The sequence below is a fragment of the Carex rostrata genome, chromosome 7 (genome assembly GCF_964058835.1).
Source record: "Carex rostrata chromosome 7, lpCarRost1.2, whole genome shotgun sequence".
Taxonomy (NCBI): domain Eukaryota; kingdom Viridiplantae; phylum Streptophyta; class Magnoliopsida; order Poales; family Cyperaceae; genus Carex; species Carex rostrata.
Genome location: NC_135924.1, coordinates 6,360,240 through 6,482,135, shown reverse-complemented (window position 1 = coordinate 6,482,135; position 121,896 = coordinate 6,360,240). Strand labels below are relative to the sequence as shown.

General features: G+C 32.9%; 13 protein-coding genes, 1 long non-coding RNA gene and 1 pseudogene across 16 annotated transcripts; 10 read left to right on the top strand and 5 right to left on the bottom strand.

Annotated features, from left to right (window-relative positions):
- Positions 1-6,719: 6,719 nt before the first annotated feature.
- Positions 6,720-6,840, top strand: LOC144557657 (5S ribosomal RNA; annotated as a pseudogene).
- Positions 6,841-9,782: 2,942 nt separating this feature from the next.
- LOC144557104 (uncharacterized) lies at positions 9,783-11,496 on the bottom strand. Its single transcript, XM_078305640.1, has 2 exons — positions 10,673-11,496; positions 9,783-10,128 (listed from the first exon to the last, which is right to left on the bottom strand). Exons 1-2 carry the CDS (start codon positions 11,494-11,496, stop codon positions 10,125-10,127), a joined length of 828 nt encoding a protein of 275 aa, XP_078161766.1. The 3' UTR covers positions 9,783-10,124.
- Positions 11,497-18,890: 7,394 nt separating this feature from the next.
- On the top strand, positions 18,891-20,108 carry LOC144557464 (uncharacterized). The gene is made up of 2 exons (XM_078306036.1): positions 18,891-19,380; positions 19,609-20,108. The coding sequence occupies exons 1-2, from the start codon at positions 18,966-18,968 to the stop codon at positions 19,863-19,865; spliced, it is 672 nt and encodes a 223-aa protein (XP_078162162.1). The 5' UTR covers positions 18,891-18,965; the 3' UTR covers positions 19,866-20,108.
- A 1,974-nt stretch (positions 20,109-22,082) lies between these two features.
- Positions 22,083-23,813, top strand: LOC144557462 (D111/G-patch domain-containing protein). The gene is made up of 4 exons (XM_078306035.1): positions 22,083-22,275; positions 22,365-22,418; positions 23,239-23,346; positions 23,460-23,813. Exons 1-4 carry the CDS (start codon positions 22,210-22,212, stop codon positions 23,598-23,600), a joined length of 369 nt encoding a protein of 122 aa, XP_078162161.1. The 5' UTR covers positions 22,083-22,209; the 3' UTR covers positions 23,601-23,813.
- A 395-nt stretch (positions 23,814-24,208) lies between these two features.
- TIC110 (translocon at the inner envelope membrane of chloroplasts 110) lies at positions 24,209-31,609 on the bottom strand. The gene is made up of 15 exons (XM_078306023.1): positions 30,908-31,609; positions 30,553-30,612; positions 30,320-30,443; positions 30,146-30,214; positions 29,965-30,063; positions 29,776-29,842; positions 28,857-28,921; positions 28,683-28,777; positions 28,464-28,591; positions 27,820-27,920; positions 27,486-27,699; positions 27,247-27,401; positions 27,038-27,163; positions 25,133-26,110; positions 24,209-24,676 (listed from the first exon to the last, which is right to left on the bottom strand). Exons 1-15 carry the CDS (start codon positions 31,387-31,389, stop codon positions 24,422-24,424), a joined length of 3,018 nt encoding a protein of 1,005 aa, XP_078162149.1. The 5' UTR covers positions 31,390-31,609; the 3' UTR covers positions 24,209-24,421.
- A 3,340-nt stretch (positions 31,610-34,949) lies between these two features.
- On the top strand, positions 34,950-37,657 carry LOC144557476 (putative leucine-rich repeat receptor-like protein kinase At1g68400). Its single transcript, XM_078306049.1, has 3 exons — positions 34,950-35,998; positions 36,269-36,649; positions 36,904-37,657. Exons 1-3 carry the CDS (start codon positions 35,071-35,073, stop codon positions 37,482-37,484), a joined length of 1,890 nt encoding a protein of 629 aa, XP_078162175.1. The 5' UTR covers positions 34,950-35,070; the 3' UTR covers positions 37,485-37,657.
- Positions 37,658-42,677: 5,020 nt separating this feature from the next.
- Positions 42,678-45,360, top strand: LOC144557461 (putative aquaporin TIP3-1). The gene is made up of 3 exons (XM_078306034.1): positions 42,678-43,196; positions 44,049-44,296; positions 44,781-45,360. The coding sequence occupies exons 1-3, from the start codon at positions 43,067-43,069 to the stop codon at positions 45,168-45,170; spliced, it is 768 nt and encodes a 255-aa protein (XP_078162160.1). The 5' UTR covers positions 42,678-43,066; the 3' UTR covers positions 45,171-45,360.
- Positions 45,361-45,856: 496 nt separating this feature from the next.
- Positions 45,857-48,960, bottom strand: LOC144557539 (uncharacterized). Of its 2 annotated transcripts, none has more exons than XM_078306122.1 (6): positions 48,545-48,960; positions 48,316-48,435; positions 47,809-47,862; positions 47,538-47,701; positions 46,737-46,913; positions 45,857-46,256 (listed from the first exon to the last, which is right to left on the bottom strand). In XM_078306122.1, the coding sequence occupies exons 1-6, from the start codon at positions 48,920-48,922 to the stop codon at positions 46,052-46,054; spliced, it is 1,098 nt and encodes a 365-aa protein (XP_078162248.1). In that variant the 5' UTR covers positions 48,923-48,960; the 3' UTR covers positions 45,857-46,051. The 2 variants fall into 2 exon arrangements, with proteins under 2 accessions (XP_078162248.1, XP_078162249.1); XM_078306123.1 differs by having other exon boundaries at positions 48,316-48,391; positions 48,545-48,685.
- A 4,998-nt stretch (positions 48,961-53,958) lies between these two features.
- LOC144557460 (2-Cys peroxiredoxin BAS1, chloroplastic) lies at positions 53,959-57,082 on the top strand. The gene is made up of 7 exons (XM_078306033.1): positions 53,959-54,264; positions 54,352-54,423; positions 55,081-55,162; positions 55,249-55,328; positions 55,851-55,976; positions 56,489-56,602; positions 56,782-57,082. Exons 1-7 carry the CDS (start codon positions 54,064-54,066, stop codon positions 56,896-56,898), a joined length of 792 nt encoding a protein of 263 aa, XP_078162159.1. The 5' UTR covers positions 53,959-54,063; the 3' UTR covers positions 56,899-57,082.
- A 6,936-nt stretch (positions 57,083-64,018) lies between these two features.
- LOC144557458 (alpha-galactosidase-like) lies at positions 64,019-68,610 on the top strand. Its single transcript, XM_078306030.1, has 15 exons — positions 64,019-64,358; positions 64,479-64,537; positions 64,668-64,724; positions 64,817-64,851; positions 64,938-65,041; positions 65,147-65,222; positions 65,307-65,365; positions 65,965-66,030; positions 66,295-66,378; positions 66,576-66,640; positions 66,737-66,819; positions 66,927-67,017; positions 67,227-67,276; positions 67,360-67,500; positions 68,299-68,610. The coding sequence occupies exons 1-15, from the start codon at positions 64,204-64,206 to the stop codon at positions 68,389-68,391; spliced, it is 1,218 nt and encodes a 405-aa protein (XP_078162156.1). The 5' UTR covers positions 64,019-64,203; the 3' UTR covers positions 68,392-68,610.
- An 11,807-nt stretch (positions 68,611-80,417) lies between these two features.
- LOC144557456 (alpha-galactosidase-like) lies at positions 80,418-87,758 on the top strand. Its single transcript, XM_078306028.1, has 15 exons — positions 80,418-80,668; positions 81,650-81,708; positions 84,885-84,941; positions 85,042-85,076; positions 85,188-85,291; positions 85,486-85,561; positions 85,664-85,722; positions 85,812-85,877; positions 85,996-86,079; positions 86,178-86,242; positions 86,345-86,427; positions 86,509-86,599; positions 86,692-86,741; positions 86,861-87,001; positions 87,483-87,758. Exons 1-15 carry the CDS (start codon positions 80,505-80,507, stop codon positions 87,570-87,572), a joined length of 1,224 nt encoding a protein of 407 aa, XP_078162154.1. The 5' UTR covers positions 80,418-80,504; the 3' UTR covers positions 87,573-87,758.
- A 3,811-nt stretch (positions 87,759-91,569) lies between these two features.
- LOC144557457 (nodulin MtN21 /EamA-like transporter family protein) lies at positions 91,570-95,176 on the top strand. Of its 2 annotated transcripts, XR_013512669.1 has the most exons (9): positions 91,570-92,128; positions 92,212-92,445; positions 92,748-92,795; positions 92,902-93,024; positions 93,119-93,268; positions 93,357-93,528; positions 94,019-94,079; positions 94,175-94,560; positions 95,131-95,176. XR_013512669.1 is itself a non-coding variant. In XM_078306029.1 (8 exons), exons 1-8 carry the CDS (start codon positions 91,805-91,807, stop codon positions 94,281-94,283), a joined length of 1,221 nt encoding a protein of 406 aa, XP_078162155.1. In that variant the 5' UTR covers positions 91,574-91,804; the 3' UTR covers positions 94,284-95,176. The 2 variants fall into 2 exon arrangements, 1 of the variants encoding a protein (XP_078162155.1); XM_078306029.1 differs by having other exon boundaries at positions 91,574-92,128; positions 94,175-95,176.
- Positions 94,396-95,272, bottom strand: LOC144557463 (uncharacterized). The gene is made up of 2 exons (XR_013512670.1): positions 95,116-95,272; positions 94,396-94,543 (listed from the first exon to the last, which is right to left on the bottom strand). It is a non-coding gene; the product is annotated as an uncharacterized LOC144557463 (long non-coding RNA).
- A 10,094-nt stretch (positions 95,273-105,366) lies between these two features.
- LOC144557453 (Endosomal targeting BRO1-like domain-containing protein) lies at positions 105,367-110,020 on the top strand. Its single transcript, XM_078306024.1, has 9 exons — positions 105,367-105,996; positions 106,297-106,400; positions 106,797-107,391; positions 107,585-107,940; positions 108,051-108,140; positions 108,361-108,570; positions 108,660-108,708; positions 108,810-108,913; positions 109,059-110,020. The coding sequence occupies exons 1-9, from the start codon at positions 105,450-105,452 to the stop codon at positions 109,692-109,694; spliced, it is 2,691 nt and encodes an 896-aa protein (XP_078162150.1). The 5' UTR covers positions 105,367-105,449; the 3' UTR covers positions 109,695-110,020.
- A 2,016-nt stretch (positions 110,021-112,036) lies between these two features.
- LOC144556906 (SNW/SKI-interacting protein A-like) lies at positions 112,037-115,405 on the bottom strand. Its single transcript, XM_078305400.1, has 3 exons — positions 115,148-115,405; positions 114,942-115,016; positions 112,037-114,034 (listed from the first exon to the last, which is right to left on the bottom strand). Exon 3 carries the CDS (start codon positions 114,018-114,020, stop codon positions 112,236-112,238), a length of 1,785 nt encoding a protein of 594 aa, XP_078161526.1. The 5' UTR covers positions 114,021-114,034; positions 114,942-115,016; positions 115,148-115,405; the 3' UTR covers positions 112,037-112,235.
- Between the last annotated feature and the right edge of the window lie 6,491 nt (positions 115,406-121,896).

Genomic DNA, 121,896 nt, shown 5'->3' with positions numbered 1-121,896 from the left:
CTGAAGATTTTGGGATCCGGGGCGGGAGACAAATTTGAGTCGTTTATATAGGGGTGTAAATGAATCATATATTATCTTATTTCTTTCAGATCTGAATCCGAAAAATTACTTAAATTATCTGATCTGTATTCGTATCCGAGACTATCGGTATTTGTATCCATATTAAAAAAGTTACAACGGATTTGTCTACATTCGTATTCGTATCCGAAAAGTTACAACGGATAAGGATACAGTTTAATAATTAACTATTTGTATCTGCATCCGTATTCGTATCCGAAAAGTTACAACGGATAAGGATACGATTTAATAATTAACTGTCCGTAACTATCTGTATCTGACCATTTATACCTCTACTCCACAAAAAATGAGTTGTTAAATATCAATAATTTATTACTTATATTTTAGCTGCATGGTATTGATATATGATCGTTAATGTAGCTAGTTCAAGACTCTTTTTATTTTTGTCCTACGTGCTTAGAAAAAAACACTATTGATCTTGAATTGATATATTCTGATTAACAATATAACATTATGTGATAAATAGTGACTAATATTTTGGTAATATGATGTATGTTTTGTATCCAACAAATTTATTATGAAAAATATTAGATCTAATTAATGAATGAAAAAAAAACTATATTTAGATATTATACTTTACTAGAATGTATATTAGTAATTTTTTTAATTATCCGAATTATATTCATATCTGTCTGATATATAATTCATATTCGTATACATTTAATATCCGATCAGTATCCGTATCCGAGACTATCCATATTCGCATCCGTATTTGAAAAATTACAGCGGATAAAGATACGGTTTGATCACTATCCGATCCGTATCCAACCGATTACAACTTTACCTTTATATATATATATATATATTATTTTATTAATATGAGATCATTCCTGTTTATAGAAAAGTTTAGAGCTTTTATATATACAAAGTTTGATTTCTAATATTTTATTTATTTTCAATATATACAAATAATTTTTTTGTAATATATACATACTTAAAAAATATTGGGGCCCTTTGGATCCTGGGGCCCGGGGCCATCGCCCTGGGTGCCCTGCCCCAGGACCGGGCATGCTTGTCACTCATCGCTCTCTCATTCTCTTTTGAAGAGATAGATATAGAGAAGAATGGAGAGCAAGAAGCTGTTATTTTTCTTAGAATAACAGCAATTCAGATCCATATTATCAAATACGTCCTAAAAAAATAACAAAATATTTAACGTTTGAACTTATTCTCTCATTTGTAATCCTGATCTACAGGCATGAATCAAGTAAAAAAAAAAATGTAAGCAGCACACCAATTTAATTTGTAACAATGCATTATGATTTGAATCACAAAAAGAATATAAATTGACATTGATCCCAAAAAGAATAAGAATCATCTATACAATACCAGCCAGATAAAAAAGCTTATAAACTAGATACGCACAATACAAAGCTAGATATATATTATTTCAACCGAAGTTTTTATTAAACCTTTTCAAAAAAAAAAAAAAAATCAAAACACTCCCGCTCAAAATGGAGGAATTCCTCATTTATCCGGGCCGCTAAGCCAATATGCAGTTCATTTATGGGGAGACACAGATTGGCTTAGAAATCCCTCAAAAGCCTAAAAGATGCACTGTAATATTGAATATATTTAAGTTTTGAGGGACCTCTAAGTCAATCTGCGGTCCCTTATAAATGAGCCGCAGATTGACTTAGCGGTCCAGCTAAATGTGAAATTCCCCCATATTGAGAGTTTTTTTTATATGCTAATAATACAAATTAATTCGGTTATTTCAACGTTTGCTAATTTAGTGGAACAGTACTTTTTATGTCTTCAACTAACCCAACCTCATCACCATTATCAAAGCCATCAAATACAATCATTTTTAAATTGATACATTCTAAAATAGAATGTGTGTTGTTGCTCAAAGACATCCTTCCTTTCAGTATATATATTACTGTGCATGCAGAAGTAAACCATATGTCAAAAAAATGTTTAATAAACAATAAACTTCAAATAACTAAAACAACAAATATTACCTCACAGTCACATGCACGAAACCATGCAAAGAAGAAAAATATTTCATAAAAATAAACTTCAAATAACTAAAACATGAAAGGCAATACGTAACAGTAAATCATATATCAAGAAAATAGATGTTTAAAGAAAAATAAACTTCAAATAATTGAAACAACCAACATTACCTCACAATAAACCATATACCAAAAAAAATGTTTAATGAAAAATAAAATTCCAGTAACAAGCATTACCTCAAAGTAAACCATATATCAAGACAAAAATGTTTAATGAAAAATTAACTTCAAATAACTAAAACAAGTAATAACTCACATAAACCACTAACGTTTAAGACAATAAGAGAGATGTTGGAAAAATATGAACTAACCAACTAATTTTAAATCTGAATTTTGATCATTAAATAAATAACAATTATATTAAAAAATATAATCAATAATATAATTAAAACTTTATTACCCGGAGCTGCAAAATGCGGACCTAAGGCAACTTCCCGTCCTAAGCGCAGGAATAATCGGTTAAGCTTGCCCCAAGTTACGCCGGTATTCCTCTACCTTCAGGCGCAACCGTGGTAGAGGTTGATGTACCTTTTTCCAACAATCTAAGGCAAAACCCGTAATCTGAATTTGATCAAATTAAAATTCTGATTTTAATTAGTTTATAAATTATAGAATTAATTAGTTTACCAAAATGAAAGATAAAAAATCAAAAATCAAAAATCAAAATATTGATCATAACAAAAACTATTTCCCTGATTCAGAAGGTATTTTGTATGAAATGTCACTGTATTTGTGATATAAATTTAGCCGTTATGATTACTATGAAATTGTATTCAATCAAAATTATTTGATTTAAATTACAATCGGAGAAGTTAAGAATATAAATTTGAGTTTGAATATATGTTGCGATTTATGAAATTAAATTAAGGTCCTTATATATGAATTAATGTTTTCTGTATTGAATGCATTAAGAAATTATATTTGTTAATTAATTTCTAAGTATGAGAATGGTTTTCGTTATAAAAAATAAAATAAAAGTTTGTCTGAATTTGTTTATATTATTTTGATCCCAATCATAATCAGAAATCAAAATCTGATTTCTTACTAGACATTCTAGATTTCTTACTAAAATATAGATTTAATTTTAGTAAATGGAAATTTGAATAATAAACTAGATGATTCAAGTTGATGTAGCTGATTATCTATGAAATATTATATAATTGAAATCGTAATAGAAAGTTATGATGAATGAATTCAGTATTAAATCGATTAATTTAATACTTAATTACAAAGGTAATTTATGTTATCGCCTTATCGGAAATATTAATAATTGTTAGCATTTATTTGATATGATATACAATTAAAGTCCGTTAGTAAGTTAATATTTGTTAAATATATAATTGAATGTTATTAATAAAATTTAGAATCTGATTATTACTCTTAACTCAAGTAATTAATTAGATTTACAATTTTTTTTCTGAACAAAAGAAGAATTAAATTACTGGAATTATTTAGTATTTAGGCTTATTTGTAAATAAATAAATTTAGGATCATTGACAAATAAATTTCTAGGATTTTTGATGGAAAAGAAAAATTGCCATAAATAAAATGACCCATATTTAACTAACAAGTATATTTGAGTTATTTTATTCAACTTTGACACCTGGTGATTATTATAACTACTCTGTTTTAATTCTAATAGTAACCGAAACAATGAGAATTAATAAAATAGCCCGTAACTCTCTTATAGACGGTTACAAATATATAATTAATCTAGATCCTCTTAAGCCAATTCTATCTCTGCATCAGAATAGAAGAAATTATATATAGATACTATCTATAAAAAACAAAATAAGCTGCAATATCAATTTTGCATTTAATAAATTAAATCTGTTGTATATTTAGTGATCAGTATCTAATAGATAATCATAAATATCTTATGCAAAATATATATTATTTTGATACTCTTTTCAAATAGATTTATAATATTAGAAATTTAAGGTGATTGGTAATTAATTACAATTAAAATAAAATCAGAATAAATTATGATATAAACACCAATTCAACCAATACCTACTCTCCGTGATACTATGTTTGATTTACCAAGAAAATGGAAATGAAATATTAGAAATTCTATCTTAACAGTTTAATTAATTTCTTAGTGGGTAATAATATATTATAATTTATTTCCAATAAATTTTGTTTTATACAATAATATTAATTTAGATAACTGCATTTTTTTCATTCAATTTTTTCAAACACCATAATTACATCTTTAATGTTTTTAATTATCTTTAATGATCTAGAAAATTGAATGAAGAATATAAGCATCAGCAATACACTTAAATGCAGTAATAGTATGTAGTCTCAAACTTTATCCAACGAACTAACTTATTTCTTTATTAAAAAAAAATTATATATTTTGACTATACTAATATGGGTACTGAGACTCCTCTAAGTCTTCTATATATACAAATAAGAAATAATATGGTTATTAAAATTTATGTCAGTGAAGCAATTAAGTCATTGAATTTGCTAAACAAGTGATATATCCGTTTACTTTTAGATTACATAAAAGTAATTGACATCTAAAATAAAACAAATATAAACTCCAACATACAATTCTCGGATCTGATTAATATTGTAGGTTTCCAATTTTAGATATAATAATAAATGAAAACATTTATTATTTTATTGTCAGATGAGATAATTAAATATATATTCTTATAGTATGAAAGATTACTAAACTAAAATTGAAAATATTTAATACTTCTGAAAATAAAGAACAAAGAGAAATGTGGGGGTATAATTAAAAATAAATAACTAAAATAATTGTAATCAATTTTATTGATTGAGGTTCATTTTTAATCATGATTAATAATTAGCATACATGATTCATAATGTTATGTTAGAAAATAATTAAATAAGATGCCAATCTTATTTTTGATATATAACAGAATAATATGAGGTTCAGATGTTTATTAAAATATTTATAAACCTATCCTAAGTCATATATAATATGGCATGAAAGTCATAAATGCATTAACTAATTTTTAATTGCACATTGTTGATTATGAGTTTCATAAAATGATAGAATGATTTATTATTGTGTTATATCTAGTTAATTGTGGAGATTAAAATGTTAGAGAAATATTAAATTAACCCTACGATATGTATGATATAAATATTGAATATATGTCCTTGATTTTACTTTTATGAGGAATTATGATAAAGTTTAATAAGAAAACGAAATGTGGGGGTGTGAAATAAAATGTACTCATTTAATTATTGATCATGATAACTAATATATATATATATTGATTGTGAGATTACTTTATAATTTTCTCGTATGTTGCAAACAAATGTGAGAATTTTAATTATATATGATCATGACATGAGGTGATAAAAAATAATTGAGATAAACTATGCTTAATCTATCCTTATGTCTTAAATTACTTTGATTATATTAGAATGCATGATTTCGACATTCTATTGAAAATATTATTGTTGTCAGCTCATATATTTTATCCTAAAGTATGTGTGATTAATTTTATGTCACATGATACTACAAAATTAATGATATGTTTTTAGAAACCCTTTTTTTTCTAATTATTATTATTTGGTGAATCCTATTTTGCAAGTTTCTTTGACAAATAAGAAAAAAAAAATTACTTGCATGCTCGAGCAATAAGTAATAATTCATTGACATGACAATGTTAATGATGGACTAAAAATTAAAGTCCTTGTATATAGGACGAAAGTCCTAGAGTCATCGAGGGGGATGGAATTTAGCCTAATGGGCCAATCTGGTGTGGGAACCCAACCTCTGTGATGGGCGATCCCCTGAAGGGGGTTCAATGGGTAAGAACAAGCAGATGGGTTGGCCAAGGAGCACAAGAATATTTAGATATGGAACTTCTGTTCCAAACCCATCCCTATGGTGATCAGTGCTCCTGTGTAGTGTAATAAGATGAGTGTCCCAAGTCGATAATTCGCGAGATGTGACTCTACACACATCCCAGAGGGAACTCTTCTATATGAGAATGACCGTATATAAAAGGCCGCGGCTACTGAGTTTAGGCAACCCGTAGAATATTCTCATGAAAAAATCAAGTTAATGTGCATGGCCTCAAACGCACAACCCGCGATGTAGTTTTCTGTACTGTGTGTATAATAATGTAAGTTCCGATCAAAGGAATCGTTGTTCAAGACCTGGTTCACTCCGATCTCCTCGGACTGAAATTATTGACACTAAGCGAAATCAAAACATTTTGCCCAATGCACAGTATAAACAATGGTAGCAGAAATATTTATATATATGTTTTTTTTTGTTAAATTAAATTTTGAATTTTGTGGGGGATTGTTAGAAATTTATTTTAAAACTCAAAATTTAAATAATATTTATTTTAATATTAACGGTTTTTAACTTTATGAATTATAGAGCTATTTATGAGTAAGTTATTTTGATCTAATTTATGCATAGAAGTTCATTATTTACCACCACAGAAAATCGAATTTCATGTTGATATGAGCTTTCCTATGCAATTTATTGTATTTGTCCGTTTAAGATTTAATTAATTGCATTTTTCTATTGAGTTGCAATTTCATAATTTATTGTATTTTATTCTAAGTGCGTGTGGGTGACCTCCTGGGAAGTCCCTGTGTTGCATTCCTTTTAAAAAAGGATGCGATCATACCAGCACTAAAGCACCGGATCCCATCGGAACTCCGCAGTTAAGCGTGCTTGGGCAGGAGTAGTACTAGGATGGGTGACCTCCAATACCGGCGTAACTTGGGGCAAGCTTAACCGATTATTCCTGCGCTTAGGACGGGAAGTTGCCTTAGATTGTTGGAAAAATATGAACTAACCAACTAATTTTAAATCTGAATTTTGATCATTAAATAAATAACAATTATATTAAAAAATATAATCAAGAATATAATTAAAACTTTATTACCCGGAGCTGCAAAATGCGGACCTAAGGCAACTTCCCGTCCTAAGCGCAGGAATAATCGGTTAAGCTTGCCCCAAGTTACGCCGGTATTCCTCTACCTTCAGGCGCAACCGTGGTAGAGGTTGATGTACCTTCTTTCAACAATGATAGCAAAATAATATGTTTTCTATAAAGAAAATATTTATTTGTGAGAGAATAGAAATTGAATTTATGAATTACAGAGCTAATAGGAAGAGCAAGAGAATGTGAATTGTTGAATGGATTATTGGATTATAGGATAATCTACTCTTCTAATGTCATGCGTTATTTATAAGCAAATAACATAGACACCAATGAATTTGTGCATTCATTATCATTAAAATAATATTCATAGTCATATTACCGTTTGCAACTCAATAGAAAAATGCAATTAATTAAATCTTAAACGGACAAATACAATTAATTGCATATCAAAGCTCATATCAACATGAAATTCGATTTTCTGTGGTGGTAAATAATGAACTTCTATGCATAAATTAGATCAAAATAACTTACTCATAAATAGCTCTATAATTCATAAAGTTAAAAACCGTTAATATTAAAATAAATATTATTTAAATTTTGAGTTTTAAAATAAATTTCTAACAAGAGATTTTGGCAGTGACTTAATCAAGTGAAGGTTGTGACTTTGGACTAATTACATATCTCCTTGCAATTCTCAAATCAAACCTTAACGGGAAGACTTAATAAGTAGTGTGACTGAACCGCGAAAGCACCAATCACTGTGATAGAATTAGAAAACCAACTCAATCAAACCAAAGTAAGAATCAAAGCGAATTGAAGTAACAATGGTGTGTCGAAACTCTAAGAATTAACATCTCCTTCTAATTACTCTATTTTATCTTTTGATTCAGAAATACAGTGCATCTCTGATTCACCAACAACTCTCAAGATCTGATTTTGTCTAGCCTTTCAACAAATCATGATTTAATTGCTCAAGACGGATAACTTTATTCCCTGTGGGTCGACACTCGATTATACTACTCGATAAGATCATACGCTTATAATCTGATCAGAAATACAAATAGATTTATAAATTTAAAAGCACGTAACACATTTACGCCTATCACTCCTTCAGCTATTACCAGAATAGAACGGTTGAGATTCTGAGCGAGCTGTTGGTGTGTCTCATCCATGTGTAGATAGGTACATCCTTGAGTAATTTGCTGTTCACACAGAGGGAAAGAATTGCTCAATTAATTTGGAGATACCGTCAGTTTTACAGTAAATATTAGGTAGTAAGGAAAAACGGTATAAAGTAAGAAGGAATAAAAATGGGGTTTAAAATTTGGAGAAGTGGGTAAAAAAAAGAGCATTAAATGAGAAACCAAGTGAGTTTGGTAGAGTTACTGTTGAGTGATTAACGGGTTTGTGTGAGTTAATGGTAGGAGATGAGTCAAAGTAGGTGTCGCAGAGAGTAGTTTTGGGAGTTCATGAGGTAGCTCGCTAAGTCTTGTCGGAGAAGACTAGACGCCAGGGAAAGCTAGGGAGAGCGCCATCTAACCTTTTGTCTAATACTTAAGCCACCACAATTTCAACATATTATATTACTGTACAGAAGTAAATCATATGTAAAAAAAAAATGTTTAATAAACAATCAACTTCAAATAACTAAAACAAATATTACCTCACAGAAATCCATATAAAGAAAAAAAATGTTTTCATAAAATATAAACTTCAAATAACTAAAACAAAATTAGACAATACCTCACAGTAAACCATATATCAAGAAAATAAATGTTTAAAGAAAAATAAATTTCCAATAATTGAAACAATTAACAAGCATTACCTCACAATAAACCATATACCAAGAAAAAAATGTTTAATGAAAAATAAACTTCCGTAACAAACATTACCTCAAAGTAATTAAACCATATATAGAGAAAAAAATGTTTAATAAAAAATAAAATTCAAATAACTCGGTATCATTTCAACCTATATAACACCAACTCTAAAACCTATTAAATCGACTTCAAACGGTGAATCCAAACCGTTCAAACCGATCTACTTCATTAGTTGTGCGTTTACATGAAAAATTTATTTCTGTTTGAATTTATTTAGTATTAAGTCAAGCGGTCAAATGTGTAAGTTTTTAAGTTAATTTTAATACATTAATTTTTCAATATTTTTACCGCTTGATTTGATACTAAAATAACTTGAAAATATATAAAAAAAAAAATTGTATGTAAACGCATCACTCATAATGTAAATCGGTTTGAACGGTTTGGATTAGTCGTTCGAAGTCAATTTAATAGGTTTTAGAGTTAGTGTTATATAGGCTGAAATGACACTGATGTTATACTAACCAAACTCACTAAAACAAGTATTAACTCACATAAACCACTAACGTTTAAGACGAGAGATATTTTGGTGATGGCACCACCACAAGAACAGCTGAGTTTTCGCGAGGATAACAATAATGAATTCGCGAGAGTCTTCAAATAGCCTCGCGATAAGAGTAACCTCGCAATAGGCTTTGAAATATCCTCGCGATAAGGTTAAAATAGCCTCGCGAATACTATGTGCGACCAGCGATCTATGTTGGCATTGTTATGTCATTCATGTCCGTGCGTATGTCCACGGGAATAAGCAATGCATCCTTCATGTCCGTGTGTATGTCCACGGGAATAAGATGGCTAGCTGTAGATCTTATTTTTCACTTTACCCAATTAAAAATATTGCTAATTAAACTGAAATCTAACAAATTAATTACCACAGTTTCTTGAAAAATAATATATTACAAACTAAAATTTTAATGATTGATAAATAGTTAAATATAAATGAAATAACTTATAATGAATAATTCCAAGCTTAATTAATTCAAGCATAAATATTAATTGAGTTCTACAATTGCATAGCAATTAGTGTCACAAATTGTACCAGATACAATCACATTATGCTTAATGTATTTTAACAAGCACAAATATAGATTTAAGCAAAATATGGAATTAAAGGAGTAGCTAGAAATTAAAAAAAAACTGGGAAGGAATTAAGTCCATAATTAAGCTATATGTTTGCCGAAATGAAAATACAATACTAGTATGACAATATTCATTTGCGCTCGATGTCCAGATGTTTGTAAACTTCATTGTCATCACCTATAGGATCAGATTATAACAAAAATGATATATTAGCATTTAATTTTGGTTTCGCGTAGTATGCCACGAAGTATATAATGCAAGAAAATAGGTCTTTATGGTCTTTTTTGAGTGTCCAACATATAGCCTACTGTTAGGACTTTCTAGACACAGGAACCCCTAGCAAGTAATGAATCATTTACCTTTACGCTTGCTCATTCAACCTGAAACCCTTAATTTGATATAAAACATTTCTGCTTCTACCAATTTTTTCTGGTAATAGAATAGGGCAGCTTGCTTCTGGTATCGACACTCGAGATCCCTTACTAACTACTAAGATCCAAACCAGTAGACCAATACTTTTATGATCAATACTATGATTTTTAGTCAACTAGTACATATACAGATCCTAATAAGTGCTAAATGTATCAATCTCAGCTACACATTTGTATCGATAAAAAGAAATGTTATTTAGTGAGAATTATTGCACTTGAAATTAATAAAGTCAAATCGAATTATCATATGTAATTAAATGATGCTAAAATTAAATGATGAATACACATACCATCTGTATGGTTCATCAGCTTCCTCTAATTGATCGGTTCCTTCATCATTATTAAGTTCATTTTCTATTTCGATTTCAGACCCGGTCTCATCATCTCTTACTGTGGACTGAACACATGAGGTTAATTTCGCGAGTTCTCCCTGGTCCACTGCTTCTAGAATGCCTTGATCTACCAAAACAGTATGTATATCTAACTCCTCTTCACCCGTAACCTCATAATCACAACCCGGCCACTGTTCCTGAAAAATGTCGAGGTCTGAGTCAATTCTAACCGTTTGATGATCCCAGTTTGGTTTGCGTCCTGTCTTTATCGCCACCATCCACTCACTTAGATCATCTAATGCATATTTTAGGTAGATGACTTGAATTGCTTGAGCTGCTAACACAAAGGGATCAGGTAGTTCTCTAAGACCCGTGTATTTGACCTCAACAAAGCCATGCTTCTTGTCCACCCTTAATCCACTTATTGGATCAAACCAATAACATTTAAAGAGCACAATCTTGTCGAATCCTTCGTAAACTAGCTCAACTATATCTTTTATAACTCCGTAGTACTCTCTATCCTCTGCAACGATGCATACCCCGCTGCCACGAGTTGCTTTGCGCAAGGCGTATTCATGTGTGTAAAATCTTATGTCATTGATGTTGTATGCCTTGTAAGAGGTGTTATCTCTAGATTTTGGTCCGAAACACAAGTTTTTGATATGTATGTCACAATTCGGATCATACTGTGTTTTGTAACGAATCCAAGGGCAGACATCTTTAACACGAATTTTCTGCAATGATGCTTTATCTAAAGTTCGGTCAATTACATGTGATGACATTGATAACATAGAGTTTCGTGATGAGAAATCCTCCAATGTTTTGGTAATTTCTTTTAAATTTAAGATTCATTTGAAACTATCAAAGAAAGTAAATATTGCATAGGGTTTGATAACCATTATGTCGTAATTATCCTTTTCCAACTTTAAATACATAAAAACTATCTCGGGCTACGAAATAATCCGGAATATGTTAGTGTACCCGATGACCTTCTATTTCAACAAGTCAGCGGAACAACCTCTCATCATAAACCTTATGGATTAGGCAACACATCTATGAAGCAAACAAAGTCAACACTTCGTAGTAGATCAACCATATATGTTGAGCCAGATAGTTCTAGCAATACTAGAGATACGGAAAAAATGTACAGCAGCGAAGAGGTTGATGAAATTGTTAGAGTTGCTACTTTGGCTTCTAACATGGACATCGAAAAGAAGTTGGCTAGCATGAATAAAGAGATCATGGATAGAGTAGCAACCGAGATCAATCAATTCTGTAAGACAGCAGGCATTCCATGGAATTCTTTATCGGTATGTACTATGTTTTCGCTAATTACAATGTGTTTATTAATGACAATGTACATGCTAAATGTTATGACTCAGTCGTTCATTAGTAACAAATATTTAGATAGATGACAACGCCCCTAAACCACGCTTATTATTTCTACATATTTTAGGAGGATGCAACCATGTCTCATCCGGCCGATCATGCTGATCCGGCCGAGAATGCCGATAATGCCAATAATGTCAACAATAAGTTTTTTAATAACAACAATTGGTGTTATGGTAACAAGCAAAACAATTGGTACTGATGGAGCTACAGTTGGATACTACTTTTGTTGTTGAACTATTGCCTTTAATTTGCTGTTGAACCATTGCCTTTAATTTGTTGTTGAATCACACATGTTGAACTATTTAAATATGTCTTAATGGTAGTCCAACTGAGTAACGACGGTAATAATCAGACTATTACTGTGGACTGAATATCCACGATAATAATAGACTATTACTGTGAACTGAATAACAATGAGAATAATTAGACCATTACTGTTGATTTTGGTTGTCATCTTGAGCTTGTAAAAATGTATACTGGTGTGGATAATTTCTAGACATTGATTTTTCAACTTATTGATTCATATAAAAGTAAAATCAAAATGTGACAATTTTTTATGGGCACATAGAGAAAATAACATAGATCACATCTAACGATTTTATTTTGATGTTTAAGTTTTTAAAAATAGAGGCATGATGGAGGCACAAAAAAGGAGGCATTTGAACCCTCCTCAATATAAATATGCAATTAATTATAAGTAATAATTTTTTATTAAGCAAAAAAAATCAAAATCACAAATATCTCTTCTAACAAATTCAATTCCTTAACTAAATAATAAAACATTCAAATAAAATAAAATGTTTGGCATAATATTCTTCTTATGATATAATTTATTTTATATAATTACCCGTTACCTAACAGGTACAAAATAACTTTTATCCGTACCCATATCCGTTTATCTAATGAAATAAAATCCTTACCCACAGCCAATAAGTTAACGGAAAAAAAAATCTTACCCATAACCGTCTTATCGAATACGATATGGGTAGGCTAAACAGGTGTCATTGACACCACAAAGAAAGCATATGATTAATTATAAATGTTCTTTTTTTGTTCAGAATTTACTAAAGACACTATTTTTTTTTAACTAGCACTTGCTTATACCCATTAAAGAACAGCACAATTATTTTCTTTTTTACTCTGGTACTTTGCCGAAATTTTTATAAATATCCAAAATAATTAACAAATTACAGAATCGATCCCCTTTTTGGCGAAAATTCGAAAACTAGCCAATTCGGTTAACCAATAACCGGATTGGGCCCCTCTTTCCAGTGGCCCAATTCCCGGATTAGTGAAAATGGATCCGGTTATTGGTTAACCGGAAATGAGAAATCGGTTATTGATATACCGAAATTTTGATATAAGTCCGGTTAATGGTGCACCGGATTTGTAGATTTTTTTTTTTAAAACAGAAATTTTTAATTTTTTTTATTTTTTGTATTAAAATATTAGAAATGTTGAATATATTTCTTTGAAAATAGATGAAATACAATATAATTTGATTTATTTGAAAGACTCCAACAAATAACCCGGATCAATATTTTTTAGGCCGAATTTTTCGCGGCTGTAAGAAAAATTAATATATTTCTTTATCTGTTATTGGAAAAAAATGCTTAGATTCTGAGTTATTGATCCCGGTTCAAAAGTCACTTCTATGTAATTTAGAAAATATTGTGATCCTTCTAGGACATTTAATTTATGAAAAGTTGTATCTATTTTTGAAAAAAAAAAACTTTGAATTATTTAATAATTATTATTCAAAAAGAATTCTCAAAATAGATACAACTTTTAATAAATTAAATGTACTAGAAAGATCACAATATTTTCTAAATTACCTAGAAGTGACTTTTGAACCGGGATCAATAACTCAGAATCTAAGCATTTTTATTTTTTTCCAATAACACATGAAAGAAATATATTAATTTTTCTTACAGCCGCAAAAAATCCGGCCTGAAAAATATTGATCCGGGTTATTTGTTGGAGTCTTTCTAATAAATCAAATTATATTGTACTCCATCTATTTTCAAAGAAATATATTCAACATTTATAATATTTTAATACAAAAAATTAAAAAAAATTAAAAATTTCTATTTTCAAAAAAAAAAAAATCTACAAATCCGGTGCACCATTAACCGGACTTATATCAAAATTTAGGTATACCAATAACCGGTTCCTCATTTCCGGTTAACCAATAACCGGATCAATTTTCACTAATCCAGGAATTGGGCCACTGGAAAGAAGGGCCCAATCCGGTTATTGGTTAACCAAATTGGCTAGTTTTCGAATTTTCGCCAAAAAGGGGATAGATTCCGTAATTTGTTAATTATTTTGGATATTTATAAAAATTTTGGGGTACTTTGTTTTGAGTAGACTTTAATATAACATAATTTAAAAATAAGTAGGGTTAAAATGCACCATTGGTTTTGTGTCCCGACCATACTCCGCATCTCTATCTCCGTTTTCAATGTCCAAAAAGTCAATCCGAACGGTTTAATATGATACTCATATTAAAATGTTCTTATAGATCAAATTTTATATTTGTTGAAAAAAATTTACTACTCTTTTAGATAGGGGGATAAGTACAAAATCATTGTTTTTTGGATGGTCTAGAAGCATCTTGTACCTATCTATAAAAAATATACAATTTGGTCTCTAAGTACATTTTAATATGGAGATCATGTTCAATGGATCAGATCGATTGTTTGAATTTTGAAAACATAGATAAAGATGTGGAGTATGGTTGGAGCACAAAACCAATAATGCATTTTAACATTTCTCATTAAAAGGCGAAAGAATAGTTCGCTTTGTTTAATTCAAGTAAAAAGGCACCAGCAAAAGGATTCAGAACCAAATGCGTTTTTACATTTTTACCCACTTCTTGTGTTTAATTTTAATTTATGTTGTCTTTAAAATTCAACAACTGCTCAACTGTTTGAGCGCCTTTTTATTATTTAAAATGGTGGTTACCATTATTTTGTAACTAAACCTGATTATTAATACAAATGGAAGCTTGACGTTCATTTTTATTCAAAAAAAAAAAACATTTCTCATTAAAAATTAATAGAAAATTAAGATATTTTTGGAGTCATAATGAAGAGATGAGTTCGTTTACTGAACCAACGAGATGCTGCCAAAAAGAAAAAGAGAATGAAAAGAAAAGAAAAGAAAAGGAAAAAAATAGAAAGTGTGAAACTTGGTTAAGCTCATGAGGTAATTACTGTTGATAAATAATGTTGATAGTTAATTTTCAGGGATATTGTATAAATTGAACCTTAACCAACTTATCAAAATTAACATCATCCATTTTTTTTCATGGTAAATTAATGTTAACATCACGATATTACTGAACATCTCTTGGATTTTTAAACAGCTCCTTACTGAAAATTTTGCAGCCTACTTTGCATGGCATCCAGTATTCAAAGTGGCTAGTCAAAAACACGATTATAAAAAATCACACCTGGCATGTAGAGTTAGAAAGCTGCTAGCTTTGGGGTGTCCGTATCCGCCCAAGTAACTGAGGTGCAATTTATAAAAATGGATGGTCCAGATTAATTCTATTCAGGCTAAATTTAATCCGGTAGCTGTTGAGGTTATAGATTTGTGTCAAGTGAAATGAATAGTTCAGATTCAGCACTTGCACCTCAGATACCTGGGGTGATGCGGATTCAGCTTTGGGGAGTCCGCACCGCACCTAGGGACCTCTGTTCTTCCCTCCAAGGCGATCAGAAATGGAAATCAAGTCTGAAGTTTTGAGAGTCGATCGGTCATTCCGAGTCTCCATCTCATCACCTTTGTCTTCACCCTCGTTCGTCCGATCCACTTCACTTTGCTTCATTTGAGTGGATGATTATATCTGATGAATCTGACTGTTGCTCGAAGCTACGTCTCGCCCCATCCGAGCATGTGCTTCCGTCGAACGGATCTGACTACCACTCATCGTTTCATCCATAGTGACAAATGAATTATTCGGGTTCAGTTCAGCGGAATCCAGTGTTCTAAATAGCGCGCTATATCCCCGCTATAGCGTTTTTGGATCCCAAACGCTAAGCTATGGCATAATGACCCGCTATTTGAGCTACGGACGCTATAGCGGTAATAGTGGTCCGCTATAGCGCATAGCGTGTATCGCAAATAGTGCCAGCTATGCAACATTTGTTGTTTTTTTTTCAATTTATATGAGCTTTAAATAAAGGCTCAGATTGGATTTTAACCGTAATTTTTTTTTTGCAATTGACGTACTAAGCTTTATATTAAACTATTAAATATTTAATGAGAGATCCATCAAACGAAATCAAAATAAGGAAGCTACAACGTGCTATGCAACATGAGTTTTTTTTTTCTTTTCAATTTATATGGGTTTTAAATAAAGGCTTAGATTGAATATATTAAGATATTTCTTGAAGTAACAAAATGATACTTACTATACAGTAGTTTGAATATTTTGAATATATTAAGATAGTTAATTATGCCATGATGTCTAGGTTATTTTGAAATTTAAATAGAAAAAAGATAAATTATGTCATGATGTTGAATATATTTTGATTAGAAAAAGATTGATAATTTATGATATTAGTATTACTATAGATATTTTGAGTTGAATTTGGACTTTGTATTGGTTCAATATGAATATTATAATTTTTTAATCAATTTGATATTATTTATTGTTCTATGAGACTTAGATAATGTTGATATTTAGTACAAATATATGATATATTTTTTTATAAAAATAAGAAAACGCTATGTAGCAAAGCTTTCACTATAGCGACACTATTCGCTATAGCTTTTTTTGTAAGTTTCCCGCTATGACGCAATAAACGCTATTTAGAACCTTGGTGGAATCAAAAATTCGTGATTCGGATATAATTTGAGTATAATTTGGGAATGATTCGTGGTTTAAACAAGAGGTGTTACAAGTTTAAAAATAAAATTTTACATAGAAGATTCATGGAACATTTCACATTGAATCCGGTATGAATATTTTTTTCTTAAAAAGCTACTGTCACTGTATCAATGCATGGGAGATGGGCCCCGCTATAAATGTTTTCCAAATTTTGACACTTTTTTCAAAGGGACCACGTGATTAGGGCTGTAAACGAGCTGGGCCTTAGCTCAGCTCGTTTATTTTGGCCCGAGCCTGGACCGAGCGAGCTGGACCTAGGTCACCCGAGCCAAAACTCCTGGCTTAGCTTGTGACAAGCCAGCTCGAGCTAGCTCGCGAGCTGACGAGCTGGCTCGTTGGGCTTTCTTGGGCTGTTATTATACAAATTCAAAAATAAAAAAATAAAAAATCTCATTCAAAAAATTTAAGAAATTGTCCAGCAGTCACATCTTCAAGCAACTAAAGTCATATCATTTCTTCTCAAACCGAAAATACATCAATTTTGCATAATTGTGCCTTTAAAAATGGGACTGGACTTGAAATTATACGGGACTAAACCCTAAATTCACTGTAGCTTAACGAGCCGAGCTAGCCCGGTCCGAGCTGACCCCTAGCTCAGCTCGTTTATTTTGGCCCGAGCCTGAGCCGAGCTGGCTCGTTAACAGCTCGGTCCACTACCGAGTGAGCGAGCTAGAGGCGAGCCACGAGCCGCAAGCTTTTTTGACAGCCCTACACGTGATGCTGTGAAAGACAGAGTGACGAATTTTTCGGTAAAAGTCGCGTTTAAATTGTAGAATTCGGTAAATACGCGAATAATTCTCGAATTGTACGTTTAACTCACGAATTCTTGTATTATACGCGGATTGATACGTTTATAGCCAAAAAACATTTAATTCGCAAATTAAACCCGAATCTGGTTACTATGGTTTCATCTTGCCTCACTCTAACCGAGCAGGTTCTGTCCAACGGATCTGGTCACCGCTCTTTAATTTGCCACAATCCTCCGGGTTCGACTAAGGGTGTTGTAAATTCGTTTCACCCCGTAGTATCTAATATAATTATATATGAATAAGTTACATGTTATTATGGTTGTGGTGATGATGATGAATATGTTGTCTCCTTCATCATTTTCTCCCTCTTTTCCCTCTTCCTCCTCTCCTTCTTCTCTCTCCCGACGTGACTCCTGTGAGGTGGCTGTCCTGGTCCAGTTGATTTAGTTTTCGAGCTTGTTCGATTCAGTGCTTTCTCGGCTGAGTGGTGACTATCATGGTCTAATTAATTCAGTTCTCTGTCTGGTTTTGATTCAGTGCCTCCTCGGCTAAGTGGTGACTGTCTTGGTCCGGTTGATTCAGTTTCTGGTTCAGTTTAATTCAGTGCCTCTCAGATGCACATTCTTCTAGGCAGTGTTAATATGGTGTAGTCACACTCGCTTAACTGCTACAGTTGCATACCAAGAGAAGAGAATGAATAGGCCCATTGACTTGCTAATCTGGCGCGAACTAAATATTTCACAACTACTAGTTTTACTTTTTCTCTTCTCTTTAATTTTTAGCAGTGAGAGATTTTATCAGTAATTCAGTATATAGAATGCTATCTTTGTGTAATTATATATCTACGCTGGAACAAACTTATAATTTGCTCTGATGTTTTAATGCAATTGCCTAAAGTCTTACGATAAAAAAAAAATCACACCTGGTGATAACTTCAAAAAACCAACAAACCGTCAAACTTTGACTTTGATCATTTCCAAAAGTGTATGCACTGTTTTTGGTCATTGCATTACGGAACGGAAGTAATAATTAAGCTAACAATTAGTACAACAAATTCTAGACTTAGTCAAAATCAAATACGCAACCACAAGTCAAAAAGACGATCCTTATGTGATCCATGCACCACTATTTCTTGTCTTTATAATCTCTTCAAACATGCTTTGCTTTTTGACTAAAAACTTCACATACAAGTAAGAAAAAAATAGTAGAGATGAAACCATTCTTCCTTGTGGCACTTATTCTAGCGATTGTAGCCTTTAGCACTGCAAATGCTGTCCAGTTCCAGGCAAGCAACAATGCTAAAGGTACTGCTGGTGGGACCCGCTTCGACTCACAAATAGGTGTTAGCTATACTACACAAGTCATGTCGACTTCTTCAAACTTCATCTGGAACGTATTCAATCAGCAGCCAGCCGATCGGAAAAATGTCGCACTTGTAACCCTAGTTGTTGAATCAATTGATGGTGTTGCTTATACGAGCAATAATGGTATCCATGTTAGTGCAAGCTATATTGCCGGTTATTCCGGTGATGTGAAGACCGAGTTTGTCGGTGTATTATACCACGAGATGACGCATGTGTGGCAGTGGAATGGACAGGGCAAGGCACCTGGTGGCTTAATTGAAGGTACAAATTTGTCTAAATCAGGCAATTAAATTGATTCTTCTAGAATCATAGTAGGGGCTGATCTACTGCCAATCAAGAGGGTGCTTAGCCACCGCTCAAATTTCAGTTGCCACATATATTACAGCTTACATTTAGCTCTCCAATCTAAATGTTGTAGTTTCACCCCTGAATCCTAGCATGAACTATTAAAACAGTTATATCTTCATATATTTTATTGTGAAATTTCAGGTATTGCTGATTTTGTGAGGTTGAAGGCAGGTTATGCACCGAGTCACTGGGTGAAGCCTGGTCAGGGTGACCGCTGGGATCAGGGTTACGACGTGACGGCACGGTTCTTGGACTATTGCAACGGGCTCAAAAGCGGCTTTGTCGCACAACTCAATGCTAAGATGAAGGATGGGTACACTAACGACTTCTTTGTGCAGTTGCTCGGGAAGACGGTCGACCAGCTGTGGAGCGATTACAAGGCTAAGTATGGAAACTAAGGAAAAATAAAGGAAATGAGTGCAATAAGAGATGAATAAATAAAACACAACTGAAATAAGATTGCAATTGACTGTATTGGCAATTTCTTTTTTCTGTTGTTAGAATGTAATATTTGAATTTCGTTCCACGTACCTCATATGGAATAGGAACTTCTTTATTAATTAATATATATATTGTTGTAAGAGACTGGTTCCCTGATCATGCTTTACTAAATCATTTTATTGAAGTAGGGTTTTACTAAATCATTTGACTTGTTTTTTTTAAGAAAGACATGTTCCATTAAGAATGGACATCTTTATGCAGTACCAAAATAAGACTGACTAATCAAAATAGAGTTTTACTAAATCATTTATTAAGCGTTGAATTATTCAATGGAATAATTATATGAAACTCCTCACTCCCATCCCCCATCATCCCCTCATCTCTTAAATATATTTTAACTTTTATAAACTAATTTAACTAACTAGTTTAATTAAATTTATTCAAAACACTGTAGTCTTTCAAGTTTAATTAAATTCATAGGCATAAATATTTGGAAAATAATAAATTAATACTTGCATGTCTAACTTGATGTGACTATATGTGAGGACCACTCAAACTAAATAGGGAGAAGAATCATACACGTTTTTAGAGATGATTTTTTTTTCAATGTCATCCACATTTTTCACGATCTATAAGAAATTTTGAGAATCTAAAACCACGAACGTATTCTACGCAATTTTATTTTTCAAATGAGATCTATGATGACATACTTTCGGACTCATCGTCACACAAGTATTTATACCTTATCGTGCAGGTATTTATACCTATACTTGTAAGTATTTATCCCCAATCGTGGACCCTGCATCTCCGCATCAACCTTCCCCAATCGTCTATGCGTCAACCTTTCTATAACAAAAATAGTTGACCACATAGGTATAAATACTTCAGTGCATAGGTATAAATACTTATATACTTGATATTAATACTTTTAAATGTCAGCAGTGTCATATGTGGAAAATACTATATATAAATACTTAAATGACGAAGTATAAATACTTGTGTGACGATGAATTCGAAAGTATGTTATCATGAATCTCATTTGGAAGATAAAATTGTATAAAAGACATTTGTGGTTTTAGATTCGCAAAATTATTTATAGATCGTGAGAAATGTGGACAAGATTAAACAAATAAAATTGAGAGAATAATAAAAGATGAGAGTGAAAACAATTATCAGGGCCTATTCAATGTTCCAGCATTTGACATCAATATGTTGAATTATTTAGCGTGTCGACCGGAGGCAGATATGTTGAATTATTTAGCGTGTCAACCGGAGGCAGATATGTTGAATTATTTAGCGTGTCGACCGGAGGCAGAAACGCTGAATTTCCACATCAAGAGTTGAATTATAAGAAAATGGAAAATGACAAGCAACTGTAATCTCTGTTTCTAATCTAAATTATAACAAAGCATGAAAAATCCAATGCGTTGTCCCCCAGGCAGAGAAAAAGTTGGTTGACTAATGTAAAAGAAAAAAGAAATGCACAATATAACTAAAACAAATAATAAAAATGCAGAGAGAACAATTGTTTGTCATAATTTACCGTTGGATTAGAAAATGCTAAATAATTTAGCATTTCTACCTCAGATCGAGACGTTGAATTATTCAGCGTTTGATGTTGAAAACAGAAACATTGGTATAAAATAAGGTTGTGGATATTGGGTGATATATATATATATATATATTTTTAAATGCTATGGAAGAAAATTCGTCATTTTCGGTTGTATGAAAGAATAATGCTTTCTTGATTCGTCTTTAGGGCCGAATTATTACCTTCCATATGGCCCGTGTAGAATGTAGATCCGCTAATTGCTATCATTTCATAGTTGGGCCTTTTAGGCAGCCCATCGCCTTTTTTCTCTTCAATTCTGAAATCTTTGGGTAGACTTGGAGTATGTAAATCCGCTCCACTGACACGTAGGGAAGTAAATATGACACTGCGTGCATCCAGACACTAACTCGTTTTAACCTTCGTAAGGTGTGGTCGGGATCCTCTCTAAGGTAATTTAAACTTTGAGTTTAGATAGGTCTGATCAGAATCCGGACTAATCCGGCCCAGGTTAAAATTCAATGGATCTTTCAATATTCGTGTGTATTTTGATCAGAAGGTCAGGATCCAAACTTATTTGAGTTGCCTTAGGGGATACAAATTTTTTTGAACCGGATTTAACGAGCACCGACTTGAACCGCTATCAAATCACAGAGCAGACTCGAGAGAGGGAGAGAGATCCTCCGAAATTTCGCAAGAGCTTAACAAAAAATTGCGCCAATTCGCCGTAAAATTAGCGTAGAGAAAGGAAGATGGAGGCGGAGGCGGAGGTGGGGTGCAGCAAAGGAGCTATCGATTCATCCAACATCGGTTTCAAGGTTTCAATTTTGCATTTTTGCTTCCTAATTTATGATTTGGGTTTTGTCCCTTTGTCTCTCTTTTGACATAGAATTTCTCATCTGTGCAGCTACTGAAGAAATGTGGCTGGAAGGAAGGTACCGGCCTTGGGGCATCTGAACAGGTTTGCTAGCAATTAGTATTATAATTAATTTTCTTTTTTAGGAATTAATTGAGGATTTTGAGTTTAGTTATTTGGAAAGCATTATTTGAAAAGCTGTGATTGAACTTTTCTGGTATAGTGCCTTTACAAGTACGTTTGTAGCATGGTTTTTTATAACCTATTTTTACCAGTATCAGGTGGTACCATCTCCTTGGTTTCCACTTTGTATAATTGTTTATATTTGGTACTTGGATTGATGTATTCTGAAAAGCCTAGAACTGGTGTTCTTTTTCTGCCCTAATTAGATTAATATTTTAGGTTAATAGGGTTAGCAATTTAGATGCATTCTGAAAATGCTCTTCTTTGTGACATTAGGTATTTTCTCATGTTATGTAATTGAGGATGTATATTGTTGGGTTCAAAATATTGTGGTTTTCTGGTTTAATCGACTTAAATTAAATTTTCTTGTCAATTTAGTTTTTGTGTAAGAAGTTTAGCTTTTATTATAGTAGAATATTTATTATGATTTAATTATATTTTACTTTCTTTTTGTTAAGAGTTGATTGTCATATTATTTGAAGTATTGAGTCTATTGAGATGTTTAGAGTTCACCTAATAAGAAAAGAGATGTTTAGAGTTGATTGTCATATTGATTTTGTTTATTGAAAAATTGTTTGTTTTTAGTTTCCTGCAAAAAAATATCTCCTGTCTGTCTTTATTTTCCCACTATATCACTGTCTTGTGCATCTCTCTTCTATTAGCTGAGACTTCTTTGTATCCCGAATTTAATTGTGTTTTAATTATGATTAACTTTGTAATGCTTTCTAACTTTCTATACTAGGGAAGGCTCGAACCAATAGAGACGCGTGTGAAGAACAACAAACGGGGTTTAGGTGCTGATAGAAAAAATAAAATGCCAGAAGTTCAGAAAGACCCTCCTAATCCTAAGGTGCATTATCATGTTGAAATTTCATTCGGCTTGTGGTTATTTATAATGCTTTGGTCTAGAGGATAATTGATGCAAATTTGTGAAATTAATTCATGCATGCTATTTTTTTCCAGGTGAATGAAGCGAAGAAATCTGCAAAAAGAGCGAATCTAGTCACAAAGAGACTAAGAAAGCTACAGGAGGAGGAAAAGCGCATGCAGGAAAAGGAATTTGAAAGAGCTTTCTTTAGGGAGTTCTGGCCTGACAATGTCTGATTAGATCATTAAAAATAATATTTTTCTTGTTGAAAATAAATCACTTGAGAAATTGTTTAAAGAATGTCAATACTGTTTCTGTAGTTCATGGATAGCTCTGAAGTGACTTCAGCTCCTACTTGTATTTGTAAAGTTTAGCACGTAGTGATAAGGCAATTAAATGATGATTATGACCAAAAGAAAGAAAAAAGATGGAAGTTAAATTGCTTCCTACTTGGGATTGGTTACATAATTTGCTTGTGATGTAGATTTTTTTAGTTTAATGTTCATGTGACTGCCTTTTTATTATTTACTGTGTATCAACCACTTGTTGCCACGTTTATAAATTTTATGCATCGTGATGTATAGTTTATCTACCTTAAAGAAGAGATTTGATTGGGTTATTGAAATGTTGTATAAATCGGAGTTGGTAGTAAATTGCTTAATAAAAACTCAACCATGTAATGTTAAAACTATCACTTTTGCCTTGCTATTAATGGAATCCAATGTAGTGTCAAATTAATGAAAATATTATTTGATATTGATGCAATGTTGAACTTCAAATTCAATTTTGCTTTAGTAACAAACTAGTAATCCATGTTGCAAGTAGCAATACTGCAATTAGGTGTAGAGTATTTATAGCTTTGGACTCTTTATTTAGAAGCTGTCAAAGCCGAACTATAACATCAAAGTAGTTATTTAAAACAAACCTTAAATAATAATATCCTATACATCTAGAATCAGTATAAATAGCACTCGCAGAGACGCTATTACAACAAAAATAAATGCAAACCATGGAATACAACACCACTACCAGCTAGCAAAATTGACTATCTAGAGGACTAGAATGCAAATTCCTCTTCTTCCTCGGCAGGTGCAATCGGCAAAGCACCTTCCCTTGCAGCATCTTGAAGCGAGAAAGCTTTCTCATCGCTTATCCCGAGCAAATTTTGGAGTCTTGAGAGTTTCTCGGGTTTTGGAATACTCTTCAAGTAGATGCAGTAGAGATCATCCAGCTCGCTAGGGTTAGACCAAGTGACTGGGCCATCAGCCGGTGACGCCATGTCACATGCCAGCATGTCATTTAATGATTTAACCTGTCATAAAGTAAAATGTGAGCATATCACAGTTAAATTGATTCCATATCAGCGGCATATAATTTTCCATAGTGAGGATAACTGATGTTTTTGTTTTTAAAGTCCAAATTGTCAGTCTGAACCGTTAAACTTGATATCCATATGAAAATGTACTTGCACACTAAATATTAGATTTTCTTTTTACTAATAGATAGGTAGAAAAAATCACTATTTTTTAAGAGTCTAGAATCTTTAGATCAAGTAATTTTCTACTTACATAACAAAATAGTTAAAATTCCTAAAAAAAATGTAAAATTTGATCCACAAAGGTACATTTTCATATGGAGATTATGTTGGACGGTTCAGATCGATTGTTTGGACTTTGAAAATAAAGATATTGATCTATAGTACATATCAATATGCACTATGCATAGTACCGAAGCATCACTCTAATTTTCTGATAAAACACCAACTTACCACTCCATCTTGGTTTTTCTGTCGATACTGAGCAACAGCCTGAACAAGAGAGTTACCAAGCCTAGCCTTGGCAATTTCCTGTACTACCTTCATTGCTTTCTCCTTATCAATGCTCAATTCTTCGGTGACTTTATGGAACATCTCGGTCTCATCAAACTCCCCCTGGCCATTAGAGAGGACCTCCTCAGCTGCCTTCTTGAAAATTTTCTCTCTCAATGCCTCTGACATGACATCCTTGATGTCAACCTTTGCCTCCTTCAAATCACGCACCTCCTTTAGCCCCATGCGGCCCCCTTTTACTGCTGCTTCAATTGAAACCGTCATTTTGTTACGAATAACATTCTTGATAACCTTCTGGGCATGCTCTTCTGGTAACTTCACGTCATTTTGTAACTTTGTCAGTTGTTCCATCTTGGCCTTTGACATTTTTCCGTCAGCTAAGATGACCTCGGCTTCTTTAATAAACGCCTTTTCGGCAATGTTTAAACGAATCAGTCTCGTCTCGTCAGAGTTCAGGCCGAGAATGTCGCCTAATTGATCAAGGCGCTTGTACTCACTGTCATCAACCTTTGTTGGTACAGAGAGGCCAAATGCCACCTTAGTCATATCACCGGTCATGCAGTAATGCAGGTACGATTCGTATAGATCAGCTCTTTCCGGGTATGGGATATCATCTTTAACAGTTATTTCTTTTTGGCTTGTAAGTGAAGACCTTCCCTTTGATGCCTTTTCGTGATCCATGTCCTTCAAATCCTTCACTAACTTCATTTCCTCATCCTCTTCTTCAGTTTCATCAGTTGCTTCTGGTTTTGTATCAGGTTCTGGTGTTACAGGAATTTGCTCCCCTTTTATCTCAGAGATTAGAGGTGTCACCACCAAGGAGTTGAATGAAATCATCTTTTGAAGCTCTTTTGCAGTCTCAATTCTGTTGCTTGCTGCTCTTGCACGCCCAATGTAAACAAGCAGCACCTTGCGCACCTAAAAAAGGAAAAAGGATAAAATACAACTTTATCAACTCTTACAGAAATGGGTGATAAAGAGTGAGGCCGTAGTACTATGCATAGCGCATAATGGCCCATACTATGGGTCAGTACCTCCATCTCCAAAGTCCAAACAATTGATCTGAACCGTTCAACATGATCTCCATATAAAAAATGTACTTGTAGATCAAATTTTACATTTTTTTAGATTTTTTTTACCATTTTTCGGATAGGTAGAAAATCACTTGATCTAAAAATTGTAGACCATTCAAAAGTAGCGATATTCTACATATCTAAAAAAAATAGTAAACAAATTCTAAAAAGAGGAGGGTTCAAATACCTCCATTTTTTGTGCCTCCATCATGCCTCCATTTTTAAAAACTTTAATAACTCAAAATTTAAATCTTAAAATTCAAAATAAAACCGTTGGATATTAACTATATCATTTTATCATGCACATGTAAAAAATTATGGCATTTCAACTTTGTTTTGATTGTTATCTTGAGCTTGTAAAAATGTATACAAATGTGGATAATTTCTAGACATTGATTTTTCAACTTATTGATTCATATAAAAGCAAAATCAAAATGTGATAATTTTTTATGGGCATAGAGAGAATAACATAGATTACATCTAACGGTTTTATTTTGACGTTTAAGTTTTAAACTTTGAGTTATTTAAGTTTTTATAAATGGAGGCATGATGGAGGCACAAAAAATGGAGGCATTTGAACCCTCTTCTAAAAAATGTAAAATTTAGTCTGCTACATTATCATATGGGGAGCTCACATTGAACGGTTCAGATCGACTATTTGGACTATGGAAACCAAAATATTGATCCATAGTACAGAACAATCTGCACTATGCATAGTACCATAGCCTCACTCAGTGATAAAATAGGTGGTCCAAAGTTGTAGAGAATGTACCGCTTTATTGGTGATAGCCATAGCTTCATCTTTGGATAAATGCAATCCATGAGCTGCCTTCCTGACGGCTGACCTCGCATCAGAATTAAACCCATTAATCCCTGAGGAGATCGCATTTTCCACAGCCTACAAATAAATATCATCTTAGAACTCAGACAAAACAAACGAGATCATAGAATGTGCTCTTAATAAAGCAAAAGAAATTTTACCTTTGCAAACAATTTCCCGCATATGTCGTTATGTATGGCATCGACAGTTGATTGAGGGATGCAAAGGCGTACTTGGTAAGATGTCAGGGTATCTACATCCTCCTTGCTCAACTCTTTTTTCGCTACCAACTGCTGAAGCTTCTGTCTGTAGATCTCTGCACGAATCTCAAAGCAACTCTAAACATTTCACACTATGCAGCTGATAAAGTATAAGCAAGCAAGATGATGGCAGAAGGTACCTTCATGCAATTTGCTAGCATTTTCTGGATCAAAGCGTAAATCTTCGCATAGGTTCTGGAGAAAGGCGGCTTTGCTTGGTGCCGTTGCCAGTTCATTATTGAAGGCTTTTGAGAGCCTCTTTTTATACACAGTTGACTTGATTTCTAGCAATATAGTTTCAGCCTCTTGCTTCCCTAACCCCAGTATATTCCTCAAATTTTTCAATTTATTAATCTGCAATTTTTAAAGTTTTGTTCTTACATCAGTAACATTAACAGGTAAGAACAAGATGGGCTTGGTAATCTTTGGTTTAATTTATAATCGGACTAAATACCAACGAATTATTGATAATACCTTTTTCTCATCAATCCGTCCACCGGGGAAAGATTCAAGGGCATATGCCCGATATAGAAGCTTTACATCACTCAGACTCCTTTCGGGGTCATATTGCCCACCTGTCACAAAAGAATACACACTAACACTATGATTTTACCCTATTAGTCTATAGTTTCAAGAAAGTAGCAGATCATGAGGCACTGGGAGTATAGCTGCATTTCATAAAAGGAGGGGTTTAAATGCCTCCACTTTTTAATTTCTTAATGATAAAAATTTTAAAATTTATATGTCAAAATAAAACAGTTAGATGTGATCTATATTAATTTCTCTACATGCACATAAAAAATTATCACTTTTTGATTTTGGTTTTATATGAATTAATAAGTTGAAAATTCAACGTTTAGAAATTATCAACATTGGTGTATTTTTGCAAGCTCTTGATACTAATCGAAACAAAATCAAAATGTCATGATCTTTTACGTGTGCATAGAGAAAATTAATATATATATATATATATATCTAATGATTTTATTTGACATTTAAGTTTTAAATTTTAAGTTATTGTAGTTCAAAATGGAGGCATAATGGAGACACAAAAAATGGAGGCATTTGAACCCTCCAATTCATCAAATAACTTAAAGAAGATAAACATCCTAATGTACCTATTACAGACACAGGCCCAACCCCAGGAGCAAATTGAGAAGCTTCTGGATGGTTTCTCAGCTTGGTCAGCAATTCATTAAATGCCAAAACCTCCTCCAGTTCTTCAATAACTTGTGGCATTTCTGTTCTGTACAAGTTAAAAAAAACAAATAAAGAAATTTCACCAAGGTCTAAACTTGAAAATAAAAAATTATAGGAAGCGTCACAGAAATTCATACGCAGCTTTAGAGCGTGACTTCAAGATACTTAAAGCTGCAGTAATGTCTTCTTCAATTAAGTTTCTGGTATGTTCTCTAAACATTTCAGAAGCTATCTGCATATCAAAAGGATTTACCGTTATTACTCAGGCAGTGATTTGTTAAAAGGTAAGTTATAATTGACATGACGATTACCTCATCAGAGAGCTGGTAAAGAAGTTGAGATTTTCTCAAATCAATTAGCTGACTTGCATCTATAACTGAATACATAAAGAGGAAGAAATCTTTCAGTTGTTAAATTATTAATTTAGTGGAATCAGTTATGTACCAGTCTCCACTGGTCAGCGCAAACAGTATTCTGCCATTTTGTGAAGTTCTAACCACTTTGTCATATTTGGAAAAAAATTCACGTATTGGTACTAAACTTTCAGAAAAACAAATTTGTGTGAGATATTTCATTTACACCAAGCTGGCATCCAAACTGCCCCCCCCCCCCAAAAAAAAAAGCCGTGTACTGGCAAGCAACCCAGCTCGGTTAAGTTCAATGGAAAATAGAAAAAAAATATACTTAAGATTGAAGTGAAAAAAAATGCTATTTCTTCTAGAGGGTATGGAACTGAATGGATTATTTTTTTTCTTCTCCTCACGCCCCACCTATAAACTCTTATTTGGTTAATGAGATACAATAGGTTTTTTGCCTTCTGCTTCTTTATTAAAAAGAGAGAGAGAGAGAGAGGGTTATTGTAGAATGGGTATAAATTGGATTCCTCTCCAGTATATGGTATTCAAAACCAACCAATAATTTTCCTTTTCTGATTTTTAAGTTCAAAAACAACCAATAATGAATTTGTCCTTTAATTTTTCTTTTCTATTAGGTGATGTTTGTATGGGTTGTTATTTTAATTTGTTCAAATAATTCTTGTATAAATCAAGCTACTAGAAAAACCAAGTACAAATAACATTTTCCAAACAAGTCAATTCTGGCTCTGATGGTACTAGAGAGCAAGCAAATCATATTATGTATTTTTCTACAGTGGTAAACAATTAAAAAAGGATTTATATATACGAAAAGAACAAGATAAAATGAAGATCGTCATAGTGAAATGCATATTACCTCTTCCCACAGAGTTGAGCTTTATAGAATACAATTTCTTTGCATTCTCTCGAATAGCTATATTGACCTAAAAACAAATGATTGTATAAACACAAGGATCCATGCCAAAAAAGAAGGTACTTAAACCAACTCTTAGTTAGATGATATAGCCAAAAAGAACACAAACAATGAATAAAATAAAATAATTACCTGAGCATCAGTGACCTTGAAAAGCCGTTTCCAGGGCAAAAGAAAGGTTGATGCATCCCCAAAAACAAGATTTGATACATATATGAGCTTCTGAAATGCCTGTACCAGTTTAGCACAAATATCAGCAGTCCCACCATATACAAAAGCAAAGAAAAACTAAGAACAGTGAAAACAAATATACCAGTCTCTGTTCTGCATCAGAATCAGGATCTCCTGATTCCAATCTCTCCCTAAATATGCGTCTTCCAATCTGTATTATTATACAAAAATAAATGTGACTTCAACAAAATCAGATTATAACCCCAAGTAGAAAATATAAAAGATATTTGATGCATGTTCCAATTTACATTATTACCTCCATGTGAACATTTGCAGCATCTGGATCATCGATTCCAAGAGCAGCTTTGAATTTTATGATTGTTTCAACCTCATTTCCCTTCAGACTTTCTCCTCCTGGGGGAAGAAGTGCATAAACAAACCTGCAAATATTCAACAAATACTAATAAATTAAGGTATTACTTATTGGAATTTGTGTAGTCACCTAGTACAAAAGACATAAGAGAATTGAGATATGATTTGCATGTTTACCTGCTGTAGATATCATATAACTCTGTTCTGAAGGCTTCATCTTGCTTACTGATGCCATATCTATAATTTCGAACACGAACAAGATATTAGATTAAGACCATAGCCAAAAAAGGAAAAATAATTTTGGTTAAGGTTTCATGTAAAATTCAAATCATGATCCATAAAAGTTAAAAATAAATAACTTATCTACATTTTCACCTGCTACATTATGCTAAGATTTTCCCTATCTAAAAAATATTTATGTAAACATAGATGAATCATTCGTGCATGCTTTTATAGAGAAATCAAATATGAAGTTCAAGTTTCTTCTTCTGGAATCAAAGGTATCACAGTTTAATTCCTACTGAATTCAAACCTCTTAGCAACACCCTCGATCTCCTCGCGCTTCAACTCGAGTGGATCATCATGACCCACAACAAGATTGTGAAGGTTTATAGCTGCAACTTCCGGCACCTCTGCATTCATCTTATACACCAGGGCACCACCCGCCACACCAAGCACCGCAGCGCCAGCAGCAGCAGCATTCTTTGAGCCAACAATCTTCAACCCTAGTCCATATCCAGCCACGATTGCCGCTGCAGCAATGATGACTGAGCTAGCAATCCTGACAGGTGGGGTCACTCCATCAATCAGCGGCTGTACACCAGTGAGTTCTCTTTTGGGTCCGAAAATGGAGACCGGAGTGTCAGTTGAGGCGGAGATGGAAGCCGAGGTAACAAAGTGGCGACGAAGGGTTACGTAGCGGCGGTGGTGGAAGTGGCGGCGGGGGATGGGGGGAGAATGGAAGCGGAGGGAAAAGGAAAGGGAGGGAGGGTGGAGGAGGAGGGAGAGGTCCATTTGGGGGATTGAAAACGTGGGGTGTAGTTTTAGGTTTTGGTCCCTCTTGTTTTGGGGAAGGAGGAGAGACTGGAGTGGACCGGCGGAGGAAAGGAGAGGAGAGAAGGGTTTTGGGTTTGGTTGCTTGCTGCTGGGTGTGACCTGAGGAGATGGAGGATAAAGTGCTGAAATCTGCTAGAGAGCGAGGACGATTTTGGATAGAGACCCCTCCAAGTTTTGATATTCAGTCTATTTCAGTCTATAGTGAAGGTTTTTTTTTTTTTTTTTTTTTTTTTTTGTGAGTTCTGCAGGGTGTTCACGAGTTCGATTCGGTTGAAACCGAATCGAATTAGCCAAACTAATGTTATAATTCTATTTCAAAAATAGAATCAAACTGAAACGATTTAGCATTGTAACCGAACTGAACTAAATCAAAGTTTTATTTCGATTTGTTCGATTCAAATCGAAATATATTAATTTTTTTATATAAAGCAATTGATTTATAATAAACTGAGGTATATTAAGAAATAAACCGGGATATTAAATAATAAACTAGGATATTAAGAAATAAATCAAAATATTTAAAGCAATTGATTAAGAATTATAATATATAAAGATTCGGTCGGTTCGGTTATTTTGACTTTGAAAATTTCCAAAACGAACTGAATCGAAGTTATAATTTGATTTTAAAAAACAAATCGAACCGAACCATTAAAACGAAAAAAAACAAACCATTTGATCCAAACTAATTCGGTTCGGTTCAAAACTAACTAAACCGGATCCAATGAACACCCTAATTAATTATGCTTCAGTGAGAGATACCAACCAAAGTGAATGTCGTTGTCCTTAATAATTCATCAGATAGGTTTTAAATCACAAATTCACATGATTTAAATTAATTTATTTAATAATTAATGTGCTTACATATAAATTTATAAATTTTGAAGTTAATTTAGTATTAGATTAAGATTTCAAACGGCCAAAAAATAGTGACAAATGAATATATTAAAATTAGTATATTTTTTTAACTGTTTGACTTAATATTAAATAAACTTAAAAAGCTATAAATTTTACATATAAACAAATTAATTATCGGTAGATTGATTGGAATTCACCGTTTAAAACCTATTTGATTTGTTTTAAAGCTGATGGCACTTAATTGAAACACTACCAATGTCATAGTAATCAAACTCTAATCAAAGTGTATATTTACAAATTTTTATAGCACTGTACTAAAAAATCAGTAACTAGAAAAAATAAAATTATTTTAAAATTCAATTTGCGATTCTTCGAAAATATAAAAATTAAGTATTAGTTTTATTCATATACTATCATCATTCATTAAGAAAGTAATAAGTAACTATCAAATATATTAATATCTTATATAATTTAATTCAAAAATATCATAATTAAATAAGTATATTATACACATCATTTATGTAATATTATAAAATATAATTTATGATTCTATTTTTTCAAAAAACTACAACTTATTAATTAAATAAAATTATATGAAATACTTGTATAAATCAATTTTGTCATAAATAACTATTAAAAAACTATATAAATTATTTAATAAATCAGTATTATCATAAATTGATAGAACAAAAAATATAGTAAATTGTGGCTAAATAGAATGGATTTATACGATCGTGAAAAATGAGAAATCTATCTGGACTATATACTTACACAACTTATCCTGATTAAATTAGAAAACTGATAGTCACTATCGGTTATTTCAAAAAAAAAAATTAAAAAGAATTTCTCATTTTTTTGTGTTTTATTCGCAAATAATTTGTGATTCGTATTTTATTAACATTTTATTTGCGAATAAAACGTATGATATGTTTTTTTACGTTTATTTCGGTGTTCGATTCAAAAACATCAAAAATCCGAATAAAACACAAATAATTCGCGAACCATGTTACTAGACTACCAACTACATCAAGGAATACCTTTAACTGATCAGAACAGACTTTATTTCCTCCTACTCCTAATTTGTTTATTTTTCTTTTATTAATTTACAAAAACTGATTTTATACAAATAAATTAAAACCATTAGAAAAAAAAAGAGAGAAGAACCTCACTAGATGCCTGAACGTACCAGATAGTTATTTAGGCAAAGCAACGTAAGAATGGGGTCGACCCGAATCTTTAATTCAATCGGATACCGTTCTTTTACCAAGCCAAGAAAGATTGAGAAAAAAAAAAAAAGACTGATCCATTAAGGTCATAATTTCAGAAAGGATTACTAGGTTTAAAAGGCCATGATCAAGCAAGGCTGGATGATTTGAGCCATATAAATTGTTATATAAATCAATCTAATACGAATCATAATAATGAATAAATACTATATAGTTATATGTACAAATAAAAAATTATTATTTATAATTTAATAATGATAAATTACTCTATAGATTAATTTGTATGAAATAGCTCTTACCTGTTCTTTTCTTCATGTTAAATAAATCGTTTAGAGTTAATTTTGACATTTAAATGTTTAATTAATGTCTAGAATGAAATATCCCAATCTACAGGCCCTCTAGTGATCAAGATTTATACCAAGCATAGTAAAGTATTCATAAAGCCCAAATCTAGGCCCATTTTGGAAATGGGCTAATTAATCTTCATATCTCAAACATCGCTAATTCACCCATGGAAAGAAATTTCATTTGCTAATCAAGTTATTAGCCCAAAAGAACAAACAGACAATGCAAGGGTGGCAATGTGGCATGTGGTGTGGTAAAGAGTCACGTAAATAGGCCTCAATTTTGACCCCTCATCCAACCCATTAAAACCTAGCTAGCTTCTACTTTTTCTCTTTATTATATTATTACACAAAGAAAAGTAAAGCACCGAAGATAACCTTAATTTAAGGGCAGTCTTATTAAGTCTTGCATCTAATGATGTCAATCATGTTTTACATTTTGATTATTAGTTATTAATTTTGTCAGACAAATTCAAGTTTGCACCCTCTTTTGTCTTCTTAAGCAGAGGTACAAAAATGAAGCAACTAATATTAAACAAGTCGGAAATAAATCTGTTATTATTCCTTGAGAATAACAGAAACATGTCATTCCGATCTCAACCGTTAGTCTTCGTTGAGATTCATACATGTAAAGTTTGAACGGTTGGGATCAGAATAACAGGTTCCTGTTATTCCTTGGAAATAACTGGTTCCTGTTATTCCTTGGAAATAACAGCAGATTTATTTCCTTAAATAAGTGACCACACTAGTGTAAAGTTAATAGATAAAACAAGTTATATTTTAGTGTCATGAGCCCATGAATACTAAGTTGGTGCACCGGCCCCCACCTTATTCCGACCAACCTATGTCTTTAATAAAACATTTCCCAAAGCCTATCAAGTCTTACCTTTTCCAGTTTATATTTGTTGGCCTAAAGAAGGAAATTTTAAGTGTGTTTCTCTCTAATTTAACACAAATATCATATCTACTATTCCAATAACTTAGTAGTTAACACACTTAATTGACACTTCCTTTATCTCTCTCTCTCTCTCTCTTCATTATTTCTTGACAGGTCCGCCTTCTCTCTCTCCAACCCTTTGAATCTTTTAGTTTCCTTGCCTTACACACCTAGCAAGTTAACCACTTATAACATAAAAAGCCACCTCCTTTTTAACACAATTCATACGTACATACAAGATAATTAGAATCTCTATTTCAACCAAAATATATTGACCATGATCAACTCAGCGACAAAAACCTTGCTATGCCTTGTTACATTTGGATTGATGTCTGTGCTTTCTGATTCCATGTTCACAAAGGAAGAGCTATACCATGAGGAGAGAAACAGCCTAATCCAACTCCGTGATTCGCTACGTTCAATCGTGAACCTGCACTCGAACTGGACGGGCCCACCGTGCTACAAGAGCCATAGCCGTTGGATCGGGATCACGTGTTCGGGTTCGAATGTAGTTGGAATTGTTCTAGAAGGGATTCAACTCACCGGTTCTCTCCCACCCGATGCTTTGTCAAATGTCACATACCTATCAAACCTTAGTTTAAGAAACAATGCTCTTCATGGCGACATCCCTAACCTTGACGGTTTAATGTACCTTCAAATTGTCGATCTCTCTCTCAACCGGTTTTCCGGGTCAATTCCTACGGAGTTCACCAAATTGCCGCAACTGAATGATCTACAGTTACAAAATAATCTCTTGAACGGAACGATACCTCCATTCAATCAGTCGGGATTATTTTCATTTAATGTCTCGCACAACTTTCTTTCGGGCCATGTACCTGAGACCGATGTATTGAAAACATTTCCGAAGAACAGTTTTGACCATAATTTGGGACTTTGTGGGGATGTGATCGGAAAATCCTGCAACGAATCCCGTCCTGTGGGACCCGCTGCTCCTCCACGTGTGCAGGTGAGCCCACATCATGCACCCACAGCAATGACACGTGCACCAACAGCTAAGATCGCCGCACCCCCAACTAAATCTCCCACAGCTGCTTTACATTTGCATCAAAACTCTCATCAATTAGGTGCTTCGAGGGTTGTTTTGATCGCCATTGGGGCCGCCTTGGTTCCCTGCTTGCTGTTGTGCCTTTTCTTGTACTTACAAAGACGGAACAGGAAGGCAAACCAAGCCGAAGGGCTTTTAGGTATGTTCCTTTGTTTGTTTTATTATCGTGTTGAAGTTACAAGCTAATACGTACAACAAGGTTCACATTTGATCCAAAAAAAATATCATTGCCTTTACCCAATTATGGTCTTTTAATGCTTCTTCTATTTTTTCTGGATCAAATGTGATCCTTGTTGTACGTATTAGCTTGTGACTTCAACATATCGCTATTAACATCATATCATCACTTCAATTATTTCATTTAAAGCTTATTTTTTGTAATATTATATATTTTTTTTTCTGAATTTAGGAATACCAATGGCCTACTTTGAGAAGGCAGATAAAAGCTCGGGGAGCAAAGAACAAAAAGACGGTGAACTCGAGTTCTTCAACAAAGAAAAGGCGACATTCAACCTAGATGCTTTGCTAAGATCGTCGGCCGTGCTAATGGGAAAGGGAGGATTGGGAATTACATACCGAGTTACCATCGAGTCGGGCCCGGTTGTCACTGTCAAGAGGCTGAGGAATGTAAGTGCAGTTGGTAGAAGAGAGTTTGTGCAGCAACTGCAGTTGCTTGGAAAACTAAGGCATGAGAATCTTGTTGAAATCATCTCTTATAACTATTCTCAGGAGGAGAAATTGATTATCTATGATTACCTACCTGGTTCTAGCCTATTTCAACTACTGCATGGTAATAATAAATTATTCATAGTATCATTTTGGTATGTCATTTTACTTTAGCAAACTTCTGATTAATTATACATATGGATTTTATAATTAAGAAAAAAACCCATAATTTATATGAAAATTGAAGTTATTCCAATGTTGGTTGCCTGTCAAGATGTCAAACAATATTTTGTAATCATGTACCAATTAATGCAGAATAATTAATATCACAATTCCTAAAAATTTCATCTAATGTTTTGTAATTTTGGTTCATGCTAGAGAACAGAGGAGCAGGAAGGACCCCTATGCCATGGGCATCAAGGCTCTCAATTGTAAAAGGAATAGCAAAAGGCTTAACATACCTCCACCAATGCCTACCATTTCACAAAGTGCCTCATGCAAACATCAAATCCTCAAATATTTTAATTTCAGACAATTACAATTACCCCAAAATCACAGATTACGGGCTTCAGCCTCTACTCCCGCATTCACACAGACTTGCGGTGGCGAAATCACCGGAATATTCCCAAGGCAAGAAATTAACTTGCAAATCGGATGTATATTGTTTCGGGTTGTTGATTTTAGAGGTGGTCACCGGTAAGTTGCCGAGTGAGAGCCAAGAGGAGATACCAATGCCTCAATGGGTTAGATTAGCACTTAAAAATGAGTGGTCGACTGATGTTTTGGATGTCGAGCTGGTTTCAGAGAGAGAAAATCATGAAGATATGCTTAAATTGGTAGAGATAGCGCTTGAGTGTACCGAATTGGATCCCGAAAAAAGGCCCAAAATGACGGAGGTGGCAAAAAGGATTGAGGAGATCAAGGAGCCAAGTAGGGGAAGAAGAAGGTGGGTCAATTAGTTGCAAGCTTTTGATATGTATTAATTCTTCTCTTTCTTTCCTTTCTTGGTTTTTTTTGGTTTTTTTCTGATGAAGATAGTTTTGCATTGTTTCTAGTTGTGGTAGAAAATGATTTACTGGAGAATGATCTTGTAAGATATGTCTGCTTCTGTTGATTTCAATTGTGCACCAAGTCATGCATGTATAATATGTTATATATGTAATAACTGAAAATTTCTTAACACTACTATTGTTCAGCATGAATTGTTTTTGGTCAAGGGATTCAATACCAACTTTCATTTTGTTTCTTCCAATATCCTCCAGCCAAACATGATGTTAGAAGAAAAAAGAAAAGGAAAAAGAATTCTATGATCTACATTTAGTTTATCAATGATTTATATTCTTAAATGAAACTAGAATTTGGGTCTGCAAACAGTTTGCAGTGAATACTAATACTGAAAATACAATCAGTGTTGACACATCTGTGTCGATTCTCTAAAGAACTGTCACTGATACTGATATTTTAGTAGCTTTTAGTGTCACTAACATTTGTTATGTGATAAACCGACACTGATACGTCACCAATAGTGTCAGTTTTTTTTTTTAGTGATGGTGACTCACAGTGTCTTACTATTTCATGGATATATTTTGCAAGTACAATCGATCTTCAATTTTACGTTAGATAAGCAATAAATTATAAATTATAGTATAGGGAACACCAAAAATAGAAAGATGCAACCCATCTTTTTCCAGCAACACATCATTAGTACCAAAACATTTTTAATTATTTAGAATACTCACATAAAAAAATAAAAATAAAAATCGTAATTTTTGCTTTTGTTCTGCAGAATATCAAATGGCTGGAAACAATTTTTGAGAACTACATAGTTTGCTTAATTAGGAATCAGAAGAATTAAAAAAATTGCAGCTACCTATTACAAAAAAATGAATAAAATGTAGCACATATTTTTTTTCAGTTTACAGAATTATCTGCAGGAAAATTTCATTTAAAAGGAATTTGTGCCATCTGATCAAAATCAGATGGATGAGAATTATGGAAAAGATCTAACAATAGAAAAACTTCGACCCAAATTGACACACGGCAATGACCGAGAGGCTCGCGCACAGAGGCCAGGGATCAAAATTATTTTTTCTATTATGGTTTTAAAAAAAATTTGACAACAGTTTGAAAATAAAAAATTAAGAAGACTATTATTTTAATGCAAGTCATTTTGAATTTATTTGTTCAGATAAAAACACTGGAAAAAAAATTAGGTATAAAGGCAACTGAACTGATGAAATACACGTTCAGTGCTCTGCTTTCAGTCTGTTTATTTTGGTCCTAGCAATTTTTTTTTTCAATATTTTCAGCTGTCTGAATTGTATGTCTTGTGAATAAATTGGTTAAAAAAAATTATAAAATCTAATTATTAAATTAAAATATTATTGTTAATTTTTTTTCTTCATTCTTGATTTCTTGTGGCACGCCTGCTTTCCTCTGTTGCGGAAACATAAAATACTGTAGACTAAACTAACTTTTTTTTATAATAACTTTCGTCCATTTTCATCTGATGTAATATATGTCAAAATTAAAATCTGGCATGCTTGTATCTTAACTAGGGAAATTGACAATGTATTAGATATATAAGTGTTTCAACCTATATTACCATTTTTCTTAGAGTTATATATTATTTTGGATTGATGGAAAGACTAACAAATCTCTCGCCAAATTGATATCTACTAAAACTTGAGTAGTCAAGATTTTTTAAGCGGAACTAATCGTTGAAAAAAATTACTCACATTATAAATTACAAACATACAAAACTTCTAATGTTTGGCAAGAAATATATCTGTGACAGCTAAGACGCATCCATCATTCAATTAATTAATTAGCGCCACTTTCTACTTTGTCCCAGTCGATGAATCAGTATATTATTTTAGGCCATTCCGGGCTTCCGGCCCATTGAAAATAAAGAAGAGAATTCAGCTGCTTTTTTCTCTCCTCAAAATGAATAACGGCTATTTTGTTCTCTTCAGGCCCATTTGAACTCGGGTTTGTGTCAGAATGAGTTAGAGTCGAGTTTAAATTTAATCAGAGGCAATAACGATTAACGAGTAGAGCTGAACTAGTTCATTAACTGTTAGTTCGTACCGTGAGCTGTACGTAGATCAAACTTTTTTTTATTGATTTGGTGTTGTGAATCGGCAGAATCGCTGACAAAGTATTAGGGATAGATTTAGAATTTTCGTCGTAAAATAGCGAGTTGAATTTAAATAGTTAATTAGATTCAAATTCATTAACTAATTAAGTAATAGATAATTTGTAATACTCTTGATTTCTAATTTTTAATGCTCTAATTTTAAATTATAATTATTAATTAGAATTCAAGAAATTTATTTTAATTTTAACCTTAAATTTAATTTGAATTATAAATCAGAATTTCAGAGGACAAATAAAATTTCGGGAGGACAAAATTAGTTCGGATCTATAAATCTCTATAAAAATTCAAAATCCCAACAGAGAGGAAGTTCAGTTGGCTCTTATTGGTTTTGCCCCTGCAAATCACGAGTCAAGAAATAATTTCATTCTTCTTTTTACAATGAGTTTCATTATGTTATGAATTTATGATAGACACAAAAATAATATTAAAAACTTTCAAAAATAATGTTATCTTCTTCTTATAACAAATTGAAAAATAAATACAAATTAATATAAAGTCGAGCTGAAATAAACTAATGAGTGAGTCTATGGTACTATGCATATCACGGCTTGTTACCGTGCTACGGCTCTATATTCGAGTTTTCAAATCCTAACGGTCGATCCGAACCGTTCATCTTGTTCTCCATATTAATATGTATTTGGAGACCAAATTTTATATTTGTTGAAATTTTTTACTATTTTTTTAGATATTTAGAAAATCACTTGATCTGAAAATTCTGGACCATCCAAAAACAGTGATTTTCAATAAATCTAAAAAAATAGTAAAAAAATTTCAAAAAATGTAAAATTTGGTCTCCAAACACATATTAATATGGAGAACAAGATGAATGGTTCGGATCGACCGTTATGATTTGAAAACTCGAATATAGAGCCGTAGCACAGTGCCAAATCGTAATATGCATAGTAACATAGACTCACTCTAAACTTATTCTTGCTAAGAATTAAACAATCTAATTACAAACTTTTTTCTGAATTGATTTTGAAAAAATCACAAGCTACAAGTCTTTTACCAGCACCACCAGTCCACCACCACCTATTCCGGGCCTTTATGCTTTTCTTAGGAAAAAAAAAAAGCACCACCTAATCCAAAAAAAAGAGAGTAAAAAATAGAAAGAAAGACGCCAAATTTCAAGCCAATACCGCCATAACATTAACTCAGCCCAATGTCAAGCCATGCTAATCCAATTTCGGATTTCCTCAAACAATTTGAGAAAACTTCTAGAAAGAGACAAAATGAAGCGGTCTGTAGTGGAAGGATACAATATATATCAGAATGTACTTTTATCTGTATTTATTTAAATTTATCTTGCTCGTATTTTATTTTCCTTCGTAAAAAAGTCTTTATTTTTTTTTTCAAATTTTTAGGTTGAAAGTTTAAAAATGACCACTAATTATCAAATAGATTAATAGCTTGCATAATATATAAAAATATAAAATTTTATAATAAATCACTTTAAACACATCATACACACAATATCATAAAATACAATAACAGGTTATATACTTATTAGTTAAATTACACAAAAAAATATTATGAAATATTACATAAATTTATTTTAAATAATACAATATAATTAAATGAAAGAACATCATGTTTTTTTTTTGTATTTATCAATTATTTTATAACATAACAGATACGAAATAGATTATATCCATATTGTTATTTTAATATTTTAATGAACTAAAGAGAGAAAAAAAATCAACATACACATGGACCTTATCCAATACAATACATATCTAAATAATAATTCTTACCAATATCCATCTTATCTTATGATACAATCATACAACACTACATATAATTTTAAATAAATAAATGAGTTCTTTTGACGCCGGATTGAAACAACTTGCTACACCGTAGCACAGATAAGATAGTCCGCAAATAATCAGTTCAAGTTCAAGACAACCGCTTGTAGTCCAGTTAGTTCCTCTCCATTTCATCATGAACTTGGACAAGTGTTGCCTACGCATCACACGGTCAACGCGACAGATCATTGGACTAGATGCTTCCAATAAATCAAGTTAAAAATTTGTCATTTTTGAATTTTGTTTTTATATTTTGTTCATATAAATCAAGTTCAAAAATTAAAATTCAAAATTATTCATCACAGTGCATTTTTGTAAAATTTTGATATAATTAAAACAAAATTAAAATATCATAATTTTTTTCATGCATATAAAATAATAATCATATCTAATAATTTTATCATAATATTTGAGAGTTAAATTTTAAGTTATTAATTTCTTTTCAAAAATAGAGATATAATAAAGATATCAAAAGTGAAAGACATTTGTACTTTTTTCATATATATATAATCACTATTTGTTTTAGTGACTTGAGAAAAAATATTGAAACTAATTTATATTTACAAATGCGGATCCACTTACATTAAATGCATATTTACAAAATAAAGACATAAGGGGAGAATGAGAGAGAGGAAAAGAGCGTAGCCGATGTGAGTGTGGTATTACTGGAACTTGAAACGTGGAGTTTCTCATCTCCATGAAAACGTGATAGTGATCAGATTTTATTGTTGGAGTATATGTGGCGACTCGGACAGAATAGGATCTAAGATCTCCTTGTGACCCAGACTCACAAAGTTTTTATTTTTGTTATCTATATGGATAAGAGTTATATCATTTTCTTTCTTTTTATTATTTCTTTCTATATGGATAAGAGTTATATCATTTTTGTTATCTATATGGATAAGAGTTATATCATTTTCTATATGGATAAGAGTTATATCATTTTTGTTATCTATATGGATAAGAGTTATATCATTTTCTTTCTTTCTATTATTTCTTATGTAACACCTTTATATATAATAATTTTATTAGAAACAAAAAATTTAACTTATATTATCGTTATAAAAATGGTTTTAAAGGATTTTATTAAACAAAATAATATAAAAAAATTATGAGTTCCAAATTCTAAACCTGATATTTATTATAAAAAAAAATAAACAACTTTGTCCAAAATGACCACGTAGATCGTCAAATGGATAAGACAAGCCTTTCATGAACTGGAGAGGAAGTTTCAAGCCAGGCGCCCGAATTTGTCCGTACCCAATTTAAGCTAGAAATAACGATAAGCACACTGAAGCGGTATTTACACACCTCTCTCGACCTCTTTCTCAACGTGCCACCCCTGTCTCACCTCCTGCTCCCACGTGTCCCTTTCTCTTCCGCCACCTTACCTTCTTATACCATCACCCCCTTCTCCATTTTCCCCATTACACTAATTCTTCCAGATTGATCAGAAAATACTGGTACCATGTACCTACTGGTATAAGATAAGAAGAGAGGAGATCAAAGCTGGGGTTATATACCGAGTGATCATATATAGCTATTTTGTATCTGAGTTCTATCAAAATTTTGAGACATGCCGCGTAGATTCGCTGTCGGCCGTACCGAGGATGTGTACCATCCTGACACCATGCGATCAGCTCTGGCTGAGTTCCTCGCTACCGCCATCTTCGTGTTTGCTGCTGAAGGATCTTTACTTTCACTCGGTAAGAGGTTAATTTTATATTCTTTGTTTTCTTAATTTGGTGCATTGAAATATGCATGCATGCATGCATGTTTGTCCTTAGATTCAAGCTTGCCTTTTCTTGAGGCTTTGTTGGTTCCTTGGGGAAAAATCAGATTTGTAGGGAGTTTTACGTTTAAAATTAACCGATTCAAATAACCGATGGGGGTAACTGTATATGCCTTTTATATATACACTTTTGGCTGAATTAATTTAGTGTTTCAGATTACTAAAACGTGATCAATCCTAATTAATACTAAAATTAAGGCTTACGTTAGAAAAATGGACAAAACAGACTAGATAAACACTCAGAGAGATCAAGTCTATATGGTTTAAGACCGGCCGAATTCTATACTTCTGCGGTCAATGAAAAATTATTTTATTTGACTGAATTTAGTTTCCATGCATGTGTATATATTCTAAGTCTAATATATGTAAAGATCCCTACATTTTACTTTGGTTAAACTATAAAAATCATATCAATGGAGGCTTATTTTTGTTTTCGTGGCGAAGATCAGCATTTTCTTCTGGCTTCTCATCTGTGATCTATCAATATATATTTTTTTGTGTAGAAATTCAATTCATAATGCTACTATTCAAAATTGTTTATGTGTAAGTTGCAAATTTTTTACCAGCATTTGGTGTTCATATGACAATCAGATTTTTATAATCAATCTATTGCTACAAACGTAATTAATGTAGTAAGAAAATATGTAGGGGCATATGCGCTACCAGAAAAATAAAAATAAAAAGGAAAAAATGATGCATTTTGCTGGAGAGCAAAAGAATGAGATCATGACTGTAACTATTGCCTTTGGGCTTATTTGTCTTGCAGATAAGCTGTACAAGGATACGACCACTGCTAGCGGGCTCGTGGCAGTTGCCATAGCACATGCACTTGCCCTTACAGTTGCGGTGTCAACTGCTATGAATATTTCTGGTGGCCATGTCAACCCTGCTGTAACATTTGGGGCACTGTTAGGCGGTCGCATTTCCTTAATACGCGCACTCTTCTACTGGGTTGCACAGCTCCTGGGTGCCATAGTTGCAGCTGCGCTCTTGAGGATTACTACTGGTGGAATGGTAACTTATGATTTTCATCATTGTTATTAGTATTAGTAATTGTTTTTATGACTTTATCTTTTGATCGGTACACTTAATTTGATCAATGCTTAGATTAGAATCAATGATTTCTCATTTGGGTATCATTGGAGCCGTGAATATTTGGATTGTGTGGTGGGGATCCTGGATCCTAGACATACATCTTGCACAGGATTAATGTTGTTGCCCAATTTGTTATAACATACAATACTCAAATTAAATGGATAATCAGCCGTGATTCACTTGAGACACTTGAGATGGAATTTCTCGAGTAATAAATATTTACTCTCAGGTAATTAGGGATGGTTATTAGAAAACAGTTTCAAATATCAATTTTAATGAATGAAAACCTTGAGGCATTTATGTTGAATTTGTTCCTTCTCTCAGCGGCCACTAGGGTTCTCACTAGCAATTTTAATGAATGAAAACCTTGAGGCATTTATGTTGAATTTGTTCCTTCTCTCAGCGGCCACTAGGGTTCTCACTAGCATCAGGTATCACCGAGTGGCATGCACTACTACTCGAGATCATCATGACATTTGGCTTGACATACACCTTCTATGCAACAGCTCTTGACCCAAAACGGGGATATATTGGCACCATTGCACCCCTGGCAATCGGGTTTATAGTTGGTGCCAACATACTTGCTGGGGCTCCATTTGATGGTGCAGGTATGAACCCTGCAAGAGTTTTTGGGGTTGCACTGATCGGATGGCGGTGGAGTCACCACTGGCTTTACTGGGTGGGGCCGTTTATTGGAGCGGGTCTTGCAGGGCTTACCTATGAGTTCCTCCTCATACAGCCTGAGACCGCACCGCATGCACATCACCAGCCGTTGGCGCCAGAAGATTATTGAAGGGGTGTTGAAGTGTGGTTTGGTTGGTTTGTCTATTGTCTATCTTTTTTACTTTCTTTGTTCTTATTTCCTTTTCCTTTCATCCTTTTTCTAGTTGCCTGACTGTGTCTGTGCTTTTGATGTGTATTGGTGTTGAGAGTTGAGACTTAAATTATGGTAATGTGTTGTGAATAAATGCTTGCTATTGCAATTGTGAATTGACTGTTTGCATGTATGCTTTACTTTTGGACCCAAGTGATCAAAGGAGGATGTATTAGGGAGTTTTCTGGTAATTATACAGAACTGAATAGCAGATCATGATTATCAGAGTACAGTTACAAAAGCAGATATTTTTTAACCTACAGAAGGCTATTGGTAGTTTGGTACCAGCATTTATTAACTACGAAATACAAGAAAAATCCTAGGAATAGACAGAAAAGTAAAGAAACATATTTAATGATTTATCTGACAATAAAGTTGTTTGACAACAGCAACAACTGGTCAATTGGTTGGGCTATTAATAAATAAAATAAGGTCATATATTTTCTTAAATACTTGTAGGTTGCATGCATTATTTTAATGTAATTTTAAAATCAGTTGATCATTCATGCATTAAGTGATTTGAACAATAATTAATTCAATATTATTGACACTTGATGAGATCAAAAATTTTACTAATTCACTAATTTGAATACAACTTATCTATGTTATTACAAAAATATGTATACACTTTATTATTTTTTGATATCGTCTTGTTGTTTGTCACATTGTCAATGTATCATCTCTCTTTATCTTTATACTTACATAATTATCAGCTTGTTTATTACAACAGTTAACAAATACTGCATATATTGAAAGATCTTGAAGTAAAAAAATATATAAAAACAAATAATCAATTTGGGCTACCTCTTGTAAAATCTGGCAACCCAAGGAGCAAGATCAGTGTTATCAGGTTCCCTCTTGAACACTGAATAATAATCAGACCAATAGGAAGGATTTAATCTAGATGTAAAACCTTTGTTGAATATGCAAAAAGGTAACCAATCTTCACCACCATTCATCCTCCTTTCTCTTTCTTTCGGATAAGCTAGAGGTGCTTGTACATACCTACACATTAGCCTACTTTAGATAAATAATTAAGAGTAAGGATGTTGTACTATGCATAACGTCGATTGGTCTGTACTATGGATTATTATTATTTTTCTCAAAGTTCAAATAGTCGATCTGAACTGTTCAACATGATCTCCGTATAAAAATCTACTTATAGACCAAATTTTACATTTGTACTTTTTTTAAGATAGAAATAACCACTTTTGAATAGTCTAGAATTTCAATTCCAGAACAAGTGATTTTCTACCAATGTACAAAAAGTAAAAAAAATAGTAAAAGAATAGTAAAAAATGTAAAATTTGATGTACAAGTATATTTTTATGTGGAGATTATGTTGAACGGTTCAGATTTGAACTCTTAAAATAAAGATATTGATCCATAGTACAGATCAATATGGGTTATGCACGGTACCATAGCCTCACTCAATAATCAACCTGGTATAGACAACAATAGTAGTCAATCATAAGGAATTCATACCTAATGTTATCGAGCACGGTGTCCCAACAGAAGTGTGTGTGGCCGAAAACATGGCAGCTTTCGGAAGCGTTTGCTTTTCGGTGAATTGATCGTAGCCGGGTCTCTAGTAAATCAGAGCCTATAATTTTTGGTAAATTAGGGTAGAACAGCATTCTCTTCTCTGGGCACAGATCTTGCCTGAACACAGAATTATTCAATCAAGTCAATATGTAAATAGGAGTTCATTCACAACTTGATATAACCAACAAAATGGGAAAACAAGAGTGAGGCTATGGTACTTTGCAAAACTCAGAATAGCCGTACTATGGATCAATATTTTTGTTGCAAAGTTTAAAACTTTAAATAACCGGATCCGAACTGTTCAACGTGATATTCATATAAGAATGTACTTAAAAGACCAACTTTTACATATTTTAGAATTGTTTTACCATTTAATTAGATAACTTATCTAAAGATTTTTGAACCATCCAAATATAATGATTTATTATCTATCTAAGAAAAAAAATAGTAAAGAAAATTCTAAAAAAATGTAAAATTTGGTCACATTTTCATATGGAGATCATTTTGAGCGGTTTGGATCAACTATTTGATCTTTGAAAACGAAGAAATTAATTCATAGCACGGATCAATATGCACTTTGCAAAATACCATAGCCTAACTCAGAAAACATTTTAATCCCATTAAAGTTACCACTTTCACCTCTCCCTTTCCTCTCTCTCTCTCTCTCTCTCTCTCTCTTCTGATTTGGGAGGAGGTAAAAAGAGGAAGAATATATAGAATTAAAGTGTTTAAAAAAATTGCCTTGGAACAAAGTGAGAGAAAGTAATGATCTGATTGCTTCTCCTCTGAACATCATCAATCATGCTCTGATTATCCTCATTCATCTGATCAAAGTAACAAGCAAGTGACATGTCATCGTTCGAGATATGTGAAGGCCATTTGCAAGCGTGAAAGTCCTTGCATGCCTAAATCATACCATAAGAAGTTAGCATTACATAAGTGTAATATGGAAAACGGTATAAAACATTTCATAACAGAAAAAAGAAGGAAATCAGGATCAGTGCAATTATACCATCTCCAGTGAAGGAATGCGAAATCCCGTTATGTCTTTTTCTTTGTCAAAACTCTGTCAAACAACCATTACCAAACCTTTTGTTACTCGTGCCTTAGCATAGCGAAACTAGGAATTATAAACAATATATAGTGATTATTCTCTAATTGCAGTTAACTCATGATACTATGAAAGTTCAGTGCTTGCCTACTTTCCTTGGAAATAATACTATGACAGTTCAATCCTTCTAGAAATGTTTCCTGAGCAATCCATTATGATTTCATCAAACAGTTATAATTTACTCAGAAAGTTTACAGTTTGGGGGCATAAAAGTCATTTTAATCTTCAAAATCAATGAAGATAGAGCTCTCAATTATTACAATTCAATCTATTAGAGTTGTTACCAAATAAGTCTGACCAAGTATTTATTCATTTATTCTCCTTAGTAAAAAGACTGAAATCAATGTTAATATTTTTCCTACTAAAGCAAAATTCTAACTTTGTCATAGTATTTACTGAGAGAATTACCTTGTGGTACCATGAAAACAAAGGAATGATTCCCAAATTTTTTACGGTTTTCGGGCCCGTCTCAACTCCAATTTCTCTGCATGCATCAATCAAGGCAGTCAGTTTCTCCAGTGAACACATCTGATACGAAAATATCAATTTTAGACACCAAGCCTACTCACTTGGGCATTTTGACAAACATCTTACATGCATCTTGATAAAAGCACTAAACCTAAGAATAAGAACTCACAAATTTCCCGGCTTCTCTTCTACACCACAAATCATGATTCCCCGGCACAAAGAACACGGTACTGAACTTTTTCTTCAATTCTGACATTGTCAACACAAAACTGCTAAGTGTCTCCGCAATGTCCCCGGCAACAATGAGAACATCGTTCTGATACCGATCTGATGACATACGCCTTACCCATTCCATGTTATCTGCGTAATCCGTATGCAAATCTGACACCACAAAGACTCTGAGAGAGTCTGCCTCGTTGTGGCATTTCGACAAACGGGTTATGGGTATACTTTTCTGTCTAGAGCACCTAGCACTAGCGTCTCTGGAGTAAGATTTGGGGATTAATTGATGGAAGGATTTAGGAGAAACAGGGGTTGCAATTGCCATGAGCCGTGTCTAAAAGCTTTCTATGACTTCTCTACAAATAGAGATTGATAATTACATCACACGCCTAAACCAGATTCCGGTCTCTGAAGTAACTCAAATTTTGAGTTTATATTTGGACCGTCCGATCAGAATCTTGACCAATCCGGTCCTAGGTGAAAAGCACGGGAACCTCTAATATTCGTGCCAAGACAGATCTGACGGTCTTGATCTAAACTAAAGAAATGGAGTTACTTTAGGGAAGCTTTGGTTGTTGGCACTGACCGTACGGAGATTACAAAGCTAGTATATAGGAGTAAAAAATTTAACAGAGCACTTTTGCTTCAAGCAACGCATTGAATATAGAATTAAAATAGCTCTGCATACGATTCAAGTGCTGTATGAAATCAAAACTGGTCTGTTAAAATCTTTACCCCAGTATAGCATGCACGTTTGATTATTTCAAGTTAGCCGGTTTAAGCCATCCTATTTTTTTTTGTGTGTGTAGAGAATTAAAAGTTACAAAGAGTTAAATTAAGAAGAAGAGAGAAAATAACAAAAAAGACAATTTAGTGACTATTATATATTTAGCAAGTTTAAATTATTTTATTTGTGTGGAAGTTTAAAAGTTGGAAGAACTAAACCAAGTAGATAGACAAAAATACCAAAACCTGGATAGATAGTTTAATTTAGATCGATTTAAAATTAGATTTACGTCATTTTACTAGGGTTATTTATTTTATATTTAGCGATTTAAGTAAGAATTAAATAATTTATTTATTTTATTTTGTCCTCACAGCTACAAGATAAAAAGAAAGAACATAAATGACTTGGGGATAGGGGTGAAAACGGAGCCGGATTATCCGGCGGATATCCGCTCCGTATCCGGATATAATCCGAATCCGGATAATCCGGATTCGGATAATTCCCGGATACGGATTCGGATAATTTTCGGAAATCCATAAAAGATCCGGATACGGATACGGATTCGGAGTCCTAAACGGAGCGGATATCCGGATTATCCGGATTCGGATAATTTGGCCAAACCCATATAAAAGAGGAATAAATATTTGCTATAGGTGGGATTTGAACCCATGTCCTCCCATCTCAATGCCTTAAGACCAAGCTTCAAACCACTACACCACAACATCTTTTGTTACCATACACTTATTTGATATATATATATTATATGAATAGATTATCTTTCATCTCTTATAAGTTCATTAATATTTATATTTAATGTTTTAATTAATATTTGTATTTTAGAAGTTCATATATCTTAATTATCCGACCATTATTCGTTTTATATCCGTATTCGAATCCGTATCCGTGGACTATCCGTTCCGTATCCGTATCCGTTTAAGGCGGATTTGGTTTTGAATTTTGATATCCGTTTACTATCCGTATCCGTATCCGTATCCGCTCATTATCCGACAGATGCGGATATGGTATTAGCATTATCCGCTCCGTATCCGCTCCGTTTTCACCCCTACTTGGGGAGCGGGGCATTATGAATATGATGCCCATCATATCAAAGCTGGGCATTTAGAGTCTTTGACCGTTCAAGGGTGCGTAGAGATTCGTGCCAGGATACTTAAATCCTATTAACCGAAGCGCTATGTTAATATCAGTGTTTTAAAATGCGGTTTTGTTCATGCATGCAGAAGGCCACTGTATTTCGCATATGTAGCATGCAGTCGCATATGTGGATTTATATGCAGAAGTACATATGCGGTTTTACTATGTTTTGTTAAAAAAATATAGATAAAATAAAACTAATTTATATCTAAAGACTTGTTTAGTCTAGTAGTTTCTGCTCTTTACCATATTTTAAATGTTATAGATTCTAATTTTCTCAACCGCAGAATAATTTTTAGATTTTTTTCAAGTTTGTATAGACCGTATATGTGCTCATATATTCAAAACTGCATGAACTTGAATGCATGAGATTTTGTATGCAAAAGACCACTGCATAAGCATATGCGGTCCATGCGACCGTATTTTAAAACACAGGTTAATATATTGTCAATAATTCCGTTTTCTTTACCTCCACGCTCCTATTTCTGAATTCAGATCAATGACGGTATCGTAAATATACTGTTCATTGGAATTAGTGGATCTGAATCTTTCTTTTAACTACACAGCTATACTTACAATTGACATTCAATATACTTCATGTTTGATTGGATTGAGAATAAATTATTTTTAGAATTAGATTATTTGAAATAGTTTATTCGATGTTTGATTGAATTATAATAGTGAATTCAAACTTTTTATTTTATTAGAATAGATTATTCTTAAATATTTTTTGAAATTTGACTATTATAATAAGACAAACAATAGCTATTCTTAATTTGAATATTCTAGCTATTCTAATTTTACAATCAAACATACCTCTTGTGATTAGAGTTTTTGGTAATTGGTTATATACAGAGAAGCATGGCTAATCTAAGAGTAGGGTTCTGCAAAATACATTCTAAATGAGTGTTAGAAACATGTACAATTTTTTTCATTTTTTTATAAACTTGATATATAAAAATTCTTGTTACAGTGGCAAATTAATTATGGGGTTCTGTTTGCAAGAAATTCAAATTAGAGCCGGGTATCAATTTTTTTTAAATAGAATCAATTTTAATTATTTTAATAGAATAAGCATCACCGATTTGGTTTTTATAAAAATAACTCTACCGATCTTCGTAGATATCTTAGAATCAAATTTAATTCTCCCCTCTACCGATTTTCAGAATTAATGAAGTTACTTTTTATATAAAACCAAATCAATAGTACTTGTTCCATTAAAATAATTAAAATTAATTCTATTTAAAAAAATCCCAGATATCCTCCGCCACAATTTCTAGCTGAGATGATAAATATTATTCATCTCAGCCATTGAATATGGATCAACGGCCCAGAAAAAATCGAAACAAAACCATGATCCGTGCCCTTCGATTCGGGCCAATCATACCGACACGGCCCTCGTCATTTATTGTTTCAAAATAAAGAAAAGGCTGAATCCGGGGTAAATATTTTAACATAGTAGTTTTGCCTTCATACAGCACACAGACTATAAAATTTAAACTACACTACACGTAGTTATCTGCTGCACAAAGCTCAAAGGGAAAGTATCCTCTGCGGAGTTTTTCCGTGCGGAGCTTTTGATCTGGTCCGTTCGTTTCAAATCGGATGAATCAAATCAGATCTTGCCCAAATTTTAAAAAAACTCAAAATTTGGTGAACTCTTAATCCAGTCCGTCCGATCCAAAACGAATGGACCAGATTAAAAGCTCCGCACGAAAAAACACCGTAGAGGATAGTGTTCCCAAAGCTCAAACTGCTCTTCTAAAATCTTGGGTAAATTTTCGATGAAGGTCACTAAACTCTGTCTTTGTCACAAATTGGTCACTCAAGTTTAATTTGTCTCTTCATAATTACTGAATTTTTCATTTGTCCCAATCACGTTGCCCTATAATTTTTCCATTCAAAATGTTATCGGAATATTCTTATTCCGTCCAAAATATAACAAAATATGCTTATTTCATCCAAAATTTTAATGAAATATGTTCATTCTGTTCAAAAATCTAAAAAAAGTTATATTTTATTATTTTTTGGATGAAAAAAAGTTATAAGGTTACTGTGACAAATTAAAATTAAGTGGTTATAAAGAGACAAATTAAATTTGAGTGATCAATTCATAACGAAGAACTAAATTTAGTAACCTCCAACAAAATTTACATTAAAATCTTTATCCGTGAAAATTGAGCCTACAGCTCTAGTCTTTGCATTTGCAGTGTAGCTTCTGTCGGATAAGCTGTTGTTAACAGTTAACACCTGGCTCACAGCCTAGTTTTAATTTGAATGAATTCATATTGAGTAGGTGCCGTATGTCATGCGTAGTCACAAGATTCATGAATTAAATTTAAATTATATCCGAATAATTTTTTTTTGTGATGTCGAACCGAACGCTAAATTATTCAGTTGACTAGACTTTGACTAAATTAAATCCAAATAATTCGCAAAATTTACAAACTTTTTCCCGAATTTTACAAATTATTCACGATTTTTTTCCAAATCATTTTTTTTTTGGTTTTTTTTTTTCCTCTATAATAGAACTGAAATATCTGATCTAGATAATTCCGAGATGTTGGATAAGAGATGCTTCTTTATAAATGAGCATGCTTCTTTATAAAGGTGGGTTTGTCCCTAGCTTTTGAATGCATCATATATGTTGTCTCGAGGCATTGTGTATGGTGTATTTTTCTTTTTTCTTTTACAAATTATTCACGATTTTTTCTCAAATCATTTTTTTTTCTTTTCTCTCTCTAACATAACTGAAATATCTGATTTGAATAATTTCGAGATGTTGGATAAAAGATGCTTCTTTATAAATGAGCATCTCTTATTTCAACGGTTCCAACATGCTTCTTTATAAAGGTCGGTTTGTTCCTAGCTTTTGAATGCATCATACATGTTGCCTTCATGCATTGTGCATGGTGTATTTTTCCTTTCTTTTTTAAAACTAGAATGATGCAGTAGTTGTGTAATTAGATTAGATATAGCTTAATGATTATTGATTAGTTGTAAATTGTATATTAGAATTTCAGTATATATCTGGTCAGATTTGCAAAAGGGCAGGGACATGTTTGCAAAGGAGCAAGGACAATTTTGTAAATGTTGTCTTTATTGTCATATTTCTTATCATTTTAGAACTATTGTTTCTGAATCCTAAAAGTTGTAATGGGTCTAAAATCCATGAGCAGAACCAATCACCTAACAGTTGTAATTGGTCTAAAATCCATGAGTGGTACTAATAAGTAATAACAGTAAAAGAAAACTAAACTAATGCTCTCTTTCATACTACAAATGAGACATTTATGTTGGATTTTGACGATAGTACCCTTTAAAAATTAAAAAAACAAACCAAAGAGAGCAGGGGCAAAACAGGTATTCGTATTCGAAGAGAAAGTTTTCTCTCCGTTAAGTCGAGATCCAACATCACTTGATGGCACGAGTCTTGATGTATAATCGGACAGTCTATCTACGCTCCCCATTGTCCACTCGTCTAACAGAATCCACCTATATATTATCCCGGATTCCAGATTGTTCGATTATAAATTGGTTAGCATCTCTTATCCACCCACAGTTGGATACTTGGATTACCAGTCGCCATGGCTTGCTCTGTGCCTTCCATCGCCTCCAGTATCTCGTGCAAGCTATCCTCTCCAGTCACATTTCTTCATCAATCATCAGCTGGTCACTTCTCCACAAATCTATCTTTTCCTAAGAGCTTCACCTCTCGCTCTTCTAGGCTCGTCTCCAGATCCAGACCCGTTAACAAGAGAAGTGCCGTTGTCAAGGCTTCTTCCGAGGTTAGCTTTGCTAAAATGTAGTTCCTTTGTATTAGATCGGTTGTTGAAGTTATCCGTTTGTGATTTAATTGATTTTAATTTGTAAAGGATCTTCCATTGGTTGGTAACAAGGCACCCGATTTTGAAGCTGAAGCGGTGTTTGATCAGGAGTTCATCAAGGTACATGAAATCAAAAGTAGCTACCTTTCTTGACTTTTATTAATGTGTCAAAGCTTCACTTATGACTTATGAGTGGCCTTAAGTTCACCACTTTTAGATCAATTAAACCTCGGTTTAAAAATTTGTAACAATTTAATCCAACTGACCACTCAAAGAAGTAAATATAAAATGCTTAAGAGTCGTCAGACAGGTATGTGTTAATTTTAGCTGCCAGCTATACATTGTCCGTACTGGTACAGGTTCACTGAAGTGCTTCTCAAATTAGTGTACATGAATTCATTATGTACATTGCAAATGATTGAGACTGAGTTATATCCTAAGAATTTTCTTATACTGGATTTTGGTGCCATACTGCTGGCTTTGGTGCTAGTATAAACCAGTCCTTGTCGCGATGTAGTAGGTTATCCTTTTTAGATTTTATCTTTTCCCTTTTTCGTTGTTCATTATATAAGTGATGAAAAAAAAAATTGGAATTTGATTACAGAAACTAGGGCTAGTTGATGCACAATGTTGAGGTTTAATTTACCTGCCAATATGTTGATTTTGGTTTAAATAGGCTTAATGGAACATCAGTATCATATGTCATGTTTATTTTAAAATGTTATCCTAGAGTTGCTTGCACATATTAACTCTAAAATTGATTTTGCTTATTTCTAGGTAAAATTGTCGGATTATATTGGGAAGAAGTACGTGATACTTTTCTTCTATCCCCTTGACTTCACTTTTGTTTGTCCTACTGGTACGTTGAAAGAGGACTAATGAAAATTTGACTATTGTTTTGATTCCTTTTCTTCTGTTCTAAAATATTACAAATTCTTGATGCAGAGATTACTGCTTTCAGTGACCGCCACTCAGAATTCGAGAAGCTGAATACTGAAATTTTGGGTGTCTCTGTTGACAGTGTGGTAAAGTCCCTTGTTTTAATTTCTGCGTACTGAACATGGTTAATAGAACATCGTAGGAAACAAATCTTTTGCAGTAGTCTTAGAACACTTATATTTTTATTAGTAAATAAGTAGCAACAAGTCATTTGATGAATGAGCCATGATTGACTGGGGCGGAGGCAAGTAATGGCAAGGTGGGGCATTTGCCTCCCCCCGTCAAAAGAAAAAAAAGTCATGTACTTGACCTTTCTATGTTTTTATTTTTCTGAAAATATTTATAAAATTATACTCGTAATTAAAAATTATTGTAAGATTGTACCTCACCCTAAATTGGTGACCCCTCCCTAGTTATGTCCGGGTTCCACCCTGATGGATGGTCTTGTCCAACTTTTGGAATAAGAAGCTAATGAATTTTGGGGCCATTTGAACATTCTTGTCAGATTTCATAATATCATATGCTCTGCATTCATACAATCATTTGTTGACTTTTGTTCTCAATTTTTCTAAAGCTTTGTTTTCACATTCATTTTTATTTTCCTGTAGTTCTCCCACCTTGCCTGGGTACAAACAGATAGGAAGTCAGGTGGACTAGGTGACCTGAACTATCCATTGATCTCTGATGTTACTAAATCTATCTCCAAATCTTTTGGTGTGTTGATACCTGATCAGGTACGACTATTATCACTTTTCAACGTGTACCAATTATTTTACCTTGTTTGCAGATAAATACTTTATGCAATTGCAATGCTACCCAAAATAAAATACATTTGAAAGTATATTGCTGTAATGCAAAATGTTGAGACTTTACATTCAAATCAAACTGAAATGGAATCAATCTAAGTAAATTTATATGTAGGACACTAGGATTTGTACCATGTAATATTGGTCGGAAGCTTTTTTATAGAGTTGTAATGAAAAAATCAGGTGATTTCATCATTCATTCAGTTGAGTATTCTTGGTTTAATGATTGGATATCGAGCAAGCACAAGTGGGTGTCTAGTACATATGTAGTAAAAATGCCATGGGTAGCTTTCAGAAGCCCCTATAATGTGTCGAGGTATCTTTGAAGGACAACTTCAGATGTCAAAAGTTTTAGTTGTAAACATGCCTTTCTTCTATATTTGTTATTGGGCTGATGACTAAATTTCACAAATCTACGTGTTTTGTGACATACATGACAGGGAATAGCATTGAGAGGACTGTTTATTATAGACAAGGAAGGCGTAATTCAGCATTCCACCATTAACAACCTTGCTATTGGTCGTAGTGTTGATGAAACCATGAGGACTCTCCAGGTAAATTTCGTCTTATTCAAAAATGTAAAATACTGAAGTTGCCAAAAAATTAGTCACTTATAGTAGCTCTCAATATGTGAGAGCTGTGCTACCTGGTCTATTTCTTCATTTTAGTTGTCTAAATTTTTCATTCTCGGTCTTTGATCCAAAATATAATGATGGTTTTCTTTGTTTAATAGGCGTTACAATTTGTTCAAGACAACCCAGATGAGGTATGTCCAGCAGGGTGGAAGCCAGGTGAGAAGTCAATGAAACCTGACCCAAAACTCAGCAAGGAATACTTCTCGGCTATCTAACGATATCATTAGTATTCACGCAAATCATGTGACTCCTTTTATAGAGATGGGAGTATTGTTGGCTCTTCTCTTGCATTTTGTGTGATTTTTGTCTTAGTGAGATGGAGGCTTTTTTTTTGTATCAGTGGAATTGTAGCTACATTTTACTAATAATGAAGAGGCGAGCTCCAACTTGGTTTGTCAAGCTTTGATATCATGTCCTGATTCAGAGATTAGCACCTTTTTTATTTGCAAATACTTGAAAGTTGAAATTCTAAAAGTCTAGTGTTCCATGCTTGCATCATCTCACAAGGAATTTACCACACCAGAACTGTGCCATATTGGCTTATTGCTATCATTTAATACAAGTATTATTACTTTAGCAGCATAGCTACCTTAATACTTGTCTGCTTTTACTGTCAGCAGCACATAAAAATTAATTGAAAGCGTGTCATGCTAGATATCTACCTTGGTTTTTGTGGTTGGTTTTTACCTTTTGGGACTAAATCTACATATTTCGGGAAATTGGTCCCGTAATGAATTTGATGATCAATGATGAGGCATTGAGGTACGTGGTAGGAATTACAGGGATTTTGTTGTCATTTCTTGGTTTGTTATATGGAAGTTATTGGAGAACTGAGATGAGAAAGAGGTTTAGGTTACCCGGTAACCTGTTTTGTTGTGGGTATGTGGGTTTGAGGGATTTTATTAGGTGGTTGTTTTGTTCGTCTTGTGTTTTGGCCCACGAGGTGAGAACTGGGAACTTTTATGAAATTGAAGAGGGAGAATTGTTTATGAAAGAGAGAAAGGGAGAAGCAGAAGGGATGAATCTGGTATTGGCCCTTCTAGAGAAAGAAACACAATTACTGTACTAGCAGTCTCGGTACTGATACGGATAGGTGAGCTTGTCATGTCAGAGAATTTTTCTTTTATAGCAGTAATATGTAGATTTTTCAAATTTCAATGCACAGATAACACGAGTTATTAATTTTAATTTTTTTTTGAAAGAAGTGGGGATTCCCACCAATATCCATTCAATATGAAAACCCTTACAATGGTTTAGAACCTGGTACCACCTCTCTGGTACTACTACAAAAACTTACAAACAAGGCATGCCATCAAAACCCAAGTAAACCAGATAACCATATAAGAAAGACAGCTAAACATAAGAGACTATAACATCATTCAGTTTTTTTAAGCACAAAAGACCCTATAAACATAGAAAATCACACAAAGTTGCATAACAGATAAGTGCATCTTCTCCAACCATCAACCATCATCTTCCACCTGTGCATCATATAAAATCATCTCTTGCCCATGCATATGGGTTATAACCTGTTCTCCCTCCATTGAACTGGTAAGAAAATTTCCTTCCAACCATTTTGTATCACAAGGTAGCATACACAACAGATTAGTACTTGCATCATAATTCTGATTTGAACACCAGAACTTAACTAAAGCTAAAATCTGTGCACCTATAATTGGTGTTTGCCTACATAGTAACAAGATTTGCGAATAATTTGGATTTGATTTGTTGGCGAATCAATCCACGTATTATTCGGTTTCTCAATTTTTTCACTATTTTATTTTGCTCTCTTGTGGGAATTTTTTGTCCTCTCAATGTATACTTTCGAATTATTTCTGAATTATACCTCAGTTATTCCTAAATCACGAAACTTTTACCCCGCCGAATCTTTCCCGAATCATAAAGTTGTCACTATGTTTGCCTAGTCAAAGCTATTCATTGCTAAATACTCTTAAATTCATATAGAAATTTTTTAAACTACAGTATGTCAGCAAGCTTTTGAATACGTAAATCGTAGCTTGTTATAATGTACAGTGGAATTCTATAGAATCAAATATTACTGAAACAGTTAGGCTAATTAATTATGTCACAAAAATCCGTTCAGAATTTTATTTTGTAGTCCATCTAGTTATTTAAATTCTAATATATTTCATATATTTTCTTTCTGTGATCCTTCTAGTATATATAAATTATGAGATATTTCATCAATTTCTTTATGACTGCAATTCAAATGTGATTTATATAAACTACGAATGACTTGAATATCATTTGCTGGAGAGAAGCTCCTAATGGGATGGGCTGGGCTGGATTGAAAAGATTAATTAAAATCTAACAGGCTTAAAGAAATTAATGTAACTGGTCTAAGTTGACCATTATAGCCCGTTTATACAATTTGATATATATATTTTATAAGAGAAATGTTCTAGTCCCCCCGAGCCATCATACCCTAGCACGTCTCCCAAGTATTTTAACAGAAAAAAAAACCTTCCAATGTTGTCTAACTTTCATTTCCAGCGCTAATATCCAAACATTTAAAATTATGCTTATAACATTTTAAAATATTACTCGCAAGCATTTAAACCTCTGTTTGAAAACATTTCTAGATAGTTTTAACTCTTAATTACTTTTGTCTTCAAGCCAAGAAAAGTGGTTTGAATATATGCATGGTTTTTTCCGGTCCATTCGTCCGGTTTTAATAACAGTGCTTTGTACAAAAGTAATTAAGAGTATGTTTTCAGATAGAGGTTTAAGAGTCTTTTCTTTTTTTGCTATTATCAATTGTTGTAAGCATCAAGAATCTTTTCTTTTTTGACTTGAAGATAAAAGTAGTTAAGAATTAAAACTATCTAAAAATAATTTCAGATAGATGTTTAAATTCTTGCAAGTAACATTTTAAAATGTTATAAACAGAGTTTTAAATGTTTGAATATTAGTGTTAAAAATGAAAGTTAGATAATTTTAGAAGTTTTTTCTGTTAAATTACTTGAGAGATACTTTCGGAGATTTTATTTGTCAGGCTCCTTTTTTTTTTAAGTTTTTGGCATATTCACACAATAACAGAGAAGTTTTGTCGGCTAAAAGAAATTAAAAAATGGAGGTTTTTAAATTTGTAAACAGCGACGGACCCAGAAAGGAGCAAATTTCATGTGTATCCCACAAAAATATCAAAATTACACGTTTTTCCTTCTAGAATTTATAACATCATATTTATCCTTTTCAATTAAAATTTATTTTAAATTTATAAAGTTTTAATTTTATCCGTTTCAATTAAAAACTCATTTAGATTTATAAAGTTTTCATTAAAAAAAAATGTAGTCTTCTCAGTTTAAATTTATAGTCTTCTAATTTTATATATGTAGTCTTTATATGATACTGTGTATGTGTTACAAACAGAGAGATCACCAATTTGCCCTCACAAATTATCTACTTAGAAGACTGAACATTTTTCTAACACAAGTATATACAATTTTATTATTTGCTAATAAAAAATAAAGCGATAACTTTATAAACTTAAAAATGAGTTTTAATTAATAGCATAGGCAATATACTGGATAAACTTGTAATATTTTGAAAGGAGACATACGTATATAACTTTTTTTTTTTTTAAAAGCACATATATAATATTCCCCCCCTTAAAGAAAACATAATGCTATTGAAACTAGTGAAAACTAATAAAAACTTTTTGACATGAGGTAGCCCTCAAGCTGTATCCAAATCTACCATGGATTTTTTTTTTCCACTCGATAATAAATAAGATATAAGGAGAAGGGCAGGTAACATAGTTGGCTAAGAAAAAAGTCTTAAAACCGATAGTTATTCAAAGGTTGAGATTTCAATTTTTTTCACGACTTTGCAGTCTCTACAAAGATTATAAAAAAAAAAAAAAAAAGTTAGATAAAAAAAAAGTATGTTCAACTTTTGGATATTATATTATAATATCAAAAAGAGATAAAAGTGAACATACACACACAAAATACTTCAAATAATTAAATCAGAAAATCTCTAAGGAATTACATAAAAAATAAATAAAATACAAAATGTTAAAAATGTATATAAGTATTATATTATAAATAGTAGTGGAAAAAATACATAAGAAAAAAGACAAAATGATTGATACCTCTCGTCAAAGAAACTTTGAATTCAGATATTGATCATTTTGTCTTTTTTCTTATGTCCTTTTTCCACTACTATTTATAATATAATACTTATATATATTTTAACATTTTATATTTTATTTATTTTTTATAAATTTTTATGTAATTCCTTAGAGATTTTATGATTTAATTACTTGGATTATTTTGTGTGTGTATATTCACTTTTGTCTTTTTTATATATATTATAATAGACTGAACATACTTTTTTTTCTTAACAGTGAAGTATTCATGAATTATTTCTTGCTTGAGGGCCTGTTTGGATGAATCACTGTTCACGTGGGGAAAAAAAAATTTAGTTCAACTGAATTTTTTTTTCCTACAAAATTAGTGTTTTTCAGTTCAATTTTCTTGTCCATGTCCATTCCCATTTGTCGGCCGAACAGGCCTGAATGATTTTACCTTTGACCTATTAGGTCAGCCTCAGCATCAAGCTGTACTCTAGATCTACTAGCTCCCAAAGGAATTGATGACAAAAGTTTATTGAAGGTAACCGACAAGTAATGCTACTTGAAAAAAAAAAGGACATTCTAACGTGGACACTAGCAGTCATAATGATTAGATAAATTTTCTTTAAATGCTTCTACTCTACAACTGCTACAGATTTCACAATCCTTCGTGTGTTATTAAGGCGCTGTTCGACAGATCACTGCATATAATAATTAGTTTTTATGAGAATTATCGTGTTGTACGTATATGTCAGTAAAAAATGTTGAAATATATCAAGTCCATTTTCTCAATATATTGATATCTGAAAACTTTTAATATCTAAATTCTTTTTAAAGAGATATTGTATATGTAAATACTTAACCGATCGTTTCAACAATAAAATTGACTTTTGATCAATATATCTTAATGACAAAAAGATTGGGTGGATGTGTGTTTATAACATCAATTTATTTACTTTTGATAAAAAAAAATGTTGTTCCCAATATACTTATTTGCTTATTTTTAATATATATTTTTTCTGTTTAACACTTATATATTTACAAATTTCATGACATATATTTGATGCTAGTACAAAAGTGTAACGATGATCATCTATGGAAACTTTCATATCATCATCGATCCAACGCGTCTTGAGAATTTTAACTACTATACGTGATAAAAAGAGGTAGAAGATATTAAAAGAAACTAGTTCAGTGTTTTTTAAAAAAACAAATAGAATGTAAAGTGAACATTTTAAAAAGACGTTAAAAAATATAATTATATAATTATATAATTCTGCAAGACGTTAAAAAATATAAGTGCTCACAAAATGTACATGACCAGTAATTAAAAGAAAAAGCTAACACTATCACATATAGCTAAAATTTTAATTATATAGACCAGCAAAAGTTTTCTGCATATTTTCCCTCCCATATTTTTTTTCCTATAAACATTTCAAAGTATATTTTCTTTCTCAATGGTCAATACTCACCGTGCATACTCTATTATATATATATGTGAACGAGGAAAATTTGTAGCTAATTAACTGGATTTTTATAATTAAGGCTACGGTGCTATGGGTTGGCCTCTATGCAACGGCTTAATATTCAAATTTTCAAAATTCTAACGGTCGATCCGAACCGTTCAACATGATCTCCATATGAATATGTACTTGTAAATCAAATTTTACATTTTTTTTTAAAAAATTTACTATTTTTTTAGATTTTTAGAAAATCAAATATCTGAATAGTGCAAAATTTTTAGATCAAGTGATTTTCTAAAAATCTAAAAAAATAATAAAATAATTTTAAGAAATGTAAAATTTGATTTGCAAGTATATATTCATATGAAGATCATGTTGAACAGTTCGGATCGACCATTAAAATTTTAAGAACTCAAATATTAAACTGTTGCATAGAGACATCTATGCAATCCATAGCGCCATAGCCTTACTCTTATATAATTCCAATCTTTTGAGAGTTACAGCTTTTATTTTATAGGGAATTTTCAGTAATCAGCAGCTTTTTTTTCTTTTTTTTCGGGGGTTGGGGTACAAGTGAAATTATTCCGATCATTAAATATGGGTTTTGACGGTGACACAAACAAAGATGAACATGGTTCATAGTTATACAAGAACAGAAGGAAAGATAAATACTTAACGAGCAACTTATCTGTCAGTGAAACAGACATATTTTGTACGGCAACACCTTGTCCTTATTGTGCACCAGTAAGTTGATCAGCACCATATGGGTTCGGTACGCAGAAAAGATTCCACAAACAGTCTGCACACGCGGCAATAATTAAAGAACAGTTTAATGCTAAGACCTCTCCAGGCTCTTTCCCCAACTTGTCTGAAAAAATAATAACTAATAGGACCTCTTCTATTATTTACAATTTATCTCCATTTCAAGAAAACTGGATCTATCCTGGTAATAAGTTGCTTTATTACTAGTAGTCACATGTATGGCATGAGAAAAAAAAAACTTTTTTTCTTTCCAGTTTGTCAGAAAAGTATCGACAATTTTTTTATTATTATTGTCCACTCGTGTTTGTCTTTAATATTTTATACATCCCAACTTTAATGGTACGTAATTTGAAAAAATATTATTAAATTAAAAGAGTTAAAATTGCAGATGTGTTCTCAATTATTTTAAATAGAGAGTGTGTCAATTTTAGTCAGTTTAAAATTTGATTGATCATTTATTATGAATCCATAATAACTACATCGTTAAAAAAATTAATTATTTGATGGAAGTCTGTCTTTCAAATCGAGCCAAATTTGATACACACTCTAATCTAAATAATTAAAAATACATCTACAATTTTATTTTTTTAATTTATATAATATTTCTCAAAAATATATGTAGCAGAAAAATTTAATGTACTCTAGAACTACTCTTAATATTCATGCACACTTCAACAATCCAAATCATTTGGATTTTTCTTAAAGAATCATTTGCAAATATTTTATCCATCAACCTTCATCTAAATAAATAAAAACATTTTATTTATATAGACAGGTAAAACAAACATAATAATATCACATCAAACTTGCATAAAATTTAAAAGGAAAACATAATACACACATAAAAGGTGCAATATGATATTATCACTGTACAATTTTTATAATCTATTCCATTCATGTGTGCCTCAACTGGACACTCTGGTTTCCATGCAAATGGAGAAAAACCGTACTAGTCAATAAAGTAAAGAAGGATCTCATCCCGGAGTGCATTTGTATTCTCTTGCTTTCCCCGACCAAAGTAAAAGTTGAGACTGAACAAACAAAAAAATAATAGCATTATTCCAGGAATAAGCTCGTGTTCTTCTCCACTTAATTCTCCCACTATTCCAAGTTTCCAACTAATCACATGAAAAGAGAATACAACTAAAGAAACAAACTTGAATTATCAATTCCTACCAGAAAGGCGAGAGAAAGAGATGGAGAAGAAGAAAGCGAGATTGGTAGAAATAATGCTACTATCAATGATGTTGATTTGTGTTAATGCATGGATTGGCACTGAATCGACGGCTGAGATTGATTCTTACAGGAGACTTCTGTTGGAAAATGGATTAGGAGCTACTCCTCCAATGGGGTACATTTTACTTTTGCATGCGAATAAATTTTTTGCTCTAAATGAGAGAGATAAAAAGTGCATTTTGAGAATTATATTTTATATGTATATCTTTTATAGATTGGATGTATTTAATTGTAGGTGGAATAGTTGGAACCACTTCTTTTGCAACATTGATGAAACAATCATCAAGGATACTGGTACCTAATTCTTTCTTTTTTGGAATAATCAAAGGTTATTTTAATATAAAGTTGAATTATGAAAACACCTTTTAGAACTAATTATTTCATGTTTTCATTTATGATGAGTTTCTCCTGCTTCTTTGCACAGCTGATGCACTTGTATCAACTGGGCTTGCTGAGCTTGGATATAAATATGTCAATATTGGTAATTATTTTCCTAGATTTATAATTTTCAATTACTACTTTACTCAAGATTTCAACTTCTTTCTTACATAATTTTTTTTTTGGATGATTTAGATGATTGCTGGGCTGAGAAAGAGCGCGATTCAGAGGTTTACATTGGAAACATTCTCATTTATAAATTTATAACTATGTCTAGGAAATTTTCTAGTGTAATATAATTTCATTTTGATTTTAGGGATATCTTGTTCCAAACAAGAAAACATTCCCATCAGGAATTAAGGCACTAGCTGATTATGTTCACAGCAAAGGTCTTAAACTAGGAATATATTCTGATGCTGGGTAATTATTATTTTTCCCTGTTAAATTTTTACTTTTTACTATGAGTCTCATGTGAATCAAGCGATTTTATTTGATAATCAACGACCTTTTTCTTTTAAAGTATAGGTTTCAAACATGCAGTAATAAAATGCCTGGATCACTAGGCTACGAGGAGAAAGATGCCAACACATTTGCATCATGGGTATTTTTGGAAAAAAAAAATTTCAGTACAAGTTTTTTACAATGTAGTAAATAATTTTGATCTTGCTTTTCAATTTAAATGCAGAATATAGATTATTTGAAGTATGATAATTGCAATAACAACTATACTGAGCCAACAAAGAGGTACTTTACTCTTCTGCCCTCCCTTTTTATTTAGTATTATATTCAAGCACCAGAATAATGGATGTAGATATTGTAACAGTTATGATCAGTAATGAACATTTTTAGTACAGAGCAGAATGCAAAACCTCCAAATTTAACTCCGTCTTATTTTTATTTTTATCTTTTTATTACAGTCCATCTAACTTTTGTTTGGCATTTGGATTTTGTCCAAAAGGACTTAAGTACAATAAATTATTCCATTGATATAAATAAAAACTTCCAGTACAAGCCAAAAAAACATGGTGGTTGAAGTAGCAGTTGTAATCTTTTTATTATATTTACAAGAATAAGGGCCATTCTGCAAAATTATTATTTTAATTTTGTGGGTAAATTTGCATGTTATAAGCTGGATGATTGAACAAAAGAGATGAATATGCTCTCTTTCAATTCTTATCTCCTTTGTCTGTGATTTGCCGAACTAATTCCTTTGTTGCAACCTTAAATTATCTGAAAATTAACCATATAAAATTAACAAAATAAATTTGGAGTTTTGTTACAATCAAAACAATAAGAACAAAAAGTTTTTCGAATGTAAATAATAGCTTTAATTTATTTTGTAGGTACCCTCCAATGAGCCAAGCTATAATAAAAACTGGCAGACCAATCTTCTTCTCTTTATGCGAGTGGTACTTTTTCTTATTTTACTTTTCAAAATTTCAGGATGGAAAAACAAAACAATCTTCCTAAAAGGTGACACGACCCCCTCAAATAAAAAAATAAAAAAGAAGAGTCTTGTGAAGTTGTGAGAAAAGAAAATGAGTCTGTTAATATGACTACTCAGCAATTTATGTCATTTACCACTACATTATGTACAACAAATAAATAGTATGCTATATATGATATCGTCGAATTTGTGTAATTTAGTTTGATTCTTCTCTATGTATTTTTAGGGGTGAAATGCACCCGGCCTTTTGGGGTGCCAAATTAGGAAACAGTTGGAGAACAACTACTGATATAAGTGATTCATGGGACAGGTAAATTATATGAACTGATAGCTTACTTTGATTTGCTTGCCGATTTTTATATCAAATAAGACACCTCATGGTTTGTAGGCTGTAGCATGTGTATACTGGTACATATGGATTTGAAATCATAGTTAGCCCTTTCTTTGCTAGATTGGGGGTATATTTCTTATGTTATATTATCTCTTACTTCTCTATATGTTGTGTAGTATGATTGCTAGAGCTGATGCGAATGAAGAATACGCTGATTTTGCAAGGCCCGGTGGTTGGAATGGTATTTCCCTTTTATGTTGTTTGAGAAATGAAGCATTGTTTTGTACTACCTTACTAAAGTTATTAATATTTTCTCCCATTTAAATGATGAAATCAGATCCAGATATGCTTGAAATTGGTAATGGAGGCATGACCCATAAACAGTACATCGTGCATTTCAGTTTGTGGGCTATCTCTAAGGTATTGAAAAATGAACACTCAGAATCTTTATTATAGAAATACTTTTAATATATATATTTTTTTTCAAACTTCCTTGTAAGTTTCAAAGTAATATATTTGATTGCTAGGCTCCTCTTCTAATTGGATGTGATGTAAGGGACATTTCAAACAACACTTACAAAATTCTTAGCAACAAAGAGGTGATTGATGTAAATCAAGGTCAGAATTAAGATGAGACATTACATTTACATTTACATTATTTTAATTAAAAAGATAACTTCTTTGAACCGAGAAACTCAACACAAAATGTCAAAATTTTCCTTTATGGTAACAGGTTATGTGCTTGCTTAACCTCTTTCAATTTCATTATGACATAAATTAAAAAGATGTTTCTAAATTGTGTAAATTTTATAAAATTTCTTTTACAGATTCTCTTGGAATTCAAGCAAAGAAAGTAAAGAAAGATGGAGATCTTGAGGTTTCTCATAAGTATATTATCTTCTTTTGTTTCATTTTAACCCAAAATCTCTGTATTAATTCTCTCAACTCCCCTTCACACAGATTTGGGCCGGGCCACTTTCCAAGTCCAGAATTGTGGTCCTCTTGTTAAATCGATCTGTTATAAAAAGTACAATTTCTGCATATTGGGCTGACCTCGGCATATCTACTGGTACCAATATGGAAGTACGAGACTTGTGGAAGGTAAAAAGAAACAGCATAAAAACTAAAGTGGACATGTCTTTTCTTTTTTCTAAGTGTCATTTGTATCCATGCATTGAGTTACACATGATATCAAATAATAAAAGTTACATTATTGGAGTGAGGCTATGGTACTATGCATAGCGCACATTAGTCTGTACTTTGGATCAATATTTTTGGTTTTTTAGTTTAAACAGTTAATCTGAACCATTGTCCATTCAACATTAGATCCATATTACTTGTAGATCAAATTTCACATTTTTTTAGATTTTTTTACTATTTTTTTAGATAGGTAGAAAATCGCTACTTTTGAATGGTTTTGAATCTATAGATCAAGTGATTTTCTTCCTATCTAAAAAAAGGTAAAAAATTATAAAAGATATAAAATTTGATTTACAAGTACATTTTCGTATGGTGGTCATGTTGAACCGTTCAGATCAACTGTTTGAAGTTTGTAAACAAAGATATTTATCCATAGTATGGACCAATGTGTGCTATGCATAATTGCATAGTACCATAGCATCACTCTACATTATTGATATATTCTGCTGGTAAGGTCTAACAGGTTAGATAGACATAGACCCCAGTGTGCAACCAATAAAGCAAAGAAAAAAACAAACTTAACCAAACTCAAGTGAAAATATGTAGCATCTGGTGCCACAGTACCAGACTCTATATGACGCATTGCTTTAAAGCAACGGTACCACTAATGCATGGTTATGACTTGTGATTTGTAAGAGAGAAATTAATTCTTGCACAAAATTTGTGATATGTTTGGAACTGTTAAATTTCTTGGTGCAGCACAAGACATATGACAAGGCATTCAAAAGTCAGCTAAAATTTACAATGGAAGGCCGTTCTTGCCGAATGTTCGTACTTACACCAGTAAGCTGATACAATCAGTACTGGCAAAAATCCATATTTAATTAGCATGAAATTTGTTCAAGAAATGCATATAAACAAATATGATAGGTTAAGAATTAATGCACATTATGTGTTTGTACTTAATTTTTTCCATCAAAGACACAAAAAAAAGCATAGGAAGCAACTGTTTAAAATTATTATTTTATAAGAAACATATGTGTGGGTCTATATATTCATTTGTAACTGTAACTTGTTTTTTCAGCCATTATATGTTTTATTTTCCAATTTTGTTCTGTTATCACTTATCAATGAAAGAGACGCTTTTAGATATTTTATTGTTCTAGTTCAGTATATAAATCCCTTTTAATTGATTATTCACTTATTTTATATTTTTGTTAATTTTAAGTGTTTATGAAGTGAGGCTTAACAGGGTGGATTGTAAATAAAAGTTCAAGAAATAAAATAAAAATAATAATAACAAAGGGGCAGAATTAAAAAAAAAAATTATTGAAAATTTATATTCTAAACTTCATTTTGAAAAAAAAAAATCTAAGTTTAAATTACTGATAAATATTTCTTGGATCCACCATTGACTTGTTAACATTTGTCATCAAGGATTATATGAAGACAACGGTGGGAGATGCAAAGCATATATGCCATCCTTCATAATTAGATATGAATAATTGATAACTAACTAAATCATACACTCCCCTTTTTCTACAATATAACAACCTAAAGGCTATTATTACCTAACACACATGCATTTGCTTTGCTTGTGTTAAAATTAATGCTCTTTTTTCTATCTTCTCTAAATGTTTACATCATTTCTTTTCTACTTTGCAAATGGTGTCATTTTCAACAAGAGTAGTTATGTTTTTCTTTTTCTTTTTCGTTTGTTAATATTAATTTGTATTTTTGCATTGAAATCAATGCGTTACGTCCCATTACATAGAAGGTGCATGAAGCTACTACTAAAGTTGAACATGACTTTTAATTCAATATAGTTTTTCTTTTCCTTTTTCTCTCTTCTTTCTTCTTTTGACTTCTGAGTGAACCTATTGTAATCTAGATTACATAATCACAAGTTTTCTTTATTATATATGATCAATTTTGGGCTAAATTTTATATCGTATTGATAAGAAAAATTATCAGTATTTATTAATTATACAAAAAAAATTTGGATGTTTTATATTATTTAGGTTCAATCTAGAAACATAATGGTAAAATTGATTTAATGACGAGATGGATTTTTAATAAATTATTTTGATATAAATTATGAAAGCACATTTGACTTGTCTAAAATTTTAAATTAAATATAATTCATTCAAAAATTTAGAATCATGCTATGTATTTTAATCTAGATTGCACGATATAATGATTTATAATTATTCAATTAAACATAAATGATTTTCAAAATTGATTATTTCGATCGATGAGATAACTCAAAATATCTCATTATGGTAGAAATTAATGCGTGTGCTCACTATGGATGGAATAAAATTATTATGTTAATTTTGTGTGGCATGTTCAATTTATGTGTATTATGATTATTTTTGGGACTTCGTCCGAAAGAAAAGTATCTATATGAAGAATTTTTTTTTAAAATTAAGACAACATATATAAAAAAAAATTATATACAACAATGTTTTTGACACAAATATTATTTTTAACATTAAAATTATGTACAATGAATATGACATGATAAGTCGCTCCAGAATTTTGTAGAGGAGGAACTATTGTATTATTTAAGTGTTTTGTCGCATCTTAAGCATATGAAACACCTTTTCTTTAATGAGGAAATAAATCACGAATATATGAAAGGATAAGCATGATTGGATAGTTGAGATTAAGAACATGAGTGTGTGCAAGGCTAAGAAACCTGAAAATTCAATCCTCTTTATATACATATATGATTGGGGTTGTTCTTCAGATTTAGTCTTGACAAAAAATATCTATTAAAGAAAAAAGTTGAAACTTAAAAAAAAAAAAATTTAATTGTATATTTAACAAAATATTAAATATGTGCATAATTACATATAAGTTATCTGATCACAATCAATGAAAAAAACAACAACACAACGGATGAAAACATTAAAAAAAAAATGTAATATGACTAAAAATTTGGAGACTTGATCCTTATTATGGAGTATAACAATAATAAATAGGATCATATTTCCTCGAATTGTCTTTTAATTCTACGCATTAATTAATAAAAAAAATCCACATTTATATGTATCTACATCAAACACAAATTGTTTATGGATAAGTCTTAGATATACCATCCAAATCAAACCTTAGCCGACCACTCAATATAAATGCTCCAAAAACCAGTAAAACAGATAGATCAGACGTGTGTGTCAGATGGTTCCACAAATTGGGACAGTGACAGAAAAGAAAAGGATCAACGTTATCACTACTAAAACGATATATAACTATACTTTGCTCATCTATATTATACTATTTTATTCCAATTTACAGTTAGAAAAATTTACAACTAATATAAAGACCAAACAGAAAAAAAAATGCAGATTTTTTAAGTAAAGTTGGAGGTGAAGGATGAACGGGATGTCTGAAAGGTATCAATATCATATCAAATTCAGTTTGATATCCATTAGGAACCGTTTAATTTGCATCAAGATTTGTGCAAACTTAATCTGTATGGATTTTAAGTTTTGTACGAATCTTGATGGTGATGGAATAACTCCAACTGAGCATTCAATTTGATTTGATGTCCATCAAACATCTCCCAATTTCGAATGTCAAGTCACAAAAATTTTAAATATACCATACCCAAAAAAAAAAAAAACAAATAACCACATTTTTTTTTAAATTCAAATTTTGACACGGCCGCATCTCCTAAATGCGGACCTCTTTTCTATGGACCGCATCCCCCTCCCCCCCCCCCCCCCCCCCCCCCCCCGCTCTCTTGCGGCAGCAATTGAATTCAAACTAAAAGCGAAAAAAAGAGGGTCCGCATATAGGGGATGCGGCCAGGATATTTTTCGAATTTTCAGGATTTCGTTATTATTTGGTTTATTTTTTTTATTATGATATTTTTTAAAATTTCGGATTAAGTCATTCAATTGTTTTAACATCAACAATTTGGATTTAAAATCAGTAACTTCTCACACGAAATAAATAGATTTTTCACTAAATCAAAGGTTAATTATAGAGTAGTTACGGACTTACAATTATTTTTAAGCATGATAAAACTCTAGTCCACATGTTTCAACTACAAAAACAACAAAAAGTTCCAAAATCGTTTGTACTGCTTTTTTATTTATGAATATAAATCCCGTATTTTAAATTTCTTTTTCTTTCTCTTGTTTCATGTAGATAATTTAATATTTATTTAAAACAAAATGTATCTTTTTTTATATAAATTGTCCGATTTTTCGTCTTAAGACAAATGTAAAACTCTATGTTATTATTTTTTTAAAATATTTTTTTCCTTTCTTATCTCTCTCTATTTATATATATATATATATATATATATATATGAGGAGGGATCCAATTACACCATTTTATGGTGACACATCTTGACACCATATTTTTATAAGTCATTTTTGCAATTTTAAAATTCAAACAGACGATCCGAACTGTTCACCATGATCTCCATATTAAAATGTGCTTGGAGACCAAATTTTATATTTTTTTGGAATTTTTTAGTATATATTAAGATGTGTATAAAATTGTTGTTTTCAAACAATTTTGGACCATTGAAAAAAAAAAATTTCAAAAAATTCTAAATAAATAGTAATAAATTTTCAAAAAATGTAAAATTTGGTCTCCAAGTACATTTTAATATGGACATCACGTTGAATTATTTGGATCGACTATTTAAATTTTGAAATAGCAAAAATGAGTTATAAAAATATGATGTCAAGATGTGTCACCATAAAATTGTGTTTTTGGATCCCTCCCCTCTCTCTCTATATATATACACAAAATTTTTTTAGAAATATGGAGTTAAACCTCCAAATTTCATATTAAGGACTTTAAAAAATATAAAAATTATAAAGAATAAAATTGCTATTTGTATTTATATAGATGATTTAATCACCTCTGAACTTCTTTTAAATTCGCCTTGAATAAAACTAATGTCAATTATATTTATATATCATGTAAACCTATATAATATGCATGGAGAAAAACATGGTATTAAATTTGTTCCCTTGCAACCTAACGTGAATTAAGTCCACGCCCACACCGAACCAAACGCTAACGGCTAACCTAACTAAACCCCTCAGTATCTAACTATCTATTTTCTTTTTGATTGAATTTAGTTGGGTACCTAATATCCTAAATCGTGTCCCAAATTATATTAGTTAGTTAGTGCCTAAGGGTGCGGAATTCAAACAAATAGTAGTGCCTAAGGCATAGCAAGTAAATCATTTTTTTTTTTGTCTTCACATCAGATCCTTCTCGGAAACAATGAATAGTCTTTTAAATTGTTTTCGGTAATCTCAAATCCACCAAATAAAAGCAAAATTGAGTAAAATTAGGGTGTTTCGAGTGCATCAAGCTCATTAATGAACATAACTGTAAAATTTATCGTATTAATTTGAAACGACAAATTTAAAATATTAAAACTTCACAAGTAATACATTCAATTGAATTGATCGTTAAAAGTCAATCTGATAGATTTTAAAATATTAATTTGAATTTATCGTTAAAAGTCAATCTGATAGATTTTAAAATTAAGTTCATCAAGAAACTTGATTAGTTTAATAACATCCTATTTCTACTCAATAAAAATAACTATCAAAATTAACTAAGGCATATCTGCTTTATGCTAGATTTTTGGTAGGGCTAACAAAAAATCTCGTAACTTGTAAATCGAATTGATTGAATTCGATTTGAAAAAAAAAAGTTGCAATTAACTCATTCAATTGAAGTTCATTCTAAAACGAATCAAACTAGCTCGGTTCAAAATTGGTTCAAACTCGAACTGAATTTGGCTCGGTTCGAAATTGGGTCTGGCTCAGTTCGAAATTGGTTCGCTACCCCTCTCCCTCGCCCTCACTCTCGCTCGCTCTAAGGGATGATGATTCTCCTCCAATTTGCCTCAATTCGAACTATTAATGAACCAAATCGAACTAGTTCGAATCACACCAAATCAAACTCGTACTCTTCTTTTCAGTTCGAAATCCTACTTCAATTTCAAATCAATTCGGTTCAAAATTTGACGAACTCAAACTCGAACTGGATTAAGTTCGATTCGGTTCGATTAGTTTGCAGATTGCTTGGTTCCAAATTTAGCATCTCTAATGAAGACAAGTGGTTGAGAGTGTCAATTCTTATCTCATACCAAAAAAAGATAGGAATAGATAAGTTCTAATCACATTTACAAAATAGACAGCTTTGTCTTCCCTTCCCTTGGGGTCTGCTCCAATTAAATTAATTAATTAATTAATTCCTTTTTGTCTTAAAGTACCAAATTTACATCCAAGTTTGTAGTTATATGATTTAAAAAAAAAAAAAAGATGCTTAAAAACATTGGAATCATATGTGGCAATATGATCACGGTGATATGATTAGGTCATTGCAAGTAAATAAAGATTTTATTTTAATATGGATAAGGTACAACATTGCTTGATAATCACTCCGTGACATTATTAAAAATATCATCATCATAGTTGATAAGTTAGGAGAATAGGAGGCCATTGCTTCATTGGATATTAATTATTTATTTGCAACTAACCAACTCATTATGCCACAAGTCGCAATCTTTACAATCTTTGCACCATCTTTGTTCACCTTCTCCTCATGCAATAATCAAACCAAAATACCAAATACAATACAAATTAAATGAGGCTATATAATATAGTAATATGCATATTACCGATCGATTGTATGTATTCATATTTTTATTTTTAAAATTTAAAAGTCTGATTTGAATTATTAAACACAATTTTCATATAAAAAGCAGTGTTGTAAATAATGGTATGCGCTGGTCGGACAAACAGGGTATTGCCAAACGATTAATTGAAAATAATTGAGAATAATAGACCAATTAATCGAAAAAATTCATGATGATTTGATCGCCGCCAACGACTAATCAGCCTAAACAGCTGACACTGATGAAAAGTTTCTTAAGACCAAAATTTAGAATTTTTTTACCATCTTTTAGATAGGTAAAAAAAGGGCACTATTTTACTATAGCCTCATTCATACAAATTAGTATACAACAGTTTTTTTTTTTAGACAAAAGCTGATTATTTTTTAATAATCTACCGTTTGTTTATCCAGTTTTAATATACATTTGAAAAATATGTTCTTATGGTTTAAACTTGATAACTATATATAGTGACTTTTTTTATCCAATAAAAATAATAATTTCATGAGCTTACTTTATTAGCAGATAGAAAGAAATATTAATTTTGTGTTGACTGTATAGATGTGATGTGAATATCAATATTAGTGATATAGTTTTCTTGTATAAAACATACTCAATTTGATATATTATTTAAAATATTTCTTATGACTTTAAAAAAATAGTAAGTAATATTCAGAATATACACACAAAAAAATCAATAATAACTAGATTTAACGTTTTCCAAAAAATAAAATAATAGAAGTACCATATGTCATTGTGTCAATATTCAATTCGGCCATTTGGAAATGCACTAACATGAACTCCATATCAAAATGTACTTGCAAACTACAATTTATATTTTAAAAAATAATAACTATTTTTTAAAGGTAGAAAATCACTAATATATAAATTGTCAAGTTATAAGTATTTACATTGTTATTAGTTCCAATGCAAACTACATAAATCGAATTTTTTTTTTTTTTAAATTTGGTAGCGACTACCAAGAAATATAAATGGAATTACAGTTGAATTTATTTGGTTTGATTTTTAATTCTAGTGCTTGCTTTTTGGTTTTTTAATTTCTATTTTTATGATTTGATTTTTAATTCTAGTGGACCGAGACATGGCTATCGCTTGACGAAACAATTCAACCTAGTTGTCCCAAGTGGGTCCCACTTGAAGAACCCTTTTGTAACAAATAATTGCGAAAAGAAAAAATTAAATAAAATTGGTTTCATACGGAAAGTTAAAAGCAAAAAGAATATTGCGCACCTCACCTCCCGTGATGCACTTTGGAAACTTAAAAGCACGTCTTTGATCCTATTTTTTTTTTTTTTTTTTTTTTGTGGATTCCAAAATCTTACTTGTGCTTTTAAGCAAGTTTAATTGCTACACATGCGCTTAATAATTTTCTTTATTTTATTAAAGGGCTATGGCACCTCGGCATTTTTAAGGGAAATTTTCTATTTATACAAATTATTAAATTCAAACGTAAAAATAAATAGAATATAACATTATTAACCGTTTTTCTTACATAATGATTCTAAATAGAATATAATTGCGCTATAGCTGTGCTATAGTTTTTTTCGGACCTTAAAAACTATAACGCTATAATCGCTATTTAGAACCTTGATTGATATATATATATATGATGAGAGATCCAATTACATCCTTTTTGCTGACACCAGATTACACCCTATGTTTACAAAGTCCAAATAGTCGATCCAAGCCGTTCAACTTGATGAATATATTAAAATGTGCTTACAGATTAAATTTTACATTTTTCTGATTTTTTTTTTTTTACTATTTATTAAGATGGGTACAAAAATTCAACGGTCTGAATATAGAGATTTTGTTAAATACTTAATAAATAGTAAAAAAAATTCAAAAAATGTAAAATTTGATCTGCAAGTACATTTTAACATATCCATTATGTTGAACGGTTTGGATCGACTATTTAGAATTTGAAAACTTAAAAAAGAAAAGAATGTAATTCAGTGTCACCAAAAAATAGTGTAATTGGATCACTCCTCTCTCTCTCTATATATATAACTAGTTTTCGGACATAAACTGATTAGGTATTATATACTAGTAGTGAGCTTTAAGATTCATAAGGATCAAGTGTGTACGAATATTGATGTGGATGTAACGGTTTTGATAAAATATAAAACGAGTTTGATATGATGTCAATCGGAACGCCTCGTTCAAAAGCTTTGTTGACCGCATGATATAATAGGTTAGATAACGAAATGAAACCATTTATTAAGATCTATTCAAAAGATAATAGGTTGATATCATCTTGATTATATTTAGAGTGAGATAAAGGACATAAATAAAATAGTAACTTAATTTTATTTAAAAGAAATTAACTTTAACAAAGCCCACTAACGTATGTTCGATAAAAGTAAAAATATGTAGATAAGAAGATAATTTTTGTCTCTTCTTTCGCATGCTAGGTCAAATAAAAAGATAAGATGTGAAGATAAGAAGATAACTTTATCTCATAAGATAATTTCTATCATCATTTTAATAAGGAATGAGATTTAGAGTAGGTTCAATGGACTCAATCACTGATCGATTCACATTAAGATACATGTATCCTACTTTAATATCCGTACACAACTGTTTTAATTTTTGTGCGCACATATCTTAATATAGATCGGACGGTGTTGGATCTCATTAGACTCAATATATGTTTGATGAGCATCAGACCTACTTCGTTCTCTAGTCTCATATCCTTAAAAGTATCAGCCACTTTTCATTGTAATATTTAAAATTTCAAAAATACTATTTTGATTTTTTAAACTATATTTTGTACCAAATTAATCCTATCTTTAGAATGAATTGACAAGAACTTATCCTTAAACTCTACTTCACATCTTATATTAAAGGAGTAGTCTAATAATTAAGTAGTGATTAGAATTTCATTTTTTTAGTTGTTAAGACTGAATTCATTACCCGAGGTAACTTAAATTTTGAGTTTAGATTTGGATTGTCTGATCTGCTTCGACACAAATATTAAAGGATCCTGTGTATTTTATCTCAGACTAGATTGGTCTAAATTATAATTGGACAGTTTGGATTCAAACTCAAAGTTTGAGTTGTTTCAGATAGTGGTTTGCAACTCGGGCGGGTACGGGTATACTCGGGTACAAGGGTATTCGGGTACGGGTATGGCGGGTATAATTTTCAAAACCCATACCCTACCCGTCCTATACCCTTACCCGTGTACCCTTGACGGGTAAGGCGGGTACGGGTACGGGTAGGGCGGGTACGGGTATTTTTTTTTTTTTTTGCTGTTTTTTTTCTGGTTTTTTCTGATTTTTTTTGGGGGAAAAATCAAATTTTTTGAATTTTGAACTGTGATGAACAGTACTCGGGTATACGGGTATGGGTACTCGGGTAGTCGGGTACGGGTTAACTCGGGTAGGGTAAACTCGGGTATTGGTCTAAAATAACGGGTCCGGTCCGGTTTTTGCCCGTACCCGCGTACCCGAGTACCCGACCCATACCCGGGCTCGGGCACGGGTACCCTAGCTGGCGGGTACGGGCGGGTATACCCTTAACGGGTTTTATTCAACCTCTAGTTTCAGAGGATACATAGTCATGAAGACTTAAGTTCAAATACCAACTGTCACATTATGCATTATACGTTTTAGTCCTCCTCAATTTAAATTTTTTAGTTTCGTCTCTGATCCCAATTTTTGTGGGTTAATTGATTGGAGAATCAAAAACTTAACTCACATTAAGAACTTTTCGTACTGGTAGAGTATAAACAGTGCTACCCCCAACATGTATGACCTCCTTTTCATGAGAAAATAAGATTCAATGGGGATTAATTTGGTTCATCCCACTGGTACCAGTCATGGGCATCCTGTCTTTTCTGTGTTTCATAGAGAACACATCTGTTGTCCTTGATCTGGTACCATTAAAAACTCTTTGACTCTCTATGGTACCAAGTACAATTACTGGTACGACCCGCCTAACGTACAAGTCAGTATATACATCTCTATCTATCAGGAAACACATATTCACTCAAAAAAAGTTAAAAAAAATATCATCAAGTCTAAGGTGACAATTGATCTTTTTATGGTATTTGCTCAAGTCTTAAGTCATTGCAGAATTTTTTTTTATAAACCACAATTAACTAAACTATATTTAGCAAAGCAGCATGATTGTTTTTTTTTTTTACAAAAACCACAAAGACCAAATCCCCAATTCGGTCTCCCTTTATTTTGAAACAGGGGCTGTACTTAGCAGAAACAGCTTGTTCCTGGAGAAATAGGGGCTGTCTTTAGCAGAAACAAGCCGAAACAAAGGAAATACATCACAGAAATGCAGGGTGTTCGAGAAAAGCCGAAACAGGGGCCGAAACAGAGGAAAATGTGGAGACTGAATCCCCAATTCGGTCTCTCCAAAAATTAAAATTTGGAGACTGAAATAGGGATTCAGTCTTTGTGATTTTTGTAAAAAAAAAACAATTATGCTACTTTGCTAAATATAATTTAGTTAATTATGGTTTATAAAAAAAATTCGTCACTGCAGGTGGTACAAGTGGGACCATGGCCTATTGTATTTCTTCCAGCATTTCCCTTGGCTCTGGCCTCTGGGACTGAATTGGAATTTCATCAAAATCTTTTGGCATATATTGGGGGAATTTCATGTATACCCCTCAAAAATTCAAAATTACGTATTTCCCCTTCTAAACTTTGAAATTATGTATTTCCCCATCTAAACTTCTAAAACTCACAAATTTACCCATTTTATTGTTTTTTATATTTAAATTCATTTAAATTTATAAAATATCCATTTTTAACCTTTATTAAAAACATAAAAAAATTGTAGTTTTTTAAGAAAATATCCATTTTATTGTCTCATAAGATGTCCACTAAATCATTTACCCTTTACAAAATACTCATTTTTCCCTCGAAAATCGGATACCCATTATACCCTTTACCCTTCATAAAATATCCATTTTGCCTTGAAAACCGATCAAATATAAGACCGATATTTTTCTTAAACAAATTACAAATTTTGTATGCTTTTAATAAAGGGTATTATAGGCATTTTATAAATTTAAAATGAGTTATAATATAAAATACAATAAAATGGGTAAATTTGCGAGTTTTGAAAATGAGGGGAAATGCGAAATTTCGAAGTTTAGAGGGGGAAAATATGTAATTTTAAAGTTTTTGAGGGATATACATGAAATCCCCCCTATATTTTTCACCTTCTCTTTTATTTGCTTCCCTACATTTGCTATCCAATAATGAATTAAAGAAGCAAATCAGTCAATTAATTAGTCATATCTCTAATAGTTTTTGGTGGAGAGTTAGTAAAGAACATTTCGTTTTTGTGTTTGCAGAGGTGCCTCCATAAGATACAACTACAAACTATTAAATTGACCTATTTAGAAAGGATTGCTCATTTATTTTTCAAAAAATTAATTATTACCGATTTTCTCTTTGTTTATTGGTAGATTGAATATTGATACTTAAACTCTTGGATGAATATAGGGGATGGTTTTTTTTTTTTTAAAAGAGGCATAAGCCCATTTCATATTACTGAAATTGGATAATTACAAAAAACTAGTCTCAGTGCATCAAACACCTTGACTAGGAGTCATAAAATCTCAAACCACAAAAATAGCAATAAGTTCATACATCAGCCATAATAAAACTAGAGCTAAGTCCCAAAAGTAATCCATATTAGCTAAAACTAAGCCACTTCTAATGGGGCTAGGGTAAACTATATAGTTAGAGCAAAATGTTAAGGCTTTCTTCATCATCATCAAAAGTCCTCATAAAATTGTAGCTTCTAAACGAGGAGAAATGATGAATCGAATATTTGTTAAGTCTTTGGCTTGAAGTTTTGTTTAAAATTGTTTAATTTGATGTACAACGAAAAAAACGAGTTTCAACCAAGCTATAATTAGATTATGACATGGAAAAGGAACAGAGCATCAGAAAAGCAATGGAGATGTCCAGTTTTCTTTTTATATTTTATTTTTACATGACTGCTTTTGCAGATTAGGCAGGAAAACTTTTTGGATGAGATATGGCCCACAGGGTTTTGGAACAAATTTAGTCACCAACTAATATATTTTGACAATATTTTGTTACTGCAAGTCAACAATTAAGAGGAACATAAATAAAGGAATAATAATATATATTTTATAGGAGGGCCCATAACAAAAAACCTCTTATATATAGAGAAGCTCAGTTGCATTGGTTTCCATAGGCCTTGCTCTTTAGTAGTACTACTGTTTGGCAAGAGAGAGAATTAATTCATTGGGAGAATAATATATATACATAACCTTAGAGCTATGTCCATGGCAAGAATAGAGATGCTTGTTCCCCTTCTATTGTTGATATGGGGATCAACGGTTATGATTGAGGCGAGGTTCGTGAAAGACTCGAATTTCACAGTCGAGATGCGTCGACGGAGATATACATTGGAGAACGGCCTCGGTCGGACTCCTCAAATGGGGTATATATTGTAACTTTTATTTCTAAATTTTTTTTTTTCTTGTATTATGATGCCTTTATTGTTAAGACACAATCTGCCAAACTTGCACAAATTGTTATAGAATTTATTTCCTTTTCATTCCATGATAAGATGTTCTTTTTCTTCCTTTTGAAATTTTTGGTTTGTTATATTTTTTTTAGGATAGCATTATGACAAGCTAGTTGTCCAAAGAATATAAAAAGTTACTATTTTCAATAGTATAATTATCCTTTTGAAGAAATTAATATCTATTAAAGGCTTTCTCTTTAACTTGTGTGGAAATATATATAATTTATTGCTTGTCGGAAAGAGAATTCCAACTATTTCGTAAAAGTAACACTTAATTTAGAATAAAAATAAGATAATCATATATAAGCAATAAAGAGAGGTGCAACAATTTGAATGCAAGTGGTGAAAAGTTTTGTTGACAAATGTCACAAAACATGCATTTGTAGATATAGTAACAAAGACACTTAACCAAAAAGTAGCTAGGGTTGGTGTGTGTTGTGATGGTGTGTAACATACAATACACCTCCCATAATCACCACCTAGCTCAATTATATTAATACGACAACTTTATTAGGGAATGATCGATGAACTTGGTCTAATTAATTGGTTTAATATTGGCCACTAATATGATCAACTATGGTGTGTTTGCTTTTTTTTTTAATTAGGTAAAATGCTTCTACGTACTATGTTATTATAATTAGAATGGTCAAAACAAATTAAAGGTTAAAAGTGTAGCTATTAAACAATAACCAATTAGCACTCTTAATGAAGAAATATATATAATGTAATTAAAATGTGTTTTGGGGTAGTTTGGTGATGACTTTTTATTCGTTTGCTTCTTTTAAAAAGTATATGTATGTGTGTATATATATTACATAAGTCAGTGCTAGTGACGCATGCCATAAATGTGTTAATGGATACATGATTGAAACAATTAGCTAAATTTTGGCACAGGTGGAACAGCTGGAATCACTTCGGTTGCAATATCAATGAGCAGCTCATTCACCAAACAGGTACCTCTAACTACAATTTTACAGTATAATTAGAAGTTTGTGCTTAATTTAATCATATATTATATAATAATTAGAATAAGAAAAGTTGTTTTCCCAACGAAAATCTCATGTCTCAAGACATTCTCATATATATTAATTGCTTAGTTCCCAGTAACCAATAGATTTACACGGCGGAGTCCGATCTTCTAATGCAAGAACTTTACATGACCCGTGCAATTTACAAACAAAATATATTATAGTGACCCGCCACACGATATGATATATAGATACAAACTCGGAAAAATATTACTTGAGACAAAAGGAGGGTGTAGAGAATGAACCACAAATTGGGTCGGTGAGACTGGTTGACCGTGTAAGGAGGTGGGTCCACAGTTCAGGCACGGGTGGTACCTCCGCGACGCGCAAGTAGATCCGATAGGCCAAACAATATGTGGCAGTATATTAGCCGTATTGTGTGGCCTTATCTGTAAACCGACAATTTCTATAGCGGTGTCACCAATTAAAACTTGTTTGTACCAGCTGGTTCATTTATGTGCGCCTGTTTTATAGCTATCCAATATCAATGATTTTTTTTTTAAAATTGTACACGAATGATAAATTTACAATTTCAGATATTTCAGATCGAATTTAATTTCTACCGGGTGAAATTTTAAGATCGTTAAAGAGTATCTAAATTGTTATATGGTGTTCTAAATTTCTGATGAATTCATGGATTTTCTTTTCTATCAGAATTACAATATTTATTTTATTTCTATCTAATTATTTCTAGATCGAATTCTAATTAAAAAAAAAATTGGATTGACTCACTCAAAAACTAGACTGACAGTAATTCAATATATAATTAAGTTAATTAATAATTAGTAACTAATAAATAATATAATGAAAGTTGCTCATTTTTTTTTACATTAAAATGTTAGTTTATAAAAAAAAAATTATTATAGTAAAATTAGGTGGTTAAATAAATTTTACATAAAAAACTACTTTAATTATTTTACAGTAGTTTTTTAAAATAATATGAAAATAAATATAATAAGCTATTAGTTATTTATTTGAATATAATATATGTTAAATTTGATTAAATTTCAGAAGTAATTTGACCATCAATAATAACTTTTCAACTAATCCGAATAAAACTAAAATTAAATGGACCAAATTGACAAACGACATTTATAATGGAGGACCATATATCATAACCTTAATATTTTTATTTTAACAATTTCTCAAATGCTATAGGCTTAGAGCATTAGTTAGGAATCATGACAAACCAACAGTAATTTAATTTAATTAATCAGGTCATGAGTCAACTTTTTGAAAGCACTTTTGGTCCTTTGGGTTTTCTCATCAGTCTATTTCAAATTGGTTCAACCACTCAGCTCTCATCTACAAAAAAAAACCACAATTTCAATGAGACAGACCTTTTCATGAGCTAATTACATATTTGTCGGTTATTGTCAATGAACTTTAATCAAATACCATACAGCACTCAACCAACCTAAGTTATATAGCACTGAACCTAAGTCATGCAAGGTGATTAACAAGTCGTGACTTTGTTACATTACATGATAAAGTAAAAATCATGTAACATAATTAAAATGAAAATAGTGAAAAACAGGTACATCATGCGAATATTTCATGTCACGTGTTGTCATGTGTTAGTTCATTGAAAACAATAAGTATTTATTGGAAGGAGTGAAAAAAATTTAAAAATTTAAAAAAGTAATAATACTGAAAAAAAAAATTAGTTATGTTATCTCACTGTGTTAGTTTATATGATGTGACATGCCGTACTATGTCATTTTAGATAGAAGAGAGATATATCTCCTGAATAGACACATTACGATGAATCATGTTACATAATTGACAAATATATAGTGTACAGTGACACAGTGTTGTAAATAATAATATGCGCTCGTCGGATAGACAGAATGCCGTCAAGCGATTAATTAAAAATAATTAGTTATAATTAAAAATAATTGACTGATTAATTAGTGTAAACAGCTGTTTTTACAACACTGCTGTGACGGAACCAGTTGATGTGAAAAATTGTCAAATCAACAAGTAACAATATAAGATAATTAATTTCCAGCAGACAGGACAATGAATAGACCAGTTGTATACTTATCCCGTGAATAAATAGGAATCATAGTGCTCTTCTCCATTTCAAACTTTAAACGTAGAAAGAAGCCTCTGCATTTTGGGGGGCAACTGGAGAAAACCAGCTTACGGTTTGATTATGATACTTGAACTAATTTTGCACCGGTCTTAAATGATAACGACTTGTAAAAGGCATATATAGGTTCTGAAAGGAAGTTCAGAGTAAAGTGTTATGGTTTTTCAATTTCCTTTTTGTTCATTAAATTTCAGAAAGATATTTCACACCAAACATACTAGTTTTATTATCTAATTAACTTCAAAAATGATCTCAGGACCCAAATTTTACTTCCATTTAGAATCTCTTCTTCTTCAGCAAACATTTTTTTTTATGAAGTAAATATATTTACCAGTTTCATTACAAAATTAAAAAAATTATTACAGAAATAACACTGGTAACACTGGTACCTGTAGTACCAGTATGTACCCCTACTCTTATTACTGCATAATCTAAAGCCAACACAAAAGCATAGTTACACCAACAATATAAAGCAAAACATATTTATAAGAACATAAGACCAAAACATTAAACAACAAAAACCACTATGCCATCAGTAAAGAAAAAATATTTTCTTTAAATTGACAGCAGAAGGAGGCAACAGCAAAATATGGGCTCCTAAAGTTTGTAAAGATTAAAATTACCCCCTTGAAAAATGAGCTGATTATTTTCCTTCCATAAAATCCAAATCAAGTCCTCTTAGTAATTCAATTATTTGTGGATCCTTAAGAGGTATATAATAGAGAAAGTAAAAGTGAAATTACTGAAATTAGTTATCCATAACCAAAGGGCTTTAGTTATAAAACATATCATAAAAAAATGATCTACAGACTCAAATTCCTGACAAAAAAACACATGAAGAAGAGCATTCTAGCCCCTAATTGTCTCTAATTAACACTTTCTATTTTTAAGGCAATAAAAGTGCTCCATATAACTTTTAAAAGTAACACTTTTAAGTTTTAACACCTCTAAATTCAAGCCAATTATAGTAAGATTTCACCTCTAACTTATTGATTAATTTATGCAGCTGATGCAATGGTGAACTCAGGTCTTGCCGGTTTGGGCTACAAGTACATAAACATAGGTTTTGGATCATACCTTTTACCATTTTTTTGTAAAATATTTTCTAACATTTTTTCTTGATGCAATTTTCCTTAATATTTTCAATTATTTACAAAACGCAGATGATTGCTGGGGAGAATATAGTCGAGATTATCAGGTACGTAATCAATTTTCTTTTCTTTTTAACACTGAATTTCCTACTACCAGTATATAGCTGCTTCTTTTTATTCAAATTTGTTTTTCTTTGTTATTTTTTTGGAAAATGCAGGGTTACCTTGTTCCTAAGAAATCAACATTTCCTTCAGGCATAAAAGCTCTTGCCGATTATGTGCACACAAAGGGGCTTAAGTTGGGGATCTATAGTGATGCAGGGTATGTTATTATGCTCCTTAATTATGTCATTTGACAAATTTAATTGTATTAAATATAAATTTCAAAAAATAGTTTATCTTTATTACATTCTTCTGTGCTGGTCAGTGCTTATTGAAACTTAGCCAGTTACAATTAACAGTGAAAATTCAAAATATAAATGGCATGGATTAAACCATAATGAAAATTTTTATCAGGTCGCTCACGTGCAGTAATACTATGCCCGGTTCTCTTTATCATGAAGAGCTAGATATCAAAACCTTTGCATCCTGGGTATGTTATTTTTATTTTATTTTCATCTTAAACTCATTTTAATTTTCATAATTTGTCAGTAAATAGGCAGTATATCTCACTTTTGTTTGAATTTTTTTTTAGGGGGTGGATTACTTGAAATATGACAATTGCAACAATGGCGGTATAGAACCAAAGCAAAGGTATTAATTTCATTTAGAATGATTGAATACCAGTTACCAGATAATGCAGCTATCAAAGAATTTATAATATTTTATGCTGACTGATACAGATACCAGAGAATGAGCAATGCTCTTCAAACTTATGGAAAGAGTATTTTCTTCTCTCTTTGTGAATGGTAATTAATTAATTTGCTATTTCATAAAGAAACTTAATTGAATCATATCTTACAAAAACTAGTACATCTTGGTATTAGCAAGTTATAATAAGAAATTCAAAAACAAACATTTATACAGGGGAGAAAATGATCCGGCTACTTGGGCACGCAGTATTGGAAACAGTTGGAGAACAACTGGAGATATCCAGGACAACTGGAACAGGTTTTTTTTCATATTATTTTTCTTGAAAGAATTTTTTTTTTCCTTTCTTTAAACCAATTATAAAATAAAAAACGCTAATTTGTTTTGATTTCATGTAGTATGACATCTCGGGCTGATGAGAATGACAGATGGGCATCATACGCAGGACCCGGGGGCTGGAATGGTAATTTTTTCCTTTAAATAATCTTGTACTAATTTATGGGTTTCTGATATTTTTTTTAATTTTTGAGTAAAATTTTGAGTAGTTTTCATCAATTAATTTCAGATCCCGATATGCTTGAGGTGGGTAATGGTGGTATGACTACTGAAGAGTACCGGTCACATTTTAGCATCTGGTCATTGGTCAAGGTAAATAAAATCCCAAATTAACAAAACTACCAACAAAAATTTATGAAAAGTTTTTATTTTATCTAAATTTCAACTCTGTAGGCGCCACTTTTGATTGGGTGTGATCTCAATTCTATGAGCCAAGACACCAAGAACATACTTGGCAATTCAGAAGTTATTGCAGTAAATCAAGGTAAAAAAAGATATTTACATTTTTTTTACTTCTTGAATTTGGACCTGGGTTCTGGTATCTGATGCATTTTCACCCTGTAATTGCAAAAATAGATTCACTTGGTGTTCAAGGAAAGAAGGTTCAATCAAACAATGGTTTAGAAGTAAGGCTTATTTTTAAGCAACTACATTTATATTTTTTTTACCTTTCAGAGAAAACCCATAACTTTGAACTCTACAAGAACTTGAAAAATAAAAAAATAAATATTTAACAAAACTTTAGGTTTGGGCTGGCCCACTTAGCGGTGGCAGAGTGGCAGTAGTACTATGGAATAGGGCTTCTTATCAAGCTACTATCACTGCAAATTGGGGTAGTATTGGGCTTAAATCATCTGCTGTTGTTGATGCTAGGGATTTATGGGCTGTAAGTTTCTCTTTTATTCCTTCTTAATTTGATACCAACATTTATTGTTTTGTTTAATAAGGCAAATGGTACCTTGCAATTCGGTGATCAAAGTCGTGCTATAGATTTTTTTTTTTATCAAAATTAAAACAGTTGATTCAAACCAAATTTCGAGACAAAATTCTGAATTTTTTAATTTTTTTACTATTTTTCTAATAGATAGAAAATCACATAATCGAAAAATTATGTATCTTTGAGAACTAGTGATTTTCTATCTCTCTAAAAAAAATAAAAAATTCTTAAGAATGTAAAATTTCATCTTTAAATATTTTTTCAATGAAAATCATATTAAACTAATAAGGTCGATTGATTGTTTAGACTTTAAAAATAAATATGTAAATTTCTAATACGACTTAATCTATGCATTGCAAAGTATGACAGTATCACTCTTGTTTTATATATATATATATAATATTATTTAATTATTTTTTTCTTTTTACAGCATTCAACGATGTATGGTGTCCATGGACAGCTGTCAGCTTCTGTGGGCAGCCACGCGTGCCAAATGTATGTTTTGACTCCAAAGAATTAGGCTAATCTTTTGTGTGCATAGAAGATTTAAATTATTATCTTTAATATGCGCAAGCATGATGTATATCTGGTACACCTTTTTGTTGGTGTACGTATTCTATATTTCTATATGTATTTGCAATGTGTCTTAATTAACAAATAAGAGATGCATTTATTTCCGGCCATGGAATAGGAGGTAATTAAAATTCATGTTTTTTTTTTTTTCAAGTTTTTCAAAGTATTGTGTCATAGTTTTAATATCCTTTAATACATTATGGTTGTCTCTTGTGTTCAACTAAATTTGATTTTGTGAGCAATAAGAAAATTTTGTAATCTGCAAGTGGGCCAGTGGCACATGTACTTCGTTTTTTTCAGTTTACAAAGTGGCTACAGAAATGAAATATTAAATGATAAGGTTCACATATAAGGTCTGTTCGGCGGAGCCTTTGGAAAAGAGAAAGAGAATAGGAATCAAAAATTTTGAACTGAATTTTACTGTTCAGGTGAGAAAAAAAAATTCAGTCCGAGTGAATTTTTTTTTCCCACGTGAACAATAACCTTAACTTTTCTACCAAACAGGCCCTAAGGGTCCCGTTTCCCATTATTTCTCTTCTGTGAAGTTTTTTAGACTCTAGGGGTGTTCAAACCAATGTTATCAGAATCAGACCGAACATCAACTCAGTAAAGCTTTGGATTAACGGTTTATTGATCGAACCGATGGTTCAACCGGTTCAATTGTTGATTTATTTATATATCTACGTATATGAGATATCTCATATACGAAGATTATTATAAAATAATCATATATTTTATATAATATTTGTTTCATACATACATATTAAATAATATACAAAAGTATTTATAAATATTTTTGAAAATTTAACATTTAAATAAAGTAATAATACTGATTTTATTAAAAAAGATTGAATGTTTTTAAGGTGGATAAAGCTTCTATTTTGTTCGATAATTTGTAAAAATAATAAATTATATCTTAATAAAAATATAAAACTTTAACAAAAATAATGAAAATTAGAATAAAAATAAAATGATGATCATTATTACTTTGAAGAGAATTAAACACAAAAATATATACATTATTTGTTCTAATATATACATTATTTGTTCTAGTGTTTGGTAACCATGGCTTAGAGCTCCTTAGTGCTCCTTGGTGCTCTAAGGAGTCTTAAGTTCATCAAATGGGTGCTTCTTTATCAATCTTAATGCCACCTCCTTAGTGCTCCTTTTGCCCACCTTTTTTAAGTTTGCCCAAGTTTTTAGGCTATGATTTCACATGACTTAAGCATTTTGTCATGTTTAAAGTTTCTTTTAAAAAAGTTACTTTTTAACTTTATCGCCGAATGGGTACTCCTTAGTATAGCTTAAAATTTAATCTTCATATAGTTGCCGAAACACTACCTTAAAATATCTAATATTTTGAGGACTTGTGTGTACATTTTATAGAATAAAATAAATTCTAGCATAGCATCTACTTTATTGACTTTAAATGTGATGGTGTACAGAAAAAAAAAAACCAGCCCATTAAATTGGTTTTTAACGGCTCAATGACAGGAGCGGTATCCTAATCGAACCAAACTGGAAAGGGCTCTGATTTTGGTTTAATCCGGTTCAATCGGCTGGTTTGGTCCGGTTCTGATAACACTGGTTCAAATGGTCAGTTCGGTTGAAACCAAAACTAAAATAATCAAATTAATATTTTTTTTCACAAATAGAACCGAACTGAACTGATTAAACTTATAAACCGATTAAGTATCGAACTGAACAAACCGAAGTAAATTTCGATTTGTTCGGTTTAAACCGAAGTAAACCTATGTTGGTGTCATTATTAACGGAAATTACACATGTTCATACACAAGTTGTTCAATTTCATGCAAAATATGTAGACATTCTAAAATATTTAAACTAAAATGAAAGAAAAAAGAAGTAATGATTGAATCAAACAAAATATAAATCATACTTGAAGTCTTGAACCAATATAATTCGGTCGGTTCGATTTAGTCGGTTTTGAAAAGTCTAAACCGAACCGATCCATTTAAACTTAAAAACCAAACCATTTAAATCATTTTTTTTTAATTCGGTTAAAAACCAAACAAACTGAACCGTTTGAACACCCCCATCTGACTCTCTCCCATTATGCAAAAAATAATAATAATAATTTACGCCAAAAAAAAAAAAAAGAGCAACATGACTAAATTCGGACGTTCTTTTAACCTGACATTAATCTCAAAACAGACTCCCTATTATCTTCCATAGGCACTGAATTAAATTTGACTTAGTTGGGATTAATCTAACCTGTCTTTTAGATATTGTATCTCTCCAATACCCGAGGCGAGATGAACCCATGTTACATGTACATGTATCGATCGGCAAGAGCGCAGCCATATAGTGGAATCAAGCCGTCAAGGGTTTGAAAAAAATAAAAAATAAAGTTTATATAAAAACTATTTAAACTTCAAAAAATTATAAATTTTTGCCAACCTCAGAATTTTATTTTTTTCAAAATATACCATTATTTTTATACTTTTTAAAAATAAAAAAAACTTAGGACTTGTTCGGCCGACAAATGGGAATGGGCTTGGGCACGGGAATTGAACTGAAAAACACTGTTCCCGTGGGAAAAAAAAAATTCAGTCGAACTGAATTTTTTTTTTCCCACGTGAACAATGATTCGTCCGAACGAGCCCTTAATCTTCATAAATTTATAAAATTACGTTTCATCCTCGATTTTTGTCCCACCTACTAATTATTATGCCTTCGTCTCTGTAGTTTTCGATATAACTGTTACCTTCTTCGTTTAAATTAGAGGGCTATCAAATTTTGATTTATGTGATCCGAACAAGAGGCAAGTAAAAGTATGCCGACGATCTTGTTTCCTTTAGCTTTTAAATCAATTAAAAAATATTCCTATTTTTATTAAAATTTTAAAAAAAATTATATAATACTATACTTATAATTTAAAAAAATAAATAATGTTGTATCTTAGTTTCTTACGGCTCGACTGGAACTTCATTTTATCTAAAACAGAATCATATTTCTGAACTATAGAAATCAATTATATAAAAAATTTCATGTTAAGAACAAAATCAATTTACAGCGCATAACAATTTACTCTAAATTATATATAAAACCATACATAAATTCAAAAAAAAAAAAAAAAATAGAGGTCAATTGATCTCTATTTATATATGCTCCATTCGCCTTTGATTCTACCTCACAGCAGAGAATATAGACTCCTATTAATCACTCTAATTAGAGTGAGTCAAATGACCTCCATGCATAAATTTTGTACAAATTTGAGTTGTACATAGTACTTATAGTAACACTTGAAGTTGAAGGCAGTGTTATTAAAACCGGACCGGGCCGGTGGTTTAACCGAAAAAAACCAGACCCGAACTATAAACCAGTCCGGTTCTGATAACAGTTATCGCTTGAAGGGGATATAAAGACGAAAATACCTCACAAGACTAATTAAATAAAATATTGTATAATCGATCTCAACATATATTGTTATTAAATAAAATGATATTAATTATTGTATAGATTAATTTTGTCATAATAATAATACAATAAAATTATTAATAGTAGATGTATTTATTAATTGTCTCATACTCTTATTGAATAACAAGTATGAAATAATTTTCATGTGTGTCTTTATCTAATAAGTTTAATTAAATGATTTTTTTTTGTAAATATCCTTGCTCAAATAAATTTAAAAACAATATTTATACTAATATTTATTTTATCAAATACGACACGGTAGTAAAAGGATAAAATTATTTATGACCACCCAGTTAAAACTTGCAAAATGCAAAGATGAAATCTAGATATTGATTTTCTGTGGCATTCGCGTAAGTAACGATTTCAACAAAACTACTTTGTCCTCATGCAGTGCAAGAATTATAAGTAACAATGTTTTAATTCCATAGTTCATGCGCTGTGTAAAGTCAAAACTATTCTGTTAAAATCTTTACCCATTCGAGTACTTGATTAGTTGATTTCCACTTTTGCTCTTCCATTATGGTGTTACATTTTCGCCTGCCACACAGGATCTGAAAGAAGATAGAGCTTCTTCCGCAGATGAATGCTCATCTTTCGCACTCTCAGACCTGCTCCGCCTCTTTGCCTCCTAAAGTCTAAATTTATACTTAAAAAATTAAGGGGTGTGTGGGTGTGAGAGAGAGAGCTGTGCCTTTGTATTAGTCAATCCATTGCGTGGCTTGCACGAAATACAAGCTGATGGCCATGTCAACAGCATCAGTGTTTACGTCTCCCTCTCCAATCAAACGCCATTACCATCTTCCCCATCTCGTATCCTTCTCAGTTTCGCAAAAACGAAGGAAAAAAACTCGCCTTTGCTGTTCCAGCGGAAGCATGAAGGATAAACAAGTTAGTCAATCTGATGTTGATTGTGTGGGGACCGGTTCTGATGTGGAATGCTTTGTGCCATCCTCCAATGAACTTGATTCCGAATCAGTTCAGCTCTTATCTGGAAAGGCTGCTGCTTCGCTAGAAATTGATTCGAACAATAATGGTGAAATTGAAAATGGTTTCATTCGTAAGGTAATTATTGGTTCATGCTTGATGATTTTGATTTTACATTTTTGCTTCTGATCATTTGACAATTGACAATGTTCTTGTATCAGGCACTCGATTGGGGATTACTGATATCTCCTTTCTTCTTTTGGGGCACAGCCATGGTTGCTATGAAGGAGGTAATACCCAAGACGGGGCCTTTTTTCGTCTCTTCATTTCGCCTCATCCCGGCAGGTATACTCTTGATCGGCTTTGCAGCTTCTAAAGGGAGAAAACAACCTTCAGGTTTTCTTGCTTGGCTGTCAATTGTGCTTTTTGGAGTTGTGGATGCTGCATGCTTTCAGGTGCGCCAGTTCGACTAAAAATAAAATGTAAGGGTTTTTCTGATAAGTGGGTTGTGTGGGTTTTTCTGTCTTGGTTTGGTGAATATTCATCCCCATGACAATTTCTTTGAATCATTGGGTCTTTTGATATTTAATTGCACAATTCAGGGTATTGAGGCTAATTTGCCTAAATTGAGGGATAAATGATGTTTTCTTTGGCTTAAATTGCAGAACTTAGGTCAACTCGATCTTTGATGGGTTTTGTCGCAGAATTACTTGAATACTTTGTTATTGTAAATAATTTGTTCTTTATATGCTGATAGGGATTTCTAGCAGAGGGTTTAGAGAAGACCTCGGCTGGGTTGGGAAGTGTATGTGCAGATTTCATCTCTTTGTTTAAATTCTCAGCTCCTAATTAAATACTATTAAATGTGAGGTTTTGCTTTCTTTGAGATGAATGATCTTTTGTAATTTCAGGTGATCATTGACTCACAGCCTCTAACAGTCGCTGTTCTTGCAGCGTTACTATTAGGAGAATCAATCGGTATGATTGGTGCTGCCGGTCTTCTCTTGGGTGTTGTCGGGCTACTTCTACTTGAGGCATGTATTTGTCATTACAATCTGAAACAATAGTTTCAATTGCCACTTCAGATATTTTCGGGAAGTGAGATTGACTGATTTGACCCATATTTAGGTACCCTCGATATCATTTGAAGGTAATGGCACGTCCATCTGGGGTAGTGGCGAGTGGTGGATGCTTCTTGCAGCACAAAGCATGGCAATCGGTACCATCATGGTACGATGGGTATCAAAGTATTCCGATCCTGTTATGGCTACTGGATGGGTATATACCTTTATACTGCTAATTAATTTGTTTCATCAAAATATTGCATTATTTCTTACTTTTATCTCACCTTGTGTTTTATGTGCAGCACATGGTTATTGGTGGTATACCTTTGTTGGCTTTATCTGCTCTTAATCATGACCCTGCTTTGAACGGGAGTTTAACAGAGCTTAATTCGGGGGATTATGTGGCACTTTTTTATACATCACTGTTTGGAAGTGCTGTCAGTTATGGTGTCTATTTTTACAATGCATCTAGAGGTTACTCCGATCTCTCTCTTCCCAGCCATATCCTTGTTATTAAATTTTATTTTACTTTTGAGTGAGGCTATGGTACTATGCATAGCACATATTGGTCCATTCTATGGATCAATATCTCCATTTTCAAAAATCAAATAATCGATCTTCAACGTAGTCTCCGTATTAAAATGTAGTTGTAGATCAAATTTGACATATTTTTTCTGTTTTTTTAGATAGGTAGAAAATAATTTATCCAAATGATTCTAGACCATTAAAATGTAGAGATTTTCTACCTATTAAGCATGCAAGTACAATTTCATATGGAAATCATGTTGAACAATTCAGATCGACTATTTGAACCTTGAAAAAGAAAATATTGATCCGTGCTCCGTAGTACGGACCAATATGTGCTATGCATAGTACCATAGCTTCACTCTTTACTTTTTGTCAATTTTTCTACATGGTTATGTGGGTTTTCTTCACTTAATTGGTAATCGTGTTATTTACGCAGGTAGTTTGACCCAACTAAGTTCTCTCACATTTCTGACACCGATGTTTGCTTCTATTTTCGGGTAAAATCTCCAACCTAACAGTAAGAATTTTTTTGTTCTGTTAGTATTCACAACTTCTCATGCTTTATTTGTTTTTCTTTTCTTCTGGTTTTCAGATACCTGTATCTCGGGGAGACATTCTCACCTATTCAGATAATTGGTGCATTAATTACCTTGGTGGCAATCTACATGGTCAATTACCGAAGCTTAACTGAAAATAAATGAATAGAATGGCTGATGTAGCCAACCTTGGTTGATTGGATTACGCATGGAGAAATCACATACTTCGAAGAAAAATCATACCAATAGCATGATTCCTTGCTACTATTTTTCTTTCTTCTACTTTTAATGCTGAAGCCGAACCAAGAAAGGCGACCGTTCCAAACTGAGGTGGGCGGCCTTAACTAGGTGTTTTGTCATTAGAATGTTCAAATTTCTTTTCTGTTCCTTTTTTGGGGTTAATTTGGTCCATAATTTTTTTTTTCCTGTTGTAAATATAGGAGTGAGTCTATGGTACTATGCATATTACGATTTGGCACCGTGCTACGGCTCTATATTCGAGTTTTCAAATCCTAACGGTCGATCCGAACCGTTCATCTTGTTCTCTATATTAATATGTGTTTGGAGCAATGGTTTAAATAGCGTTTATCGCGAAATAGCGTACGGGTTAAAAAAATCGCGCTATGCTCAAATAGCGGCGCTATTTGGGCATAGCGCCATAGCTTTTTTGGTCGGAAAACGCTATAGCGCCGCTATAGCGCGCTATTTAAAACACTGGTTTGGAGACCAAATTTTACATTTTTAAAAAAAAAAATTACTATTTTTTTAGATATTTAGAAAATCACTTGATCTGAAAATTCTAGACCATCCAAAAACAGTGATTTTCAATAAATTTAAAAAAATAGTAAAAAAATTTCAAAAAATGTAAAATTTGGTCTCCAAACACATATTAATATGGAGGACAAGATGAACGGTTCGGATCAACCGTTAGAATTTGAAAACTCAAATATAGAGTCGTAGCACGGTGCCAAATCGTAATATGCATAATACCATAGACTCACTCTAAATATAGTCTGAGCCTTGATATTTAGGATATTGGGTACTGGCTTTTGTAACCACATACGTAACAAATGTAGTTGAAACACTTTACTGTGGGAAACCAGAGGTGCTTTATATTAGGAGCTCATGGTTAAGATATTGGAAACACAAAAGCAAATTATTCTATCTTTTCAAGCGAATTAATTAGCTTAATTATTCTACACTTACTCCACCTACAGATCCACTATAATTCATTTTCAACATCTTACTCATCCAAATATATTAATTTAAATCATAACATAAGATTTCAAATAAAATGTAAGATTTGAGTAAACAACTTAATCCTCCTTATATTAAAGTAACAACCAAGCAAGAATTTGGTTAAATATGGACTTCTAACCCTTTTTATGTTTTTTTTTTTTTTTTTTTTGCTGAAAGAACTTCAACCTTTTTGTAATTGCTGCAAAGTATTAATCAGTACAGAGTACAGTGTTTCTACATAATTTGCTTTAAACAATTCTAAAATGATATGGATAAGATAAAGCAGTATGCGAATTATCCATGTCATTTCAAATACAAGTGTTTATGTTATTGTAGAAATTTGTAGAATTAATAGTTATATAGGAAAAATAAAAAATAACAAAATCAATATTAAAGTAAAATGAATAATGAAATATCCAATACGATATAATTAAATTGGATTCTTATTGTTCAACTCTAACAATTAATATAATTTATTATACATACAACATCAATACTAAACACATGGTATTTTGGCAAGTAGCGACTCGTATTCTGTAAGGCATACAAAAATACAAATGCAGAACTAGATTCACTCTCTCGGAATGATTCCAGCATTAAAAATTTCGACTTTGTTAGATGCTTTTTTCAGTTGCACCAATTTCTCATTAAATTCAAGGTCTTTAACTTCGTATTCAAATTGTAATTTTTCTAGTACCGGTGCATTGGTTAGTAAGAACTTCACAAACATCAATACAGATTTGTGATTCTCGAAGTAGTGTATCTTGACACACTTCAGATGCTCAAAAATAATATTTTGCTCCCAATTTGCTATTTCAGTAGCATAGACAACAAATGCTTCTTTCTGCAAAGATTAATTATAATAAAACATATATAATAAGAGACTACATCTAAAGAAAGTAAAATAATCATAAGTATTTGAGTGTATATGAGAAATAAAATGTAAAAACATACGACTGTAAGTTCTTCTAGATTTGGGGCATGCTGAAACAACTGACGAGCAACGACCGCCTCCTTTTGACAAGCAAAATTTATTTCTAGGTGTATCTTTTTAAGGAGGTTGAATCTTTCAGAAAGCTTCACACCATGTGCATATGTCAAGTACTGTCAACATAAAGAACAAAATGATTTTACTTGGTAGATTGTTACTGATATTTAATTTATTTGGTATCTAATTATAAGAGATGCACAGATGAATTGTTAGAAACATCCTAGATTCCTAGCTAATAGTTGAACTATGAAAAAAATTATTTTGACAAAGTAAACTTATGAAAGAAAATGAATTACCCTCGTTAATCGGCCATTCAGACTGAGGCTTTCTAAATTCGGTAGTCGATCAAACAGATCAACTAGATTGCTTTCACAAGGAGTAAGTATATTAGTACTGAGAGAAAGACACGCTCTGACGAGTGCTGGTGTTCTCAAGGACACGTGATTGAAGTTCCAACAAATCATGTGTAGTTCCTTGAGCCTTAGTGCATTGATAGTTATATTAATATCACGCATAAGTCCGAACAAACTTAGATTTTCTAATAGAGGACAACCTGAAATCAATTTAGTTAAATTATCCTCGCCGATAGTAACCCACTCTAACTTAAGTGACTTGAGAAGTTTAAATCCTTTTAATGCTAGAGGCAATTCGATCATGCAATTCTTAAACTCCACTTCTCTCAAACTCTGCAAATTGCAAAAAGCAGACTGGACCTTCCACTTATTCCTACAGAAAGGGTGAGGCGTGATCCGCATTTCTTCAATTCCTTTTCTCGATAGAACTTCCATCCATTGATTGAGAGCTTCAGAGCAAGGCTCCAAATTAGAAATAACAAATTTACGAATCGAACCATCATGGCATGACAAAAATTTATTCACAAATTCTACCATGTTGACAGAATTTTCGACAAGGTTTGCACCATTTGTGTCTTCCAATATAGAGTTTGAACGCTCATCATAAACAAATTCTGGAATTGAAGACCAAGCGAATCTCCAATTACGAGATAAGCAACATGTTCTCACCGCTTCTCTCACCGGTATACCTATCAGTATGATATCAATCAAATCTCTTGGAAGGTCACTAATTATATCAATGTTTGTCATTCTCTTCTCCTTTCACAGTTCTTTTTTTTCCCTACAAACACAAAGTTAATTGTGAAGATCAAGCAAATTAATCTCTAGTTGGAAAATACCAATTAAAATAAATATTATTTATTTCCATCATACCATCATGTGTAATTATCATATTTTGCTTTTGTTGAATAAACCAAATAGTAAGCATTAGCCTAACACTTTTAAACAATAACAAGTATTTTACCAACCTAAATTTTCTATTGAAACCGAAGGTCTTATTTTGTTAAACAAATACGTACTAAAATATTTTTTTACCTCCCCTCTCCAATTGACTGCTTCGTAGTAAGACATAATTACATTTTAAATTATATTAAAATATGTCTTTTGGAAGAAAAAAAATTCTAACATGAATGGACTTGCCTCTTAAATCAGCAATCAAATAATCGACTTGAACAATACAAACTCCACAGCGTCTTGATAGATGTAGTAGTTCACACGATTTTATAGTAAGACAACCATCAAAATTAAAACGAATAGCGAAAAATAATTGATTAAATATGGTAGTTTGACTAAATATAGTAGTTGATTAATACTTGTTTGTTCTTCTTTTTGCTCTCCTTTAAACTAACATTCTATATTTGTTCCTCTACTATATTAGAAACTATATGATAGTTGTTGTTGCCCATTTTATGTTTTGAGAATATTCAACATTTTTTTAATGTGCCTTTTTATGGATTATACGGATTGACATGAAATATTTTCATCAATCAATAATAGATAAATATATTTAGTAAGAACTTAAAAGTGATTGATGCTATTTTAGAGCACTGCACCATTTTAATTGTTTAGAGCTAAGATAAATGTTTATATTTTTTATATCCAATTTGATTTTAGATTCTCTTAATATAGCCAATTTGATGATTATATTTTAACGTTCTTTTTTTTTTTGATCTATCCTGTAATGAATATTGGGTGATTTTATATGCTTGAGCTCATTTTAAACGAATTGAAGAAGAATGCAAAAAAAATAAACGAATAAGAATAAGAAAGTTAAAAAAAACTTGGATATTCCTATTTTAATTAAGAATTAGATAGTTTGAATGTATGTAGCATATGAGCTTTTATTTCTCTATAAAAAAAATTATTCGTGGTGTAAAAATTTTCTTACTTAAATATAACATATGGAAATTAGAGTATTAATTATACCCGTTAAGGGTATACCCTACCCTACCCGCCCGTGCCCGCCGCCCGGGGTACCCGTGCCAGAGCCCGGGTATGGGTCGGGTACTCGGGTACGCGGGTACGGGCAAAAAAAGGACCGGACCGATTTTTTTGGACAAATACCCGACCATACCCGTACCCGACCTTACCCGTACCCGACTTTACCCTACCCGGGTACCCGTCTACCCTTACCCGTACCCGACCCAATAATTCAAACCCCAAATTCAAATTTCCCCCCCAAATTCAATTTAATTTCTATTTTTAAAATTCTGTTTTTTAATTTCTGTTTTTAAAATTCTGTTTTTATTTTTGTTTTTTAATTTTTGTTTTTTAATTTCTGTTTTTAAAATTCTGTTTTTATTTCTGTTTTTTAATTTCTATTTTTAAATTTCTGTGTTTTAATTTCTGTTTTTTAATTTCTGTTTTTAAAATTCTGTTTTTAAAATTCTGTTTTTATTTCTGTTTTTAAAATTCTGTTTTTAATTTTTGTTTTGTAATTTCTGTTTTTAAAATTTTGTTTTAATTTCTGTTTTTTTATTTTTGTTTTTTTATTTATATTTATATTTATATTTTATTGTTTGAAAGTAAAAAAAAAACATAACAAAAACAGAAAAAAAAAATAACAGGAAAAAAAAACGGAAAAAAAAACGAAAAAAAAAAAACCAGAAAAAGACAGCAAAAAAAAAAAATACCCGTACCGGACCGCCCTTCCCGTCAAGGGTACACGGGTACGGGTATAGGACGGGTAGGGTATGGTTTTTGAAAAAAATACCCGACATACCCGTACCCGTATACCCTAGTACCCGTCATACCCGTACCCGTGCCCGGGTATACCCGGGATACCCGTACCCGCCGGACCATTAATACACTAATGGAAATCAGGATCAGGACTACTATAATAGAGCGTTGAAAAAATTAGGATCCAAAGCTCTATTCACCCAGAGAGAATCTCAGCCGTTGATTGAATAAATCTCAGCCTCTCATCAAAAACACAGCTCAATCACAGCCATTAACGAATAATTTTGATTTTATACACCTGTTTCATGTAGTCAAGCGTGTAGAAACCTAAATTTAATTAAAGAAGTATACACCACATGAAAAGTCACATAGTAATGGTTTCATTTATGTACGCTTTCCTTCCCTTCCCCACGCGTTTTCTTCTTCTCTCCACGCGATTTCTTTCTGACGCGTCTGTTTTTTTTCTCTTCCCGACGACGCCACACATCGAAGAACACCCTAAACCCTAAACAGCGCCGCGTCTCCTCTTTTTTCCTTCTTTCTGTTCTTCGAGATTTTGGGTTAAGGGTCTTGTGGCATGCTAATTTGTCTTCTTCTCAGCTTTTGTGTGCATGTTGCATGGAATTCATATCATCTAAGGTACCTCAAATTTTGATCTTCGATCCCGACTGTCCCATATGCTTTGAGTTACTTCAGGGGATCCGGACTCTGTGTGCATGTGTGTGTGTGGATAGACAAAACACAAAAGACGGAGTACACATCTTTGAGAATTTTTTATTTATAGAAATTATAATAAAAAAATATAGGCTATTAGGCTGATTTCTCCTCTGAAAAAAAAAATAATTGTCCCGCCATTTGGTTCTTCAATTTCTGCTCTGTAAAAAATTGTAGAGATATCCCGCCATTAAAAGTTCAAACGACATTGGTGAAAACAAATTATTTACTGTGCTGCCTTCAAAAGACCAAGTTAATCCCATTTTCTTTCTTATATTTATGGCTGCGATTTGATTTTGGTTAATGGTACTATGTTTGGTATTAGAGTGCGATTTCATTTACTTTTGCATTATATTTTGATTTCTTAATTGAACAGTATAAAACATACGCCAATGAGAAAGTCAAGCAAGAAATAGTGTTGAGGTATATATATTTTTGTTAAATTTAGTACTTTCAATACTTTTGTTAAAACAAATTTCCATCTGATCTTTAAAATACATATCTTTGTATAATTGACTACAAAAATTCAAATAATTGCATTTACATTTATTTCATAAAAGTGAGCTAAGTTAAAAAGATGAAATAATTGTATAATTGATTTTTCAATCTCCACGGCAAATGAAAACATAATGAAGAAATTAATTAAAAATTAATTACATTTAAAGAAAGTGATCAAAATAATATTTCACTCTCCGTTGCAACGCACGGACATTTAACTAGTTTATATAAAGTTTAGTGATGACTAGTGTCACAATTTTCTACCGGACAAAATTTCAATACAATTTAAAAAAAAAAAAAACTCAACATATTGTTAATTCTTGTGTATTTTGCTCTTGTTTTGTACACTATTTTCATTAAGTTATTTCATTTTCTGAGGTGCATTTGTTTATCTTATTTTAATATATATTTATTAATTCCTTTTGTGTTGTGCATTTAGATGTGGAAATACTTGAAAGGTCGAATTGGATACCGAGATACCGAGAGAAAAAAGTTCTCTCATCTCTTGATAATCAAAATTATGCTCTCAAAATAATATCAAAGATATTGGCAGAGTAGTGTTTGCTTCATGTGGCGCACGGATAATAAGTTAAGATCAGTGTTTTAAAATGCGGCCGCCGTGCTCAGAATGCCCATGCGGTTTTTCCATGCGGCTGCATATGCGGTCCGAATATGCGGTCATGCGGATTAAAAATGCGATCATGCGGTTTGAATATGCGGCCATGCAGTATTCTCATGCGGTTTTGATAATTTGATTGTATTTTAATTAAAATTTATATTAAAAAAATCAAAAAATTATTGTTGGTTATGTTATTATGTAAAAATAAATTAAAATATATGAATATGAATATATATATATATACGTGAATTTTTATTTTAAAATCCGCATACCGCATATGCGGTATGCAGTGACCTTCCGCATGCATGAACAAAACCGCATTTTAAAACACTCGTTAAAACAACGCTGCATCAAGCAAAAAATAGCAGCACCGTTAGAACGTTTACAAATATAGTTGATTAGATGCAGTAGTTTGAACTTTGAAGTGCCATGATATATACTTAAATAGTTACTAGTGAGTAGTGATCAGTGTTGTAAAAAACGTCCGTGACGGCCGATTAATCGGTGACGGTGGTCAAACCGTCACGCATATTCTTAATGGAGGTATGTTTGCAGTTTTTCTCGATTAATTAATTGGCCCATTATTCCTGTTTATTCTCGTTTATTCCAATTTATTTCAGTAAAAAAAAATTCACATTGATTTTTTTATGTGATAGCGTGTGATAATAAATTTTATAAATCATGTATTGCAGTTTTGTTTGTGCTTGGACATACATTCAATATTTTTTATATATGTTTTTTCTTCTCACTTACTTTAAAATTAACTAATTTTTCTTCTATTTATTTATCATATATTTTTCTTACTAATTAATTATGTAATTTTTTTTAATTAGTATGACATATTCATTTATGAAACTAAGTTGTTATTATAAACTAAATTTAGTGATTTTATGTTGGAATGTTTCATTTCTTTCGCATAACATGTTATTAGTATTTGAAAAAGAATTTAACTCTTGAATTTATTTTTTCATTAAATAAATGTGTTACTGACACATCTAAAGTGCTTATGCGTTAAAAAAATAAGTGTAGTATCATGTTATAATAATGAAATTAAGTTAAATTAAGTTTATTTGATAAGTTTAATGAGTTAAATAAATTATTTTTAATAAATTATGATATATATACATAAATTTAATAAAAACGTTAAATTATCCGCATAATTCCGATTAATTGGCTGCATACCGATTAATCGCTTGGCGGTATCCCGTCCGACCAACGACCGCATACCGTTATTAATTTACAACACTGGTCTATACTTCGTAGATTCAGATTGTGATCGAAACAACTTCTATTGGGCATTTGCGTACTTCTTACCAGTGTTAAATAACGGTATGCAGTTGTCATATGGATCGTCAAGCAATTAATCAGAAACAATATGAAATAATCAGTTATAATTGAAAATATCGGCTGATTAGTCGGGAAAGTTCATAACGATTTGATTACCGCCAAATAACAAATCATTCGAATAAACGGCATAAAATACATTTTTTACAATACTGCTTCTTACTCTGTCTGGTCTATTGTAATTTATTTTTATTCAAATAGATTAATTTAAGTCATAACTTTATTTTTATTCAAGAATAAAATATGTGCTTTTTTTGTTCTCTTAACTAGACAATGACTTTAATAATTCATCATCTCAATAGAGATAACTAAATAACAATATTACCGTTATTTACGATATACTTCATACAGTTTTGAAAAGAAAAAGACATACACTTGTGTATGTGTCATAAATAGAAAAATAAATTATTTGTTCATACAAACCGACCAATTAAAAAGCTGTTCATTTCTTTTATACATGCTACATAATTTTTAATTTTTTTAATAAGAGCACTTGAACTTTATAAATTCAAAACGAGTTTCAATAGAAAGCTATAAATTAAATAAATTTGTGAGTTTTAAAATTTAGTAGGGTAAGTATGAAATTATGAATTTCAATGAGAAAATATGTAATTTGAATTTTTTTTCAAGGATGTATATGAAATTTTCCCTTACAAAATAGAAATTTCCCCTTAAAAAATGGAAATTGATATTGGCTTGCTTCTCGGAAAAAAAATTTCTCTAAAAATTAATAAAAAGAAAGAGTACACCAGGTTTTTTTTACTGATAGAAAGATTGGTAGAATTTCTACTAATTCTAAAAGTTAAAAAGTTTGAATCGACATAAATTATACGATCCAAATCAGTTTTTCTTTTCTTTTTTCCTTGCAATTTTCTCTAGTAAAGTATTAAAAAAAATTAAAAATATATGGAGTATCTTAAAATTTAGATATAATATAAATATTCAATCTAGTTTTTGAAAAACTTCTTATATTTTATTAGAGATCTAATAGAAAAAATATTTCCAACTATATATCAGATTAAAAAAAAGAAAAATATAACTAAATTTGAATCGATAAATTCCTACCAATAAAAACTTTTTTATTTTCAAAATCAGTAAAAACCTACCGATATTTCTATAAATAAAAAACTTGATATAATCTTTCTAATTCTCTTTCTTTCTTTTAATTAATTTCTACAGAAAAAAATTCTCTGTTTCTCAATATCCTTTGAATTGTCTGCAAGGGCTTTTTCTTAGCCTCGAAGGCGAAGCACTCATTTATTAAGAAAGAAGAACATCTCCCAACTGTTACTCCAACATGACTTGGGTCCTCCAGTTCTTTCTAACCTTACCTAACTATAGTCACAAGATTCGCAAATTATATCCGAATTATACTCAAATAATTCGTCTTATTCGGTTGACAAAACTTCGACCAAATTAAATCCAAATAATTTGCAAATTACACAAATTTTTCCGAATTTTACGAATTATTCGTGAATTTTTTTCGACTTTTTCTCAGAACATTTTTTTTTGCTCTCTTGCAAAACTAAGATTTCTGATCCGGATAATTCCGAATCATTCCCGAATTATACCCGAATTATTCCCGAATCACGAACTTTTAGGGCCTTTTCGGCTGCTCCCCACAAAATACTGTTCACGTGGGAAAAATAAAATTCACTCAGACTGAATTTTTTTTCCCCACGTGAACAGTAAATTTCAGTTCAAAATTTTTTTATTCCTATTCCCATTCCCACTCCCACTATGCAGCCAAACATGACCTTAATCTCACCGAACTGAACCCGAATAATTCATTTGTCACTATGTACCCAACTGTTATCTCCTTCATTCCGGGAACAACACCATTATATAGAGTTTGGCTAATATAACATCAGTGTCATTTTAGCCTATATAACACCAACTCTAAAACCTATCAAATCGACTTCAAACAGTGAATCCAAACCGTTCAAACCGATCTACTTCATTAGTTGTGCGTTTACATGCAAAATTTATAACTTTTCGAATTTATTTAGTATTAAGTCAAGCGGTCAAATGTGTGAGTTTTTAAGTTAATTTTAATACATTCATTTTGTAATATTTTTACTGCTTAATTTGATACTAAAATAACTCGAAAATATAAAAAAAAATTATATGTAAACGCATCACTCATAATATAAATCGGTTTGAATTAGTCGTTCGAAGTCGATTTGATAGGTTTTAGAGTTGGTGTTATATAGTCTAAAATAACACTGATGTTATATTAGCCAAACTCCATTAGATATACAACTTCTAACTAAACTTCTATTCACCTTTCAGTAAACTTTTCTAACTAAATAGGCGATACTCACTGGTTTTATTAGAATTTAATTGTCAATAATATGCAAGGTTCTAAATAGCGCGCTATAGCGTTTTAGGACCATAAAAATTATGACGCTATCGACGCTATAGCGCGCTATTTCGCTCTATAGCGGCGCTATTTGAGCATAGCGCTGTTTTTTTAGACAGTCCGCTATGACGCGATAAACGCTATTTAAACCTTTTATAATATGATTACGATGTCCATTTTAGAAAAGTGATCCGCCACACAATTTTATCACACAGGAATGAACAGAATAATACTTAGTAAATTTTCACCCGCTGACGCCGACAAGGGGGAATTCCCATCCAGTTCAATACCGCACCGAGTATAATGAGATCAGAGCTGTTCATTTAATCCGGCACGGATCTCAAAACGGACCCCTTTGTGACTGCCTCGCTAGGAGTAACGTACATGCGCCGGTACCGTAGAGGATATGGATTCATCGAGGGAAGGGGACGACTCAACTTAATCGACCAAAGACCAAAATGCCCCTGTTATTTTGATCAAATCTCTTCCCTTAATCGATCTCTCTTTCTCGTTTCCTTCTCTCAATCAATCCATGGCGAAGCCTACCTATCTAGTAGCAATGAACATCATGCTAGCGGTTCACGAGAAGAAAACCACCTCTGTCGACCTCTACCGCCAGCTCCGCCAATACATCTCCAGTACCTTCTCTGAGCGCGACGCGCAGAACTGCGACGATGACCTCCAATCCGTTCAGGATATGCGCTCCGAACTCGAAAAACCCGTAGCTGAGTCGTCTCTTGACTCGCGACGTGACCTCCTTCTCTCCTACTACAAGTCCCTCTCTTTGATCGAGCCTCGATTCACCATCACCTCTTCCTTCACCTGGTACGACGCTTTCAAGTCCTCTAAGAAGTGCTCCGTTGCTTCAATTCATGTCGAGAAAGCTGCAATTTTGTTCAATTTGGGTGCGATTTATTCTCAGATCGCACTCGCTGCAGATCGAACAACAGCAAATGGATTGAGGACAGCATGTAACTCGTTTCAAACTGCTGCTGGTGCTTTTGCTTATCTGAAGGAGAATGTTGCAGGAAAGGCAACAGCTGCTGGTGCCACAGTGGATCTCTCACCTGAGTGCGCTGGTACTGTTAGTTGCAACTTACTAGTGCTTCACCCATCCTGTATTAAATTGAACCAGATGATGACTCAATTGGCCTAAATCATTTGTTGCTACCTATTGTTTGTACTATTCTAATACTGAAATTATAAACACCAGTATAAGTATAGTTACTAGTTAGAAACTATGAAACACACTTTGTGGTATAGTATATGACTAGACTAGAATGCTCATGCTCAAGTGATTGTAGTGAGATATTTGGTACGCATTTGACATCTCAAATAGCAAACAATTTATGCCTCTGAACCTTTTTGGGTTGTTGCAGGAATGCTGGAAAGGTTGATGCTTGCACAAGCCCAAGAATGCTTTTTTGAAAAGGTTATTGGAGATGGGAAGCCACCGGGTCTTTGCTCCAAGGTAGCAAGGCAGGTACGGAGTTTATTCACCCGTCTTAGGGAACTTTTCTGTTGGGCTGTTCAATTCCAACTATGTTTTCTATGGTTTTTTTTTCCTTGTTGAATTCATTTCAGAAAAAAACTCTTTAAACATCAAGACTTCACTTTTACTCGATATTTATTAAAACGAAATGGCAGAACACCTTAAGATGTACAATTTCAGAGGACTGGTATTGCACATGATACATAATATCACTGTTATTTATTGTAGCCTTATTATTGGAGAAAGAATGCTAATTAAATATCATGTGGTATATATCCTTTAGACATCTCTACTTCCACCTATATGTATTATGTGTGCAGAATGCCAAAAGTTCTCTGACCTCAATGTATTACAAGAACCTAAATCATTAAAATTCATGTTGTACAGGTTGGCCTATACTACGAGGAGGCATTTGCCTTGCTAAGCGGTACTCCACTCAGCCAGCACTTCGACAAAACGTGGGTTGCACATGTGCAACTCAAGGCTGCTCAATTCTACGGGGAAGCTCTGTATAGACATTCAGTTGAGCTCCATGAAAAGGAAGAAATAGCTGAAGAAATCGCTCGTCTAAAAATCGGTTTAGCTGCTTTGGCGGATACAAAGAAAATCTCTAGAGGTGTAGCTGCTCCATTATTGGATTCCGTCTCTAAGTTAGAAGCCATCATGAAGAGCAACCTAGAGGTAGCGACAAAAGAGAATGATCGCGTGTACCTCATGCGGGTCCCACCTGCTGAAAAGCTTTCAAGCTTACCTGGTGCATCCCTGGTGAAGCCGAGTTCAATGGCTGAGTTGTTGGATGCAAGCAAAGAGAGGATGTTCTCGGGATTGGTGCCTGATGGGAGCATGAAGGCGTTATCAAAGTATACAGAGATGGTTGATGACACTATACGAACTCAGGCTGAGAAGTTGCAACAGGCGAGTGAGATTACTAGGGTTAGGCTCAAGGAGATGGATTTGCCTGATTCAATACTCTCTCTCGAAGGTTTGTTTCTTTACTGCAATTGTGTGTAGTACTGATATGTAATCTAGAGTTCAGGATTTAATGTCGGTTTAACATCAAATTATGATCAGATAAGATTTTATATTCAGTTGCTGTAGGTAGAGAGTATCTAAATGTTTGTCGGGTTCCTTAGACGAACACTATTTTATTGATAATTTAACAAACTCGAATCCAGGTAATATTACATTGCCACTCGATTTGAAAGAAGATGTGGAGGCAGTGCAAATCAGTGGTGGGCCTGCAGGCTTGGAATCTGAGCTACAGCAACTGAGAGACTTGCGAAGGGTAAATCAGGAACTTCTTGTACAAACAGAGGAGATGCTGCAAAAGGAAGCAACTGAAGACATGCAATTCAGGACCCAGTTCGGGACCCGCTGGTCCCGGCCCCAGTCAAGTACACTGACAAAGAACTTACAAGATCGGCTTAATAAATTCGCGGCAAATATCAAGCAAGCAGCTGATAGTGATGCAAGGATTGAGAGAGCTGTCGGAGATAATGCGCCTCTCATGTCTATTCTTGATCGTAGACCAGTGTTGTATTTTTTCGTTCTTCCTTAATAATATAATTGAAATAATTTGGGATGTTCGGTTAACTGTATTCTTAATTTATATATATTTTTTATTGATGATGAAATTTACAGATAGAAACAGCTCTACCAAGTATAGCAAGGCCTATTATGTCTCTGGATGGCAATGAAGATGCCATAGTCGGCGCTCTCAAACAGAGCTTGGTAATTGGTCTTTTTCTAATTAAATTCCTTAAATAAACATGTTCTCTTTCCTATTGAAAGATAATCTCAAAGATAGTTTGCTGTGAAGTGTGAAGTGGTATTTTAAGGAAAAATAAATAAAAATCCTTCCGTGAAGATTTTGATATTTTTCTTATCTTCAAAAGGATTGTTATGAATCAAGATTTTGTGCAGAATTGATAAATCTTTGTAACACATGCAGAGGCAATTGGAGGCTTTAGGAGCACAAAGGGCTGGGCTTGAAGATATGCTCAAAGATATGAAAAGAAAGGATGATATTCTTCCCAAACTAATGGCCGGTGTTGGTTCACATGATGATCTCTTTAAGAAAGAGATATCAAAGTATGATCAGATATGTGAAGAAATCGCTCAAAACATTGAAGCGCAGGAACAACTTCTAATGCAAATCCAAGTATGTTTTATTGAATATAAAATCCATGTTTTTAACTAGATTCTTTTGTATGTCAAATTTGCATATATTGATGTGGTTTTTTTTTCCAGGCACAAAATGACCAATTTTCCAGTGTATTTAACTTGGAAGACTACAAAGGTACGTTACAGTATATCCAGTTTCCGCTACTGAATATTAATTACTGAGAAATGTAAGGATATTGTTACAAATTGAACATATTATCTTCTTTTGACTGACAGTGGCTCGTGAGAAAGGTTACAAGCAAATTTCAGCTGCCATAGCAAAATATCGGGAAATCAAGGAGAATATCAATGAAGGGTTAAAATTCTATGTTACTTTGCAGGTATGGAGTTATCATGCCATTTATCTTTTACTTTTTTCTCGTCTCATTTTTTTTTAGGTCAACTTAACAAAATTGCAAAATTGGGGAACATATTAAAACTTGACATAAAAGATTCTTTAATAACTCTTCTTTTTATAATAAACAGGATGCAATAAACAACATAAAGCAGCAGTGCAGCGATTATGTAATGACCCGTAACATCCAGTGCCGTGAAATGATTGACGACGTCCAGCGTCAGATTGCAGGTTTCAATTTCTCTGACTCCAAACCCACTAGCGCCTACAACAAGTACCCAACACCTGCACCTGCTCCGACCCGATCTCAACCCGACCTGCACAGAACTTCTCCCAGTCCACCTCCACCACTTGATCACCAAAGTAGCACTCTCCCCTCCCTTCCTTCTCAGCCCACTCCGCCACCTTACCACCTTCCAACCGGACCGAACCCAAATTACAACACAAACCCAAATTACAACCCAAACTCAAATTACAACCCGAACCCAAATTACAACCCGAACCCAAGACCTGGTTATACTCAACCTTATTACACTTCTCCTCAAACGCCATACCAACAACCTTACCATCCACCAACAGGTCCATACCAGCAACCCCCGAATCCAGTCAACCATGAGTACGGTCAACCTGCTTATCCAGGCTGGCGTGGACCCTACTATAACTCACAACAACAGCCACAGCAGCAGGGACCATACCCAGCGCCTCCTTATAATATGCAACAGAACTATCCCCCGCCTAATCAGGGAAGTTACTATAGGCCTCAATAAGATTCATTGCGCCATAAATATTTTCCGGGTTTATTTTCTCTCATTTCTTTTACGAGGTTCGGGTCATGGAAATTATTGTTCTGATACAGAAAGAATAGGTGTTATACGATTGTCAACGCTGATGAATTTGTGAGAATGTATATTTGGTATGGTCTATTTGATTCGGATGTGTAATAACGTATTGGATAACTAGCTTGGAGGTTTATGCTTGACGTATGTTTTTCTTTTTAATGATGCATAGTTGCGGTGCATTTGCTGACACATGGTCTTGTATTATTTTTCCATTTGTCAATGAAGCAGTTTTATGTGATGTCCTTTGATAAAAATCTAATAGCACAAAAGTGGTAATTATTCATAATAGTAAGCTTTGTATAAGTTACATGAGATAGTTCTTCAAGCATATTAATCAAAATTTTGATAGTTATGAATTTAATCAACCGAACAAAATGGTAGTTACCTCCATTTAAAGTTTAAACACTCTATCTGAGTCGTTAAATATGATATGGAGACTAAATTTTATGCTTTTTATAAATTATTTACTATTTTTTAATAGACAAAAAAACACTTTTCCGGATGGATTGAAATTTTTAGATCAAGTTATTTTTAACTATCTAAAAATATAGTAGTAGAAATATAAATTTTGATCTCTAGTATATTTTTATATGAATATTATATTTACGGTTAAACTGTATAAACTTTAAAAATAAACATCTAAATTCATAATATACAACGAAAAAAAAGTTGCGGCGTAGCCGCAACGACACATCTAGTGATTCTCAACTAAAAAAGAGTATAGACATTGTAGCAAATGCTTTTGTATATCATGCGTAACAGCGTAAGAAATACGTTTTGCATATTTAATGATATACTCTATTTTTTTTCAATTGATCTTGTTAGGCATTAAAATTGATTATGTGCGTTGAGTAGGGCTATGCCGCTATGGTATCTGAATAGCTTGAATTGGTTCATGAATTATTATTTTTATTTTCAAAATTTGAATATTTGATTTCAACCATTTAACATGATCTTTGTTAAAAAAAATATACTGGAAGACTAAATTTGTACTTTTTAGACTTTTTTATGATATTTTAGATAGTTAGAAGATTACTACTGAATTATCTAGAATATTTAGATCAAGCGATTTTCTACTAATTTAAAAAAATAGTAAAAGAATTGTAATAAAATATAAATTTTAGTTGCCAAGTATATTTTCTTACAGAGATCAAGTTGTGCGGCGCGGTTTAAATAAATTGTTTTGATTTTAAAAATAAAAATATTAATCCATAATATGAAATCAAATTGCGCTATACATAGTAGCGTGCGTAGTATGACTCATATGATTTATATATTAATAAAATATAAGAATATATTAGTATGCTATTATATTTTTTATTTTAGACTAAAATTTTCTAATAAATTATATTTAGTTCGTAAATTTATAAAAATTTAAAATACATATATGCATCTACTAATCACATATTCTATCACGCATGCATTCGCATACTTTGAGGGATAATTAGAGTTAAAAAAATAGTACGATGGAACCAAACATGTCATGAACAGTATTGTACGTGTGTTAGTTACATGTACTGTACAATGCACGTGTACTGGATTTTTAACAAAAGACAAGGAACGTTTACTGGTAAAAGATGAAACAAGGAAAACATCTGTGAACATGGTCAGCCTATTTACTGGACTTTTAACAAAAGACAAGGAACGTTTACTGGTAAAAGATGAAACAAGGAAAACATCTGTTGGTTCTTCAAGAGGAAAACATCTGTGAACATGGTCAGCCTATTTACTGGATTTTTAACAAAAGACAAGGAACGTTTACTGGTAAAAGATGAAACAAGGAAAACATCTGTGAACATGGTCAGCCTATTTACTGGTACGTGTATACATGTTGGTTCTTCAAGAGGAAAACATCTGTGAACATGGTCAGCCTATTTACTGGTACGTGTATACATGTACCAGTTGGTTCTTCAAGAAGTCAAATGCTAAGCAAGAAGTCAAATGCTAAGAGAAAATCATAGTGTTCCAATTGGACGCGAGGGAATAAATTCAAATTAAAATTTGAGCAAAAATGATAAAAGTTTCCCATATTTTTATTGATACTGATACTTTCAATGAAATCTCTAAAATTTCACAATAATGATCATCACTTCAGAAGAAAAAAAAATTTCAGCCCAAAGAATTAGATGTCCTAATTAATTTTAAGAAATCCGAAAATTTAACTATTTCTACAAGATCTAACTAAAACTCCCAACATTCCTGCTATAAGAGGTAGATCCCGATCAGTACCTCAAAAACTCAAGAAATGCATGAAACAAAGCAGTATCACAATATAAAATAAACAATTACCGAAAACTCAAGATAGCATGACAGTATGATACTAATACTTTGTTACAGTCAAAAGACAACACAAAACAGTAACTCACAGTATCATGATCATAACAGGCATAAAAATTAAACAGAAATCATTGAAATACAAAGTTGACAACAGAAATAGACAACCTATATAGCTCATCTAATTTTAAACATCTATCGCCCCCGTTCGAAATTGATGCGGGTTCGACCCGATCCGCCCCCCTCATAATCATCCCTCGTTGATGACCCACCACCACTGGCCTTCATGGTCCCACCACCCCCGGTCTTCTCAACTGCCTTCTTCCCCTTCTTCACCTCAGTCAAGAACTCATCCAGACCAAACGGATCCTCCTCAGCCTTGTCAAACTCCACAGGCCGATCTCTCATGCTACCACGTTCCGCCGCACCTGAGAACGCTTTATCGGGCTTAAACCGCTCTGTTTTCATAATCTTTTCCATCTGCTCATCCGCATCACCACCGTACATATCCCCGTCAGCATCCTTCTTTGGCCGGTATAAAGTGGAAAGTGTTGGTTGAGCTGTGAAGAGACCCTTGTCGTAGATATTGTACTGATCATCAGTTACAAAACCAGAAGCCATACCCTTGTCTTGGTTGAAAAGCCTTTGATCGTACATGACCTCACCGCCCCGTCCCGCGCCGGTGTTGGCCATCCCGAGTGCAATCTTCTCACTGACATCACGGTCCCGGTCCCTGGTGACCTTGCTCTTCTTCCCAACACCCGCATCGCGGGCCTCAAGGCGTCTCTCCCTCTCCCTCTCACGCCGCCTTTCCTCGCGTATCTTATCCCTCTGAATTCTCTCCTCTTTTTCTTCACGGGTTTCTCTCCTCTGCGGACGAGGTGGGGCCTCCTCGTCAACCATCTCTTCGTCATCATTCAAAACAGGTCCAGCCGGAGCAGGTGCAATGCCCGTGCGCTCAGACCGGGCCTTCTGTGCTAGAGCCCGCAGCTCCTGCTCCTTCCTCTCTTTCTCCTTTAGTTGCAATTCTTTTTGCACCTTAGATCGCATTGCCACTGCCTCTCTTGCCTTCTGTTCTGCTACATACAAAGATTCTGATAACTTTGCAAAATTATCATTAATTTGCACATCCTGTAGGCCCCGGCCATCAGCTGCCAGACGCTTGTCAAGTGGAATAGTGTAACCTTTCGGATTCTTCCAATTGGAGATGCAAGGCGGGATCTTCCAGTCTTGCTGGTCCTTGACTGTAACGGGTCGAGGAGGCGAGTGCATGATGGGTACTGGAGGTGATCCCGATGGTCTCGGGACCCGCTTGTGCTTGAATTTTGGTGGTTCGAGCGGGTCAATCTGGTTTGATACCATCCGAATAATCCTCTCCTTGGCACCTGAGTTAAAAGCAGCTGAATCCTGCGACGACTTGTATTTGATAAATTGCGATTCTGAGTTGTGAGTTGGTACATTTTTCGGCTGGGCTGCACTTAGCCTAACACTAACAATTTTCTCCAAAGCTGCTTTTGTTCTCTCGGTGGTCTCTTCAATCTCCTTTTCATACTCATCCAATTCAGTTGTCTCCTCTATAACAACCTTTGGCACGAGGTCTCTGTGCTGTGAATGAACTATTTTGGTTGAATTTTCATTTTGTTTGACGATAGCATCAAATGCGACATTTCCATTTGAATCGACTGTTAATGGGAGGATCTTGGATCCAGTTTTCTCATCTTTTCGACCCATTCCAAGGGGATACTGTGCAATATGGATTTCAGGGAAGGCACCGCCATCGCCAAAATCTTCGGATCTACGGGGCATAAATCCGGATCTCCTGCCATATGGTGGCACTGCATTAGGACTGGTGACCTTGGTTTGGGCCGGGTCGGCAGGACCAGACCCGTATCGTTCCTTGAACCAAGGGTCTTTTGAGTGGTCATAGAATGATACTGTGGTAGATGTTGCAGCTGGAAGGATCTCCTTCAGACCCGCCATTTTATGTAACGTACCTGATAAAAGACATAATAACACAATTAATCAATTTTCATGAAAAGGTAGATGTGAACAAAGCAATTTTTGATGCAAAACATGAACCAAATAGAAAGCAGCTGAATATACTTAATATCTTAACTCTCAGAAAAAATATCTGGGCTTCCTGAACCAGAAGTTGGCATCGATAAGAAAAATAAAAATTTACGTAATCATCATGAGAAGGGTCTCTATTTCATTAGCCTACAGTTATATAAGAAGTTGAGGGATGTAATCGAATAGATACACAGGTTTTAAAATCAATCTCCCTAAAGATGCTGTGTTTCGCAATTGGGGGTGAAGAGGAGGGAAGGGATGAATTGAAGGTAAGGTAAGCTGTTATCCTCGAATTGGGTGAGGGGTGTGTGTGTGCGCATGTGCGGGGGGTGGATCTAAAGATTTTGAGTTCTGAAGCAAGGTAAGAGCATTCAGGCAAGATCAGTCCACCTGTCTAATCATCCCCTCCCCTTCTTCACTCTCTTTAAAAACAGCCACCCTTCAGGGAAGCAAGCAAAAGAAGCTCAGCAAACAGCACAATATATAGTAATAAACAAAATCGGAAAATAGAAAGAGACTTCGAAAATTCAAAATATCATATTGGAAATTTGGCAATCCCTACAATGTTAGCCTGATACTTCATGTGGACAATTGTCTCTGTATTGGATATGCATTGCCATTAGGGGTGTAAACGGATTGGATATTATCTGATTTTGTTTGGATCCAAATCAGTAAATCGCATCAGTTTAAAGAATTGTGATTTGCAAACCAAATACAAACATTTAGTCCTTATTATCTATTGCTTCTATTCCATACGAAACACCCACAGACCCGACTATCAGTGGCTGATTTTAGAGGACGAACGGCAAAAATAGGGTTTAGAAAAGATACCAACAGAGGAGCAATTATCTTCTAATGGAAGGAATTTTCGTCACTGCTGTAGAGTCCTGATCTCGGAAGAATGCTCTTGAAAGACCGAAAAGAAACATATCAGCACAAAATTCCGGTAGAACAATTACCATTACAAATCTACAAATGACAAATTTCAATCCTCAATTGGCAAAATCAGAATTAGAAGAATAAAATAGAGAGCTCACAGATTCTCCGGTTCGGAAGAAATCCAGCGCCTATTATCGACTCCCTCGACAACCGTCGTGTCGGAGTCCAACCCGTCAGCGGAAACAGCAAGAGGAGAGAAGGAATCGGCAGAGAAATAACGAAAGGGGGGTCGGCGGAAGCTGAGAACAGAGAGGCGGCGGCGGCGGAGAGGTTCAAAAGGTAGCGATAGAATTTGTTTTTTTTTGTTGTTTCTAGTAGCGGCGGAGAGGTTCAGAAAGGAGAAAAAGAAAGGGTTTGTATTGCAGAGGAGAGAAACGGAGAGCAATCTTTCTTATTTTTTGGACACGCGTCAATGAGTATAATTTTTGAACACGCATCAGGAGAGTAAGACCAAGTACATCGTTGGATCTAAATCTAAGGAATGAAAATCGAAAATTTACTGTAGGTGAACAGTAACGCACATCCAAGATTATATAAGATAGATATCATAGGGGGAATTTCACGTATACCCCTCAAAAACTTCAAAATTACGTATTTTCTCCTCTAAAGTTTGAAATTACATATTTCCCTCTCTAAACTTCAAAAACTCACAAATTTACCCATTTTATTGTATTTTATATTAAAACTCATACTAAAATCTTAAAATACCCATTTTACTCTTTATTAAAAGCATATAAAGCCCATCAAATTCAAATTTAAATCTAAATGGTTCCTCTATCGTTTGATCCGTGTGCATCGCATTAATATATGTGCATAGTGCTTCAATTTTGTGTTGATCTAGCATGCACGGATCTTAAAGCAATATTGATTGGTGCGCATTGCATTAAGATCTGTGCACGTCACATCAATATACGTGCATGTTCGCATCAAGATTCGTGCTGATCTTGCGCACGCATATCTAAAAGCAATTTGGACGGTAGAAAAATTGTTCAGATTCAATTTTGAGTTTGATGGGCTTTATATGCTTTTAATAAAATGATAAAATGAGTATTTTATAAATTTAGAATGAGTTTTAATATAAAAGACAATAAAATGGGTAAATTTGTGAGTATTTGAAGTTTAGAGGGGGAAATATGTAATTTTAAACTTTAGAGGGAGAAATATGTAATTTTGAAGTTTTTGAGGGGTATACGTGAAATCCCCCGACATCATATGTATTATGCATATTATCACGAGTGCATATCCTTTGAAATACCGCACCTGATAGAATAAGTTTTCAGCCAAATCAAAATAATTTCGATGTCTATTTAAAGTATAGGAGTTTGCTTTAAAATTTATGTCAATTAAAACCGAAATTTTTAAATATACCATTTTAAGAAAATAAATAAACCAAAACACCATCGGTTGCTGGAATTATTAAAAATAGCATGGCCGCTTTGGCGCGAAGCGGGTAGATTAAACGTGGCCGCTTTGGTGGGAATCGGCCAATATATTGGGCCGGCTTTAGGCCCAGCGGGCTGGCCGCTTTGGGGCGTAGCGGCCACGCCTCAACCCATGGCAGCGGCCATGGTACCATATAAATTCCCACAGTTACGTTTTTTTGATATCAATTCTCATTTCTCATTTCATCCCTTCAAATCAGGTAATTTTCTTCTTCTTTCTAAATTTAAATTTTAGTTTAAAGTAGGAGTAGGAGTAGGAGTAGGAGTAAAGTAAATATTCAGGGTTTAGGATCAGGTAATTATGAAATTGTACCAAAATAATTATGAAATGGTATGGAAATTTATTATTGATCAAAATAATTGTAAAATTGTACCAAAATTGATTATTTGACCAAAATAATTATCGCATTGTACCAAAATTGATTATTTGACCAAAATAATTATCGTATTGTACCAAAATTATGAAAATTAGTTATTGACCAAAATAATTAATACCCAAACTATAATTATTTTTTGAAATTTAATTTGAAATCCTAATAAGACCAAAATAAATACAGCATGACATCTATGGGATCTGGACCGTCTTCTAGTAGGGATGTACCTTCTTCCAGTAGAGGTGCACCAGTACCCACTCCATATGAGATGTCACTAGTAGGGATCTGAACTGTTGTTTGTTTTTGTACTTTTTTTTACTCTAGTGTTGTCATATACTGTGATTTGTTATATCAGGATGCTTATCTTTCTTTCATGTTGTTATTTATTGTACTATTTTGCTTTTATCTTTCATCATTTTTCGTCACAGTAAATCTGAACGTAACGATTTGTAAAACAAACAATAAAACAACAAATAAATCACAAATAAATCAAAACAAACAATAATAGTGCGCCTAAATAGGTGTATGCATGTTAATACAATAAACGAGTAAACAAACAATAAATCACAAATCTAAACTTGACCGTCGGATAAAAATACATTGCTTGCCTCTTTCTCAACCTGAAAATTTAATAACAAAAATGTATTGTTACTCCTCTTTCTCAACCTGAAAATTTAATAACAAAAATGTATGAGTTAACTACCTCGTGCATCTCGAGCAGCTCTATTTTGTTGTTCTTGTGTATCCCGGCGAGTCTGATGTCCTCTCCTTCTATTATGAAGTAAATCAAGCCACATCGGAATCCTATTAACTCGCCTTCGACCCAAGGTAATATTTTTGTCATTTGGAACAAGGATTGGGCCTTCATTTTCCGGCCAATCAGACTGATTGTCATACACATGCCATTCACCCAGCCATGTGTTGATAAGTGTCTGTATGTGGTAGTAGTAATGTACAAACCTTTTAGGGTCAATGCCACGGAGACGGCACACTGCCAGAACATGAGAACACGGTATTCTGTTTAATTGCGGCTTCTGGCATGTGCATGTAACCGTGTTCTCATCCATGATTACCACCGTATATTTATAATTCGCTTTGGTAGACCGGCCAGAAGCGTCTTTCATGTATGCATTAACTTTCTCTTGTGTGGATGTTATCTCAAACTCGTTCCAGTTGCCAAATCCACCGAGCGTCGTCATAGATTGTGACCTCCCGCACCGTTTGTTAATCAACTACGAAAAATACATTGCTTGAAATTAATAAAAATTACAAAAATAAAATAATTTAATTAAAATAACATACCTCGTGCACACGACATGAGAACTGTTGACCCTGGCTTGCTTCAAATTGCGCTTTTGCCCTCCTTTGAGCAAACCATTGCTGACATTTGTAAAACGTGTCCTCAATTATTGCTGCTACCGGCAACCTACGAGAAGATCTAAACATATTATTGAGCGACTCGGACCCGTTCGTCGTCATAATTCCCCAACGGAAACCCCTATCCAACGCCTAGAATATCTTCCATGGTTTAGGACATTCGTTCTCATCTTGATCTAGATACTTACCCACACCATCCAACCAATTCAGAGCCCGATCACATACATCTCCCATTGCTTGCATTCCTTGCTCATATCTCCTCATCTTTCTCTTCGCCACACATATCCTGAAGTACTTGATTGCTTCTTCATTGCAATGATTCTTTTTCATATTTTCTGCTATGTGAGTAGCACAAAGACGGTGAACGCACTCATCCTCATCTTCCTCATTCCATCCCAGATCATCCTGTCGAAACACCTTTTTTATGCCCTTACCCCTATCAGTGATGACACACACAAACCTGGAGCGAATTACATTGCGCCTCAACCATTGCATGAACCATGCACAATCTTCAAAATTCTCTGTATCTACCAATGAAAAAGCCAACGGGAGGAGCTGATTTTCTGCATCGTACCCGGTTGCAATCAACATTTTACCTTTGTACCGGCCTGCTAAGAAACAGGCATCAACAGTGATGACAGGTCTCAGGTGTTGGAAAGCCTCTATGCATGGTCCAAATGCCCAAGCCGCCCTATTAAAGTACTTGTAAGGTCCAGGCTCACCAGTTGGATATGAGGTAACATCAAACAATGTACCTGGATTTTTTCGCTTAATTGCCTCCAATAAGGGGACTATAAGCGCATATGACCCCTCCCAACTACCAAATTGGCGGGCAATTGCCAACTCCCTTCCACGCCACAATTTATTGTACGCTGGTACCTGACCGTTGTACGTTTGTGCACAAGCTATTCTGACAGAAGTGATACTTAAATCTACGTCATTTCTCATGTGCGCCGAGATGCAATCGGCAAACATAGCAGCGGTCAACTGTGCATGATCTATTCTTGTGGCATCCGCATGACAAACATGTTTTGTTGGGCACTTGGATACTTTCCATTGTGTACCAAAACCAGTGACCCTTGCATTAATGTACCAACCACATCTGGGGTCCTTGCACTTGAACCTAATCCGTTGTTTGTCACTGTGCGTATTATATCTCTTTATTACAAAGAATGTGAAACTTGTAAATTGCAGCTTTCATTTCCTCCTTTGAATCATAGGTTTGTCCCTCTGACAATTCATTTTCAAACTCTGCATGTCTACCAAATAACCCCGCATTTGCTTCCTGAAAACCTGACAGGTCATTGAAAGCTACAATCGGGTGCTCAACCCCGCGACCCATTATCCGAAACCCTTTATCAACCTTGAATTTTTTTGTCTGCCCGAGCACAGGCCTCGTATCTGCTGTGTCACTGTGATCGCTCATGCAATCAGGATCAACATCCCCCCAATTTTCCTCTGCCTCTTGTATTTTCGGATCCACCGTCTCCTCAGTTTCCTCCGGATCACAAGGCTGGGCTCGGGATCGATGGGAGTGCTGACTATTAGACGGTCGGTCCCTCTGGACTGGGGCTTGACTACTCTCAGGCATGTCAATCGGCAAAGGGATTCGGGACCGACGGGAGGGCCGGCTAGTAGACCGTCGGCCCTCCTGAACTGGGGCATTACTACTTTCAGGCATGTCAATCTGGAAAGGGGGTTGGGACACTGGACTTGAGGAGGTTGAGGCATTAGCCCGAATAGCACCCCGGATTAACCTTGCAAGGGGGTTAGGACGCTGGACTCGGTTAATCTCCACAAAGAGTTCAATTATCTTGTATCCACCCCCAGAAAAACTAATTGTCTGGTTGTACAGTACCTGCCAGACTCCATCATTCTGAACAGGAAAAAGTTGGAACCAAGTTTGGCCTGAACCAGTGGGCATGCTAATTTTGGCCTGAATATCAAGGTCATATCGATCCTGATTCAATCCGAGGTTCTGAGAAATAATCGATTTCAGAACCAACAAATCAGTACCCGAGATTACAGGTATCACAGAAACAGGTCCGATACTGTAATAAACCCCATTAGGGCCTGTTAAAATCTCACCACCAGTGTAAATAGATACCATAACAGCCATTTGGTATGAGTATAAGAAAACCTAAAATTAAAAATTAATTAAATTAATTATAAATACTAATTTTTTTTTTATAAGAAAGAAAATAAAATACTTACAGCTGAAGCGGCACTAGTGGCATATGACCTCTGTGCGTCAAATGAATATCTCTCCTCTATAATACAACTCTGTATATATATATATTTTATCAGGGTGCCCTCTACCCTAGGAAGCGGCCCTGGCCGCTACCCCCCAAAGCGGCCACCCCGCTGGGCCTAAAGCCGGCCCAATATAGTGGCCGATTCCCACCATAGCGGCCACGTTCAGGGTACCCGCTTCGCGCCAAAGCGGTCATGTTATTTTTATTAAATCCAGCCACCGATGGTGTTTTGGTTTATTTATTTTCTTAAAATGGTATATTTAAAAATTTCGGCAATTAAAAAGGATGATGCAGATCCATTCTACACGGTAGAGTACCGGACTGAATCTGAACACTCTTCTTCATTGCAAAATTTTGATACAGACACTAACGGATGCGGATCCGTCAAAAACCTAACAGGCATATTTCGGGTAAAGATTCTAACAAAGTAGTTTTGACTTTATACAGCGCACATAATATAGAATCAAAACTGCACTTCATACGGTTCGTGCGCTGCTCGAAGCTAATATATCTCCGTTAAAAATCTTTACCCCATATTTCCCAGCGAACTCCGTTTACGAAGTCTTAACATGTTCCCAGTTTACGGCACCGATGACATAAGAAAGAAACCCATTTTGAAATAAAATAGTTTTGTTTAGCTTCTCACAATGCCTCCGGCGATCGCCGCCGCATGCTCCGTCACTCCCTCCGTCCATCGCTTCCACTCTCTGTCTTATCACTGTCACTCTATCCGTACCACTCCGTCCATTACATCTTCCTTTCATCTCACAACCCAGCGGCGCCTCTCCTGCCACGTCAGCGTCACGAACGATCCCTCCCTTTCATCTCCCTTTTCAGAAAAGATCGGGAGAACAGTTCGCGTCAAAGTTCCTCTGAAAGTGTTCCATGTGGCAAGATCGCCGGAGCTGGATCTGAATGGAATGATCGGTGTGGTAAAGCAGTATGCTGGATTTTGGAAGGGGAAGAAAATTACCCCCAATTTACCATTTAAAATTGAATTCTTGCTTCCGGTAATCGAAGGTCAAGCAAAGCCGGTGAAATTCTTTGCTCATCTCAGAGAAGGTGAATTTGAGTTTCTCACATCAGATCAATAATAACTATGTGGTTGATTTATTTGTTGTTTGCTGTATCATTTATTTGTTGTTGGATAACTGATACGAATTGCTGTGCACCCTTTTACTGGTAATAAATAGTGATTTTGAAGCAATGAAGAATCTATTAATGTCTCTGTTGTATCAGTAAACACTAAAAATAATGTGTTTCAGATGAGTTTACTGATATGTTCTTACTTGCAAAAGGTGTCCAATTTCAGGGGTAAAGATTTAAACAGAATAGTTTTAGCTTCAGACAGCGCACGAATCATTTGCAGCGCTGTTTAATTCTATAGGCCTTGTGCTTT

Bases quoted from the DNA above. Each gene is read 5' to 3' on its own strand.
- LOC144557104 (XM_078305640.1), bottom strand. From the start codon at position 11,496: ATGTCATCACATGTAATTGACCGAACTTTAGATAAAGCATCATTGCAG.
- LOC144557464 (XM_078306036.1), top strand. From the start codon at position 18,966: ATGAAACCATTCTTCCTTGTGGCACTTATTCTAGCGATTGTAGCCTTT. The intron at 19,381-19,608 runs GTACAAATTTGT...GTGAAATTTCAG, and splicing joins ACCTGGTGGCTTAATTGAAG to GTATTGCTGATTTTGTGAGG.
- LOC144557462 (XM_078306035.1), top strand. From the start codon at position 22,210: ATGGAGGCGGAGGCGGAGGTGGGGTGCAGCAAAGGAGCTATCGATTCA. The intron at 22,419-23,238 runs GTTTGCTAGCAA...TTTCTATACTAG, and splicing joins GCCTTGGGGCATCTGAACAG to GGAAGGCTCGAACCAATAGA. The intron at 23,347-23,459 runs GTGCATTATCAT...ATTTTTTTCCAG, and splicing joins AAGACCCTCCTAATCCTAAG to GTGAATGAAGCGAAGAAATC.
- TIC110 (XM_078306023.1), bottom strand. From the start codon at position 31,389: ATGGACCTCTCCCTCCTCCTCCACCCTCCCTCCCTTTCCTTTTCCCTC. The intron at 28,778-28,856 runs GTAATCGTCATG...TTTGATATGCAG, and splicing joins TTTACCAGCTCTCTGATGAG to ATAGCTTCTGAAATGTTTAG. The intron at 27,700-27,819 runs GTATTATCAATA...TAAAAATTGCAG, and splicing joins GACGGATTGATGAGAAAAAG to ATTAATAAATTGAAAAATTT.
- LOC144557476 (XM_078306049.1), top strand. From the start codon at position 35,071: ATGATCAACTCAGCGACAAAAACCTTGCTATGCCTTGTTACATTTGGA. The intron at 35,999-36,268 runs GTATGTTCCTTT...TTCTGAATTTAG, and splicing joins CCAAGCCGAAGGGCTTTTAG to GAATACCAATGGCCTACTTT. The intron at 36,650-36,903 runs GTAATAATAAAT...GGTTCATGCTAG, and splicing joins CCTATTTCAACTACTGCATG to AGAACAGAGGAGCAGGAAGG.
- LOC144557461 (XM_078306034.1), top strand. From the start codon at position 43,067: ATGCCGCGTAGATTCGCTGTCGGCCGTACCGAGGATGTGTACCATCCT. The intron at 43,197-44,048 runs GTAAGAGGTTAA...TTTGTCTTGCAG, and splicing joins AGGATCTTTACTTTCACTCG to ATAAGCTGTACAAGGATACG. The intron at 44,297-44,780 runs GTAACTTATGAT...TCCTTCTCTCAG, and splicing joins GGATTACTACTGGTGGAATG to CGGCCACTAGGGTTCTCACT.
- LOC144557539 (XM_078306122.1), bottom strand. From the start codon at position 48,922: ATGGCAATTGCAACCCCTGTTTCTCCTAAATCCTTCCATCAATTAATC. The intron at 47,702-47,808 runs GTATAATTGCAC...GGTATGATTTAG, and splicing joins GCATTCCTTCACTGGAGATG to GCATGCAAGGACTTTCACGC. The intron at 46,914-47,537 runs GCAATTTTTTTA...TTCTGTGTTCAG, and splicing joins TTCTCTCACTTTGTTCCAAG to GCAAGATCTGTGCCCAGAGA.
- LOC144557460 (XM_078306033.1), top strand. From the start codon at position 54,064: ATGGCTTGCTCTGTGCCTTCCATCGCCTCCAGTATCTCGTGCAAGCTA. The intron at 55,163-55,248 runs GTACGTTGAAAG...TTCTTGATGCAG, and splicing joins CACTTTTGTTTGTCCTACTG to AGATTACTGCTTTCAGTGAC. The intron at 55,329-55,850 runs GTAAAGTCCCTT...ATTTTCCTGTAG, and splicing joins GTGTCTCTGTTGACAGTGTG to TTCTCCCACCTTGCCTGGGT.
- LOC144557458 (XM_078306030.1), top strand. From the start codon at position 64,204: ATGGAGAAGAAGAAAGCGAGATTGGTAGAAATAATGCTACTATCAATG. The intron at 65,366-65,964 runs GTACTTTACTCT...TTTATTTTGTAG, and splicing joins TATACTGAGCCAACAAAGAG to GTACCCTCCAATGAGCCAAG. The intron at 67,018-67,226 runs GTCAGAATTAAG...TTTCTTTTACAG, and splicing joins GGTGATTGATGTAAATCAAG to ATTCTCTTGGAATTCAAGCA.
- LOC144557456 (XM_078306028.1), top strand. From the start codon at position 80,505: ATGTCCATGGCAAGAATAGAGATGCTTGTTCCCCTTCTATTGTTGATA. The intron at 85,077-85,187 runs GTACGTAATCAA...TGGAAAATGCAG, and splicing joins AATATAGTCGAGATTATCAG to GGTTACCTTGTTCCTAAGAA. The intron at 86,428-86,508 runs GTAAATAAAATC...TCAACTCTGTAG, and splicing joins GCATCTGGTCATTGGTCAAG to GCGCCACTTTTGATTGGGTG.
- LOC144557457 (XM_078306029.1), top strand. From the start codon at position 91,805: ATGGCCATGTCAACAGCATCAGTGTTTACGTCTCCCTCTCCAATCAAA. The intron at 92,129-92,211 runs GTAATTATTGGT...TTCTTGTATCAG, and splicing joins AAAATGGTTTCATTCGTAAG to GCACTCGATTGGGGATTACT. The intron at 92,796-92,901 runs GTATGTGCAGAT...TTGTAATTTCAG, and splicing joins CCTCGGCTGGGTTGGGAAGT to GTGATCATTGACTCACAGCC.
- LOC144557453 (XM_078306024.1), top strand. From the start codon at position 105,450: ATGGCGAAGCCTACCTATCTAGTAGCAATGAACATCATGCTAGCGGTT. The intron at 107,392-107,584 runs GTTTGTTTCTTT...ACTCGAATCCAG, and splicing joins TTCAATACTCTCTCTCGAAG to GTAATATTACATTGCCACTC. The intron at 108,709-108,809 runs GTACGTTACAGT...TTTGACTGACAG, and splicing joins TAACTTGGAAGACTACAAAG to TGGCTCGTGAGAAAGGTTAC.
- LOC144556906 (XM_078305400.1), bottom strand. From the start codon at position 114,020: ATGGCGGGTCTGAAGGAGATCCTTCCAGCTGCAACATCTACCACAGTA.